The 110,832-nt window shown below is 36.7% G+C and overlaps 1 protein-coding gene across 1 annotated transcript; it reads left to right on the top strand.

The window, feature by feature from the left end:
* The first annotated feature begins 50,480 nt into the window (after window positions 1-50,480).
* ABCA5 (ATP binding cassette subfamily A member 5) lies at window positions 50,481-110,083 on the top strand. Its single transcript, XM_037495212.2, has 39 exons — window positions 50,481-50,533; window positions 60,482-60,598; window positions 61,646-61,850; window positions 63,335-63,496; window positions 64,330-64,418; window positions 65,771-66,000; window positions 67,963-68,104; window positions 69,061-69,249; window positions 70,506-70,653; window positions 72,548-72,716; window positions 74,047-74,105; window positions 75,228-75,338; window positions 76,771-76,946; window positions 77,455-77,574; window positions 79,244-79,382; window positions 80,455-80,545; window positions 80,734-80,873; window positions 81,784-81,903; window positions 83,357-83,558; window positions 84,713-84,882; window positions 87,743-87,870; window positions 88,266-88,403; window positions 90,275-90,388; window positions 92,258-92,428; window positions 93,371-93,484; window positions 94,157-94,291; window positions 96,025-96,099; window positions 96,613-96,704; window positions 99,259-99,385; window positions 99,693-99,810; window positions 99,907-99,998; window positions 100,827-101,002; window positions 101,395-101,470; window positions 101,597-101,691; window positions 102,958-103,077; window positions 104,159-104,308; window positions 104,699-104,778; window positions 105,852-105,907; window positions 106,413-110,083. The coding sequence occupies exons 2-39, from the start codon at window positions 60,497-60,499 to the stop codon at window positions 106,518-106,520; spliced, it is 4,929 nt and encodes a 1,642-aa protein (XP_037351109.1). The 5' UTR covers window positions 50,481-50,533; window positions 60,482-60,496; the 3' UTR covers window positions 106,521-110,083.
* The last annotated feature ends 749 nt before the right edge of the window (window positions 110,084-110,832 follow it).

Below are 110,832 nucleotides of genomic sequence, written 5' to 3'. Positions count from 1 at the left end.
TTTTGTTGTAGATTATCAAATCAACTCTTCGATATGTGGTCAGGAGACTACCACTCGTTTACTTAAGTTGATCAGCTCTACTGCCATTATTGAAAATTAATCAAGATCACATCCTGCTCATATTAGCTTCTGCATCTAAGAGGAAGGGGTGTCTATTCCTTGAGCACAGATGCAGGGATTTACTTACTCTTTCACTACCTGTCTGGGTTGTTGAATTCTTGTCATCTCTTGCTCCTTTTCTTGCACACACAGTCTCACTACCTCATTGAACCAGCACTCAGTTCTAAGCCTCATTTAAACAAGAGGCATATGGGCATGAAGATGCACTTCAAGGGGTCCAGTTCACGCTTCTGAGCATCGGTAGAGCACCTGCTAGGTGCCAGGCCTTGGGATAACTTCTGGAGCTGCATGGAAACCCGCTCAGCCCAGGCAGGGCTGGACCAGCTGGCCAGAGCTTATTTCTGTTTGCATTTTATATAATGAGCAGTATGTCTTCAAAGTCACCTCAGACTCTCTTCTATGGGGAAGAGTTCTGATCACAGTGTGTCTGGTGCCTTTTGCTGCTGTCTTCGGCAGCTGTACCTTCTCTGTGTAGGCACACACAGTTCACAGCCGGCCAGTGCCCTGAAAGTCTATCTGCACTTCATATTCCCAAAGGAACTATGATAAGTTCCAAAGTCAAGCCATATACACACTCACACACTTATATGCAAAACTCCTATGTTCTCTAAACTGGCTAAATGGTCTATTTTTTAAATGGCAAATTTTATCATTTTTCTTTCTGGAAGAAATAATCTTGAATTTCCGCAGGGAACCCAACTTTTCTGTGCAGACTGAGATTCCAGAAGAAAATGTTCTCCTTCAGTCAGTGGTAAAGGTTTCCTGTGGCCACACTGCTAGGTCTGTGCAGTTGTGGGTCTTCCCTTTTCTTGCCTGTGTGTGGCAATGCTCTACATGGAGAATTCCTCCCACGGTGGTGTAAGAAAGTCAGACTGAAATTTGGCACGGCTGTGCTTTCATTAGACAACAAATCAAGGTGTTTTTCTTAAGGTTAGCCTCCTGTTCCTCTGAAGCGTCCCCCATGTTTGTAATTTTCTGTACTTCCAGTCTTGTAGCAAGTTTGATGCGTGCTCTGCCCCCATCCCAGTACCTTCAGGATCATTTCCACATTCCTCCTCAGCAAGACCTGCTAGGTGCTTCATTTCTCACCATGTTGGGGGTTTCTCTCCTTGCTTTTCAATACACTGTTCCCTCTCCCTGATGAACCTTTTCCATTCCCTGCTCATCTCCTTTGTCCTTGAAGATTTGGCTTCACTGGCACTTCCTTTCAACCACTGTCAGTGTCAGGTTATCCATGACCACCTTCAAGAAGAATTCGGTATTTACCATAATTCTGTAGCTCCCTGCATACACCTCTCTCCTAACATTCATCATAGCACCTGCAATTGCTCATTTGTGTATTTGTCTCCCCTCCAGGAGTCTAAACTACTGGAGATCAGAGACTTTCTTTGCATTTCCAGTGCCCATCTAAGAGGCACTCAAAGGCATGCTGAAATAATGACTGGAGTAGATGGGAAAAGAACCGTGGCCTTGGCTAGCCTGGAACAACTAATTCCAACTATGGAGTTGACATCAGCGGGGGAATTTCAAACACCCAGGGAAAGCCCTAAACTGTCAGGTTAGAGGTGTGAGATTCTTGGAAGGAGGCCCTTAGTCTGGGTGACACTTGCTCTGAGGAATAATTTAGAATTATATGCAAGATAGAGAAAGTGGTTTTGACCCTCTGGAAGTACTTGGCAATGTCTAAAGACATCTTTGTTGTCATAACCAGGGGGTGAAGGTAGTGATTTCCCAGTATCTGATGGATAGAGATCAGGAATGCACAGGAAGCCCTCCACAGCAAGGAGTTACCTGTTCCAAATGTCAGCTGAGTTTGCAAACCCCTGCTGCATAGTCCTACCATGACGCTCTAATCTTTTAATTTAAAGGAAATGACATTTGGTACAAGGTAACTTTTGATGTGAGAAGAACATTGGAATCTAGGATATGTGACTACTCATCCTGACTGCAGAAAAAGTTCTCTGTGTGTCACCTAAAGCAAACACTTCACCTTCCTGGATTTCTTTTTGTTCCACTATGATAAAGAGGGTCAGATGAAGGTCCCTTCCAGTTCTAACATTCCACAGCTCTAAACCCAGCTCACGTGTCTGATTGAAACCACCGATGATTTAAAGAGGGTTGTGATCACACACTCTATTATTACATGGGCTGAATATCTTTCTATTCAGGAATTAGGGTCTCTGCTCCCTCTCTGGCAAGATGGCATGACTATCCTAGCGGTATCACTTGAGAGGTGAGCTGGGGTATATTTATTCCAGTTTGAAATATCGCCTCCGGTCGATGCTCATCTGTGCCTGCCACTGATGAGTGTTTTCCAGCAGCATTGCCAGATGCCAGGAACAAGGAAAAGGACAACGCTCACCTTATAGCTAAGTGTACAAGTCTGAATTTCTACTTTTCTAGATTCTAGAAAATGATGTTGATATATTGAAGACACAGGTATAATGAAGTATATTGAAGACACAACATGTGGGGGATTGGATGACGGATTTCAGTTTTATGCAATGTAAGTATAATTCTTTTTTAATTTATTTATTTTTTATTGAGGTGACATTGGGTTACAAGTCTTTATATGTTTTCGGTTCATACTATTTCAAATGTATGTTAGTTACCACACCAGATCCACCACCAAAGCACCAATAACCCTCTGCCACTACCCACTGAACCCCCTCCATGCTCTGCTCCCCACCTCGCCACTTTCAGCCTCCAGTAGCCATAGTTCTGCAGTTGGATTTCAAAGGTTTGTTTTATCTGTTCCTTTGTTTCTTTACATTCCACATCTAAGTGAAATCATTAGTTTTTGTCTTTCTCCTGATTTATTTTGCTTAGCCTAACCTCCCCCCCCCCAGGCCCATCTATGTTGTCACAAAATGGCGGTCTCACCTTTATTATAGCTGAGTAGTATTCCATTCTGTATATACGCCACATCTTCTCTACCTCCTCGTCTGTCATTGGGCACTTACCTTATTTTACCTCTTAAATTCTGATGGCATTGGTTGGCCCTCATAGACATATATCTAATATTCTATTTTATAACATTACTTGAGTACAAAACTTGTCTCTTCTTCTAAATCATGTCTTTGCAATTCCTAACTGACTTCCTCACATGTCTGCTTTTGGCCCATGACTTTAAGTTTGAGCTGGGACAGTTTCATCTTCAAGCAGCCTGAGGTTTAGTGCATGCCATGCACAGTAGATGGGCTTGATCAATACTTATTTATATGATGGTTGGATGTCTTTATTATGTATTGAATTAATCATCTAAAACAGGTTAATTGTTAGCTTAACTTAGGATCCTTTGTCAATAAAGAAATGCCAGCCTAGATTTCTTAGCAAGAACAAATTTTATTTAATTATATCTAATTTTAAATGTCTTGACTAATAATACTTCTATTAAGACTCTACATTTTCAAATTACTATCAACAGCCTTTAAAATTGAGTGTCTGGGGGCCTCCTGGTGGCGCAAGGGGTTAAGATGCAGCCTATGAAGCTGTCTGCATCCACTGCAGCACAAATTCGATCCCCGGCCAGGGAGCTGACCCACATGGCGCAGCAGACCTCTCCTGTCTTGCCCGCTGCTCCCCTCAGCAGTGTAATTTCAGTAGGTACTCCTGTTCTGCTCCCCATTCGGTCTCTGGTGAATCCTCTCACCCCCCCACACCTCTGGCCCGTACCCCAGTTCTTGTATGCATAACTAAATAAAATCTTTAAAAAAATAAATTAAATTAAATTTCTGGAGTATCCCATGGAAATGCTGACAAGCTATCCAGAGTCCTCACTGGATTATGTTCTCATCAGAAAGAAAAAGCATAATATGAATGTTCAACATTTCTTAGTAATCAAGGAACCATGTATGATGCTAATTCCACCTTCCCCCAAAACCAGCCAAACATATTAGCAAAGCTGACTGGCAAAAGACATAGGTTTTCGAAAGTAACAATAGAAGTGATTCCAGAATAGCATTAACCTTTTGAGGGTGTCAATGTATCATCTGTGTGGTATGTTAAAGCACTAGCAAGTAGTAAATTGAGTTGAATCATTAAATTAAGTTATTAATACAGGGGGTAAAAAAAGATTGCAAATCTTCTTAAGTCAATAGCAAAAATAGGAATAGTGTCTAATCTAATATATACTTATTCTTTTCTTCTACTATGATCAAATCATCTTTTTTACACACACATAATACAGATACACATGCACACACATTGCACATATGTATGTGTGTAGATCTATCACTCATATATGACTCATTTTCTTCTCTGGTTCTGCCTGTCTGATTCTAAAAGTCTGCAGAAGTAAGAGCTCTACATAAAGCCAAAGAAATGGTTGTACTTTGTGTATAAGGTTCAAGGTACAGTAAAATTTAGAACTCCTTTGTTACTGTCCTAAACATTTCCATATTTAATTCATTATTGATTTGTATTATCCAAGGTGATTCCAAAAGAATTATACCTTGGTCACCCAGCTGCCCAGATAGCTCCCTTTGCAGTTTCTTCTAGAAACAATACCTTCACCTTCAGTTTTAGCCATGAAAATGAAGAATCTTGCCATGAATGCCAGTTGTAAAGGGTGATATATTACAGAAGTGGTGAGGGTCATGAATGCATCTTCAAGTGACATGAAAGGCTCATATTGAACTTTCATTTATTTTTTTAAGATTGATTTATTTATGCATACAAGAGCTGGGGTACAGGCCAAAGGTGTGGGGAGATGAGAGGATTCACCAGAGACAGAGTGGGGAACAGAACAGGCAGATTGACTGAAATACACTGCTGAGGGGAACAGCAGGCAAGTCAGGAGAGGTCTGCTGCACCATGTGGGTAGCTCCTTGGTCGGGGATCAAACTCGTGCTGCAGTGGCTGTGGCTAGCTTCATAGGTTGCCTCTTAACCCCTTGTGCCACCAGAGAGGCCCTTGAACATTTATTAAATTAGAGAGAGAACTGGAAGAATTCCTTTGCTTGGAGTTCTTTCCATTATGGTCTGTGCTCTGACTGCATCCACCTGCTGTCTTGTAACAAGGCTGTCTTGGGAACACAGCTCAGCCCATCCTCTTACGTACTATCTCTGGCTGCTTTGAGACAACAACAGAATTGAATATTGTGACAAAAACTGGCTGGAAAACTGAAAATGTTTTTTATCATGCCCTGCTGTACAAATTGGTCTTGACCACATGTTCCTACAAACCACAGTTATGGATTAATGCATTTCCAGAGGTACTTGATTCTTTTGGAATCCCCCTGTACTTGAATTGCTTCTAATACAAAAGTCGTATCTTCACAGTGATACTTCTACTTAAATCCTTGAGAATACAGTACTCTTGAATACCCTGGAGATCTGTGTAGCATAGCAAGCCTGTTATAAATATTTCTTGATAGATTGATTAAATTTAGCATTTATTATAACATCATGAATCTTGTCACTTAAGAAAAAATTAACTCTCAGGTTTCCTTGAGTGTATCTGCCTTCCAACCTGTCTGACTCTTCCTACCTGTCTCTTAGGATGCTTGAATCCTGGTATGTCTAAATATGAGGGCTATTACTGGAGAAGGATTAAAAAAATCAAAATATAAAATAATGGCTTTGCCATTTATAAAACACACATCTTACAAACCTTTTTAATCCCCCCTCCAAAAAAGAAGAGGGAATTACCTCCAGAGTATTAGATCTCATTTCAAAAAAGTAAAATTTTTATGAAGACCTACAGTTAGGAAAGTTGTGGTGTGGATTAAGAAAATGGACAGAGTATGGTTCCTGGTGGGCACTGCTAATAGTATTGTTGTAATATTTAAGGTGTATGAGCTCTTCCCACATACACCCTGTCATTTTTTCCCTATGATGAGATGGCACTCTGATGAGTTGTCACCACCTCCCAATTCATCATCTTCACCTCATGGTGTTGCTTTACTGGAATAAGTTGGAAAAACATGTGATTTAAAACTGTCTTGACTGGAGCCTCCCTGGTGGCATAGGGGTTAAGTCTCAGCATTATCACACCATTACTGCTGCGGCCTGAGTTCGATCCCCCAGTCAGGGAGCTACCCACATAGCATGGCAGACCTCTCCTGTCTCACCCGCTGCTCCCCTCAGCAATGTATTTCAGTCTGTCCACCTGTTCTGTTCCTCACTCTGTCTCTGGTGAATCCTCTCAACAACCCCCCATCCCTGGCCTACACCCTAGTTCTGTGCATAAATTAATTAATTAATTTAAAAATTAGAAAGAAATAAAGCTGCCTTGACCACAGGTGTCAAAATGATGTCTTGTCTTCTGATGCCTAGTTTTTTTTTTGTTTTTTTTTTTACTTTGGGCTGTTGATCTAATCTTAAACTAGGTAACTTTTAGTAAAAATCATCTGGTAATATTTGCTTCATTTACATGTTAATGGGACAAGCTCAACTCAGGGCTAATAAAGTGGAGAATAAATCTGTATATCTCTTTTATACTCTGTTTCTTTCACCAATATACTGTGACAATAGTTACCACTGTCCTGTTTGAGGCTGAGTTAGACACTGATGTAAGACAGTCGCTATGTCTTTCCCCTTGGTCTGTTTCTATTAATATCAATGGTTCTGGGCTTCCATCACATACCTAATACAGGTCATGCTGGCCTGGTGCACTTTTTCAAAAACTATAAAATATTCTGGGAAATATTTTGGATAGGTGATACATGCAAGTAATAGAATAAGTTTAAAAAACCAGAGATAATTAAGAAACTGCCTCAACTACAGTAGTAAAGAAATCATTCTAGTCACATCATTAATCAACTTATTCTTAACTTGGGCCATTTGGATTGCTATCCAAATGTAATGTTTTATTATTGACAGGATATTACAGTTTAAGTAGAAACTGCTACTGATTTGCCATATTTACTCTTTTTTGGGATAGATCTATTAATGATTTTATTTGTAGGCCAAACTCATCAAAACAATGGGTTCTGTATTTTTAACTAACATGTTGCATAATCTAACTACTTTATATGTTATAAATATGATGTTATGTAATAATATAATATTGGTAAGTAGCTCTGTAAGCGCACATACATATGAGCAGATAATGAGCATCTGATAGGATTTTATAGTTTGGGGAGATAACATAAAGTTTAAGGTTAATGACTTTTTGGGGGGGATAGAATGAGTATAGGCCAGAGGTGTGGGGGTAGAATGAGTATAGGCCAGAGGGGGGTGAGAGGATTCACCAGAGACAGAGTGGGGAGCAGAACAGCAGATTTACTGAAATACACTAAGGGGAGCAGTGGGAGAAACAGGAGAGGTCTGCTGCCCCGTATGTGGGTTAGCTTGAACTCAGGATGGAACTCAGGCCTTAGTGGTGCTAGTGCTGAGACTTAACCCCTAAACCACCAGGGAAACTGAGGTTAATCTCTTTATGGTTCAGTAGCTTGAGCTGCATGCCCCATGCCTGTTTATCACTCTGTATGCTGCAGTATAGGAGTAAAACAGCAGACTACTCCATGGCCTCTAAAATTCTTTGCAAGTCTATTCTAGGGTTCTTTCCTAGCATTGCGATAGTACATTGAGAATGGGAATGAACAGAACTCAAAAAACAGCAAATTTTCCATTTTATAGGACCCGATTTATCTTTTTTGATTCTAAGTGTTTTTTATTTTTAAATCATAATACATGTCAAAATGCATTTATTAAGCATGTTGGGGGCATGTTGCCAAATTGGATGCTACCATCTATAAAGAAACTGTGTGAGTGTGGTAACACCATCTGGCACTGGTAATAAATTTAAGAATGCGTGTGGAAATTTCAAAGAAAAATGCAGGCAATTTTGTGTATAATTTTCTTAAACTTATTCCCATCAGACTAGGTTTTAGGAAGCCCCTTCCAAAGGTTTTTGATGGATAGCAGATGATTTTTTAAAATACCCAGAGAGTGCTTAACTCTTAATAACTCATTAATTTTGTATAATATGGAAGCTTCTGATGACAGTTATTTAAAATGGGCTATGCCAAAACTACAAAAGGATTTATGAGCCTCATAATATTATATTCTGTGCCACCTGAATGAGGTAGCAAACCAAACTGTCTCTTCAGTTTGAAATTAGGGAATCTGAAGTATATTCTGAATATAAGTTTATGACATTACGGGTAGAATTAGGGAAATGAGCTGAGCACTACTACCATATATTGCTTATAGCAGCTAGCTATCTACGAAACTAGAATTTAAAAAATATAGGGGCCTCCCTGGTGGTGCAAGGGGTTAAGATGCAGACTATGAAGCTGTTCACAGCCACTGCAGCATGAGTTCGATCCCCAGCCAGGGAGCTACCTACATGGTGCAGCAGACCTCTCCTGTCTTGCCTGCTGCTCTTCTCAGCAGTGGATTTCAGCAGGTCTGCCTGTTCTGTTCCCCACCTGTCTCTGATAAATCCTCTCACCCCCTGCATCTCTGGCTTGCACCCCAGCTCTTGTATGCATAAATAAATAAATCTTAAAAAAATTATTATAGCACAGGATGTGAGCAAAAAGGCCACTCAAATATAAAATATATAGCTCTGTTTAGTCCTGTTTCTGTAAATACCTCTTTCTATAATCATACTCTGGAGCAGTGAAGTTGATTAAGATTTTAATTTGGTAGGCCAAAGGCACTGTTAGTTTGCAAACTGATTATCACAATTTAAGTGTCTTAATTTATATGATGTTGACCTAGTGCTATACCAAGGTAAAACTAAAATCATTACCAGCTGTTCTCTGTTTTATTTAAAATTCAATTCAGAAAAACAAATGTTTCCAAAATATTAAAACAAGATGACACCTATTTGGATATTACCAACTTGTTAATACACCTTCTAACTCAGATACATAAAGCCTGTTTTCTGCAGAGATGTTTAATTATTTCAAGTCCAAGTCTTTAAATAACTAGTAGCCATGGGCTAATTTTCAAATCCAACTGTGTCTCTAAAATATGGAATTTATTGACTAATGTTGTTATTATATGCCTGTCAATATAGTAAGCTTCATTTGTTCTGTTTCAAACCCATTTTTGATAATAAATAGGTGTTGTGTGAAAAAATTTTTCTAAGGATTCCTGTTAGCTTTTTTTCTGTCCTTTACATTTAATGTGGGAAGAGAACTTGAGTAAGTAAATTAATACCATCCTACCTGTTCTTCAAAGTTTGTGTTAATAGAAGTGTCAATCCTGATGATTTCTTTAAGTCAGGTGTTCTGTTGAAACCAGTTAGATTAGAAGAGGTAGAAAATTCAAAATGATAGTATATTATATTTTATTATATCATACAGCAGCTATTTCATGAGAATTAGTGAATATGGTCAGGCACCAAGAAAGAAAAATAAAAAGGAACCAGATAATTTAGTGTAAATTTGATCTGCTTATAACTAATACCTGATACACTAAATGAACACCCCAAGAGACAAAGTAATCAATTTTAAATTAAAGAAATAATTTCAGGTCTATTTCTTGGAAAATGATTGTTCCTGCCTGTTTCTTTGTTGTCTCGGATCCATTTATAATTGTGGTTTTCATTCAACTGAATAGCTGATGATTAAGAACTTAATGGATAGGACACCATTCACCGTGCATTAGGCTGTAAATATTGTCAAGAATTAGGTAAAATAGAAATGCAAGTAATGGTGACTTGTGGGCCCCAAAATACACCATTGGAAGATGTTGGGTTTTATATAATAGTCCGCAGAAGCAAATACATTGACACAAGTCTAGTGCTTGCTTCTGTGACCAATTCCAGTTTCCTTTGTCATCTTCGAGATAATGTTTGGTATGATTTCACTACGCCTACCTCCAAGGGCTGGCCATAGCTGTGAGGGGATTCAAGCACAGACTCCGGGAGCCAGACTGCCTGGGTTGGACTTCCGGCCATTCTAATTACTTGTTCTGGAATGAGGGCTAAACAGATCACTGTTTTATGACTCACTTTCCTAGCTGGAGAAAGACAACCATAATAGCGCTTACCTTATGGGGCAGTTGAGAAGATGAAATACCGTAATACAAGCTCTAAAAAGAGTGCCTGGTCCCTGATATATGCTAATGATTCTTCCCTATTGAGGCTTCTGGTAATTATTATTGCAATTAAATCTCCAGGCATAGGTGCCTTTCTCGGGAATGAAGATACCCTATTTGAAATAGAAGAAAAATGGGTTGGAAGAACATATGTTCAACCAAGTGATAAGGAAAGCATCCTTTAGGACAAGAGATAAGAACACTTTGAAATTAGAGGACTGTTACCACAAATGCAAGGCAATTGGAACTAGAACAGCTTAGTTTAATGGCAGGGAAAGGGAGAAGAAATATTTTATTATTGCAACAAATCAAAACACTGTTGGATGCTTGTAAAGAGGAAATGGAGGCCATCTGGAGAAAACAATTCCATTCCACGGGGTGGAACGGATTTAAAGGACAGCTGAATAGCTAGGACATGAATTATATGGGCCTTTGGTCATATAATGTCATGGATTAGCAGAGCAAACAGCAGGGGGCATAGTGATAGTTAAAGAGAGGTGGTAGGGTTGTCAGGTTTAGAAGACCCGTTTTTAGGATACGGTTTTCTTTATTTAAGAAATACACTGATAACGTTATATTTTTTCCCCAGTCTTTTGGAAACATTAGAACCTTAATGTTCTAAATCCTTCCATTCATTTTATCTCTATATTTCTAATATCCACTGCCTTTGTGTGAACTTTCTTGTAACTATACCTAGTGGTTGCAGCCTTTTAACTAATTAACTAATTAATTAACTAACTGGCTCAATTTTAAAACATTTATTAGGTAAGTTTTAAAATCACTAAAATATGTTTTCTCCCGTGGCCTCATTACCTGATAACTAAATAATGGAGGAATTTAAGCAGGTATTGGAAGTATTTTGTTATTTTGAAGTAGAGATATTCTTATTAAAGATTTACTAATTGCATCTATGTTTAAAATATTGCTTAATATCTATCCAAAATGATCCACATGAATGGTTTAGAATTAGGCAGGGGTAAAAGGAGAGAATCAGAAAACAATGGAAAATTAGATACTTTTTTCCTGTCACAGGAAATATTTGCTATCATTATGAGCTAAATGTTTGACTCCACTAAAAATATAATTTATCCAGATAAACTAAAGTTAGTTGAGTCAAACATTTAGCTTTAAAATCCATAATCACTGGAGAAAATGGAAATAATACCGTGGAAAGAAAGCTGTAACACATGCTACCTATAGGTTGGACTTTTTAATTTTTCTGAATACTTATTAAAATCTCAATATAATTCTACCTATGGTTTTGAAATTCTGCAAATTCTTACAGGATAGTGTACCTCTCTGGATTTCTCTTAATAAAGGAAAAAGTTTCTTTTATATTTACATTTATATGGTTTGAAACTTGTGATGGCGTAACATTTTATCATTAATTGAGCTGGATAAATTTACTTTGGGAATTTATAACCAGTGCTGGTTTTGAACAGATAATAAATGAGGGAACTAAATTACTTTTAAGATTCCATGTTCCTGATGACTGAGATCCCTTCAAAGAAAAATAGTTTCTGCAACAATTGCTGAGCAACTGTCTACCACTGTACTTCCAAAAAATGAATTAAGCCTGTGTCTTAAAAAGAGCATTTAAAAAATAAGTCATAAGGGAGATGAAGAGCTGGGCTGTGGTGGATGATATTCTAGTTATCTCTTCAATCAATTTTGAATAATGCTTTGGAAGCAGAATAACAAGTAATATGAACTCATTTTTCAAGATGCTATATGTGCACACTCTTAGTTCTATTTCTGTATACATTGGAACAAGCAATTTATGCATGCATTTGTAATACTCCAAGAACAAAGACCAATTTTGCCAAAGGTTATGAGTGCTTTCGAGTTTTCCAAATGCAAAAAAGAAAGATATATATTATTTTTATGGGGTCACATTTAGATAATGAAGTGCACTAGGTTGACAGAGTCTCCCTGATGAGATTAGGAGAATGTGCCCACGGTGTCCATGTTTATATATTTTATTCCAAGATTCAGAAAGTTGCTGTAGGCAATCCTTAACAAGCGTGGACAAGTCATAATTAACAGTTGAGTGTTGTGGAAGATGCAAGCCAGAAAAGATTTGAGCATCAGCTTCTGAACCTGATCATCTTTTATTCCGGGGACAACAGGTATCCAGTTGATCCCTGTGTGATCCAGGCTAGATTTCAGACTGGGACTTGAGACTCAGTGTAGCTGAGATGAACCACTTGTTGCCTTCAACTGGAAGTGAGGAAAAGGTCGAGTAAGGACAATCTGTTAATCCCTTTGGCACCTTTAGCTGCTTTGCTTGTTTTGTTTTACTTTGGAGAGATGTGTAGAGCGAGAGGAAAAATGCCTTGCTTTCAGATCCCTCACATAATTCTCCACAGCAGCCCAGGACAGGAGATTCCAGCCCTTTTTCTTTGCCTGTGGCTTTTTTCCTCAATAGTTATATGGTGTTTTTTCCTTAATTGCATCTGTGTTATCTTGTGCAGGAAACTTTCCCCTTACAGTGTATGTAGAAACACTGTTCATTGTTTAAAATGTTCACAGCTACCCCACCAACCATCAAGTGTGAAAATCATGGCTGCAGGCGGCAGGGATCCTTGAGAGCTTTCTTCCCTTTGCTTGAAATCTAATCTGCAGGAGTGGGACGTGGAAATTTCTTGGTTCTTCTCTGCACACCCGCCCCTGTAGTCCCCCCATATTGGGGGGCCACAGTCCTGCTAAAACCTGTTTCTATCACATTCCATGCAAAGCAGAATTCTGAATGTGCACACACTCTACCTTGTCCGGCATCGTGTTATATATTAGCTGTAAATGCTCTTGTGTCTGTGTGTGCCTGTGTAGAAACCACGAGGAGAAAGTGGATAGAGTAGAGCTAAGCCGTGAGGTAATTCCCGCCCAAAGCAAAACTTGTGGGCACCCTGGTAGCAGTTAAGCACAGGCAGGAGAGCACTCTTGCCTGCTTTACTAAAGCTTGGGACACGATTATAAGATCACAGAGGAAAACTGAGACAGGAAAGAGTTGGAGTGTATAAACTCTCGTCTGTTAACCAGAATGCAGGAAATTAGGGCTGGTTTGAAAGCTGTAATTTGCTTATATTAGCTCGATAGTCGCAAAGCTACTCTCAGATTGCAGCTGCTAAGAAACCAACTGGCTCATTCAGCTATACACAACCATTGGAATCTCCCTCTCCAATGGCTAAATTTGGTTGATGGCAAAAAGAAGGGACTAAACTGGGACTAAAAGCATGCTTTCATGTCAGCAAGTATGAAGTTTTAGTTATAACTTCACAGATGGTCCAAAATAGGAGAGGAAAGAGAATGGCTGTAGAGATCTGGCAGTCTCTTTGAGGTCTGCCATCATTTTAATCAGTGGTTCATTCATTCATTGATTCATTCATGGATTCATTCATTGATTCCTTCTACTTTGGAGGGAACACCACGGAGTGGGGATAGAATGAGTTCAAACATCTCATTTGATGATTTTATTCTTCCTAGGAAGTGTACCTACCTGTCGTGAGTAGAAAGAACTTTGTAAAATCAGTTAACATGACTTTATTTAGATGACCATGGCAATCAGTTTTTTTAAAGTTGCATTCTAACTTCCTTTATACACACACATATATATGTATATATATATAAAGTATACACATATATATACACATATCATGTATATTACACATATAACTCTGCAAAGATGCCAGCACTAATGTAGCTGAACTGAGCTTTTGGGAAAGGAAAGTTAAGCCAAAGAATGGGTAAGGGTTCCAGCAAAATCCTGGTTGAAAATTTTTGTTTTAAAGATTCATTTATTTTGCATACAAGAGCTGGGGTACAAGCCAGAGGTGCAGGGTGGGGAGGTGAGAGGATTCACCAGAGACAGAGGGGGAAGCAGAACAGGTTGACTGACAGAAATACACTGCTGAGGGGAACGGCAGGTGAGACAGGAAAGGTCTGCTGCGCCATGTGTGTCAGCAACCTGGCCAGGCATCGAACCTGTGCTGCAGTGGCTGGGGATAGCTTCATAGTGCTGAGACTTAACCCCTTGCACCACCAGGGAGGCCCCTGGTTGAACTCTTAAGGCTAATTAATTCTGTCCATCCTTTCAATTGTGAAATTTCTTCAAGTTTATGGACATATATACACATTTTTCTAAATGGCCCCACGTTTTTTTAGAAGCTGCTGGGTAGAGCTGATAAATGAAGAAATGAGTGCTGTTGTAACTGATCTCTGCTGTCCCAGTGTCTTTGTCTCAGGGCACGGCAGCAGGCCTGGCATTCTCCTTTAGTTTCTCTTTCAGCACTTTTGCCATTTGACCTGCTAATTCTTTTTTTTTGTTTGTTTGTTTGTTTCTTATAGCTTTTATTTTTTTATTTTTTTAATAATAAATTTTATTTTTATATTCCCCATACAATTGCAACCCCCTTATTTTGACCCCAATCCCTCCCCTCCCGCCCCCCACCCCCCAAAAAGTGTCTCTGGTTCATAGATTTTTGTTGATTTTGATTTTCACTTTCTTATAGTTATTCATTTTCCTGGTCCCTTATTTAAGTTTTCTAGATTCCTGCTATGAGTGAGACCATCCGGTATTTTTCTTTTTCTTTCTGGCTTATCTCGCTGAGCATGATCCCTTCCAGTGCCATCCATGTTGCTGCAAATTGCATGTGTTTATCTTTTTTGAATGCTGAGTAATATTCCATGGTGTATATGTACCACATCTTCTTGATCCAGTCATCTATTTTTGGGCATTTGGGCTGTTTCCAAAGCTTAGCTATTGTAAACAGTGCTGCTATAAACATAGGGGTGCAGGTGCTCTTTGGAATTGATGTTTCTGTGTCCTTTGGGTAAATACCTAGGAGTGGAATTGCTGGATCATATGGAAGCTCTATGTTTAGTATGACCTGCTAATTCTTAGTTGTCATTGCTGTCCCTTTGCATTCCTGGCTTCCACCCACTGAATACAATAGCCCCCTATTTTCAATGACCAAAAGTGTCTTCAGATATCACCAAATGTCCCTTTGGGGGCAAAAATCATCCCTCATTGAGAACTTCTGCTTAAAGGTGAACAGATTTTCCAAAAAAGTTCCAGGTTACTCCTGTTTTCCCAAGCGTGTCGGGTCCCCTTTCACTTTATATAAAGTGTCATAATATAGGCAGGGGTGAAATGGTCCCCAACATCTCTCCATCGATAGCAATCCCATGTTTCCTGCTGCTCATGTTGAAACTTTGAAGTCATACTTAACTCTGCCCATTCTCCCGTATCCTGAGTTCACCATCAGCAAATACAGTTGAAGAAAAACACCTTCCTTATAATTATTGCAGTGCCCTCCGCTACCAGTGGTCTACCCTGGAGGAAATTGTATGAAGCCACCCAATGTCACCTTCTATCTGGGTGAATTATCACACAAAAAGCCAGAGGCAGCTGCATCAGACAGCTTGAAAGATTATAGTTTCTAAGATAATGAACCTTTTGAGAAGGTATAGAAACTGATGCTAAAAAAAAAAAAAAAAAAACCCACCATCCATCAAGACTGTCTGTGAACTTTGAGTGATTGCAGTTTGAGATCCACATTTCTGGAGCAAAGAAATAAAGAAATAACAAAGTTGTTATAGATCTATATTAAGGAGACTTGTTAATGATCTATATTAAGTTAAATATGTAGTAGACAACATTAAGTTCCTGTTTTGAGTTTTATGATTTGTAACTACTAATTCCTCTCATGATAAAGCTATGGATTGAAAGTACCCATTCAAGTATTTTCTAAAATGAATACCACAGTTAGATAGTGTCTCTGTAGGACCTGTTAGTCATTGAGTATTTATTCAGCAATTGAATAATTCAATATTCAACACTCCATTGAATAATTCAGTAATTGAAGGTCTAGTGTTAGGCACTGTTTTGATTTTGTAACATTCTCAAGAACGCTATGAAGTAAGTCCTGTTTTCTCCACTTAAGGAAAATGAAGGTGAAGCTTAGGAAGATTTAGGTACCTTCACCAGCCAGCAGGAAGAAGACTCAAGCTCTGAGCTCACTCTTCCAAAATCAAAGCTCATTCTTTTTTTTTTTTTTTTTTTTTTTAAGATTTATTTATTTATTTATATAAGCACTGGGTACAGTCAGAAGCACGGGAGGGTGAGAGAGAGAATTCACCAGAGCCAGAGCGGGGAGCAGAGCAGGCAGAAGGACCGAAGTACACTGCTGAGGGGAGCAGCGGGCGACTGGAGAGGTCTGTGCGCCATGTGGGACCCTCCTCTGGTGGCCGGGGAGTAGTAGCCAGGGATCGAACCGGCACTGCAGAGGCTGCGGGCAGCTTCGCAACCCAGCGCTCAACTGCTGCGCCACCGGGGAGGCCCCAAAGCTCATTCTTAATCATTATGCACTCTGCCTCAGTGCTACAGCTGTATGATTTCATTTGGGGGCATTTGTATCTGAATTGAGGGTGATTTTTTTGCCATATGTGTGTATATATATATATATATACACATACAGGTTCTGGTGGTACTCTGTGTGGTGAAGAATGGTCAGTCACAAAATATTTATTCAACTGTAGTTGTTATATATGAAACTCACTGAGATTAATGAAATGGCTAATCATCATCTTTGAGGTCTATTTGTTAGCTTGGGAAGGCATACTGCAGGCTCAGTATTTAATCACATAATGTGTCTTTGTGAACCTAAAACAGTTGTAAGGCCAGCGTCAGCAGTACTTAAAGGAAGATTCCAAGAAATAGCTGATAGGACTGAAAATTTCCCTGGGCATTAATGGATTTCATTTTAAGTAAAAATGTAAAGCAGTTAAATTTCTTGTAACTGATATGCTTAATAATACATAATTTCTACTGCCTACTTATCATTTTATTTAAAAGTTAATAACCTTGATTTCTTACAAATGAATAAAAATATTGGTGCAGAAGGAAAACAACTCAGAGATGATATGAAAAAAAAATGAAAATAATTTTGGTTTTAGAGATATGGGCTATGATATTTTCCCCTTTTAAAAGTTTTCAATATTATTGCTTTAGTGGCTTCCCCTCCCCATATTTAAAAGAAACAAACATACAGTAAGTAAAAGTTATTCGCTACTTATGCACAGAAGAACATAGTGGGGGGGTTGGAATCTATTTCACTATTTCAGTGATATTATACAAGTCACTTACTCTTAAACATTAAAGATATCTTTATGGTGTATAAAGTAAATAGCATAGTTAAAAATTTCCAGCCAAAGATGTGCTTTTTAAATGTTTTCTCTTCCATATTTTATTAACTTTAAGGTAGAAATTTCCCAGCCTGTCTTAGGTAAGGCTATTAATTCATGTCTTGGGTGACAGCTTTCGAAGCAAAGTTGTTTTCAGTCCTTCTATCATTCTTTATTCTCTGGCCCAAACAACACCTCCTATCCCATAACAACACCTGTGCAACTCACTGTATTCTTCTTGTATCTGCTATTGTCACCTTTAAGGATCTGCCCAAATTTCCTCACCAACAAAACTAGGAAAGCAGACCAAACATCCATGAATCACCTCTGTTAGAAAACGGAGGTTGTGAGTTATCCTATCCCCCCACCTTTTACTCCCAGCATGCTGGCTTGGGGGCAAATCACCTGTTCTAAGTTGTATTGTGGTCCCAGAAAGATACGGTGAAGTCCTAACCCCTATGAATTTCACCTTATTTGGAAGTAGAGTCTTTGCAGATGGATGTGGTCAAGTTAAACCTAAGACATGGAATAACATGGATCTTTATCCAATGACTGATGTCTTAATACAGTAAAGTAAATTAAGATACATAGAAGACACACAGAGAGAAGGCCAGGTGACAGCAGAGGCAGAGATTAGAGGGAAGAGACCATAAGCCAAGGAACACCAAGGAGGTCCAGCAGGAGCAAGGAAGTCTTCGGAGGCAGCAGGACCCTGCCAACACTTTGTTTTTGAACATCTGACCTCCAAACTGTCAGAAAATTGATTGCTGTTTTTTGAAGCCCCTCAACAGTCCTACTTTGGGGTTACATGACCCAAGTCTGCAAGGTCCACATGGAATTACCATCAGTATGTGGTGAAGTCAGGGAAGCAACATGATATCTGACAACTAGCAGGAGGACCCCCAAATCGTGGAAAGGTTCCCACTGAGAACATGATTCTGCTGCATTGAATTCATGAATGTACATAGGAGGCCATGTCAGGAGAAGGGCTAATACTGGCTAATGAGACTTAAGGAATCCAACCTATATCAGTTCCAAAATGAGCACCAATTTTTCCTTCCAGGGAAGTTCAGTTTTGAACATGGCAGACTGACTTCTAACAGCAACAAGCAAAAGCAGGCACACTTTGGAAGTCAACAGAGGAGGTGCCTGGCTTGTGTAAGCCTCCTGTTGTGTTTGATTGTTGTTGGTAGTTTTGTCCTGTCGTATAATGAGGCTGAAATGCCAGTAGGAAACACCCCTCACTCCTTCTGATCAAAGGACCCCGGCAAAGGGTGGCCACCAGAGCTTCAGACAACTTGTGGAAGAGATGCCAGAAAGGGGGGAATGAGAGAGAAGACTCCAAAGTCTGTGCAAATGCCTGGTGAGTCTCTGGGTCACTCTGAAACCATGCATGCGCGGAGCAAACTGAAGCCAGTGTGCACTGCAGGCAGAGATGCCACCCAGAGCAGGTGACAGTTTGTAGTTAGGGTTGAACCCAGTTAGTTACCTACTAAAATGTAAATATTAATATTCCGGAGAAAAAGAACAGAATCCACAATGCAAAATTACTTTATGGACAAAGTAACTTAAAAATGTGATCCATTTTACAGGGGAGAGAGGAGCACAAGGGATGTGGCAATAGATCATGGGTGCTGTGGTGGTGGGGGATCTGTGGGGACTACAACAAGGGGAGAAGTCAAATCCTTTCCAAAAATGAATGATGTAAGAAGATAAATAAATTTAAATAAATTTTTTTAAAAAGTGATCCATTTTCTTTTTTTTTTTAAAGATTTATTTATTTAGTTAGTTATGCATACAAGAGCTGGGGTACAGGCCAGAGGTGCGGGGGCTGGGAGGTGCAGAGTAGGGAGCAGAACAGGTGGATCTACTGGCATACACTGCTGAGGGGAGCAGCGGGAGAGTCAGGAGAGGTCTGCTGCACCATGTGGGTAGCTCCCTGGCCAGGCATCGAACTCATGCCGCAGTGGTTGCGGATAGCTTCACAGTGCTGCATTATAACCCCTTAGGCCACCAGGGAGGCCCTAAATAGGTGATCCATTCTCAAGAGAAAAATGAACTGATAAAAATATAAAAATAGGACCTCCCTGGTGGCGCAGGAGGTTGAGCGCTGCACTGTGAAGCTGTCTGCAGCCTCTGTAGTTTGGGTTCGATCCCGGCCAGTGGGCCAGGGAGAATCCCACATGGCGCAGCAGACCTCTCCTGTCTCACCTGCTGCTCCCCTCAGCAGTGTATTTCATCAGTCTGCCTGTTCTGTTCCCCTCCCATGCATCTGGCCTGTACCCCAGCTCGTATAAATAAAATAAATGTTTTTAAAATATATATATATAAATAAAATCTAGTATAAAATAATATGAATTTAAATGTAAAATTTTGGGGATAGCTCAAAGGAAGAATGCTCATGGCAGAGGAAATAATTAGCAAATTAAAAAATAGATCATACATATACACAAAAGACTACTTTTGTAAAAATAATAAATTTTTATCTGCTATTGTAATTAAAATACTAAGTTTTTTAATTTAGTAAGAAAAAAGGAAGTGAAATTGAGGGAATTGAAGTTCACATGTCTCTGTACCACAGGAAAACTCATTTCCTAAAACATGTGTCTAAGGTTAATTTTAAAAAGTATAAGAGCATTAAGACATGGGGGTCATGTCTTTTAAAAAATGTTGCGTGGTTCAATTTTAGATGGTATAGATAAATTGTTTGCTATACATATAGATTGTTTGCTAAATCTATACAAAAGATTTCCACATCTTTTCTATTGTAGTTGTATCAATTTTACATCCTCTGGGTCACTGCAATCATACTCAGTTCTTTAATTATAATTCTCATAGTGTTTTGTTCTAGGGGATTCAAAGTTAACACCACACTTTCACTTCTTGCTTCTTTGTTCCTAAATTCTTCACATCTGAATGTCGTAATCAAGCCTGTAGAAGGGTTTCTGGGTGGTGTTCCTGGAGTAATTTCATGTTTGAAAATATGACCTATAACTGAAATACAATATTCCCCATACCACCTTGTTCCTCTGAGAGTTTTTTAGGTTACTGACTCTCCAATGTCAATATGCACAGAAATTACCTGCAGACCTGTCAGAGATGGAGATTAGCAGGTCAGGCATTGGACCTGAGATTCTGCATGTCTCACAAATGTCCCCGGGGTCGTCCATACCACTGACCTGCAAATCCCATTTTTGAGTAGCATGTTGGTGAATGTTGCCTTATCAGCTCTGGACCCCAAATGCAACTATAGAGAAGTCATCTTGGCTTTCAACATTCTTTGTTGGACTTTCTTAGAAAAAAAAAATGTGTGTATTCTTTAATTAGGGAGCTTTTTTTTAATTTACAGGACAATCGTCTGGAATTATATTTCTAAATACACCTCCTGTACCATCTAATGGGGTCCCTATTTCATCAAGAGAAATTACTCTTACTGAGTTATCTTGATGTCTGCTCTGCATCTCTTATCATCACATATTGCTTTATTTTCTGTATTCTTCATGTGCATGCACTCTGATTATCTAGTCTTTCCTTGGTGTCAGTAATTCAGTTGTCAGTAGTGACTATTGTGCATTGTTATTGCACATTTTTATATTAGCTCTGTAATTATGTTGCTTTGCACTCTATAAAGGCTTAGGTTAGTATTATCCTTTTTTTATTTTGTTCTTGAGCTATATGTCCCTCAAAGCGGCTCCATACCCCCTGCATGCCATGCTCCTCATCCCCTCTGCATAGAGTATTTGCATAGTTACAACCTGTTGCTTTTGTTCAGGCTTGTGTACCTCTGTCTGGACCTCGTGTTTGCTCTGATATCCTACAATGACTTCTTGACTTGGTTTCCACAGTGCCTGGCACCTGTGTGTTCAACCTTTGGACCATTTGCCTCAGCTCAGAGGGTGGCCTTGAAACTTTGCATCCATCAGAAAATGAGGCTCATGGTTCATTTCTCTAGCTCAGCTCTTTGCCTGCAAGTACAGTGCAAACGAGTCCTCAGTTTGAAGAGAAAAGAGTAAACGAACCAATTAATTTGTGTGTCCAGTTTTAGGGGAGGACTTTTATCTTTCAACATAATTTTAATTGTAGGGGCTGGTGGCAGAAGAGGCAAAAGAACCCGTTGAGAGCCAAGAACTTATTTTTTTCTGATAGACTTGTCCATTTCTAGTAGACGCTGTCATTGTTTGATTGTAGTTGCTGATTTTTTTTTTTTTCTGGGTGAATCCTTTAAACTCTAGATCAGGTTGTACTCTATTACTTAAAATTCCCCAGTGGCTCCCATCTGTTTGAGAGTGAGACTGGAACCTCATCCCTCACCCAGAGGTCTGTTAGATCCCACTTACCTCCCTGACCTTGACCAGTTCTCTCCCACTCAGGTAAGGAGCTGCCTCCTTGTTATTCCTCATGCACACACGTGTTTATATGTTTACCTGCCTCAGGGTCTTCTTGCTGGAACAGTCCCTCTTCCACCATCCTACCCATATCCTTAAGACTTGTTCCTTCCCTTTCTTTCACTCTATTCTCAAATATGCCCCTGAGGTGACCTTCTCTGACCAACTGTTTACACCTGCAGCCTCAGCCCTTTCCCTACCAGTTATTTTCATTTTCCCCCATCACACCTATCACTTTCCAATATACCATATCATTTACCTCTTCATTTTCATTTTATTTTCCACCCCCTCCTACTCTGCTTCCTCCCAAGGCAAGCACCACAAAGGCAGAGATTTTTCTAGCTAAAATAGCACCTGGCAGATAATCAGTATTTAATCATTTTAAATTTAATATTATTGAATTTATTATTTGTTTGGGGTGGTTGTTTATTTGGCTCATCACGATATTGAAGGAGAGACATTATTTGAGGGCCTCTCTGCTGCCCTTCAATATGCTTATCTTTTCAACAATCTATTTAATCCCTCTTGTTGAAGGCAAGTTTTTCCCTAGAATACCTGTTCCCTTATAATAAGCTTCTAATTAGGATTCCTTCTTACTTATCCAAACTGTATCTTTAACTGTAACCAGTTCAGAATTCTTTATTTCACAGAACAACACAGAGATCCATAGCTAAAGAAAAAATATCCTTCATTTCTCTGCATTGCAAGGTCATCTATTTGGGTGGCAATATAAGCTAGGAGGGAAAAATAGGACAGTTGGAATTTTATTTTGATTCTTTTATTTGCACGATTCCTTCTTCTATTTTCCCCTATGATCACAAAAGCCGTTTCATTAGTGAATCTTCAGCAAGTGCCACTGACTGACTTTGTGAGTGGCAAAGCTCTGCGCAGTTTTGTCCAGTAGATTTTCTGCATCTTGCGCACTCTGGTGATAACTAATCTCACCCCTTGACAGATTTTCAAAGTATTTAATACAAAAGCAAAATAGGATTTTGAGTGAGGCATTAGTATTTGAACATTTATACCAAAATATTCCATGATACATAAACCCTTCTCACAAGTATACTGGAGTCTCATTTATCTTCAAACCATTTGAGCTAAATCCTTTGTCTTTTGACTCATACCTGTTATGATGAAGATACTTGTCTACTGGAATCAAAATTCACTTGGTCATACATAAAAATATGAATTATTATCATGTCTCAGGCACTGTGCCAAGTGCTGACATGCTTCATTGTATTTAATCTCGCAGTCACCTAATGATTAAAGTAAAATAAAACATCCTTTTTAGATGTTAAAATCGTGACCTTATTGGAAATACATAACGAACACATGTCCAAGATTTATTGAACATGAATTAAAGAGGGAACCAGCAAAATGTTAAAACTAATTCAAATCAGAATTTGAAGAAATACAAAAAACAGGCAACAAGGGATGCCTCAGTGAATTTATAAATAAATGTAAAACAGGGTAATAACCAAAGTTAATAATCAATTGATATCTCAGGGGACAGAATTTGCAATCATTACTCGCAATATTTTGTAGTGTGTGAAGTTATATAAAATAACTCGAAAACACCCAAAAGGATGTTCTAGAAAGGACACCAATACTCGAACTAATTTCAAACTTTGTCTCTGATGCTGCTTCATTGTTTTCCTGACAGATTTATTCCAACATCAGAAAGTTTAGAACTCAGCCCGTGGGTATAAAAGATCAGCTTCATAGGAAAAAGATCTTCAATTTTTGAAAAACAATCAATGACTAAATAAGGCAAGTAATCACAGATTATTAGATCAGGATCAAACATGGCTGATCAAACTTCATATTTTATTCATTAAAAAAATTCCAGGTTAAATAACTTGCTGAAAATCATAGACCTGTTTGTTTGGCACACTAAGAACAGAGAAACTAGGACTTTCTTCTTGAGTATTACTAAAGTAAACAGAAAAACAAATTTTAAAAAGTTGTTATAATTACCATGGCATAAGCTACACTTAATGAATTACCCCTCCGATATAAAAATAAATGAAAGTGAGCATCAGTTAGGAAAATTCCCTGCGATTATAGTTCAACAGACTGTGTTGGTGTCAGAAAACTTATTTTCTGCCATCAAGGCAACTGCGATGAGTTTAACATTGCATAATTACACAAATGGCATATTCATTTTAAAATTACAAATATGTTCTCTAAGTGGACGTATTCACTTAGTTCATTACTTCAAACTGCTCCTTTGCTTCAGTATAATACCAGGGGAGACATTCTCTGAAAAGTCAGACTCAACAACTGGCATCCTGTTTTTAATTAAGTCAAAGTAGTCCCTGGTTTTGAGGCTACATTATGGAAGAGATTACTTCAATTACAGACCTGAACACTGATTGAGTGAATTAAGGATGTGTCTGACCTTTAATCCAACAGATAGCTAACCTGAGTTCTACTACTTGCATTTAAAACCAATCATGTTCAGATTGGATTTATACATACATCTGCACCTATACAAATCCATTTATCAGTATTACACTTGTTAAGTTACTGAGGCTACAGAAATGTAAATACAGGTAATCAACACAGCTTTATTAAACAACCAGGAAAGCCCTAGAAACCCACTGATCTGTTTATTCAGGTTGGCATCAGCAATATAACAGTAAGTAAACAGACAGCATAACTTATTGTTGTGGGAAAGCAACAAAACCTTCTGCCACTGGCCGAGTCACGCAGCTCTGTTCTTTGGACTTTTATGTGTTCCTTGTTCTGTTCCACAACGATTCACCCTGATTTTCAGAAAGCGTTTCTTTTTTTTTTTTTTCTTTAAAAAGATTTATTTATTTATTTATACAAGCACTGGCTACAGTCAGAAGCACAGGAGGGTGAGAGAATTCACCAGAGCCAGAGCGGGGAGCAGAACAGGCAGACCGACCAAGTGCACTGCTGAGGGGAGCAGCGGGCAGCAGGAGAGGTCTGTGCGCCATGTGGGACCCTCCCCCGGCAGCCGGGGATCGAACCGGCGCTGCAGAGGCTGCGGGCAGCTTCGCAGCCCAGCGCTCAACCGCTGCGCCACCAGGGGAGGCCCAGATCAAAATAGCAAGTGATCTGAAGACTGGAGCACATCTGGTCAACCAGAAAAAAAGGAGTGTTGCAGCCTCCATTTGGAATAGAGATTGCCTGTGTTGCGCTAATGCATGCTTGGCTTTAAAAAAAAAATCACTTTTTCTGGCAAGGGCAAAGGCTTTTCCAACATAATGAGATTTTCTTTCCAGGTACATCTGAAAGAACAAAGTTTGGAAAGAACAAAAATGTGGCAGGGACTGCTGTGAAGTCTTTTCACTGCACTTGGAATTTTGATTGGCCTTCCTTCCAGCCCCACAGTGAATTTTAAATACCACAATTTGAATGTTAGAGGGAAAAGCTGGGGTCTTTGGAAACGTTCACAAAAACTGCAAAGTTTACAATTTTGCAATCTCCTCCCATTATCCCAAATCCTTCCTTTCTCCCCCGTACCCCAGCTTCAGTGAGATGTACTCTTGACATAACATTTTGTAAGTTTAATGGGTTGATTTGATGTGTTTATCAATTGCAAAATGATTATTACCATAGTATTAACTATTACCTTCATCCTTTCACTCCCAAAGCTTTTCTATGATGTTGCAGTAACTGAAGAGGAAGGACCTACTGGTGGGTCCAATTACTCTGTTTAACATCTGTGAGGACTTGAGTCACTAAACCATTGCTGTTCTTCAGTTTCCTGTTATGTAAAATGGGAATAATAAAGCTCACTACTTTTTAGAATGAACATGAAGGTGAAGTAAGTTATTTATTATATGTGTAGGTCAGAATCTAGAACATAGAAAACATCATATAAGTGTAATTTGCATATTAAATATGTAACATAAAGCCCATAATCCTGAGATCATGGTGGAATCCTTTGGGGCTAGTAAGGAAGTTGATACTAAGGAAAGGAAAATAGGAAAAAATGCAAGTCAAAGTTAAAGTCACCCTATGTGACCTGAATCTTGTTCCATGCAAGGATCGACTTATACTTCTCATACATAAGTTGGAAAGCCATCTTTGTGATAGAGCAGGCCTTCTAGGTAGTGACATTGAAATCCTTGGATCTTTATTCTTAAAAAAAAAAAAATTCCCCCAGTTTTATTATAAAAAAAGATAAGAGTTAACAAGTGCTGCTGAGGATGTAAAAAAAAAGTGAACCCTGTGCACTGCTAGTGGGAATGCAAGTTTGGTGAAGCCACTATAAAAAAATGATATGCAGCATCCTCAAAAATTAAAAATAGAACTGTTCTATAGTTCTATAGTAATCACATCTCTGGGTATAAAAAAGAAATAAAACCACCATCTTTAAAAGATTTCCACATCTCCAGGCTCATTATAGTACTATTTACAATAGCCAAGATATGGAGGGAGACAACCTATGTGTCTGCCAGTGGGTGAACAGATAACATTTTCCATATAATGGAATATTCCTCAGCCTTAAAAAGGAGATCCTACCATTTGCAACAGCATGGATGAATCTTGACTCTTTTCTATTAACACTTTCCTCCTTGGGGAACTTATCTAGTCTTGTGATTATAATAATTCAGCAAGTTCTAAATTCATATCTTCTTGGATCTGTCCCCCAAATTTTAGAGTTTTAACACATACAATATGAATATTTAATACTAAACATCAGTAACATGATTAATGATATTAATAATAATTTGCTATATATTTTGTTATAATTTATATTGCTAGTATTTTATTAATGTAATTTACATATTTTAAAAATATATGCTTGCATATGTAAATATATTTGATATAGTATTTCTATTATATTCTTATATTGCACACTTGATAGGATTTATATTGCCCCCTTTATTTTATCAATATTAATGTTATCACTTTTGAATTTATTATTAGTAATTCAATATTTAATAGGTCCAATATTAAATTATTTGTTTTTGCTCACAAATCAGCGCTCCTCTAGTCTTCCACATCTTCCACATTAATGACCTCTCTGTCTCACGACTAGCTAAAGCCAAAAAACTGAAAATAAAAGTTGGACTGTAGAGCCTCCCTGGTGGCACAGCAGGTTGAGCGCGGCACTATGAAGCTCTTCGTAGCCTCTACAAGCACGGGTTCGATTCCCGGCAGGCCAGGGAGGTACCCACATGGGGCAGCAGACCTCTCCTGTCTCACCTGCTGCTCCCCTCAGCAATGTATTTCGGTCTGTCTGCCTGTTCTGCTCCCCATTCTGTCTCTGGTGAATCCTCTCACCCTCCTGTGCCTCTGACCTATACCCTAGTTCTTGTATAAATAAAAATAAATCTTTTTTTTTGAAAAAAGTTGGACTGTAAAGTCATGAAACTTCAAATATATGGTCTTTTTCTAACTGACCCACTAAGTCATGAACAAATCTCTGGGCTCCAACTTCAATACTTTCTAGAGGTTGACTTTGGCACCACCTCCTTGGTCTGAGTCATCATCATTTCTCACATGGATTATAACTGAACTTGTCTACCTGATTCTGCTCTTTCCACGGCTATCTGTTCTTAACCCAGTGGACCAGAATGGCTGTTCAAGTGAAGGTTCTAAGGGTTCCTATCTTGTTTAGCAAAAACCAAAGTCCTTGCTATGACCTACAAGCTGTCTTAGCCTTGGTTACCCCCAAAGTAGTTGCATAAATTTACTGCAGCTTCTTCAGCTGTTTCACCCATTAAAAACATATTTCCTGTATATTAAATACTGAGATAGTGGTGTGGACAATAGAAGTGCTTTGTGGGCTTGTTGTAGATATGTGTAGGCTTCTGTACCTACAAAGAAAACAAGCAGTTTTGTGAAAAAGCAAGGCAGGGGAGGCTCCATGCAGGTTGCTTATTCTGGAAGTAATTCCAAGAATCAGAAATGGGTGAAAAGTGAAACAAGCAAGGAGGGAAAGCAAATTCAATGCAATGTCATTGCAGTGGCTGCCACTGTGGGCAACCATGGAGCTGGATTCCTCTGGATATCCTCAGCAAGCTATGTACCCCTTTGCAATTTCCCCCCCCCCAGACCACTAGAAGCAGGTGCCAATGACACATCTCCAATGTTCCTACCCCAATACCTCAAACACAAACACACCCTGGGGCTGGGTGCCTAATCGTCTAGTCCCCCACACCCCATCTCCAACCTCCCACCCTCTCAGCTGGGCTGGAAAGTCCCTCCCTACCCAAAGCCACTCTTCTCAGAAATTTGTCATGTCTTCTGTTCCCGATCATTTCCAGACCATTTTCTTTTATTTACTTATTTAAGATTTATTTTATTTATGCATAGAAGAACTGGGGTGTAGACCAGAAGTGGTGGGATGAGAGGACTCACCAGAGACAAAGGTGTGGGGGGGGCAGAACAGGTAGATCTATTGAAATGCACTGCTGAGGGGAGCAGCGGGGAGACAGGACAGGTCTGCTGCACCATGTGGGTCAGCTCCCTGCACGGGGATCAAACTCATGCCGCAGCGGCTGCCAACAACTTGATAATATTGATAATGTTTAAACCCTGTGCCACGAGGGAAGCCCCATATTCTTTTATTTATATCAAAATTGTTTTAAGAACCCTCTGGGCCTCCCCGGTGGCGCAGTGGGTTGAGTGCAGCGCTGTGAAGCTGTCCACAGCCTATGCGGCACAGGTTCAATTCCCAGCTGACCAGGGGGATACCCGCATGGTGCAGCAGATCTCTCCTGCCTCGCCCGCTGCTACCTTCAGCATTGTTTTCAATCAGTCTGTCTGGTTCTGCTCCCTGCTCTGTCTCTGGTGAATCCTCTCAGCCTCCCACGCCTCTGGCCTGTATCCTAGCTCTTGTATAAATAAAAATAAATCTTTTAAAAAAAAAAAAGAACCCTCTAAGCACTGGTGTCTTTTCCTGTCTTCCTTCACCGTGCCACCCTTACACCACTTCATAGATGAAGCTTGGGGGTCTGGGAAGTTCCTGGGGGTTATGGCGTGACTGAGGCGTGTTTGAGAAACAGACACAGTGACAGATTCCTGTTTCAGCTTGCAGAAATAGGCAAAAAACGTGTCCTTCAAAGGATGGAAGAAGAAAGTATCCACTGGTTGCCATTGCTGTGGGACTCCTGGCATGCACAGGGTCCAGAATGTTCCTGCAGGTGCACTGTCATGGGATAAGCATCTCTCAGGAGAGGTCAGGGCTGGAGTAAGTGATGGCTGATAGAGGGTAAGGGGGAGCTCAATAAGGTCTGTTCCAAAGTACCATCTTGCTCTGTCCTTGTTATCATTCTGGTCCATTCTCTTTGGGTCACTCACTCCTTTCCAGCCACGTTGCCATACTGTTCCTCCCTCAGAATGGATGTGCAGCCTCCTTTGGACCTCTGCACTTGCTGCTTTCTCTGCCTGGAATGCCCTCCCTCTGATGTTCACACAGCAGCTTCTTCACATTCTTCAGATCTTAACTCCAAAGTCACCTTTCATTAAGGCATTCTTAGCAACCTCACCTAAAGCTTAGATTCCTACCTTCAACCAGCTCTAGTCCTCTTCTTGGCTTTATCTTTTATCTCTTTGACATGGACTACCATTTCACATGATAGCTACTTTTTATCTTATTCATTTATATCTCCTCTAGAATGTGTGTGTGTGTGTGTGTGTGTGTGTGTGTTTTGTTCACTGCTGTATCTTCAGCGCATACTACAGTGATTGTTGAATATGTGAGTGTAATGTAATAAATGGAATTGAGATACTTCTTGCAGACCTTAAGTTCCCCATTTCTATGTGTGACTAGGATGGAAAGAATAGGAGAAGTGATATAACCAAATTTCAATCCATAACGCTCTAAAGATATGTGCTTGACTCAGAATTGGAATAGACCCATTTTCCTGGACCTAGACCTACCAACTGTGAAACTTTGATTCAGACTGAGTCAGCCCTACTCTGAGAAGGTTGCGTCCTTTACAGCCATCAGGCATATGATCTACCTGGTTATTCATCACACCTGCAAGTAATGCTTGGCAGTTTGATACAGCTTAGATGTTCCACATTATCTTGGGCTCATGCAATTCCTATGAAAACAGTATCCATCTCCAGTAGCTCCCAGAGAGCCCTGGCTCAGCCAGGAATGCAGGCTCATTTTAGTTGCAATCATAGGCTGAATGCAGGCCTTGGTGGAACTCACTTCTCCATAGATGTTAACCAGCAAGTATGGCCAGGTAACTGCTTTCTTCCAATCAAACACACCAGGCTATCAATTTAGTAGGGCTCTTTTGCTTTGGGATTCATGGTGCTGCACAACATCCCCCTACACCCTCATCTTCCTATCCACAGAGGGCATAGGTCAGAATAAGACTGCTGTGTGGCTGCTGAGGACTCAATCTCAACAGTCTGTCTGTGTCCTTTTTTCTGGACACACTTTCAGTCACTCACACAGGCAGGCTTGAAAGCCTGTCTGGTTCTCACTCAACTAAACCTTTTTTAGTTTCCCAACATAGTTAACCTACCTTCCAAAGTGTGGAGGGTGGCATGACCAAGTATAGAATATAATTTCAATGCAAATTGTTAAAATTAATTCCACCCTTTATTTATAAACTGTTTCTTGTGTTGATGGGATATGAAATTATAACCTAGCACATCAAAAATGTTGTCAGGGAAAGTTATGTATTTATAGAGGAAATGTGGGCAATGTGTTTACCCAAAACAAGTGCATTTTAAATATGACTATTTATACTGCAGCCCTGTTATTTATGGAACCCAAATAAAAGTCAAATGAGAAATTTCTCTTTAGGTTTTACATTTTTTTATGAAGTTAATGGGGTAAGCTAGTATTCATTTAATGATAATATGTATTTTATCATGTATGTATATATAACATGTACTGTATATAGTGAAATTATTATGCAACTTGAACTAAGCTTGTGTAAACCGAAGCATTATTTAAACTTGTACATACTTTTTTTTTTAAAAGATTTATTTATTTATGCATACAAGAACTGGGTTACAGGCCAGAGGTGTGGGGGGTGAGAGCATTCACCAGAGACAGAGTGGGGAGCAGAACAGGCAGATCTATTGAAATACACTGCTGAGGGGAGCAGCGGACCAGGCAGGAGAGGTTTGCTGTGCCATGTGGGTTGCTCCCTGGCAGGCCGGGATCGAACTCGTGCTGCAGAGCTTGTGGATAGCTTCATAGTGCTGTGCTTAACCCCTTGTGCCACCACGGAGGCCCTGTACATACTTTTAAAAACAGGTTTGATGGGCCTCCCTGGTGGTGCAGGGGTTAAAGACAGCACTATCAAGCTATCACCAGCCACTGCAGCAGAAGTTCAATCCCCTCCAGGCCAGGGAGCAGCCCACATGGTGTGGCAGACCTCTCTTGCCTTGCCTGCTGCTCCCCTCAGCAGCATATTCAGTAGATCCACCTGTTCTGCTCCCCACTCTCTCTGGTGAATCCTCTCATGCCCTGCCCCTGCAGCTCTGGCTTACACCCCAGTTCTTGTATGCATAAATACATTAATTAATTAAAAAAGAAGAAGAATAAAGAGAAAGAACTTACTTAGGTATCCAGGAAATAAAACATTAAGACTTCAAACAAATAGCTACAATATAATTTTCCTCTTAGGTTAATTCTATCCTTTATAATTACCTCTCTTCTGCTGCATCTTGGGTTAGCAATCTGTTTGCGTGAAGCCATATGCTTCTGGACTAAGAGTTTAAAAATCAGTGACTCAGCCCAACACAATGATCTGAAATTTGCCTAAGTTCTCTGGGCTCAGAAGCCTTTTCCCAAAATTTTATGCATTGATATTTCAGTAGTTTAAAGTACACATGACAATCCTTTTTTCTCAGGGTTGAACCTTTTCTTTATTTCTGTGACACAAACTCTGGCCAGTAATATTTAATAGCAGAGTCTTTAAAAAACATCAGAGTAAAGCAAAATTATCCGTAGATAATAGACACTTAATAACTGGTGTTATTCTATTACTATAATAAGTAATATGAGAATAGATGATACAGAATTTCTTTAACAGGGATCATAAATAACTATTGCATAACATTTTTGATCATCAGTAATCACATTATGGTCATTGAGGACATTAACAAATCTCCCGGGACTTCCCCAAAATCATTCAATTTCTGAAATATTTTTTATGAACATTACTCTTACAAATATTTAAGCTAGTTCCAGCTCTGTGTGTTTCCTAATATTTCTCTTACTATTGTAACACATCAAACAAACTTAAGTAATTATTTCTAACATCTTTCTTTTTACAAAGTAAAAGAATGAACCCTTGTGTTTTTTCCAAGGGTGGTCCTCTAGGAAATCGCAAAGATAATTTTACTACAAAAGATATCCTGGAAGTTCTACTTTCCCCCTCTATGTTTTATATCCAGTTGTGGGAATGCAATTAAAGGAATGCAATTAAAAATCAAAGGAAATTTGAGGACCTGATTAAAATAGGACAATGGATGCCTGAGAAACTATTTACTCAAAGTGACAATATATTTAAAAATAAGTATATAAAAAAGATGGCTGTCTTTGAATCAGGAAGCGGACCCTCGCCAAACATGGAAACTGCCAGCAGCTTGAACTTGAGCTTCAGATCCAAGACTTCAGAACTATGAGAAAAAAAATATCTGTTGCTTGTTAAAAAAAATTAGAGTAGAAAATAACATTATTATAGAGAACTTTAGCTCTTTTGTAAGTAGACTCTTTGTTGATCCTTTTCTTAAATAACCAATAACTTAATAAAGTTGACAAAAAGGCAAGGAAATTATTCTAGTAAAGCATGGACTTTTTGTTATGTAAGCAGCTTACACTTGAAGTAAACTAATAAAGGTGAAGGCACTAATCAGTAAACCAGGGCAGCAAGCTCATCAGAATTGAGAAATTTTCGTTATATTATTTAACATTTCATAGCTTTTTGGAGAGCCAGGTATTATAAACCAAAGCAAATAAACTCAATTTCAAAGTTTTGTGCTTAATTATGCTCCAAATTTCAATTTTTTGTGCTTAATTATGCTCCTTCACTTTCTGGAACACACTGGCTTCTTAGGGTAGTATTTCTCTTAGGGTGTCTTTGATGTCAAAATTGCACAAATATACAATAATACTAGAATGATATTAATATTAATATACAGTGTGTGTATCACTGCTATATTCAAATTAACCAATCAATACTTTGTCAGTGTCTCATTTCCCAGTGCATTAATAGTTATAATTCACATAAACCAAAATTTTTTTTGGATACTCACTTTACACTCAAGTATAAAGTGTCCCAGAGAGCAAAAAACCTAAATATTGTTGCTTTAGAACAAACTACTCTTTCCCTTGGAAAATGAAAGCATGATTTTATGTTTCTGTCCACTTCACAGATGAAGAAACTATTATTCCATAGCCTCAACCTCTTTTTTATAACGTTTAATAAAAGTGACTGCCTTCTATTTCACAAAGCAGAGTAATTGAGAACCATCTTTTTTGTACAAGTATTTTTAGCAGACGAGCAGCACTAATGACTATATGTAACCATGTCTCTACAACTAAATTGTTAGGGACTGAATGTTTATGTCTCCCCAGACTCATTTGTTGAAATCCTACCCCTTAAGTTCATGGTATTACGAGGTGGGGACTTTGGGATGTGATAAGCAGAGACCCCAGAAGGTTCTCACCCCTTCAGTCACCAACCATGAGGACACAGAGAGGAAAAGACCATCTATGAACCAGGAAACAGACTCTCACCAGATGCTGAATCTGGTGATTAGACTTTCCAGCCTCTAGAAGTGTGAGAAATGAATGTTTGTTGTTGAAGCCACCCTGTTTATGGTATTTTTGTTATAGCAGCGCAAACATACTAATACACGTGTATATCTCCTACATCTTCTGAAAGTGGCAACAAATGAAGGGAAGAGAGTACATTGATTTAAGTGAACCAAACTATAGCCTTTATACAATATAAAAATAAAAAGAAGTATTAACGATGATATAACTCAATTGAATACAGATCCAAGGCTGGATGGGAAATGTGAGCTGGAGAGAGAGGGTGGTGGATAACACACAAGAATCAAAGACAGCCTTGAGGGTTGAATTTGGAGAGCTCAGGGAGTGAGAATACCATGGAGAGAGAGAGATCACAGATGGTAAGCTCCGCTGACACCATCCCATGGATGTGCTGCTGTGTGGTGAAGTTCCCCAAGCTAATGACTTTCCGCAGAGGGAAAAATGTCCACCCAGATTCTAATACAAAAAAAAAGCCAACAAATGCATGAAAAAAAATTTTGTATTTTCCATCTTTTTATCATCTCCATTTTTATATTCATGAAAAGGACAAGCTAAGAGCCAAGAATTTGAGGTGGTTTCAAGGTCATATATTAAAGGGTCCACAATGGAAAAACAGGCTCTCTTCAATTTAAAGCTCTCACCAAGTTTGCAGAGAAAGATGTCATTTTTGCTAGAAATCGGTAATATATAGAAAATGCTATAGAAACAGAAGATATGCACCCCCTCAGTATCTTTTATCATGCTTTTAAATAAAACTTAATCACCTGAATACTCTCCGTTCTCCATCATGCACCCTAAATTGTTATGTTTCATGTACAATGGTTTCTCTCTTTCAACTTCCAGTAGGAATCATTGACTTCAAAAAGGATGGAGTGAAGAATTCAGTTCCAGGGCCTCCCCGGTGGCGCAGCGGTTGAGCGCTGGGTTGCAAAGCTGCCCGCAGCCTCTGCACTGCCGGTTCGATTCCCGGCTGCTCCCCGGCCACCAGAGGAGGGTCCCACATGGCGCGCAGACCTCTCCTGCCGCCCGCTGCTCCCCTCAGCAGTGTACTTCGGTCCTTCTGCCTGCTCTGCTCCCCGCTCTGGCTCTGGTGAATTCTCTCACCCTCCCGCGCTTCTGACTGTACCCAGGGCATGTATAAACGAAACAAACAAACAAACAAACAAATAAATAAATAAAACATGCCTCTATAAAAGAAAAAAAAAAAGAATTCAGTTCCACTCTCCATCTGCTTTGATGCTAAGAACTTTACACTGTCCACTCCACAGAATGCAAATATGTATAGCACTAATTCATTGACTATTAAATAGTAACAGACATTGGCCAATTTTTGCCACTGACAATTACCTTGGGGACAAATTCACGATGTTGTGATTTTCATGTCTGACTCACTTTTCCATTCTTATTCCATTCTTAACTCACCCGTTCCATTCAGTATTACTTCATAGCACACCATGCAGTGTTTTCCTAACTTTGCCCTGAGTTGGCACCAAGTGAGTGGAGATGAAAATATCTTTCACGTCAGTCTGTCTTGCTTCATAACATTCTCAAGTTGTTTTCCCCATTTTAGCACTTCAAGGGCAGTTCTGTCTGACTGGGTCCTCTGAAAGCTGATTGGATTTCTGTGAAAGAAGTGCCTGCAGAGTTGATAATAGAACAAAGAAGAGAGGAAATTAAATTCACCTTTGCTTACCAAGTGGGTAAAAGAGGGCAATCCAATGTCAAAGGGTATTTCAAAAGTCAATCTTAATGGACTTCTTTTATGGGAAATCCAGCCAGAAATACCTTCAGTCCAGAAAGTTTTTCTCATGGCTTTGAGTTTGCATCTTAATGTTATTTTTATAGCATCTATGTTGGTTTTCAAGAAAAAAAAAAAACAGAAAGAACCGACAAACCACTGAATTGAGGAATTGGAATGATAATTTGAGCAGAGTGATGAGTGGGTAGGGTATGGAATAAAAATGCCAGTTCTTCATATAGAAAAACGTTATTTCAGAAAAGAAACCTCCGTGGTTCTAAAAAAAAAGTCATTTCTGTGATGCTTGTTTTGTTCAACTTAAGAGTACAGGTATAACCATTCTAATTAATTTCTTAAGCATGTAATGCTCTTTAAATCAAACAGAAATGATGTAATTAAGTGAACATCATGTTCTTGGCATGAAGTTAAGTTCAAATTTAATTCTTCCTCTGTGTCCACTGTAGAGTGGAAATGACTGTTTTTTAATTATTTTGCAGAAAAATGTTTTCTTATATCAGGATGTAGGACAATTGAATGCATGCTGAAAAATAATATTCACATCATTTCAATGGATCCTTTTTGACAACACTTATGTGTAATTCAAAGATAAGACTTTCGTGTAACTCAAAGACAAGATGTGTGTGTAATTCCTGTAGAAACTCAGATGGCGTTGCTCTTCTGTCTGTTGGCATCTGCACTTCTGGTAGATGGGGTAGCCCAGGAAAGATATATTAGTTCCATGCCATTATATACTTCAGTCAGAATCTAGAGAATTAAGTGTACTGGTATTCCACCAGAAACAGGAATATTCTTTAAAAATACATGTACTTCCAGGGCCTCCCCGGTGGCACAGCGGTTGAGCGCTGGGTTGTGAAGCTGCCTGCAGCCTCTGCAGTGCTGGTTCGATCCCCGGCCACCAGGTGAGGGTCCCGCATGGCACACAGACCTCTCCTGCCGTGCCCACTGCTCCCCTCAGCAATGTACTTCATCAGTCTACCTGCTCTGCTCTCCGCTCTGACTCTGGTGAACTCTCTCACCCTCCCGCGCTTCTGACTGTACCCAGTGCTTATATAAATAAATAAATAAATAAATAAATAAATAAATAAATCTTTAAAAAAAAAAATAAATGTACTTCCAAAAACTATAACTCATACCTTTAGCAAGACTCTCCAAGAGGATATGTATCTTGTACGAATCCTCAGCAAGGTAGTGGTTATCAAACTCTGACCTTCAAAATATATATCTATATTGTAAGATGATTCTAGATGCTGACTGTGTCACTTGTATCATTTAATTCTCATAACATCCCTATGAAATAGTTACTGTTATTTTTCCACTTAATAGATGAAGAAAGTAAGATTGAAGAGGATGATTTAGTTCTACAAGATCACACAGTCACTGTGAGTTAGAACTGTGGAGTGACATGTGAAAAGTCACTTTGTTCCACTGTTCCTGCATCTTTCACAAAGTCCCATAGCCTGTGTATGGTAGAAGAGTTGGAATACACTGTTTCTATAACAACTATATTATTAAAATGTTATGATAATCTACAAACAAACAATGCAAATCAATTTTTAGTATTCCCTATAGAGTAATACAAGGCATAATTCTGATATTTGAAACCAATACACCCTTAAAATATCATCATGCAGGGCCTCCCGGGTGGCGCAGCGGTTGAGCATTGGGTTGCGAAGCTGCCCGCGGCCTCTGCGGCGCCGGTTCGATCCCCGGCTGCTCCCCGGCCACCAGAGGAGGGTTCCACATGGCACGCAGACCTCTCCTGCCGCCCGCTGCTCCCCTCAGCAGTGTACTTTGGTCCTTCTGCCTGCTCTGCTCCCCGCTCTGGCTCTGGTGAATTCTCTCACCCTCCCGCGCTTCTGACTGTACCCAGTGCATGTATAAACAAAACAAACAAACAACCAAAACAAATAAATAAATAAAAACATGCCTCTATAAAAAAAAAAATATCATCATGCTTGTTTTTTAACCAGTAAATGGGCTCAGTTTCCCTTATCTACCTGTGAATAGAAGGTCCAGGGTCCTTATATAGCCTTTGAGTTGTTTGTATGCTGCAGGAGAAAAGTTAGGATAACACAGATGATTCTCTTCTCTTGAAATGCAAATAAATTTTATCCACAAAAATACAAAAATGCAAATGCTCATTGCCCTGTAGATATTGGCCAGTTTTGCTTCCAAAAGTAAATTTATTTCAGTATTACTCAGAGTGTGTCTCTATGTCTCTGTGTGTGTGTATGTGTTGTTTGCATTCTCCTTAGAATCAGTTGTGACATCTTAGTGATTCCCCCATCATTTAATGACTTAAGTAAAATCTTTGACATATGTTCACTTTATATTTGTATATGACTCATGGCTTCATTGCTAAATTTCCCCCTTTTATTCTTACAGTTGAGCATCTGACAAGGGACAAGTCCAGCCCAAATCCTATTTCTCTATGGCACGTTAGATAGGAATGATGTTCACAGGTTTAGTGATTAAAAAAATAATAGTGGCACATGAAAATTGTACAAAAACTCAAATTGCATCAAAAAAGTTTTTGTGGAACACAGCCATCTCCTTAGTTTATAAGAGTGTCTATGACTATTTCTGTTACAAGAGCAGAGGTGAGTAGTGGCTAGAGATAGGTCTAAGCTTGCTCTTTAGTTCCTTCCTTCACATCTATATCTTTAACTCTTCCCTTGAATCTCTCCAGCTCTGCCAGAACCCAACTGAAAGAAAGCATCCCTCAGTCACCTCATTTCTCCAAAGATCTTTGGAACCCCCTTAGGGCCGGAGGTGTGTGTGTGTGGGGGGTACCAGCAACTGCTGCTGTCATTTTGTCCCTGAACTGTCTCCTCTCCCTTCTAACTGTCTCTGCTTCTTTGACCATCTAGGATGGTCAAACCCTTGCTACCTAGCTTCCTCTTCCCTAGCCCTGACTGTAGCATTACAAAGAATGTGTATTTTGTTATTGTTGTATTTTGAATTTTATCAATTAAACAAGTATGGAAATTTGATTTCTCTCTTGTTATATAAGTTTCTATATATTGTCCTAGATTTTGCTTTTTGGCCTCTAAAGCCTCTAATGGAGACGTCTAGCCTGTTACAGACACTTTGCCTTCCCCTGTTCTATAAATGACAGATCCTATTCTACCCTTTGAGGACATGACAGGGACCAATAAATAAGTAGTTCTTGCCCCTATAGGCCCCTGTGGGCCCTTGTATTCCTGTAAGGAAGTGTGAAATTAGCAAATTAATAATTATGTATGCATAGGAGATTATTCTTGTTCTTTTGTAATATACATCATAATATTTAGGGGTTTTGCAGCTTACTCTCAAATGGTTCAGAAGATACAAGCAAAGCTTTATGGGGGAAAGCATGCTACCCAAGAATTATGTGCCCAGCAAAAAGTTATGATTCATGGGTCAAGGAAACAATACTGCATTATCAACATCACACTTGCTAAGAGATTAGATTTTAACTATTCCAACCACAAAACCAGAAATGATATTATATGTTGAGATGGAGGTGCTGGCTGACACTACAGTTGCAATCATATAGCAATATATCAAGTATCAAGTCAACAGGACGTATCCCTTAAACTTACGCAATGTTATATGTCAAATATTTTTCACTATATGTATTTTTAAAAGCTTCTTGGATGATCCTGATGTCCAGTTAGATTTAGGATCTACTGACATCATGCTCTGTTGTTGTTTTTTTAAAAGATTTATTTTATTTCTTTATGCATACAAGAGCTGGAGTGTAGGCTAGAGGTGCGGGCAGGTGGGTGGGGGAGGGTGAGAGGACTCACCAGAGACAGAGTGGGGAGCAGAACAGGCGGATTTACTGAAATAAACTGCTAAGGGGGCAGCGGGTGAGACAGGAGAGGTCTGCTGCACCCATGTGGGTTAGTTCCCAGGCAGAGGATCTAACTTGTGCTGCAGTGGCTGCTGATAGAGTCATAGTGTGGAGACTTAACCCCTTGCACCACCAAGGAGGCCCCCCTCATGCTCTGTTTTACAGTTAATTGTATATGTGGATTTCTCCCTCACTGTAATTAAAGTTTTCTAGGGGTCAGGACTATGGTTTTAATTTTGCATACTCTGGTAGTGTGCTTTGCACATATCTCAGAAGAGCAGAATCATTGATTGTGGAAGTTGCATAGTGACTGGAATCTCTTGCCAATGGCAGGCATATCACTGTTCCTTCTTTTCCACGATGTAGCAAAAAAAAAAAATACTACCTTATGATTTTGATAACTACAATTTTGCATATTGTAAATATCTAAATATAAACAGATAGTCTCATCTGAGTTAATAGTACAAAATAGTATATATGTATATATGCATACGTACACACTATATATACATGTATTACAATATATATACTACATATACATGTATTCACATGTATATTATATATACTGTACATATATATAGTATATAAATTTGCTTTTCTCCCATATAGGTGAAAAGGTTAGTTGTTAGAGCACTAGTTGAAAACCAAAGCAAGCACGAAGTGTAATCAAATTGTTGGAAGTTCTGTTGATCGGTGGTGATTTTTTTAATCTTAGAAAATACGTGTTTCCGGGCCCCCCTGGTGGTGTAGGGATTAAGACGCAACCTATGAAGCAATCCGCAACCACTGCAGGCACGAGTTCGATTCCCAGGGGGCCAGGGAGAAACACACATGGTGCAGCAGACCACCCCTGACTCGCTCGCTGCTCCCCTCAGCAATGTACTTCCGTCCATCTGCCTGTTCTGCTCCCCGCTCTGTCTCTGGTGAATCCTCTCACCCCCCGCGTTTCTGGCCTGTACCCCTCTGACCTTGTATAAAAATTAATAAATCTTTAAAGAAAAAAAAGAGAAAAAAAATACGTGCTTCCCATACTATTTTTTCTCATTTCCAGTGCCTTTGGCAGACATTGCTAATAGGTGGAGCCTCCCTTTTTACACTCAAGTGAGGCTTGGCTCTAGAATTCTTCTTAACCCAGTATTCCACACTGCCACTAACAAATTAAGCAGGTTTGTGAATAAAAGGTTGGCACTCATCCTTGAAACACAAGTTTAATTAATTAAAAATGTCACTTCTTAATTTCTTTTAGGTCTTTCTTGCCTTCCATTTGAGTAATTTTTTTTTTTCCTGTTTTCACCCTTCTATATTTACAAGTTAAATTCTTCTCTCTACCTTTCAGTGGTGTGTCATTGGGAAATTACTTTCATGCAACATTAACCTCTCAGGCCACTCCCAAAGGACTAGTCCAGAAAGGCTCACTGACCAAATTGGGGTGCTGAAATCACACTGTTGAATCAATTTAAAGTATTCAGCGAAAACAAGGGGAAGAGATGGAGGGGGTTGATACTTACTTAGGAAGGGCACATTTCAGATGGAAGGAGAATCCTATTTTATGAATTGTTCTTCTATCCTGTCTCCCATTTTGCTGCATGAGCTTTCTCTAGTAATATTGTGGTCACCCAGAATTGAGGGTGAGCTAATAAGACGCAGTACACTGAGAATGCCTTGAGCCAGTTCATAGTGTTTCTACTAGATTCGGAGACTGGTAGGCCTGGCTATCGTTGTAATTCAACACCTATAACTTTCATGATTTTATCTTACTGGATTGAGCATGGGGCCAAAGTGGATCCTCATAAATATTTGGTATCTGATGAGTATTTGGTGCTTATCTGGTGCTTCCATCCCTTCCTCACTGTATATGTTCAGAATATAGACTTAATTTATCTATATCTAACCTAATTAAGTTCTAAATAATTCATCTAAATAATTTATACATATCTATTCTACTTAATTTATTGATGTCTAACACACCTATGCATTTCATAATTACTTCTTTCATTTTCTATTCCAGGCTTGAATATTCTAAAGTGATTCAACAAATGTGACAGACAATTGCCCTTGAGTTTTAAACATACGTACTTAATATTATAATGTCTAAGATTAATCAATGACTATTGCTTCTTTAAAAAAAAAAGGCAGCATTTAGGAACAAAATATTTCACTTCGAACCTGTTCTTTTTTCATGCTGCAGTGTTTTAATTTTCTTAGCTAGAATGCATTATTGTTACAGTCAAAACTTATTTCGTTTCCCCAAGATTGTAATCATTTTTTTGTTGTTTAGTATTTCTTCTTGCATGTTTCTAGTCCATCTGTTTAACCCATCTGTTTTTTATTTTCAGTAGAATAGAAGCTCTCTGATAGCAGAGAATTTGTATTTCTTATTCATTACTTTTTCTCTAGCACCCAGAATAGTGCTAGAGTTTTATGGATATTCAATATATATTTGTGCAAAGAATGAATGAATCAATAATGAACAATACTACCCTTTTCCAATTTGAGTGATTATGTCAAATTGGACTTCCAAAAGGTGGGGACTAAGTTTTCATGCCTTCTTTTCATTGCCTTCTACCTCTATTCAACCTAGACTACAGGGCAGGAGATAAGCTTCTTGACTACTCCCTTAAGCTTCAAAAAGCAAAAACCTCTTACAGTCCAATTTATGCAGGAATTTTAGTTCCTTATTAAGTGGTAAAGGCACATCTTTTGGCCCCGCATGAAGTAAAAATCTATCCCTGTTCCTTACTACCGTGACTTTGAATTTCTTCTTCATTCTGGTATACGAAATTTTTGTTTTCTCTACTTTGAACTCAGCTTTATAACTTAAAATAGTTATAGTCCATCCCTCATTTCTATAAATTTGGAAGAGGTGGGAGTTTCATGCCAGAATGATTTGGTTCCATAGATCTTACTAATTCATTTCATCCAGGTTATTTAATAGACCATCTCTAAGAATCATTATCTTGTTTTTGTTTCTTAGAGTTTTTGGCAACAGTCTTGTAGATATTACCATTCAAATGATCTCAATAAATAACACTGTGCTAAATATTTCAGGAAAATTAAGATGACTAAGATAGTCACTCAAAAGGCTAACATTATATCATACAGAGACTAAGAGAGGTTCATAAATAATCAAAAAGCAGAATGTCTTTAAGTGCTACAGAGATGAATATAGCTTCAGAATAATACATTCTACATTTATTATTAAACAAATTACTATGCTTATTAAAAGAATGAAAAGAGAAGAGAAAGAAGGCATCATCTAGTGATAGTAACAGAAAAAATTCATGGAAGAGGTATTGGCTGAAAGTGTCTTAAGAGTAGGAGTTCTAAAAGGAATAATGAAGTATTTGAAGGGATAGCGGGGGTCTTCCAAGTTGAGGAAAAAAACATTAGCTTATGCAAGGAGATGAAAAGATGGAAAGAATAATTGGGGAACAGCAAGAAGTCCAGCGTGCCGTGACAGGATGTTAGAATAACACTATCATTAGAATATAAAAATAAAAATGAAAATGAAATGGGGTGGGGTGGAACAAGATGGGTAAATATTTAAAATTTTTAAATGTAATTTAATTAGAAATGAAAATTAAATGAAAAATTGTTAAATTCTTAAAAGGGTGTTCAATTTAGTTATTAATTTTTATGAATACATTTAAGATCCAAGGTCACTAATAATTTAATTTGAGCAGTTTCCTCCCCGTAACACCATCCTCTGAGGGTTAGCTCCACAAGCTTCCACAAGGTTAAGCGAATTAGCATTTTTGTACCATCTAGTGGCAAAAGATGGTAACCACAGGAATGAAAATCCTCTATGGAAACATTCACTTGTTTATTTCTTAGGTGTTATATTATGGTTAGGTAATAATGAAAATGGTCACGTTTTAACAGGATGGGGAAATAGAGTAGTTTAAAACAACATTGCTTGGGGTAATTATAAACAAAGGGCTTCTTACATAGCAAACAGTTGAACATTTCACATGTTTTGTCAAGAGACAACTGCATATGGATTCTACCCAATAGTTCAGATATAGGATATATCTTCTCCCTTTGTGTAAATACATCCTCTGACGTTCACACAACATGCAACCGCCTAACAAAGCATATCTCAGAATATATTCCTGACATTGAGTGATGCATGACTGAATTTTAGAATGAATCTTAAATCTATGTGAGTTTGTAGAGAGAGCTGAGAAAAGCAAAGTTGGTGAGCAGGAGGAAGAGGCTAAAATATTGAAGATAAGGATATTCTGCCAGAATATTCACTCCTCTTTTGCCTAATCCTAATTAAGCCTCCGATCTTAGTACAGATAGATTTCCCCCAGTCTGTATCCTTGACTTCTCGGGTCTGCATGAAATGAATTACTTCTGTCCTCCCGCTGACCACTGTCCCCTAGATGCTACTGACCGCATGTCGCTACCACTTTCAGTTTCAATCTTTAGCCTCATTACAGTTTAAGCTCCTTAATAGCTGGAGCTCTGCAGGTTTCATCTGCTCTTCCGTTGCTAATGTTTAGGGTAGTGGCTGACTAGGATCCGTGCTGTGCAGGTATTACTAACAACGAATGAACGGATCACTGGAGAGAACTGTGCTGCAAATGTGCAAAAGCTTCAAAGAAAAAAAAAATTTTCAGGAAAATGACTAAAAGAAAAAACCTTTTGTTAGTATCTGGATTTCCTACGTGACGATCATTTATTTGCAATCTCTGCTGCCTTAGATTTTTCAGAGGACTTAGCTTCTCTCCAGACCTTGATGGTGGAAAATAATGGGTCACTGACATCATCCTTGCCCAGACTAAATAAGAGTGTGTGTCACCTCTTATGTGCTTTTATTATTTCAGCATCCCTCCTCTCATCAACTCCTTGCAGCAACCCAGAGAGTCAAAGAAGGCAGTTTTTTTTTAAAAAATCTTATTTTCAGATTAGAAAATCAGTGATCATGGAACCTAACTAGGCATATTTGAAGTGGAGTCACATTGGTTATGAATTTTCTAAATCCATAATACCTAGGTAATAGTTCAGCGTCCTCTCTATGGCCTCATGTTGTTTATGTAAAGAGAGGAAAGAAAAGAAAATTTGGATGCTAAATAATTGCAGGGCCAAATGGCAGAGAAAAAAAATAAGCTATAAAGCCTGTATTATTTTTCTCTTGCTGCTGTAACAAATGATCACAAATTAGTGTCTTCAAGCAATGCAAGTTAATTATCAAGTTAATTATCTTTCAGGTCTGTACCCAGCAGATTGGGGTGGGGGTTGGCAAGCTGGATTTCTGGAGCTTCAGGGGAGAATGTGTTACCTTGCCTTTTTCAGCTTCCAGAAGCTGCCAACCTCTCTCCCTCTCATAGCCAGTCAGGGTGGGCTGGCTTCCCATAGGACTTCACGGTGACCTCCTCTTCAGCCTCCCTCTTCTACTTTGAGACCCTCATGATTACATTATCTAGAACAATTTCCCCGAATAGCACTTAATCCTCTTACTCAATGTAAAATAACTTAAAGCTTTCTGGTATTGAGATCTGGAGAACTTTGGGTAAAGCTGGGCCAGGCACTATCTGTTCTGCCTATTCCAGAGGAATAATGGATTCCAAGGAGGTTACTGGCAAGGAAAGCCCCCAAATGAAAGGTGAGGCAGGTGCTTGTGTCTCAAATGGAACAGTGTGTTTCCATCAGTACACAGTGCAGGCTACCTGATATATATTATTAACTTGTATTGATCTTGGCAGACACAAAGCCTGTGGATAATTTTTACATGGTTAAACCAGAATCTGTCCTACTTTGTGCTTGTGCAGTTTATTTTTCCTGATTTGAAAAAAATCAGGATTTTCATATATTCCTGTTCAATTGCATCTCTAGATTTTAGCTTAGTTCAAATTGTTAATAGAATTTTGTTTCCCAGTTCTGTCTTCAGTCATATCTTCTATGCTACCTAGATTTTGTTGCATCCTCTGACTTGACTAGAATGACTTTTTATATCAACACCTATGTAATTTACAGAAAATAGAAACAAAAATTTGGCTACAATTTGCCCCCTAACTTTGAGTTTACTTAATGATAGTTACATGTAGCTCTTATTTTAGGGTATCATAAAAGATGCGATTAAATGCTTTGCTGAATATATAATCACCATTTTAACTCACAGATCAAATAAAAGTATAGCATGCATTCTTTTGAGTTTAGGTATTCTGCTTCTTAGTGACCACCAAACTCTTCTCTAAATGTTTGAAACTGCATTTATGTCATTTGCAGTTTTATTTTTCTATTCTAAAGTTTTGAGTTTCTACCTTTTAACCATTTTTAAAAACCAGACCCTCTGTCATTCTCTTCATATTTTTCATTTCTCTGAAATTACCAAGAAGGCAATATAGGTCTTAAGTTACCAGTAAACAGCTGTGAGATGTAATTTGTGCCTGGAAACATGAACTTATTTGAAACAGATAGGTGTCTGCTTACTCTAACTCGCCTAGCTCAAGTTTCGGCTCTCTAAAGTCCATTTTCCTTACAGAAGAAGAAAGAACACCCAGATTGAGTCAAATTTTTATTAGTCTTTATATTATTCTCCTAGGTAAATTAATAACTTTGTGTTTATAAACACCTATGCAGGCTTATTTTTCTGTGCTCTCTAACTCCACTCTGGCTAAACCAACCTCTTCTCCCCATCTCTTCCTTCTCAAGGGACTAGGTAACTCCAGCCCTCAACCAAAGATTTTTCCATAATACTTTATAGTTGACACCACATAACCCGATAGTGGAACAAATGGTATTAATCCCCTTGAAATTATTTTCTTCTGTTTGGAGAAGCACAAAGAAAGAATATACTTGCAATTCATTTTAGTGTAATAAGAACAATAGTAATAGTAGAAGCATCACTGGACCTGGGAGCAGGTCAGAGTTCCCCAGCCCAACCCCAACCTCCCCAACGACAAAGGTGGGTAAGCTACGAGTGTACCAACCTTTGTCCGCTGTTCCACCTGCCAGGAGCCAGAGGGATGGATGGAGGGGCCCTGCTCCCAAATTGAGAAGGGATCTTATGAGCTTCTGGTCAAGTTTGAAAAGAGGGCTCCACAGATACTGCTGAGGGCAGGCAAGGAGGGTGTCAGTGTTTATTGATTAGCGAAAGAGCCAGGAAGAGTACTCAGGGGAGGCCTCTCTGGGCATGAGAGACTCCCCGAGGTGCCAGGGATAGGAGTGCATATAGGTTTTAGGGCTGGGGTTTGAGAACAAAGGAATTACACTTTCCTGGCAGAGAAAGCAAGGAGAGTGGATTTGGCTCAACTCCATTTGTCCATCTCAGTGCAGTCCATTTGCTGTTGCTAATTGTGAGCCCCCCTCAGCTGCAGCTTGTGATGGGCTCCAAGGTGAGCAGCTCATGGAGGTTGTGTGTCTGTAGCTCCAGGTCAGGTCTCAAAGGCTGTGACTCTTCTGGGTCTGTAATATCCCTTTCCCCATAGCAGCCAATTTGATAAGCTGTGGGAAGAGACCTCAGCAATGCTCAAACCGGGGGAAACTGGTAATAAAAAACAAAGGGCCAAGGAAATTTATGGCAGGGGGTGTCCAGATCTAGAGTCATCAGCTTTTTGTTTATCAGCCCATGGGAACAGCACCATTTTGAGCAATTTTATCCTTGAGTACTGTCCTGTCTTTTTCCCATGACCTTTCCTGTCTCAGGAGTAGAAATAAAAGCTAAACAAACTAAAATTACCTTCAGAAGCCACGTCCTTCTCCAACCCTCCGTTACTTATTAGTTAATCATTTCCTCAAGCTATTTAATAATAATTTCAGCTACATTTGAGCTGGTAGGTTGGGATTCTATTGTTTAAGATGCCAGATTCTCTTTCTACTTTGTGAGTCAAGGCTACATTTCTTTGTGTTGCCTTATTCTAGAAAAAGGTGCCAATTTGAAATTCTTTGAAATTATCCTGAATTTAAACCCAGGATTTAGAAATCACATCTCTTCGCTTGGTACTTTTTCTTTTTAGAATTGTAAATGTTTTAAAGCAAATAAGAATAGAGTGCCTAAAATTAATAGATTGAAAAAATGGTATACAATATATAACTTCCATGAATTGATAACCTTTACAAAATAATGGACTGACTTGACATGACAAACTTTCCCTAAAAATTTATCTTTTAATTTTGGCTAAAATCACATAGGCAATTCCGTAAATAAGACCTTGATCTCTAGCAAGCAAAAGAGCATTGCAAATTGAGCCAATTGTTTGCCAGGAGGAGCGGAGGTTGTAGGTTGGCATTTGGGGTTGCAAGTCGAATTCTCCTTTTCTACATTAAATACTGTCCAAATTCCAGTTCACATTTATTTTGCTCAGCCAGCCAAATTGTTAAATCACAGCCTATGTCTCCTATGATCTGTGTATTCCCATATGATTTATTTGTCTGAAAATCTATTAATGAGATATGGGGATTTGAGTTTACGCCATGACAACCAAGCGTTATAGCTTGTTTGCGATTTCCTAGATACAGAAACTTGGAAAGGAACATCTTCCCTGCAGCTGCTTACTTAGTAATGGGAGCTGGTAACTATGGAAATTTAGATTGAGATATTGTGTGGCTAAATGGTTACAAGGTACAGGCAGTCTGATAAGTAACCTGCTCAGACAGTAAAATATGTCATAGTCAATACACTATTTTATAGAGGTCTTTTTACTAAAATGTCTTATCATTCTCTCTGTTATTCCCACAACCACATTATCATGATAATTCTGTTCTCCATCCCCCAAGAATTTAATACCTCCCCTTTCTTTTTTCAGGTAAATTTTGTTGAGTGAGTGATGATTTTTATGGGAATAATGATAACAGTCTTTGTGTACTTTTGCACATGTTTATTTTCAGTAGCATTATCAATATTTCCTACACACCGTGATGCATCAAATCTGGAAACTTAAATGGGTGTAAGAAAAAGGTCTCAATACTGGGAATGCTTACAATTTAATTGAAGAGATACAATATTTACAAAAATGATAGCATGCATGTCCTTGGAGGAATATACATTATTTTATTTGGAGTGATGAGTTTTAGAGAATTAGGTTTTGGTGGTCATCTTGAAGAGTTGAAGCATAAGCAGATAGAATGAAGGGCAGAGAACGCTGCAAGGATAAGAAACTCAGAAAACAAATGCCTAGAATACTGGCAGAAGTGATTAGACTTCTCACCAGGTTAAACTACTAGTGAGAAATACAATTGGAAAGTTGGGGTGATTGTGTATTCCAGCAACACATTTTTACCAAGTTTATTTATATTTGACTTCCTTTAATTTACTTGCCCGTACATCTTAGACCATTAATTGTAAGTGAAATGTTTGAGCTATATCAAAGGAAAAGAATATCATGAATGATGTCATTACCTGGATTCTTCAGTTTTCTGGTATAGCTTCTAGGACGTTCTGTCTCCTCCCTAACCCCCACTCCATTATCAGACTTTTAATCATCAGAAGTTCTACTGAACTTCTTTGAATTTCCTAATCCTAGTTTGGCAGGCTAAATAACATCTGATTTTTTATTGAAATATATATATATGTGTATACATGTGCATATATATACAAATATATGCAATACATTTATATATCTAATAGGACTCAGATTTGGTTTAAATTTGAGATGCAGAAAATAATAATAAGTAAAAAAAAAAAAATCTATGCTCTACATAGGATCAATGGAATTTTGAAGAAACTCTTTTAAGTTCCAAGAACAAAGAATTGTGCAAAGAAGTGTGACTAGAGAAATTGGGAGAAATTCTGTCACACGTGTCATGAGTTTTTCTTTACAGTAACTTTATCCCACCATTTAGGTGACTTTGGACAATAAAATTCCAAACATCAGCTTCTAATTTTAGCAAAAGTAGTGCGGTATAACATCTCCCACAGATGCCCAGACTGTGTGGGAAATTCAGGATCCATCAAATTCCCAGACTCTCATGAGGTCACTTTAGAAACTAAAAGCATCCTCAATGTCCAGAAGCCCTAGGTCGGTGTCTGATGGGTGAAGGGGCATCAGCTATGGAGATGAGGACACTGCACCCCAGACTCTGTAGCGGGAAGCAGAAAGGGTTGCAAAGTGCATGGAAATGCAGTCCTGGGAGAAGAGTTTCAAAGGTCAGGGAACTGGCAAGCAAGGATTCTTGAAACTAGATGTGATGGGTGCAAATGAGGAGAGGCCAGCGGGCCTCAGTCACACACTATGAGGTGGCAGGGTTTGGGCTTAAACCATAGTTCCTGACTTCAAGCTGTTGTTTTTTTTTTTTTAATGTATTTTATTTTATATAATTCTTACATCATTTTTCATTTTTGCACAATGCATACATTTTCATTTTGGTTATATTCCCCATACAATTCCCACCCCCATTATTTTGACCCTAATCCCTCCTCTACTCCCTCTCCCCCTCAGTGTGTCTCTGATTTATAGTTGCTTGTTGATTTTTATTTTTTCTTTAATATAATTAGTCTTTTCCCTGGTCCCTTATTTAGATTTTCTAAATTCCTGCTAAGAGTGAGACCATCCAGTATTATTTTTCTTTTTCTTTCTGGCTTATTTCGCTGAGCATGATCCCTTCCAGCTCCATCCATGTTACTGCAAATTGCATGAGTTTTTCTTTTTTGATTGCTGAGTAATATTCCATGGTGTCTATGTACCACATCTTCTTGATCCAGTCATCTATTTGGGGGCATTTGGGTTGTTTCCATAGTTTAGCTATTGTAAATAGTGCTGCTATAAACATAGGGGTGCAGGTGCCCTTTTGAGTAGATACCTTTGGGTAAATCCCTAGGAGTGGAATTGCTGGATCATATGGAAGCTCCAACTTTAGCAGGTTGAGGAATCTCCACACAGCTCTCCATAGTGGCTGGGCCAGTTTGCACTCCCACCAGCAGTGCAGGAGAGTTCCTTTTTCTCCACATCCTCGCCAACATTTGTTGTTGCTAGTTTTTTTAATATGTGCCATTCTCACTGGTGTAAGATGGTATCTCATTGTAGTTTTGGTTTGCATTTCCCTGATTACAAGTGATACTGAACATTTTTCATATGCCTGTTGGCCATTTGCATTTCCTAAGCCTGTTGTTTGGCTGGGCCTGGGAGACCAAGGCGGATCCCCAAGGAGGAGGCTGAGACCAGCGCCCAGGGATGGGGTTCCCAGCGCTCCACGATTTGGCAGGCGCGCGCCCCCGCTGGCCCCGCCCCGCCCCGCCGCGCCCCGCCCCCAGGCTCTCTCCCCGCGCGTGCGCGCTGCCTACCGCGCCTGCGCTGGCACGCGCGGGGCCGAGCAGCGGGAGCGCGTGCGTCCGCGGCCCGAGCCGAGCGCCCCGCCCTCAGGTGCCTTCAGCGGGAGGCCGAGCGCGACTTCCGGCGCCGCGCGCTCCCGTCGCGGGCGCGCTGCCAAGCCTGCGGCGCCGGGGCCACGGGCCGAGCGCGGGGGCGCGCGCGCGGGGCCGCGCCCTCTCACGGAGCTCCAGCGCGGCCGCCCCGCGCCCTCCAGCCCGGCGCTCGGCTGCTGACGCCGCGGCCGCGGCCTGAGGTGAGGGGCGCCGGGGGCGGCGGCTCGGGACGCGCCGGGATGTCGCCGCCGGGGGCTGAGGGGCGCACGGGGCGGTCGAGCAGGCAGCTGAGGGGCTGGCGGGAGAGCAGAGGCGGGGCGCGGTGGGAGGACACGGGGGTCTGAGATGTGGGGTGCAGTGGGCTTCCCAAGGGGGCCGAGCGAGAGCTAAGGGGGACCCCGGGGCGCGCCCCCGCGGGGAGCAGGGCGCTTGGCCGCCAGCCCTGTTGGGGTTCCGGGCGCTGAGGGGGCGCCGCGATCCGGGAACTCTGGAGGCTCGGGGTCGGGCCCCCCTCGGGGCAGGGCCCCCCTCGGGGCGTCGTTGGGGGGCGCAGCGGGAAGCCCCTTCCCCAGCCCCGGGCTCCTTCCGCGCCTTGCTGGGGGGCTTCGCGCTGCTGGTTACGTGCGTGTTAAAAGGAGTTGGGGTGCGACGAAAATGCGCAGCTCGCCTGACCCGGTTTGGGGGGCACGTACCCCACTTCCCCACTCCAAAGAGAAGCCCCGCGAGTGAACGTCCCTCGGCGCCCGGGGGAGCCCCGTGGGCTGGGGCGCCGCTCGCCGTCGGGGCGACCGTGGAGTGGGGGGCTCCTCCCGACCCCCTCCCCAGATTGGGGGGACGTTTGCAAGGAAGCGAGTCTGAAGGGAAGAAGATAAATCACGTTTCGTGCCCGTCCAGGACGTTTCGAAGGGGCAGAAAGAGAGAAAAGAAGGATGTGCGGGTTGCTCCTGGCTCGGGGTTCTCGCCTTTCATCCTGGGGGGCAGAGGTGGAAAATGGGGCGCAGGAGGGTAAGTCACCTAGTGAGGCCCCAGCTTGCAAGATGGTCGAGCTGAGATCCCAGACCGAGGGTGGCCACGCTGCTCTGCTGCTCTGCCTGTCTGCCCAGGCAGCGACATTATTTATTTTTGTGCATAAATAAATAAATCTTAAAAAAAAAAAAGACCATACAAGAGAAATTATTAGGGTAGCTAGGGCTGGTGAGGTATTTGGGTTAAAATCGAACTAACGAGGTACCTGCAATATGTGTCTTTTCCTACAAATGGGATTTAGTGCAGGGAGGTGGGGGCCACCTTTGAAATTTATTAAAATGGATTAAATCATTCCAAGTTCCTTGAATGTCTTTTATAACCCAGAAACTGTTGTGCTCCAGGGTTACTAAGATAAATACAATTTATAATTTCTGCTGTTGATCTTAACTGAGAGGATGTCACGAACACGAATTTGTAATATTTTACTAAATTGTCATCTTTACTAGTGTGTTCACTGATTGGGTTAATAATTGTTTAAAGCACAGGCTTTTAGGGACCTATTATATGTAAGAAAAGGCATTGGATAATTTGTCAGGTGGGTCCCATTGCATTATTTTCCCATTCCGCGAGAAATAATGGTCATAAAATTTAGGGTAAATAATAGCGACAATTAGTATTTTATTGCACTTCTGCCTGTGAATTTTAAAAGGCCCGAGAAGAAAGAACATTTATAATTTATCCCCTGCTGAGTTAAAAGACTTGATTTTTATAGTGCTTTTGTTTTATTAATTGAGAAGCCATGATGTGGGGAATTCTGCAAATACTGTTCACCTGCAAATACCGTTCCTAATCTTCTCTTTCATATACTGTTCATAGCCTCTTCTTTCAAAAGAATAAATCTTAGAAGTATAGTTAATAGCAGATTCCATTTAGACTTCTGTGGTTCAAAATTTTAATGAAAACAATCTTTAAGCCGCAACAGCACTTTGTAGAAATATGTTCATGGCACCTTACACACAGGGCTAGGTCTGTGGCTATATAAAGGATGTTGGGAGATTGGGGAATTTTTCTTCTGATTGCTTCAGTTTCCTCAATGAAGTAGTAATAATGCAGTGAAAGCTTTGGAGATTTGGGAATTGGAGAATGAATGGACTAGCGAAATAATATGATTGTTAGGCAATTAATTACTCTTAGGTATGAAAAGTGTAGTGGAGGAAATATAGGGTGCTATATGTGGGTGCACAAAATGAAGGTACCGAATCTAATTTTACATACAAGGTATTTTAAAGATCGTTTTCAATGCCTGTCCTTACAGTGTTATCTAGCGCTTATACTAGCTTATACCCTTTGCCCAGGTTCTCTTTGCCCATCCTCTGCTGTATCTCAGATTTTCTTATGTAAGTCAACCCTTTTGGGAGTCTGGCTTTTCTGTTCTCTTTTTCTCTCTGCCTGGAACCTCCATTCTCTTCTTTCCCTCACTTAGACCATCAGTCTCATTTTGCATTAAATTTTGTCTATCTTCAAAGTTAGTGAGCGTTCAACTTGTTTTCTTTTTTAAAAAAATTTTATTTGGTGCATAAATCCCTAGTAAATGCTAAACGAAGATGCTGCTTTTCTTTCTTATTCCTTTATTCCGTAACAGAGATCAGTACACTTTTTCTGTAGAGTCAGATAGTAAATATTTTAGATTTTGCAGACCATATGGTTTCTGTCTCAATATTTCACCCCTCAGTTTTAGCACAAAAGCAGTCATAAACAACACAGAAGTGAATGAATATGGCTGGGTTCCAGTAACACTTTATAGACATGAAATTTGAATTTCATATAATTTTTGCATGTCACAAAATATTATTTTCCCCACACCTTTTAAAAATGTAAAAAAACACTAAACTCATGGACTGTACAAAACAGTGAATGCATTTACCTAATCATCTCTATTGTGTTATTTGTAGATCTTTGATCTCTGAGGACTTCAGCAGGCCTTGATAAGGAATTTGCAATAAGATGATATTGGCTATAATATTACCATGGGTGGTAGAGAAGCAAAGATAAATAAGCCTCTCTTTTTGGTCAAGGGTCTCAGGGTCAAGTTCAAGATTTAAGACATGTAAACAAAGGACACAGTTTAATAACTTGCAGTCATATTTATTAATTGGATATAGATGTGGAAGAGAGGAATGATAATAAGTTTTACTTGTATTGGCCAGAAGTAGGTCTGACAGTCACCTGGCAGATGGGGAATGCATTTTCAGCTAAGCATCCTGAGAAAGTGACTGACTGTCTCTCTTACTAGGATGACTGTCAACATGAGGATGACTTAATTGCCTTATTTTATTGGATACAATCTTTATTAAGTTCTCTCAGAAATAAAACCCGTATATTCTAATTTTTTCTTTAACAATTATTTCTAAAGGTCATGTTCAATTTTGGTTGTTTTGAGAAATGTAGAACGTTTCATAGCATGTGTAATGTTGCAATCAATAATTCTTTAATGAATGAATTTTTGATGTTGAATTTTGAATTATGTGACTTCTTTTTAAAGTCGATTAGTACATTAGAAATGAAAGATGGACTTCAGTACTTTGATGTTTTCTTGCAATTTCTTAGATTTAGTGTGAATAATTTTATCTAGGAGAATACCTAGCAGAGAGTTACATATTTGGTTAAATCTTTCGTGTATAAGTATCTAACTTTCTAATTTTTATTTAAGGCCCTACCATAAACAGTGTATTCCCCAGATATACTGTGGAGCAAATGCAAAGTAACAAAATTTAAAAAAAGAAGAAAAATCTCTACCCTTCTTGGCGTCATTAAAGAGTTTTTAAAACTACTGCATTGGCAAAACTTTGAGTTGGAATTATAGCAATTATTATACATTTTTTAGAAAATATGATTTGTTAAAAATAATTCATTAGAAGTTTCAGTGTATTTCCATTATTGTGTTTTTAAGGATCATCTTCTAATATAGTTGCAAAAGAGATTTTATCTTTATCTACTCAAAAAGTTGCTTTTTAATGATGTATAGTCCGCTCTGCTATTTCCAACTCATCCATAGGCTTCTATAAACTCTACAACTAATAGGTGAAATACAGGATATTTTCTGTACGATTCTGTTCCTACTTAACAGCCAGTGTTAAAAAGTGAGGTAGGCCGGGCATCTTTCACTAACTTTTACTTTCATTCTTTCAAACACCAACATAAAACTACAACATTTGGGATAACTAAAGGGAATAATAGCACAGAAAGAGGAAATTGAGAGTTCTGTGCTGAAATACGAGTTTCCTTCTGGTTCAGGAAAAGGACCTGGGACAGGAACCTCTTTATAGCTGTCCCCTTGCTGGCCATACATCATTCCTAGCTTTGCGGTCCTGTTCTCAGGTGAACACTTCTGTCAGAGGCACAACTTTCGGGCCACTTCTGTGGGTGGATCGCTCCCTTTCTTTCAGGAAACCTCATTCCCTTACTAGCAAGAGTGGGTCTCATTTCAGACACCATTCTTTGGCTGAGTTCTTCAAGTTGGAAGACTCTGTCTTCCCAGATCCTTCTGCCGTCCCATCTTCCCATTGCAAACCCTGCAGAACAGTGGGGCATGGAAGTGTGAGTTGTAGACTGCCCTTTTTAATTCTTTCTTTTTTCTCTGGCAACCTCCTGCCCCCCCAAAAAAACCCTCCCCCCAAAATGACAAACATTAATTTTCAGAGATAAGGTGGTCTCAGCACTTGAAGAAGAATATTTTCCTGTACACACTATAATTTGCAAAATTTGCAAGGAATCTTTTACAGAGGAGTTAGTACCTGACATTATTATGTGGAACAGTCCTCGCTTGATTTATTCCCCATAGCCCTTTTCAAATTGAACCTGATTAGATACTGAGTTGTGAAGGCTGAGGAGGGCAAATTAGGTTTATTGTTAGTTTACAAGACCTGACTATAGCTTAGAAGTCACTTATTAGATGAACATTAAATTAAAGATTTACAAAGAATCAAGGTTAAGAATTTTTTCAATAGAAATAATGCCATATAACATTATATTAGATTCAGATGTACCGTTACGTATTTCTATATATTGTGAAATAATCACTCCAGTTAAGTATAGATACCTTTCATCACCATATTTGTTAAAAAATTTTTTCTTCTTGTGAGGACTGTTTCATTTTTATTTTTTTATTTTTTTTAAGATTTAGTTATTTATGCATACAAGAACTGGGGTACAGGCCAGAAATGGCGGGGGGTGAGAGGATTCACCAGAGACAGAGTAGGGAGCAGAACAGGCAGATTGACAGAAATACACTGCTGAGGGGAGCAGCAGGCAAGTCAGGAGAGGTCTGTTGCGCCATGTGGGTCACCTCCCTGGCTGGGGATCGAACTTGCGCTGCAGTGGCTGTGGATAGCTTCATAGTGTGTGTCTTAACCCCTTGCACCACCAGGAAGACCCGAATGTTTCATTTTTAAAAATCAAAGTGCCAAACCAAGTGTTTCACATGAAGAAAATAAGCAGTCACTTGTGTTTTCTTCTTAATATTTCATTTTAATAACATGAATAGATGGAAACTCAAGGTCATAAAATGTATCATTTTCACATGATTAGACTAAAACTTATGAATATAAGAAAAACATCAGCTTGTTTAGGTCAGTCATTATACTATAATTATACATATATGTAATATGAAATTACATACACTCATAGCAGATTTTATATTTTCCTTTTATATTTCTTTTGTTCATTTGCCATTCACTCTTGGGATTTCAGACTGAAGTCTAGATCATTCTAACTCATCAGCTTGCCCTCAGATGCCATTTACACTATCTATTAAGATTTTTCTGTCCATCCAATTCATTTCCAAGTTCTCTAGCAGAGAACTTTTTCTTAGTTGCTTTGTTACTGTTTCATTAATATCATATTCTTTGCTATCCCTTTTAAGATATTTGTTCCACTACGTGTATACACAGTAGTGATGACCTTACCCTGTGCCAGGCATCTTCCCACTTTGTTTTATTAATTCAAACAGCCCAGAAAACTGGGTACTATTTATTTCTCCATTTTACAGATGAGAAAATTTAGACTCAGCAGATTAGTAATTTTCCCAGGGTCTTAAAGCTTATCAGTGGCAGAGGCAGGATTCATGCTTAGTGGGTTTGGTTCCAGAGGTCACACTCTTAAAGGCTTGCTTCAGGCATTATTAATTCTTGTGTTTGTTGATCTTCTTGCCTTCTTTTCATGGTATTGTTTTTCTGTAAATGTTTACTGATTCGGGTTTCTATGTTATCTTTATGAGATTCTTTTCAGCGTATTTGCTGCTGGCTGGGCTTACTGTAGCCTGTTTTGTCTGAGTGTGTGTGCTGGGGGAGGAGAGTGTGGTGCGAGACTGCTGGAAGTCAGCCATCTCTTCCGGTTGGCACTGCCTCTCAATTTAAACGTCCACATTCATTATTCCAGACTGAAGGAGATGAAGTGCTCAAGCTGGAATTTTACTTGGTAGGTAAAGCTCTTCTTAAAAAGGTATTTTAATTCCAAATAGAAATTAAACTTTGAAGTATCAAAGTTTAGTAAATTTCAAATAAATTCTTAGCTCAGCTTATGTGCGTGTTGATTTTGAATCTTTTTGAAGGAAAGCGATGACACATCAAGATGAATCAACTTAACGCTAGTCAGTAGGTAGAAAGTACTCCCTGAAGACCTGCACACAAAGTAGGGCAGGACTTTCTGACTAAGGAAAAAACGATGAGGAAAAAAGCTACCTCGAGAATAGAGCTCGGGCTAGCGGAACACTACATGAAAGCACCTTTTGCTTTGGAGGAAAGGATATAAAACTGAAGGCAAAGAGCCTGGCAAGATGGCAAAAGAATGAAGAAGCCAGGCTTACCTCCTTCCCATATTTACAACGAAATTACATATAAATAAAGGCGAAGGCCTCCAGAAGACAACTGGATGACCACCTTATGCTTAAAGAGGAGAGGGTATGAAAAATTGAAGTATAATTGTGTCTGGAATGTTAGTGGGGCAGCAAAACCCAAAAAAGGGAGGGACAGTTAATACAAAGCTTGTCTGTCCACTGAGGGGCTCACATCAGGGACTTTTCAGGGACTGTTGGAGAGGGAGCACACACAGTTGGTGTGCAGAACAAAAGGTTCTACTTCTGGAAAACTATACTGCCACGTAACAACCGGTCATCTGGATTGGCTTACCTGTGCCTCTAGACAACAGAGGCTTTTCTCTGTATCTTGCTGCTGTGTTGTGCACATCTCATCACATAAAAGAGCAATAGTACGTTACTTCTGATGAATATAGATAGGAAAATTTGCAACAAAATACTAGCAAATCAAATTCAGCAGTACATTACAAAGTCCATAAATCTCATAACTGAGTTGGGGTTATTATAGGGATGCAAGGATGGTTTAACATTTACATATTTCTTAATATAATACATGAACGAAAGGGAGGGTGGAAACCACATGATAGTAGCAATAGCTGCAAAAAAAGCTTTTGATAAGAGATAGCACCCATTTATCACTAAAAACTCTTAAGAAATGATGATAGAAGGGTATACTTTGGCATAATAAAGGACATACATCACAGACTTATAGCCAGTATTATATATTATACCTCGTGGTAAAAAACTGATTATATGTATGCATATATATGTCTATGTAAAAACTCTGGGATGGATAGAAAATTCATGGACTTTATACAAGGTTATTAAAGACAAGTTGGAGCTTAGGGAGCAGTTCTTACAGAAGGAAAAATATTGTGGGTTCATTGGCTTCTCTATAAGGGCTTGGTTTTTGTTGTTTTTTTTTTTTTTTTTAAATTGAACTGAACATGCAGCTTTCAATTTGAATGAATAATTCAGTGGTCCCCACTAAATCAATGTGTTTTGGAGGTAACTTGAGAATGTTCTTGCTGTGTTGGTTATTGTGTCTGTTTGTTTTGTACTAAATCATCCTTGAACAAGTGTTTTTTTTAATTGGCCTAGAGATGATTATCAGTTCTTTATAGAATCTCATGTAACATTGATGAGGCTGCTGGAAGATTTCTTTTTTTGTGTATGATCCATTTTTTGACTAGTTTTGCTATTTCAATGTACTTATTTAATATTTTTATAGTCTATCTAATTATATGATTACTTTTTTATTATATGAGTAACATGTTGATTAGAGAATTGAGAAAATAGAGAAAAAACACAAAGAAGCTAAATATTGTTTATAATCCTCTTAAATTAAAAAAAAATCTCTTCTGGACATAAAAAGGATGTTTATTTGACCTAAGCTGTCTTTAATTTTTAGCAATTTGATTATGATGTGAAGTTCCTTTGATTTATCCTGTTTGGAATTCACCAGATTTCTTGAAGTAAAAAACCTATAAGTTTTTATCTCTTGCCAAATATGGAAAGTTTTTAGCTATTAACTCTTAAAAAATTTTTTTTTGATAGTTACACTTCCTCTCCTTTTGGGATTCTGATAACATAAATGTTAGACCTTTTGTTTTTATCCCCCCCACAAAAAAAGATTTTTTTGCTTTCTTGTTCAGATTGCATAGCTTCTATTACTAGATATTTAAGTTCTCTTGACTCTTTTTCTATTGCATTCATTCTGCTGTTGAACCCACTATATGGGCTTTGCTACATTGTTTTTCTGTTGTAAATTCTATTTGGTGATACTTCGTCTTGTTTCCTGGCAGAGATTTTCTATTTTTCACTATTTTCAAGCGGGTTTGCCAATTTTTGCTGGAACACTTTTTAAAGTAGCTGATTTAAAATTTTTGTCAGATAATTCCAAAGTCTGTGTCATCTAAGCATTAGAATCTGTTGCTTTTCTTTACTTAATAGAGTTGGTATTTCTCACATGCTTCATTTACTGAAGTTGGGTTATATGAGATTCTGACACCCATGGAGAGTGGTGTTATTTTCTTTTATTGTACTCTTCTGTCAACCTGATTAGGTTCAAGTCAGTTTCCACTCACATTCATTGAGCTGTGGTTCTTATTCCAGTTTAGTTTCCAAGTCTTTGCATTACAATTTGAGCCTGTTCTGTGTGTGCCACCCAGTGACCAGTGTGGGTCTGTGCAGTGGTCAGTTAGTTCAGTTCCTCAAGTTTCTGATACACAGAGTAGAATTAGATCTATGTATGCCCAGCTTGGGAGAAAATCCAGGAGTTAATAAACAACTTCAGGGCCTCTCTGGTGGCACAGGCACTTGAGCGCAGCTCTGTGAAGCTGTCTGCAGCACGGGCTCGATCGCAGCCAGCCCACTAGAATCCCACGTGGTGCGGCAAACCTCTCCTGTCTCACCTGCTGCTCCCCTCAGCAGTGTATTTCGTCAGTCTGCCTGTTCTGTTCCCCGCTCTGTCTCTGGTGAATCCCCTCACCCTCCCAAGCACCTGGCCTGGACCCCGGCACTTATATAAATAAAAATAAATCTTAAAAAAAAATTTAAAAAAATATACAACTTCATTGGCTTGTTCCTGAACTTCCTCTTTTTATTTGTTCTCTTTGCTACTTTCTGATTCCCTGTAGCGTCTCTTTTCCATCTAGCAACCAGAAATTACGGTTTATTTATCCCATTGGATCACCTACTTCTGCAACCAAATACACAACATTCAGGGCCCAAGTACAAGAGGTGGAGATAAAAGCAATGGGATTTGGTACCATCCTTAGGAATCATGGTTCCACTTAATGGAGAAACTTTCCACTTAATGGAAAACTTTCACCTGCCTCAAGAGTTTTGGCTCCATTAAGCTTTCATTGCTGCACCTGGTATTGTTTGGGGACAGCAGCACAGGAAAATACAGAAAAGGAAAACAGCTTGGGTACTTCCACATTCTCCCTGAATAGAAGCCTTTCTTTTCCTTCTCAAACCAGAACTAGAGTGCATTTGGACCTCTCTTTGTACCCGGGTCTCTCCTTCCGGTCCATTTAGTTTGGGAGGTACAGAAAGGAAAAGTGGCCGTAAGTTCAGGTTGGGTGGTATTCTGAACTATGGTCCCCCTTGTTTCTCATGCTACTTTTTACTCCTCAGATTCTTCAAATTGCTATTTCCTGCAGTTTGTTCAGTAGGAGACAGCTTAGAGTATGCTTAACAACATTGAACTGTAGACTGAAACATTTGTTTGTGCTGGTAGTAGTGGTATGTACCTTACCTTACTCTGTGGTTCCCCCCATTTTTTTTAATCTTCCCCTTTTAATAGACTGATCCAGAAGAAATGGCTACAGCAATTAGAGAGGTGGGAGTTTGGAGACAGACCAGAACTCTCCTATTGAAGAATTATCTAATTAAATGCAGGACTAAAAAAAGTAGTGTTCAGGTAAGTTAAATGTCTCTTCCTTGTGTCTTGTTAAGTTTTTGATATGTTCCATATTTAAGAGGTGACTTATTTTGCTGGTACACATTTATTATAATTTTATATCTTTAGATCTCTTTAATTTTCTTGTTGAATAAAATTTTGACATGTTAGCCATGGAAGAGCATGCAAATAACCTAATGTTTTTCTAAATGTTACAAATTTTAATGATTTCTAAATTTAGTTAATTAAAAAAAATTAATTTCTGATGACATTGCTTAAATTTAAACTTTTAGGCATGCATTTTCCAAGTTTCCACATTCTCCAGACAGCTTCGTTGAACAGTATTCCACAGTTCTTTCCCCACGACCTCCCATTATTTTGGAGTCAGGATTGAATAGCCCACGATTACTAAAATACACCACATATTTGTACTTATAAGCATGTTACTTTTAAAGGTAGAAGAAAGAATGAACAATGACTAATCAGTTCATAATAATTTCAAAGGATGAAAATAAATTATTCAACTTCCCTTGAAACCAACAGCAATTATAAAGCAAGATGAAATAATTTATTCTTCCTAAAGCAGACTAACTCAGTTGAGATTTAATAGTAGAAACATAAGTATAATTAAAGGATGTGCTTTAATTCAGAATTGAATAAAGAAATTTTATGATGATTGCTGTTAGGGATATTTGTAATTTACTTTAATTGAAATGTTTACGAAAATAGGTAATTAATTTATATTTTATCAGAAATAAATATAAATCAATAAAATATTAATATATAAATAAAATAACTCATGAGCAAATTTATTATTATATTTTATAGTAGTAACCTAGGATGTTTGAATATTAGCTTTTATGTCATTTACATTTATTATGTAACTTGAGTTTTTCAATATTTCAGTAAAACTGAATGTAAAGGAAAAATGATGAAGTATACCTCTTTAGGTAATTAGATGCAAATTCTTCATGTTTTTCTTAATACTACATTATTTACATAGAAATCCTGATAATTTTTGCTGCCCTTATTTACTTCATCACAATTTGTCTGTTTTCTTTATTCCAGGAAATTCTATTTCCATTATTTTTTTTATTTTGGTTAATATTAATTAGCATGATGCATCCGAATAAGAAATATGAAGAAGTGCCTGATATGGAACTTAACCCTATGGACAAATCCCTCATTTCACACCTAATTCTTGGTTACACTCCAGTGATTAATGTTACAAGAAACATCATGCAGATGGTTTCTACGGAGCACCTGTCAGATGGTACTGTGACTTACACAGTTTATATTGGACAGGCTCTTCATTGTTTTTCTGCTTGCTTATTAAGTAAATCACCTTCTTAACATTTAGAGGCATATTCCTTCACAAAAGCATAATTTCATAAAATATTACAATTATTTAATTCTGCTCCCATATGTTTTTCATGAAATCTTTGCTTAGAAGCTTGGTGATAGGAAGCCTATATTATATGTTTTAGTATTTTCTGTTTAATTCATTAAATATATCTGTATAGAATAAATGATTTCAAGGAATTTTTCATTTTGACTCTGACTTATAATAATTAACAAGCTAGAAATATATGATAAAGATTATAAAACAATACTCATCAGCTTGCCCTATCAGATTGCCCTATATATATGTTGTCTACTGCAGAGGTACTTAGTTTTGGAGACTATGATTGTGACTAAGTACGTAACTATTTTTCTCAGATTGTACTTTTCACAAAGAAGTGAACTGAACTGGAAATCAGTGTAAGTGGTGAGACACTATTGAGCCCAAAGGGACTGAAAGATCTGGAGGCAAGAACTGGCAAAAGTGACAGAAATGTTTATACCATGATAACTGATTTAATAAAGTGCTGAATTATAAAAAATGACAGTTTTACATGTCTTTTGTCATATAGGATAGTTGTAATTAGTTCCAGTGTGTATCAGCACATTATTGTATATAATGCATCACTAAATAGATGATGTCTATATAATCAAGAGCCAAATAACTTCTCCCCTGTTTTACTATTTAATATTTTTATCAAACACATATTTTATTGGTTTATAATAATATTTATTGCTTTATTATATTAAGTATAAGTAGCTTAGATAGCCATAAGAATTTAGCAGGCCAGCTCAAAAAACTGATCAGAGATTTTGAGAAATACCAATCTTGTGTTCATTCACCACATATTCTGAGACGTCTGTGGTGAAAATAAGTTGCTTGTAAATAAAACTTTACAAAAATATTTAAAACTTAAAATTATCTAATGTGAAATGAAGGTCAGCTATGATAACAGTATTTTTTACTTATATATATCTTCTAAGTAAGGAACAAATAGGAAATTTTTGTTCAAAGAATAGTTGTGTCATAGTTACATTTTTAGTTTCAGAGAATTGTGGAATTTTTTTCTTAAGAAATACATGAATATAAAATATTTAGCAAGGAGTTTGTTTCTATAGTTAACTTCAACACAACTAAATGAATTGCATAATACTGCAGTAAAGTTTATGCTATACTTAAATATGTTAGTAATGTATTATGCTGACAATTTATGTAATCAAATCACAGCTGTGAAATAGTGTGTAAAACTAAAATTCTTTCACTTTTCTTTATTGAGTATTCATTTACTAGAAGTTAGAGAATAAAACAAAAGAACTTATAAAATACTACATTCATCAAATATAATGCTAAATTTGATATGTTTTAGTAAACTATTTTAACCTGTGAGTTAACTACATTGTTATAATATTTTATAGTTATAATTACTGAAGAATATACAACAGAAAAAGAATTGATAGCATCCAGTCTTTCTAAGCCCAGCAACTTTGTCGGTGTGGTTTTCAAAGACTTCATGTCCTATGAACTCCGTTTTTTTCCTGATATGATTCCAGTAGCTCCTATTTATATGGATTCAAGAGGTAAACAGCCCTCAATAATAACTGAAAGTCAATTTAATTAGTATCTCTGTGCTTTTAATTCATATGCAGAATTTGATAGGGTACAAATATATGCAGATAAGAAAAATGTTAAGTATAGCAAAATGTATGTCTACAGATAATATAAAATTTATGTACTTATTTTAATTTTGTATACAATATTATTTTGATTACAGTAACATAAAGCAAAATGAATGGTATCTTGAATTATGTGACTTTCTCAATCTGTATTTTTTTAATGTAATTATGTCACATATGACGTAATTTTAATGTAATTATGTCACATATGAAATAGTAGATTACATATCTTTAAAAATCTCAAGATCTTCTACCAAATGAGCTCTATTAATTTTATATTTGAAACAATGATAACAACCTTCAATTCTTAAATATTTGAAGAGATATTAGGAGCCACAAACCTTTATTAAGCAATGTTAAAGTCACCATGCTAAGTACTGAATTTGCAACTTGATTCCATAAACCCCTTATAGAAATTTTTTTCCTGTTCTTTTAACCTGAATTGGCAGTATTTTGAAGCTGGCAAATCATTACAGTATGACCTTAAAACAGAAAAGTGACTTATTTTAATTAAACTGTGTTTATTAAAAGAAATGAACTTTCATTTGTATTCATTCACCATTCAAAAACTTCAGATGTGCTAGATGTTGTTTCTTAGTGAAGGGCAGTTATTTATTTTCATTGATTCTATAGAGATTGATTAGTTATTTTACTTTGGTAATTTTCCATATGATATCTTTAAAAGAAAGCACTTTGGTATTGTGCAAAATCTAGTAACTCATAATTTCCCCCCTTAGCTGGCTGTTCAAAATCATGTGAGGCTGCTCAGTACTGGACCTCAGGGTTCACAGTTTTACAAGCATCCATAGATGCTGCCATTATACAGGTAAGTATGAGAAAGTGAGAAAAATAAAGCCAAACCATATTTTAACCATTACACCCTAGCTTTAAAATGTCCTAGCTTTTATAATGGAATTTGGTTTGACTATTGTCCAACATACAAAATACATAACTTATTACAACTCCTTTAAGAACAAAGATAAGGAGGAAGTCATATTTTCTGATTTAATATTTTTTGAAACTTTTCTTAATAATTTCTAGACATATGATTCTGCATTCTCTACACCTGTTTTATTTTATCTATGTTGATCATAGGTAATATGAAAGATAGATTTTTGCAGACTTTTCCTGTAATAAAAATAGCTTAGAAAGTGAATATCTTTATTATCTTAATTATAATTGTAGATTTTTAAATTTGACACGCATTTATCACTTATTTGCCAAGTACTGTTTCTTGAAACTGCGTTTCAATACTATATTACCACTAGGATTGTGTGTAAATGTTATGGTTATATCAAAGACATGGTTAGATCTGACCCTTTGTTTTACCTTTTGGTAGAAATGAACAGGGTATCTCAAAGAGACCTATCTCTGTTAGTTGTTAATTAGTAATGTAGTAAAATGACTACAATAAATCATGTTTTCTTTACAAGGTTGTAAGAACGAAATGAGATGGTATATATATATAGAGAGAATTGTGTGTAAATATCCAATATAAGTGTACTGTAGATGGATAATGTAAAAATTCAGTAACAAAAGTTTAAGATAAAGGCAGTGAACTATAAGACATATTACATTGATGATCTCATTGTACTTATTTGTATTCTAGCCAAAGATCTTAGTAATCCACAACCCAGAGCACACTGGCTGAATAAGCAGAGCAGATCTCATTTAGACATTCAGTTGAGCACTAAAAATTTCATATGGTGTACATAGTATTACAGTTTTATCTTTACATGCTGCATAATAGATTTTAAGATAATAGGGCATGCTACTTAAAATAATATTTTTTAATGAACCATTCTTTCATTGCACTAATTATCATTTCTTAATTCCTCAATTTTATAAATGCATGTTTTTGTTAAGATACATCTAATTGTCTGCTTAAGATGATAATGTTCAACTTTATGTGCTTTGATAAATTATTTAATCAAAATTTATACTTTCCAACTTTAGACTTTAACTTTATGTATGCTTCCAAAATGAATGAAAGCATTCTTCAACTCTGTACCATGAAGTCAGGATCACAATACAGCTTTATTTTAGGTGTCTAGCTTTTTGAGGATTTCTGTTTTGTGCTAGGTTACTATCTAAAGTTTGGGGTACAATTGTCACATTTTATTAGGGACTACTATCAGAACTAAATTAATTGAATGTATTTACATTTTTTAATTATAGTTGAAGACCAATGTTTCTCTTTGGAAGGAGCTGGAGTCAACTAAAGCTGTTATTATGGGAGAAACTGCTGTTGTAGAAATAGATACCTTCCCCCGAGGAGTAATCTTAATATACCTAGTTATAGCATTTTCACCTTTTGGATACTTTCTGGCAATTCATATTGTAGCAGAAAAAGAGAAAAAGTTAAAAGAGTTTTTAAAGATAATGGGACTTCATGACACTGCCTTTTGGTATGTTATTAAAAGTTTATTGCTTAGTATAATTAATAATTATATTAAATGTACAAATCTTAAGAAATGTAATTTTGTTATCCATCTGATTTGATAAGGTGCTGATCCTGTTTTCATAAAATGACTGACTTTTTTTAATATGACACTAGTCAACAGGCTTTTAGCATTTACTTGTTTGACTAAAGGAATTAGGAGTTGGAAAGCTCATCTTTATTTTACATGTTTTACTTTTATTTCCTATTTTGTTTGAATCACTGAGATGTGCTCCATGTACTTCAGTATATATGTTAGTGTTAAGAAAATACAAGATCTTGAAAAAGTAAAAATTAGTTACCTGTTACTGTCTTCTGCATTACCATCACACAAGATATCTCAGTAAAAATTTTGTTAAAATGATCGATGTTTCTGTGGCTTGTGGGCTTTTTCCCCCTGGAAATAGTTATTTTTGTGAATTAAGACAAATCACAAATAATTTTTTTTTTAAGATTTCTTTTTATTTATTTATTTATTTATTTATTTATACAAGCACTGGGTACAGTCAGAAGCGCGGGAGGGTGAGAGAATTCACCAGAGTCAGAGCGGGAGAAGAACAGGCAGAAGGACGGAAGTACACTGCTGAGGGGAGCAGCGGGCGGCAGGAGAGGTCTGCGCGCCATGTGGGACCCTCCTCCCGTGGCCGGGGAGCAGCTGGGGAACGAACCAGCGCTGCAGAGGCTGCGGGCAGCTTCGCAACCCAGCGCTCAACCGCTGCACCACCAGGGAGGCCCCACAAATAATTTTCAGAGAAACAAATGAAAATTTTTTTGCACATGCAAGTGTTAATGTATTAGCATTATTACACAGTGATAATTTTATAGAGGCATGCATGCAGTTTTGTAAATAATTGTAAGTATATTATTCTTAACTTCCCACTATGCTGTAAGATAATTTATTTTTTCCCTCATTTTGGGGAAAAAGTTAATATTGTGCATGTGAATTGCCATTATAGTTCACTTAACAAAATTTTATTTCTTTAATCCATTGCAACAACTAATTATAACACTTTACATAATGGGGACATTGTTTATAACATTTCTTGCTCATTTTTCCCTCATGTTGTTTTTGTAGTGATAATTTTTTAAGATGTGTGGGGTTATTACAGTATTTTGTGAGGAAATAGTAACTTGAAGAATTTAGGCATATCAATCTCTTGGTGCCTCATTTTTGCCTCTATAATGATGGATTCAATTTTGGTAATTTAGGTATCTTTTAGCCCTTTCTCAGTGATGGTATCATATTAAAAATTAAATCATGATCTCTTAGCCTTAAAAATAAAAAGAAAACTAATTATTGTAGCAATTCCATTGAGCTCTGATTTGAGGAAAATTTTGAGAAAATTTAGTGAATTCATTGTTGATCTTGATCTTGCATTATATAAGTATAGTTACTATGGTGTTGATTAATGAGGAACCCTGTATTGTTTGGAGCACGGAAAGTCCTCAGAAGTGTAATTGTAGCACATGCCATGAAGAAAATTCTTACTCACTACTTTTTTATGTGTTTTAAGAAAATCAGTAGTGATGTACATTATAGAACTTTCAAAAGAGTATTAGATTACAATCAACCATGCATGACTACTGTCAATTTGTATAAAGTTTTTTATGACTCTTAGCAAGATACCATTTTTTCACTATATCTATATTTACATGTATGTAAATATATCTATAAATAAGTTTGCCTATAACAACCAAAACTGTAAAATTTTAGAAGTGTTCATTTTCAGTACATGTGCATATACAGAAGTTAATAGATTAACCTAATTTTAAGAATGAATATAAAAATAAAATTTAATATTTAAAAAAAAAAAAAAAAAAAAAAAGAATGAAATGGCTAACGTAATGGTGAAGAGTTGTTTAAAGTGATTTTTCTTAACTGCTTAAGTTTATGCATTTGACCATAAATGTATTTGTATTGTCATTTTAGGCTTTCCTGGGTTCTTCTGTATACAAGTTTGATTTTTCTTATGTCCCTCATTATGGCAGTCATTGCAACAGCTTCTTCGTTATTTCCTCAGAGTAGCTGCGTTGTGATATTTCTACTTTTTTTCCTGTATGGATTATCATCTGTAAGTATTTTAACTTGAAAATGGTTATAAAGAACTGTCAAGGTATTTGATTAATGAAGCAGAGTCTTGTTTGGTTTACTTATAGTTGATTTCTCGTGAAAGACAGATTGGCTTGTATATAGCATCATTGTACCTTCATATTATTTGATAAGATGCAAAATAGCTTCAAGTTTCAGTTAACTTGTTTTCATATGATGCGTTTCACATATAATTCCTTTGAGTCTATCTTCCACTATTTTCATATACTAGTATGTGTATTTAAGATTGTCTGGTACTGTTTTTTTTCCCCCTTTGTTTTCCTGAAATCCTATTTCAGATTACTTATGTTATAGGATGATGATGTGTAAAGATATGTCTTTGAAACACAGTTCTTTGTTAATGAAGCTACGGTTGATACTTGTGTGGTAAACTGATACTTGTGTGGTAAACTGATACTTGTGTGGTAAACTTGCTATTAGTGACCAACCTGTTACACGTGGTTCCAATTCCCCTTCTGATTCGCCTTTGTGCCTATGCTGTCCCAGCTATTAAATATTTTGACTACTAGCTCTGCTCTGTAACATGATCATTTACAAAGAACTCATACACTTCTATATTAATCGCCTGGTTTTTAACTGGTTTTCTGTCTTATCAACACATATGTTTAAAAGATGGGTTCTGTATTTAAAGGCTTGTTGATTTATTCTTTGACATATATACACACCTCTAACTGTAGAAACACTATTTATGGTTGCTGTAGTATATCCTATTGTGTAGATAAGATGAGATAAGATGTAGTTTTTAGTATTTATCGATTACTATTTGTATGAAATTAAAATATCTTACTATAGCATTTAGAATTTGTTTTAATGAGCATATTTTTCAGTGAAAATTTGTTCTTTTACAAGCAAAATTTAATTTGTTTTCATATCAGTGTATATGAATGTTGCATTAATATTAATATTCATATTTTATAGGTATTTTTTGCTTTAATGCTGACACCTCTTTTTAAAAAATCAAAACATGTGGGAATAGTTGAATTTTTAGTCACTGTGGCTTTTGGATTTATTGGTCTTTTGATAGTCCTCATGGAAAATTTTCCCAAGTCACTAGTGTGGCTGTTCAGTCCCTTCTGTCAGTGTACTTTTTTAATTGGTATTGCACAGGTAGGTAATATTTTTATCTTGTTTTCACTGAATACTTTCTTTTCAGTTCCAGGCAGCATATCATGCTAGAGCACATTTGATACTGGCTTCATTTATACTTTTTAATTTTTTAATTATATGATCTGTTTATAATTCTCCACCTTTTGCTTAACTGTATCTCAGGTACCTGTTTCACTGCAAGTTTGTTAGAAGTCATTGGTTTAAGCATCAAGTAATCTAGATTACTCTGTGGTTTGGTTACAAGTAAATTTATCTTAAATGTATGTCTGGTAGAAAATTGTGGATCAAAACAAAGTTTTTATGACTATAGTAGTGATCTGGTAGGTTTTATTGGTTGAGGATCGATGAGATTGTTATTCACCTAAATCATAATTAGATTTATAAATGTAATTGTTATTGATTTCTGGAGTGGCAGTCAGATACTAAGGGGAAAACTCTCATAAGAAACTGCTTATATAATAGAATTTAGATTTGGTTAATGTATAAAGAAAAAATGTAATTACTTAATGTAAGTGATTATTCATATTGATGGGATAGAATTCCTTTGACTTGTGAGACTTCAGACAGATTGTTAATGAATATTGAATTAAACAAATTTTAATTAATTGAGACCTAAGGGCTATTACACATTTTGAGAATCCACTGAGTCACCATCCACTTAGGTTTAAAGATACACAGGCTTTTTTTTATCAGTTGGAGGAACTTCCAGTGTCATTTAATTCATCTCCTTTTCACAGATAAGGATTTTTGAAATCCAGTGGGATACATTTATAGTTATTCACTTAATGAAAGGTTTAGGACCTAAATGAGGTCTCAGTGTCCAGTATATATATCTTTCTGTCCTATCACATATATCTGCTATGAAGAATTTAAGTAATTGTGTTAATTAATCAGAGAGCCCCTTCCTTTTTCAGTCTTGAAAAAATGCTGTCCATAATTTTATTCTCTAACCATTTGTTTGATTTCCATGTGGCCCATAACTCTTTTATTTGTATTAGTTAGGATTAGCAGCACACATAATAACATTAAAACAAATGTTCCAGGGGTAAATGTATATTAATTTTAGAAGCACAGCATTATAAACATGATTGTTGTGAAAAACTTAGTAATTGCTTTCTTTATAAATGGTGGATTGTTTAGTTTATTAAAAGACCTAGTTTGGTTACTGATATTCTAGATATATTAACTGTCATTAGCATTAGCTTTTACTTATTTTTACCATTTTTCATAATAAATTGATGTTTCTATTTTTTTAGGTCATGCATTTAGAAGATTTTAATGAAGGTGCTTTATTTTCTAATTTGACCGAAGGCCCATATCCTCTAATTATCACTATTATCATGCTAGCACTTAATAGTATATTTTATGTCCTCTTGGCTGTGTATCTTGATCAAGTCATTCCAGGTATGTAGGTATTGGATTTTACATGAAAGATTTTTAGGTTTTTTTGCCCATTTAGGGTCAAATTGATTTTAATTATTTTTTTCTAGCCAGAGTACCATAAGTCATAGTCATTGTTATAATTTTCAATTTAAAATATTAAGTGTATTTTATACCTAATGCCTGAACATCTATTGAACATAAGAGTACGTGACAAGAGAGCAGTTTATTTGGAAAGCCCTAAGTCTCTAACTGAACTTTTTAGACCTTCCCTGTATCAATCTTTTTTGGTAAAAGGGTTTCATTATTTTATTCTCTGAGATATAAAACTATGCAGTTTTCTTATAATCCCTCTTAATCTCCTCATTTCCTATCAGGCCAACTCCTGTAGATTCAAACATTATTAAATATCCTGTATACCTTCTTTGTTTTCCCCCTTGAGTTTCTCATTACTTTTGTCTACATTTTGAAGCTGCAAACCTGCAGTGTCTTATGTGGTAACTACTAAGGACATGGGACTTTTAGAATATTATTAATTAGAATTAATTGAATTAATTTCCTGAGTAGTTCAAGCTGCATATGACTATTAGTTGCCAAATTGTACATTGCAGAGATAGGACATTTCCATCATTGCAAAGAGTTCTGTTGAGCAGCACGAGTTTGGAGCATTGCAGTACCTCTCCCTTAGTGATACCTCAACTCTGTCTAAGAAATTCAACTTTCCTTTAACTCAAGATAGTCATCTGCTCAGAAGGCTTGCTGGTCATATCCTGGTGAATTAAATAGAAATCTATTATGTACTGCATATTAATGTCCTGCACAATACTTTTATAGATTTAATCTCTCCTTATCTCTCTCCTCTTTATTACATTAAATGTCTATCAGAACAGTCCTGTTTACTCACTTAATAAACACACATCCAGTGTGTCAGTTATTTTGTTTTTAGCTACTCATAACAGAAATATCTTTCTAAATGGCTTAGCCAAGAGGGCAATCAATTGTCTTAAAAGGAAGTCCAGAGAAAGGATGGGCCCTATATCCTTTGTCTTGATCACTCTATCACCAGGAAACGCGCTTTCTCCATGCCTTTGCCACCAAAACTCTGCCAGTTTTGCTCCCTTGAAACTGCACGATGTTACCCTTCTTTGTTTATGTCCATTAAAAGAGGGAGGGGGCATCTTTCCCCCAACTAAGCCCCTTGCTGCTTTCTGATTGGTTACATGCTTACGACTGGAGCAGCTAGTCACCAGAGCATGCAAATACTGGTTACAATCATGAGAATTTTCTGTGTAGTTGGGATCAGATCTCTTTGAGACATGTGGCCATGTGGATATTTAAAAAAATGGGAAGTATTTTTTCGGGGGGAAAGAGGAAGATGGAAACATGCAGTGTGGACATGTATTACTGTACCATATCTGTGTCCTGTGTCTGTTCTGTTGCTGTGTTACCCTCCTAATTCTAACTCTCTATGAACCATCTCCACGTTTCTGAAAGTTCCCTGTTTTCAAACACTATCTAAATTGATCCTCATTTAGACCTTTAGGATATATAACCCTTATCCAGATGTAAACATTTCTTTTTTTGAACTTTTATACCACTATGTATTACATGCCTCATGTTATGCATTATGTTCTAACCATTTGGCATATATGTGTACCCCTAAAGATGTAAGTTCCTTGAGAGCAGGAAATGTGTTTTACTCACTTTTACATTCTTGTGCCCTCTGAGTTAACTCAGAAACTGTTTATGAACTAAAGTTATTTGTCAATGAAACTTTATTTCTCCTGCAACATTAGACAGTATTTTCTATCTGAATGTTAGAGGTAGGCTATCATATGTTTCGCATACTGCTTTTATGAGTTAAAAACTAGTTTTCAGAAGTAATTTGTCACGATAACTCAGTATTTTTATTTTTCAGGGGAATTTGGCTTACGGAGATCATCTTTATATTTTCTGCAGCCATCTTATTGGTCAAAGAGCAAAAGAAATTATAAGGAGCTATCAGAGGGCAATGTTAATGGAAGTATTAGTTTTAGTGAAATTGTTGAGCCTGTTTCTTCAGAATTCATAGGAAAAGAAGCCATTAGGTATGGTTTAATCTTTGACAATTTAGGTATAAGGCGTGCTAACAGAATTTGCCATGTTTAAGTTCTGTCTTTTAAATAAAGTATGTAAATATGGTATCTTAGGATATTTGGTATATATTTCATGATTTTTACAACAACTGTTAAAAGTTGCTTTTCATCTAAGTTCTTATTTTGTTGCAATCATTTAAAATAAGGTTGCTGCTAGATTTGAAATTTTATTTTTAATGGAAATTTCAAATCTTAATAAAACCTAGTGTTTATATAAAAATGGCTTTATGCTTTCTCCATTAAGTATCTTGAAACAGAATAAGAATTAACATTATTTTATTCAGGTGACATTATCTGAGTGTATTAAATTGTCCTCTGTTAATCTCATAGCTCCTTGTGACATAATTGGAATATGTTTAAATTTAAGAACCAAAGAATTTTATTTCCATTCCTTATTAGAGTCAAAACCAAATTAAGAAAGTAATAAAGAAGAGAAAGAAAAAAGAAATATGTGAAAAATGAAATATAAATTTTTTTTTTAATTTAAGAAAAATATATGATGTAATCATTGTAAACTGATTTATGCCTTCTCAAGGGTAAAATTCAAACTGACTAAAAAACCGTTAATTCTTTAAATAGTTATATAAAACAATTAAAACCAAATGAGAGAATCACTTCACATTTATAGACCATTTGAAATGTGATGATATGAGATAGTGTTTTGATTTTAATCTCCTTTAACTGATTAATAAGAATTTGGCTAATTACAAACAAAAACTATAAAAGATGGAAAGAAATCTCTAAGTTGCTTGACTCAAATGCTTTACTTTCTTTTTTTGTTGTTAAAGATGTATTTATTTATGCATACAAGAACTAGGGTGTAAGCCAGAGGCGCTGGAGTTGAGGGGATTTACCAGAGACAGAGTGGGGAGCAGAAGAAGTGGATCGACTGAAATATACTGCTGAAGGGAGCAGCGGGCAAGGCAGGAGAGGTCTGCTGCATCATGTGGGTTAGCTCCCTGGCCAGGAATGGAACTCTCAGGCCACAGTGGCTGGAGATAGCTTGGCAATGATGAGACTTAACCCCTGCACCACCAGAGAGGCCCTGCTTTAATTTCTTAATAGAAGTTGATTTCTTGTGCAAAATGAACGCAGCGTAAAATGAAGAATTGTAAACTTTTTCTTGTGGTTCCTTCAAAATAATTTTATAATTATTTGTCAAATCTGGCTTATTGTTTTGTTAGGAAGGTATTATTCCTATTAAACATGACAACTATGATACATTTTATACAAGTAAAGACAAACTTATTGTTTAAATAAAGTGGAAAATGATGTTTTTCAGAATCAGTGGTATTCAGAAGACCTACAGAAAGAAAGGTGAAAATGTGGAAGCTTTGAGAAGTAAGTGTTTTTCCTAGTATTCCATCCATGCTATAGTTTTTAAAATTAGTTAATTCTTTTTTATTGATGTAATGTTGGCTTACAACACTGTATGTGTTAGAGGGTATAGGTTCACGCCTCTTGAAATGAATGCTGCCACACCATGCATACCACCAAAATACTGGTAACCACCACATTCCACTGACCACATTCATTCCCTCCACACCCCCCCACCTGGCCCCAGCCCTATAACATCAGTTCTGCAGTCAAATCCAAGAGTTTGTTTTGTTTCCTTACATTGCACACATGAATGAATCAGTTGATAGTATTAAATTACAAGTGGAAAAGCAAGTTTAAAATGTTCAAATCCCTGTCTCTGTCTTCCTTCCATGATTGATCCATCCATCCAGTTACATTTTTTTTTTTAAGATTTATTTATTTATACAAGCACTGGGTACAGTCAGAAGTACGGGAGGGCGAGAGAATTCACAGAGCCAGAGCAGGGAGCAGAGCAGGCAGACTGACGAAGTATACTGCTGAGGGGAGCAGCAGGCAGCAGGAGAGGTCTGCACGCCGTGTGGTACCCTCACCCGGTTGCTGGGGATTGAACTGGAGCTGCAGAGGCTGCGGGCAGCTTCGCAACTCAGCGCGCAACCGCTGTGCCACTGGGGAGGCCCCATCCAGTTACATTTTTTATTCCATGTTTCTTTTATTTAAAATGGACCTTTTAAGTATTTACTGTTATTCCCATATAATTGGTTAACTTTAGTTTCTTGCTAATATATCTAGCATGGCTAAAAATACACTTGAAACAAATTTTTATTGTCTCATTATTTGTTTTAATGCCCTTGGAAATTCCCAAAAGTGAGTATGAAGAAGCACCCCCATCAAATTTTGTGCACTCTAAATCTGTTAATGTAACAAAAAACAGGTTTATTTTATTACTCCTCTTATTGTTCATATATGGACTATAACAAGGAATTATTACGCTATAACTTTAAATATTAAGCTGTTAAATGTGCTGATAACTTTATATCTTTTTTTAACTTATTGACTTATTTAATGATTGCTCAACTGTGATGGCTTATCTTGCCTAGCTAAACAGAAATAAACATTGCATTTGATTCTTCTTTCCTTCACTAGATTTGTCATTTGACATATATGAAGGTCAGATCACTGCATTGCTTGGCCACAGTGGGACAGGAAAGAGCACACTGATGAATATTCTTTGTGGACTCTGCCCACCTTCTGATGGTGAGAGTTTTCTGATTTAAACAAAAAAAATCTTTGTTTTATTAGTGTTATTAACCAAAGTAATGCAGTTATCCTTGAAATAAGTGCTGATTAATTTTTTGATCATTTGGGACCAATTTCTGGGTCTTCTTTTGATTTTATACATATTTTTCAATAGAAAAAAGGAATCATGTTTAGTAAACTGAAAACGATCTAATTTTGTACCTATTTTATCAGATATTTTGCATGTGTATGTGTGTTTTTCACTTCAAGGAAAGATAAATCAGTAATTAATTAGAAATTAAGTGAGATCTATAGGCAGTTCAGGCTGAAAAGACAGAAATAAATTTCTAAATATGCTACGATGGTTTGAAACAAAAAATGATAAATGTCAACACTGTCTCCTAAAATAGAGTTGTTTTGTTCTCCTAGCATATAAGTATTATATATGGTTGTCATAAAGGTGAGAATTCAGTTGGCTTTTTCAGTTATTTCAGCAATAACCCAATAGAGTGATAGCACAATAAATTTTTTACTTTGAGAAAGGACCAAATTTCCATATACTGTATTTGCATCTTTTATTTATTTTTTTAAAGATTTATTTATTTACACAAGCACTGGGTACAGGTCAGCGGTGCGGGAGGGTGAGAGAATCCACCAGAGACAGAGCAGGGAGCAGAACAGCAGAAGGACTGAAATACACTGCTGAGGGGAGCAGCAGGCAAGACAGGAGACGTCTGCTGCACCATGTGGGAATCTCCCTGGCCGGCCGGGAATCAAACAGGCACTGTAGAGGCTGGGGACAGCCTCACAGTTCTGCGCTCAATCCTCTGTGCCACTGGGGAGGCCTGTATTTGCATCTTTTAAAGGAAAGTTAAACTTCCAAAATTTGTTTGATTTTACTTGTCCTAGTCATGTCACTCTTTGACAGTAGTAGTAATATTTAAATTTATATAAGAATATGTGATTCTTGTTACAGTTCTCTACACATTATCACATTGATTTAACAAATCTTAGGTGGGATATATTAGAATATAGTTTATAGAAGAGAAAATCTGAATTCAGATAAAGTGACTTTCTTAAGACTACACACCTAGTTAGGAGAAAACTTTCAGTTCTTCATTCTCTCCATTATTGCATAATGCCTGAAATGAAAGAAAATTACTTCTGGAATATAAGTGTAAATAATGCCCTGATAGATAATTTGTTTAGTGTTAAGCTTCTAGTTCCTTGCCCTTTCCATCATATAACATCATGTGAAACGAAAGGAAAATGAGATTGGAGCATAACTGGAAGAAGACCACCGATACTATTGATGTTTATCTTCTAAATTTACATTAACTCTTATATATGTTGCATGCAAAAAACTAAGTGACTAGCATATCTTAAAGCATATATCCTTTTTAGTGCATAATATATTTGATAGAAATTTAAATGTATATTTTGCTTTTAGGGTTTGCATCAATATATGGACACAGAGTCTCAGAAATAGATGAAATGTTTGAAGCAAGGAAAATGATCGGCATTTGTCCACAGTTAGATATACATTTTGATGTTTTGACAGTAGAAGAAAACTTATCCATTTTGGCTTCAATCAAAGGAGTACCGGCCAATAATGTAATACAAGAAGTATGTTATTCATACTGACAACTTACTTTTGCTCCCTGTAAACTAATGAACTTTGTAATAACTTGTTTAGTGAAAATACGTTTGACAGTCTACATATAAAACATGCTCTAAGCCAGTAGATAGAATGTCATTATAAAAAATTAGTTGAAATGTGGGTGTGTTAACTCATATAAAATAGTCCTTGTTTCATCTATAGGGTAACAGTCTCTCAATACAGGTGTTTCTTTTTCTTTTACTTTCTCCCTCCTCCTGTCTTTCTCTTCTTCCTCCACACACACATAGAACCTTTGTGCTGACCTTCCCTGCTACCCAGGAGGTCACCAAAGCAAAGCAGACCTTTCCATCAGGAATCCTTCCATCTGTTATTTCAAAGTTATGTATGACTATAAGTCAAAGTTAAGTTCTGTAGCAAAGAGCAATTTTAAAGTTAATATTAAAATCAGAACACTTAAAAACTAAAATATAATGCTACAATTCCAAAAATATTGTTCACACTTTACTTTTATAGGTGCAGAAGGTTTTACTGGATTTAGACATGCAGGCTATCAAAGATAACCAAGCCAAAAAGCTAAGTGGTGGTCAAAAAAGAAAACTCTCATTAGGAATTGCTGTTCTTGGGAATCCAAAGGTAAAAAATATTAGTGTCATTAAAGTTTTGTTGAATAGAAAATCAGGCTGTAGAAAGGTGTGTGTGTGTGTGTGTGTGTGTGTGTGTGTGTGTGTACACATACACATGTCAAGTTATATGTTGTTACGAGTGTAATTATAGTAATAAGGTGTTAGAGCTGAGTTCAGAAAGATAACATCTTTATGACAGTGGTTACATCTACGGCAGCCTTTAGTTACATCTGCAGTGTTTGGTTTCTTTAAAAGATGTGGGGGAAATAGGGTGAAAAAACATTTGTTAAATTTCAGTGGTAGCTGTAACAGTATTGTTCTGTTCTCTACAGGTTGTTCTTTAATATATTTGTAATAGGTTAGTTCATAATAAAATTGAAAAAAATAGAAGAAAATCGAATAGTTCAGTTTTTCACTGACCTGGTGATTTTATTCTGCATGTGTCTTTTTTGTGCCGTTCTCTATTCTGTAGAATCAGAGCCCCAACTGACACAGCATTTTGTGAGGGTTAGAGAGCTTCCAGGTGAATACCTGATGCTGGGAGCCCCAGGGGGCTTCCCCATCCCGCCATATTTTCCCTTGCTGCTGCAACCTGGAGATGACTTTGGGTTCTGACTTTATATTAATTTATCTTGCTCCAAATCTCGAGCAATGTTTTTAAATTAAAAATGATCTTAAATCAAACTGCCTCCCTTGAACGAATAACAGGACATGCTTCTCTATCAAACAATAGTTATATTGTTTGATAGAGATCAATATTGTTTTATATATTGTTCACATAAAAATTATACTTAACATCTTGATTATTAGTTTGTTATATGTATGTCTTGTCTATTGCAGACATTGGTCTTTTAAAGCTGAAATTATCCAAGGAAGTATTCACATGCCAAACTGATAATTTAAAAATTTATGTGAAAATTTATGTTAACTTTTACACATATAAGTGAAAAATTCAGATCCAATATATTTCTCATTGGAAATAATAACTTGATGTAGGGAAGCTTTTCAGTGTCCACATAAATTTTTATATATTTTAGCTTTCCTGAGGATTTCCTGTGTTTCTCTCCCCCCCCCTTTTTTTTTTTGGTTTTTAATCATTGCACTTTACTTTTATTTTATTTTATATATATATTTACATCATTCTTCCTTTTTTGTCCAATGCATGCTTTCTCCTCTTAGGGATAGTCCCCGCAAAATTCCCACCACCAATTCACCCGTGCACCATCACCATAGTCCCTTGCGTAAGAACACACATTCCCTCACCTGTTTTGATCCCTCCCCCTCCCCTGCAGCATGTCTCTGGTTAATAGTTGCCTGTTTTGTTTTTTAATTTATTATAATTATGTTTTTCCTGATCCCTTATTTGGTTCCTCTATATTCCTCCTATAAGTGAAACCATATGATATTATTCTTCTTCTTTCTGGTTTATTTCACTGAGCATAATCCCTTCCAGCTCCATCCATGCTGCTGCGAATGGCATGAGTTTAACTTTTTTGATTGCTGAATAGTACTCCATTGTGTACATGTACCACAACTTCTTGATCCAGTCGTCTGTTTTTAGGTATTTGGGTTGTTTCCATGTCTTAACTATTGTAAATAGTGCTGCAGTAAACATAGGGGTGCAGGTATCCTTTTAAATTAATGTTTTTGTGTCCTTTGTCTCTACCCCTTTCAAACAGATACTACTGCTAGATGAACCAACAGCTGGAATGGACCCCTGTTCTCGTCATATTGTTTGGAATCTTCTAAAATACAGAAAATCAAATCGGGTGACAGTGTTTAGTACTCATTTCATGGATGAAGCTGACATTCTTGCTGGTGAGATTTTTATTTTTGAAGGATTAGGCTATATAATCAAATGGGAGGTTAGACACAGAGCTGCTAAATCCTGAGAAATAAGCTGTTCTTCATAAAGGTTTTTAAATTAAAAAATAATACAAGTTTTGATATAAGGAGTCCTATAGACCACCCAAGTTTAAATAACTTGCTAGGGGAATTCATAGGGCTTAACGTAGTCACCCTCGTGTGCAAGTTAGCACAGTGAAATAGAACGCAAAGCAAAATCAGCAAAGGGGAAAGATCCATGGGACGGATCTGGAGGAGCCAACATGAGTGTGTAAGAATCCTCTACCAGTAGAGTCACACAAAATGTGCTTAACTTCTTCAGCAATGAGTTGTTAATCTGTGAAGTGTTGTCTGCTAGAGAAACTTACAGTGGTCAAGACTTTTAATGGGTGTTGGTCCTGTAGTCTCCCTCTGCCTAGCGCTTCCCAGAATTGCAGACTTCCAGAAGGAAAGCAGGTGTTCAGCATAATCTATATGGTTTGTACAATTTAGGTCCAGTGAATCACCCTTATCTGTTTTAGAAATGGTGACAGTCCTGACAAGATCAAAGTGTTTGCAATCCTACAGCAACTTCTGTTTACAATATAATCTAATAAAATGGGCACCTTTTTTTTCAGTAGTGTCTTGTTTAAAAAACCCAACAAACTAACATTTTGTCTTTGTTACCTTTTTGTTGTGATTTTTGCATTTGACTTTAAAGGCAGTTTTGAAAGTACTTGCGTTAGTAAACCTCTTAGGAAAAGTCTAAGATATCTGGAGCAGCATCATGAAGACGTGCTCTAGTGTTAGACTGCCAGGGTGTCGGTCCTGCTTTGTCACTTAATGGCTCTGTGAAATGAGGGCAGACTGTTGATACTTTCTCATTGTGTCAGTGTTCTCACCTCAAAAATGAGTGATAATAATATAGTACCTTCCTCAAAAGGTGGTCTGATCAGTTAATGAGCTAGTGCATTGGTGTATCATACAGTAACTCATAAAATAGAAATGACAATTAATTAATGCTGTTATTAACTTAAAAAAATGAAATGGAAATCTCTCTTTGCAGATAGAAAAGCTGTCATATCACAAGGAATGTTGAAATGTGTTGGTTCTTCAATTTTTCTCAAAAGTAAATGGGGAATTGGCTACCGCCTGAGGTATCATTCATTCTCTATTGGCTTCATTCTTTGTTAAATTCTTAAGCAATAGTTATTAGATTTAGGGTTTGCCATAATGTGCTCTGGCCATTTTTTATGGTCCTAGCTTTAACTTAAAGCGTTCAGAATTTACTTTTGGTTGTTTACTGAGCAATCATAAAAAAATTATGATATTTGGTTTTCTCTAGTATGCACATAGACAGGTACTGTGCCACAGAATCTCTTTCTTCCCTGGTTAAACAACATATACCTGGAGCTACTTTACTACAACAAAATGACCAACAGATTGTATATAGCTTGCCTTTCAAGGACATGGACAAATTTTCAGGTATAACCTACTTTCAGTTTCTTGGTTTTTCAACCAATATCATACATTGAGCATAGGTTTTCTTGATTTACCTTGTTGTTATTTTTCAGTGTGATAAATATCACACAGATTATCGCCTATGTTCCTAGGTGGTTAGGGTTAATTTTTTTTTTTTTTTTTGCTTTGTTCTGCTTGTGAAAACTAGAACTATTTACACAAGATAACATGTTTCCTTTTCTTTTTTTTTACAAAAAACATGCAAGAAACATTGTGTTTGTTTTGTTGTAAAGGAAACAAACTATTCCATTTGCTTGTAGGACTTTTGGGAATAAGTTGTATATGTTTGTACACATACACATATCTACAAATATAGAATTGTTTGTATATGTCCTCAAGTGCTTTTCCAGTTTCATGACTGTATGATTGTCTCTTGAATGATTTTAATTGTGGCATTATTTACCTGGCTTATATTAAGGAAGTCAAACTCAGTCTCCTTTATTTAGGAATCTCTTAATAGCCGAAAGGATATTACTGATGTAGATACATTGCACCTAATTCCCATAGCATCTAGCTCACAATTAGATAGAAATGTTCTATCTAAATCTAGTAGATTCTTTTGAAAAAAATAAAAGGAATCATGAATTAACTGAAGTACATATGCCAACTTAATACGCCCTGCCTATTACTCTGTATGTCAACTATTTCTTAGTGTTAATTTATAATGATAAGTACCTTATATTTCTCTATAAACAAACATTCCTTGGTGTCCTTAGTAGTTTATGAGAATGTTCAAGACTCCTGAGACTAAAAGTTTGAAAGCCACTGTGCTAGCAGAGTAAATTTAATCATACCCTGTTTTTGAAAGGTATTTTAGAATAGTTATCATAGTGTGATTAACTACACAATATTCTTTAATTTTTTTTTCTTTTAGGTTTATTTTCTGCTCTAGATACTCATTCAAATTTAGGTGTTATTTCTTATGGTGTCTCAATGACAACTTTGGAAGATGTATTCTTAAAGCTTGAAGTTGAAGCAGAAATTGACCAAGCAGGTAAAAACAAAACTAACAATACATTTTAAGGCAATGAACCAGACAGAAATGAACTGGACAAATAATCATATAAGCATGTGAAATTTAATTTTGGAAAAGAAAGGGAAGAAATAAACAGGTGAATAAATATGTAATCGAGATGCTTACTGTTAGTGGTGGAAGTTATGAAGGAAATGATAGGGTGGTCTCGAGTGATAGTAACTTAGATTGTATCTTTATTTTTAAAGATTTATTTATTTATACAAAAACTGGGGTACAGGCCAGATGCGCGGGAGGGTAAGAGGATTCACCAGAGACAGAGTGGGTAGTAGAACAGGCACTGGCTGAAGGCATTGCTGAGGGGAGCAGCGAGCAAGACAGGAGAGGTCTGCCGTGCCATGTGGGATTCTCGCCCGCCGGCCGGGATCGAACCCATGCTGCAGAGGCTGTGGACAGCTTCACAGTGCGACACTCAACCACCTGCACCACCAGGGAGGACCTAGATTATGTCTTTACGGAGGACTTTGTTGAGCTGATACTTAAAGATATAAATTCTGGAGTTACTCATGTAGAGTTACTTATGGGTTTGGTTGAAATCAAGTAGCTGAGAGTAGAGGGGCAAACCTAGGGTTAAGCAGTGGTGAGCCAAAAAGGACTCAGTAAAAGGAAACCACTATTGTTGCTCTTTCTATGTTTACAACAAGGGATGTAAAAGCCAAGACCAGGTGGTGGTAGGAAAGAGAAAAATGGACAATAATTTGCTGGTTGCTGCGAAGAATAAGATGATGACAGAAAAGATGGTTTTGTTAATTATACAGAAGACAGTGAGGTATTTGGTAGAGTGGAAGCCAGTGGTGACCTTGGCAAAAGCATTTAGAGTGGTGTGGTAAAGATCAAGACTTATCTGTGTAGTTGAAGATGAGAATGTGAGTCAAAGAAACTTTTTTTTTTTTCACATTTTAAAAGGACAGGTTTATTTGAAAAAGGAGAAAAAGCTGTATAGTCAGAGGCAGGCAGAAGAGCTGCTAAAAAACTTTTCTTATCGTTGAAGATTAGCAAGCCGGTGATACAGGATAGGAGAGTGGAGGAAACCAGGGATATTTCTCTCAAACATGGAGAAAAGAGGAGGGCAAGGTTTATGAGGACACGATTAGATTACAGTCAGGGAAAGTTCATGTAAAAATTTTGGATTTTACACAGCTAGAGAGAAAACAAGATCTCAGAGCATGCATCCCGTTTGAAGAAATTGAGTGGAGATAAAGTTGTGGGAATAGAGGAAATAAGGAAGTTAGAGGTCAGAATGTAGGTTTTGTGAGTGAATATGCTTATAATACTTAGGAGGAAGGGAATTAGATGGGTCCTGCATCACCACCAGGCTATGTGCTTCTTTAAAATGTCCTTACTTCAGAAAAGTTTTCCTCCTCTTAAGGAATATACCAAATTTTCTAACTTTTTATTTTGTTTTGACAAATAGATTACAGTGTATTTTCTCAGCAGCCACCAGAGGAAGAAATAGATTCAAAATCTTTTGATGAAATGGAGCAGAGCTTCCTTATTCTTTCTGAAACCAAAGCTTCGCTAGTGAGCTCCATGAGCCTTTGGAAACAACAGGTGTATACAATAGCAAAGTTTCACATCCTTAACTTGAAACGTGAAAGTAAATCAGTGAGATCTGTGTAAGTATAGTCATCTGCTAGATGAGTTATTTTTTTAAGGATTTGAATTAATTTGGCCATCTCAATTTTTTAAATGTAGACATGTAAATAATTATGTAGTTTTGAAAGATCAACTATCATTTCATAATATCAGAAAGTTATGCTTATAGTAATTTCATCAAAGGTCATTAGAGCCTTTTTTTAAATTAACATGTTTCAATCTCATCTAAAAAATGAGGGTGTGACAATGTTATCTAATTATGTAGTTTCTGAATTACTGTCATTGTATTTAGGTTTTATTTTTTATTTTTGGTAAAGATATTACTTCAGGTTTGTTTAACCTGCGATTTCCAAATATTTAATCATGAATTTTTAAACATCTAAAATACCTATTAACTTTGTATGGGATTAGTTCAATACAATATGCTTTTGGAAATGCTGGTTTAGACATATTTACAATTAAAAATGGTTTTAAACAATTATTGAGTTTCTGAAAATTATAAAATGCTCAAGTCTGATAATTTAGCTTTCTACCCATTTGATATGGCACCTACCACATAAAATATGGAGATATTTGCAAGATAAGAGAGGAAGTTCTGCCATCCAAATAGTAGAGGATTTTGGATGGATCTTAGAATTATGACCTAGCCCAGCTACAAGTGATGATCCCTAGAACTGTGGTATATAGTGCTTGGCCTTTAGAGGAGCAATGGAAACCAACGTGACAAGGGACTGAGAAAGCTATCCATCATGTAAAGTTTTACTGTATTTTCATTTTCTTCCCTGTGTTTAAAATTTTTTGTGTCATGTGTTCTAAAAATCTATGGAGAGTAAACAGAATAGAAGTAGTTCGGATAATAGTCTCTTCAGGGACTATTTACATCTGTAATGTGATGTAAATGTGACGTAAGTTCTGGTTCTTCAGAAGTTTACATGCCTTTACAAATTGTCATGGTGACTCTGATCTAAAATACACTTTTTTATCGTTTAATTTTGTCAGTGAATGTTGCCTTTCTATCCAGTATTGTCACAAGATCATTTTGGGGAATGGAAATTCGAATTCCAAGAACTTTTTTTTTTTTTAATGAGTATCTTAACTGTCATTTGGTAGAAGATATTTTAACAGATTTACATATATCAATATGCCTTGAATTGCTGTTTATTTTCCTCTTCAGGTTGCTTCTGCTTTTGGTATTTTTTGCAGTTCAGATTTTTATGTTTTTGGTACATCATTCTTTTAAAAGTGCTGTGGTTCCTGTCAAACTTGTTCCAGACTTATATTTACTAAAACCTGGAGATAAACCTGACAAATACAAAACAGATCTGCTTCTTCAAAATTCTACTGGTGAGAGTGTGTGAAGGTCTGTGAATGTGTGTTGGTTGGGGCAAAGGGTTGAGGGGACACATGGGTCAGAAATTTGGATTTTAAAAATAATGCAAGGTAAAGGCATTGTCTGTCTGCTCAGATCTAACTTAAACAAAATACCTATTGATGCTGAATAATATACAACAGAAGTGATATTTTGGTGGAATTGTAGATGATGATTTTTTAAAATGTTCTAATGTGTACAGCTTATTTTCATAAAATTTCTCTTTCTAATAAGAGCAACATAATCTCAAAGCATCATGTTCCAGCTCAAAGTCTGAGTAGCAAAAATAGCCTTCAGAAGTTGAAAGACCCTCTTTTAGAAAGAGTTATAGCAGGAAATATTTATGCAGTTGTATACCTAAATAGAAATGTTTAAACAATTCTTTGAAGACTATCTGAGAAGTTAATTAGAATTAAGAAAAATTGATGGCCTTAGATATATTTATAATCAACTACATTGAATTTGTAATGGATATTTTGGGGTTTGCTATTGATTATTCTTATATAATTGTCAAATATGAAAACTAAAAAGCACATGACTTTGCAAGGCACAGATGATAAAAACTCACCTAGGATTCTAATTTCAAAATATTAAAACCTTATACAAAATTTCATTCATACACCATCAGTTGTTCTTTTAACATCTCCCATATGTATAAGTGGTTTGTAGTCCTGATTCTTTTTTTTTTAATTTTTAATAAATTTTATTATTATATTCCCCATACAATTGCAACCCCCTTATTTTGACCCCAATCCCTCCCCTCCCCGCCCCCCACCCCCCATAGAGTGTCTCTGGTTCATAGTTTCTTGTTGATTTTGATTTTCACTTTCTTATAGTTTTTCATTTTCCTGGTCCCTTATTTAAGTTTTCTAGATTCCTGCTATGAGTGAGACCATCCGGTATTTTTCTTTTTCTTTCTGGTTTATTTCTCTGAGCATGATCCCTTCCAGCGCCATCCATGTTGCGGCAAAGGGCATGTGTTTATCTTTTTTGAATGCTGAGTAATATTCCATGGTGTATATGGACCACATCTTGATCCAGTCATCTGTTTTTGGGCATTTGGGTTGTTTCCAAAGCTTAGCTATTGTAAATAGTGCTGCTATAAACATAGGGGTGCAGGTGCTCTTTGGAATTGATGTTTCTGTGTCCTTTGGATAAATACCTAGGAGTGGAATTGCTGGATCATATGGAAGCTCTATGTTTTGTAGGTCAGGAAATCTCCACACAGCTCTCCATAGTGGTTGGTGTAGTCCTAAGATTCTTGAAGAGAAAATCAAGGTTACCTAACTGGCAAATTTACAGCAAAGCAAAAACAGCCTCGCTTGCTTATCTTGCTAAGATGTATTAGAAAGTTGCATGACATATAACCCTTTCTATACTCATAAACTCTTTAGATTAATGTTTTCCAATATTTCACCTATATTCTATTTTCTTTTTGATTTACTGTTAATTTCAGAGTCTTGCCCCATGTTGAAATAATAATCATAGTTACTGGTGATTTTAAATTACTCTTAAAATCATCACTCTTGAAATCTGGCTCTCAGTGTATACATAATCCATTTCTTTTAGAGGAGGAATACATTTAATTATAGAAAACTACTCAAATAGAAAATGTTACGGTTTCCAGCTTACTTTCATAAGAATTGATTTTGATTTTAATAAATATTTCATGTTACTAAAATGTAATGCATGAAACTATACTTGGATATTGTGACATTTTTTATGCTTGGAGAATTGTACATGATCACAAACTTTCTGTTTTGCATTCATTCTCACTGATCTGTCAATATTCTAGTGTTTTCAAAGTTATGTCCCTTTTGCTGCTTTTTAGTATTTCTAGAGTTGATTACATATGTATCTCTTATTTTCCTAGGCCTTGTTATAGGTTCTAAGTAGAGCCACATTTCCATTAGGCATTGCTGACCTCCTTAGGTATGTGTTGGGTAGTGTCTTGCCCTCCTTGCAATGCTTTTGTGTGGCATGTAGTACAGTTCCTCAAGTTACAACATAGCTAGCTGTCTTCTCAAGAGTACAGAGCCACTTTGTTCAGGCACTGGTTTGGGAGTAAGTGTAGTCTCACTGAAAACACCACTCTCTATGCCACTCAAGTTTGGTGCTGCATCAGAACCCCTTACCATACTCTCTTACTGATGGTTGATATCTTCCTTTGGTTTTGCTGTCTCTCAGAGTCACAGTTGACCTTCCTTGATTCCCACTTTGTGATGATGGAAGGGAAATGTTGCCATTTATCGGACATGTTGGTGAAATCTGAAACTCAAAACAGAATTCAGAAGCTTTCCCTTGGCTTCAGGCAGTTTTAAGAATGTAAATGGGGACCTGATTATATGTTTAATATTTTAAGTCAGTTAAGGCAATTGACATTTACTTGTTTGTTCAAAGCATATACAAACCAGCCATTTAAAGCATATAGAAATCCTCTAGAGTGTTATGTTAATTAACTCCACACCCTGACCTGTACCATTATGAGCCAGGAAGCTTATCTTATTACAAAAAATTAGCAGGTAGATTTTTATTCTCACCATTTAACAAACTTTCAGGTGAGCGTGATAGACAAGCTTTCAATGTGAGGAGTAATAGTAGCAGCCACAGCTAAAATTTGTGTGCCAGGTTCTGTTCTAAGGCCTTTGTATATATCTAAGGCCTTTGGATTTGAATCTAATGTGATTGGCTCCAGAGTCAGTGTTCTTATTTATGTCTCATCTAATGAAGATGAAATACTTCTTTATATAGAGAGACTTCTTTGCAATGTCATTAAAAACCTGTGTCTGTTTCTCATTTAAACTGATTATATTATTTGCTTTTTTCCAATGCCAGACTCAGATATCAATGATTTTATTAACTTTTTAACGAACCAGAGCATAATGGTGACGATGTTTAATGACAGTGACTATGTCTCTGCTGCTCCTCATAGTGCGGCTTTAAATGTGATGAATTCAGAAAAGGTAAGAGGGAAATATGAGAGGGGAGGCCCATTTAAAAGTTGTGAAGGATTGCTATTTCCTCTAAAAGTAATCATTTGCTGATTTGACCTCATTAGGTGGAAATTAGAATTTCCTTTTAGAAATAGAAATAACAGGTTTATTTGTGCTGTTTTATGTCCTGATGGATGACCAGTATATAAAACTACAAGGAATTTAATTTGATTTCTGTGCTTTATTTTTCAAACGGCAAAATGTCTGTAGATTCCAGATCAGATTGTCTTTAGTACTATTTTTGTGATCACTATGGTTCATGAGAATTAGTTCAGTTAGTGAGAAAAGGTTGGTATATAGCAATAATGTGTCATTTATACTTCTATGTATATTGTATGTAATAAGTCTCTCTTTTTAAATTGTAGGACTATGTTTTCACAGCTGTTTTCAACAGTACTATGGTTTATTCTTTGCCTGTATTGATGAATATCATTAGTAACTACTATCTTTATCGCGAAAATGTGACTGAGAGCATCGAGGTCTGGAATACCCCATTCTTTCAAGTAAGCAAATTAAAAAAATAGTGTGTATGAGGTTATATAAGCATGTCTTATACTAGTATGTTTTAATTTGTAGGTGGTCACAATTATTTTCTGCTAACAAAAATGTGTGTTTAATTCCTCTGCATTCTGCTCACTCAAACTTGATTTTTTTCTTTCTGTATTTACCTATCTTATTGTCTACCACGTTGCATCCTTAACTCATTTTGCCAAACCTTTCATACATTTTTGGCTGAGTATTTATAATAATAGTTTTTTATATTCTTTCTCCCTACCTTTTATAAAACTTGACATTTCTGTTATTTTATTGTTCACTATATTGCCCATATCCTTAATTAACTGCTTTAAAATGTCCTTTGTTACTACATATTCAAAGATGAAGTGTCATATAACTTTTAATAATTCCTTTTCACTTCTCAATATTTATTGAGTCACATTTATTAAGTGCTTACCATAGTCAGACCCTTTGCTAATGCCAGGGATATCACGGTCAAAAACGTGTTTTACATCATAGGAGTCAATGCAGGGGTTATGGTAGTAGGTGGGAAGAATATCTAGCATGTACCTAGTTGTAGTTTAAAGGTTATAGATCAGGTGGGGAAGCAACTAGGGAAGATTTGAAGAATGACTGGAAACTGAAAACAAATGTTCTAAATAGAGGAAATAGCTAGTACAGAGATTCAGCTGTGAAAAGGAGAGCGCACAGGAAATATATTAGGACATGAATAGAGTGAGAAAGACTAAGTTATGAAGCTTATGATCTCAGCAGAGGCCAGGGTAAGAAAGACCTTGAGACCTGTCTTAAGGAATTTATACTCCTTTCTGAGTAGATCATGAGAACTACTAAATGTTTTTCAGCTGAGAATTGGCATGACTAGATTGATACTTTAAAAGACCAGTGAAGCTATGTGTTTGGAGAGAAGTGGAGGGACAAGACTAGAGACAGGGAGACCAGCAGGAGGTGGCTGAAGTAATTCAAATGAGAATCGATAACAGCTTGCACTACAGCACAAGTAGTAGTTCTGGTAAGAAGTGAATAGATTTGAAAGATGCAACAAGGTAGAAATGCCTGAGGGCTATGCCAGGTCCAGGGTGCCTGCTATTCATGATGTGGGCACAGTTCTAGGGCACAGTATTCTTTTGTAGGCCATGATATCTACCTTAAGTGTTCTAGGGCACAATATCTTCCTTATCTGGTGGGTATATCTTCGTACAGAACAAGGGTAAGAGGATGACCTTGCTGAGTGTTGGGGATAATGCAACATGCTTGGTCTTGGGTAGTCTTCCTTTGGGTCACCAGTACTTCAACGGGCCATGGAAAAGGTTGCTGTTTGTACCTGCTTCCTTGATCAGCTAGGGAATATTAGGGACTGTAGGATTTTGGGGCTGGGGTGGGGGGGGATGGGATTCAGCTGCTGGAGAGAAGCAGCTCTTGGTTCCCTAGGAAGCAGAGGTTGGGTGCAGCATTTCTTAATAGAGAAAAGGAAGCCCCAAGGTGGCCATTGGTTCATAGTCCAGGTAGCTGATGAAGGTATCAAAGCTAATCATGATCTCTGTATAGGACCACTGGTGGACATGTTAGTGGCTATTCATGCACATTATTATTTTAAATTAAATGGTAAAGCTTAATTTATATTGTAGATAAGAAAATGGAAGTGCATTGGCTTGCCAAGCATTGTACAGTTATTTAATACATGGCAAAGTTGTTGCTTTAACTCAGTGCCTGTCTGTAACTGCCACTTGTTTTTTCATATGGACTGTGCCTGGGTTAGATATCTAATGTTTCTTCAGAGGTTTTGATAGTCTTTTGGAAAGTATTAAGATGATATAAAGTGATCCTCATTTCCATTTCTTATTTTGTGGTTGTCTTTCAGGAAATTAAGGACATAGTTTTTAGAATTGAGCTGTATTTTCAAGCAGCTTTACTTGGAATCATTGTTACTGCGATGCCACCTTATTTTGCCATGGAAAATGCAGAGAATCATAAGGTAATGTGGAAAAAAAGTTACAGGTATCTTGCTGGTAAGAAATCTCATACAAAAAACCTATTCGCATGAGTATAATTATTTCAGGAATAAGTGAATGGAATGTAAGTTAATTTATTCAAATTTATTATAGCAATAGCAAATAACGCTTAATGAGTTCTTGCCTTGTGCTTTAAAAGTTAGATTCTTTAATGTTTACAATACTGTTAAGTTTTCTCTTACCCACTGTAAGAGCAGGGCAGGACACAGTGCAGGTTTCCTGATCCCATGCAGATGGGGTAAAGGAGGAGCCAGAGTCCTCAGTAGTTTTGCAGGTTTTTTATTGGGGTTCACCAGGCATATGGCAGGCAGGGGTGCTGGGGGGCCGGGAGGCTTACAGGCCTCCCAGCCCCCAGCAAATCTTCACTCTATCTGGGCTCTCTGGTGATCTCAGCTTCTCTTCCGCTGCTGCTGCTGCTGGCGTCCCCCTGTGACGCCGCCCTTAAAAGCACAGTCTTAGCTCAGCTGAATCCCATCTACCTATGCCCACACCCTATTCCAGGTGCCCGCCATCAGGCATGCGTTCAGGACAAGGATCCATCATCTATCCTGATGGCGGAAGGGCAGAAAAGCCTGATATTTTCTTTACCCTACACCCACTTTATAGGTTAGGAAGTAGAGACTGGGCGTGTTCATGTACTGTGCCTGGCTTGACTCAGCCCGTTTAAGTAGTGGATCTAGGAGCTGACTTACATGACCCTTATGTTCTTAACTGGCAGACTAGACTGTCTCTCCCCTTTAACTGTAGTAGATTGTATTGAATGTCTTAAGGCACTTAATTTTTGTTAAATGAAATAAAGTTTATTAAATGTAGAATATGATTATTGTCGCCTGGCCGTATCTTCAGAGTTCAGTTGCTGCATGGTCTGATGATTGTATGTTTAGTTTTAGAAGTTGTTGCACTGTTTTCCAAAGTGGACATTCTGTGTTGCATTTCCACCGGCCCTGTGGGAATGATCAATATGGAGTATCCAAAATAATTGTATTTAACTTGGCTTATGGTTTCATAGTTACATTAGTAATGTGTATTATTTTTATTAAACACAAAGGCTATGAATTTTTTTTTTAATCACTACTTTTTCTTAACCTTTATATGCCACGTTTCCCTTATTTTACTCGATGGCTCGCTCTTCACATATCACCTTTAATTATTAGAAATCAGTGCTTTTATAGATGACACAAATCAACTGGATAAAATTGTTAGGCGTTTAGATTTGTAAAAGATATTAACAAATTTCAAATTCAATGAGAGATGAAAACTAGCATTTTTTAAATTTGCTGTTAGTACACATTAAAATGCTATTTACTCCTGGTAGTAATAACTAGTACTACACAAGAGTATATAAAAGACTTTTTAAATTCATTATCAGTACAAAGTTTCACTTAACCTGAAAGGCCTATGTAAATCCAGAGGTTAGTATTAGTTTATTATTTTTGTATAAAAGGTTTATTTTTAAAAGTGAGAATCATTTTTCTGTTTAAACATATCTTTCCATCTATTTCCACAGATTTTCCAAAGGAATAATATTTTGACTACTTACTGTGTGCTTAGCTCTTAACCCTGCTTCATTTTAGTTTTGTGTTACCTGGTAGCATTGCTATATGCTTATTCTGAAAAAATTTGTTGAAATTGTTACATCTCAGAAGTAATGAGCAAAATTAAAGGCTAAATGGAATTTATATTTAGCTGTAAGAAGGCCTTTTATTACCTATACACCTGTGACACAGAATTTATTGTCTTGATGTAAAATTAAGAATTCTACTAGAGGTTTGCTAGAGGTTTTTATTTGTTTTAAAATTATAACCAAATTTTTCATTTTTTTTTTTTTTTAGATTAAAGCTTATACTCAACTTAAACTTTCAGGTCTTTTGCCATCTGCATATTGGATTGGACAAGCTATTGTTGATATACCCTTATTTTTTATTGTTCTTACTTTGATGCTGTCAAGTTTATTTGCCTTTCATTATGGATTATATTTTTATGCTGTAAAGTTCCTTTCTGTGGTAAGTTAACATCAGTTGTTCTTATGCTATTTATAATTAGAATGTTATTTTAGGAAACTAAGTCTTTACAAACCTGGCAATTGACTAGTTGAATAATTTGGACATTATTTTTTTTAACCAGCATCTGATTACTATACATGGTACCTATGATCAATGTAATTTATATTACTATAAGTAATTTTTAAAAACAATAACTTAACCATTATGAAATAATTCCTTGAAACTTCATGTAGACTGCCTGCTAAAGTGTAATCAGGAAAACTTAAGCAATCCTTCCTTAAAATGTCTTCCTTGTCTCTATGCCTGAAAGTTATTTTACAGAAAAGAAGCTCTTCTAGTGCATAATTTAAAATGTGCTAAGGAAGCATGTCATTTGCACTCATATTCACCTGTTAATCATTGATAATAAGTTCTTTCATATGAATGATTATATTAGGAAAAAGGGAAAACAACAAGGTGAAATTGGGTTTGCTGAATGTAAAATTTATCAATTTACAGACATCATACTGACCTAACATATTAATTTCTGTCTTATAAATTAATATTTTTCTATAAAAAATGTACAAATGCATTAAATGCTGTAGGTTATAGTTAATTGAGAAAAAATAAAGTTATAACCAGCTACACCTATACTGGTTTTTATAATAAAACAAGAAATAGCATTTTACTTGGCATGAAAAAGAACTGTAAGTAGTATTTAATTTAAATGACTTATTCTTGATTATGTTAGCATTTAGTTAAAATCATGAGTTTCATGGATTTAAGAAAATTGTGGATGGTAACTCCTTACATAACCACAATTTCAGTTTTTGTAGTGTTTTGTTGAGCAGTAAAATTTGAAGAATAGTCACTCCTTAATATTTTAACATGACTGGTATTTTATGTATGTGTATTGCTAACTCTTCATGTTTTTACCTAAAAATGCACATTTATGTTTTACAGGTTTTTTGCCTTATTGGTTATGTTCCATCAGTTATTTTGTTTACTTATATTACATCTTTCTCTTTTAAAAAAATTTTAAATACCAAAGAATTCTGGTCGTTTATCTATTCTGTGGTAAGTCACATTTTAAAATTATTTCATTCAAACTTTTTATGATTTGAAAGTCATGAACTTCCAGGATTGTACTTAAAATATTACTGTGTCTTTTCTAAGTCCAGGAAATTTTTAGGTAACTAGCATCATCTTTTTTGCATCAGCCACTGCATGAAAAGATGATAATGAAAACATTTAACAACTGCATGGCTAAGGTGCCAACAACAAACTGGTACCAGTGTATTGACACTTCCTAGCTAAGTATTACTGTGGTTACATGTTGGGTGTGTGTGTGTGTGTGTGTGTGTGTGTGTGTGTGTGTGTGTGTGTGTGTGTGTGTACAAGAACTGGGACCAGAGGTGGGAGAAAAGGTGGAGGGAGTGGGTGAGAGGATTCACCAGAGACACAGTGGGGAGCAGAACAGACAGACTGACTGAAATAAACTGCTCTGGGGAACAGCTGGTGAGACAGGTCTGCTGTGCCATGTGGGTCAGCTCCCTGGCCGGGGATCCAACTCAGGCCTTAGCGGTGATAAGTGCTGAGACTTAACCCCTAGGCCACCACGGAGGCCCTGGCTACATGTCTTAATAAAAGATTAAAAACATAGTTAATCCTGAGGCACAAAATGAGAATTAAGTTTGTATGAAATAGCTAAACTTTTTTTTCATTGTTTTCTCATTTGCTTTCCTTTAGACAGCGTTGGCATGCATTGCTATCACCGAAATAACTTTCTTCATGGGATATACAGTTACAGCTGTTCTTCACTATACCTTTTGCATAGTCATTCCAATCTATCCACTTCTGGGTTGCCTGATTTGTTTCATAAAGGTAGGTCTACTAGATCTGAAAAGCATAAATACTGCCTTATTTTTGAGATCTTGTTTCTTGTACCGAAACTGGTAAAACGAACATGTTAGCTATTTAAAGATTATTAATACAACAGAAATTACTGTGGACTCTTTTTAAACATGTCTTGAAACCTTAGTCTCAAAGGAGAAGGACTGTGTCCATCATATGTTTTGATGCCCCAAATGATGAATGTAAATTACCAATAGGATCTCCCTTCGGTTAGTATTTGTTTTGGAGGAGTTTTCAAAGATTATGTATTGTACTATGAAGAGATGATAAGAAATAAAGTATAAGAGATTTTTTTCCCAAGAAAAGATAAAGCCATATAGTTTTATTAAATCTGGATAATTGAAAAAAATCCTGTTTAATAAGGAAAAAAAAAGTGATGAATTATTGATTTAGGATGATGGCTAATTAATTCTGTTCACTCACCTCCTTACCTCTACCACTTTCTTGCTTCAGTTTAATATGCTAAATGTTTTCTCACCTGATAGAAATACCTGGGGATGGAGAGTATAATTGTTCACTTATTTCTAGAGAAAACATGCTTGCTGAACAAGATGCTTTTCTTTCATTTTAATCCAATTATTACTATACATTGCAGCTAAAAACAAATTACTCCCAACACTTTTAATACCAAAAGTGTAGGCTTTGTTCCCTCATGTAAAGCAACTCTAACACTACTTGGAATTAACACAATCCAATAAGACTGTCCCCCACTTAAGGTGATATTGCAAGGAGAGGGCCCCAGGGTAGCTACATTCCTGTCTGACTTGGCTACAAATCCAAGGTTCCCAGTATTTCTTAGGTTCAATAATTTTTTCTGTTAATAAACAAAGTCCATAAATTTAGGTATCTCATTGGCTTTATTCAATGATTCATGAATTGGGCATAATCCCATCTAGATACTCAAGGTATTGTACAAAATGGAGGGTATTTATAGACAGAAAGACTGTGAGACAAGGTGGTTAGCAAAAGAAAAGATTTATTTCAGGCAGAGCCACCTTCCCTCAGAGAAAGGCAGGGGGCGGCAGGGAGTAGAGACAGGATGTTCCTGCTCATGTAGATGCCTCACCTGGTTCTAGTTAGGGTTGACTGGTGAAGGGTTACACTTTTTGAGAGAGGCTGAAACCACTGCAGCAATAGCTATAAATCTGGCCCTGACATGAAAGACTCCATCTTGGGCCTGTTTTTGTTTTTTTTTTTAATAGTAGTTGTAGTGTATTACAAAACTCAGTGAAACACTGTATTTGTTATTGTTAGTTCATTATAAGAGCTAACGTACATAGGACAAAATCCAGAAGGGTCCCAAGTGAAGAACTCCTGCCCCTGTGGAATTTTGAATGTGCTCCTCTCCAGTGTGTTGATGGATTCACCAATTTGGAAGCTTTCTGAATCCCGCATTTAGGGTTTTTATGGAGGTTCCATTAATTGGACCGGATGAGTCAGTCTTCAAACCTCTCTCACCTCCCTAATGAACCCTAATGGAGTTTAGAAAGTTCTAAACCCTAAATCCCATCCTCTAAGAATCACTACTTTAACATACATTAATGGTTGAAAGGGGCTTCCTTCTTTTAAGTACTGGAAGATGCTCCCATCACCCCTATCATTCAAGGACATTCCAAGGGTTTTCGAAGGTTTGTCAGAAACTTTGTCAGGATCTTGGATCAGAGACCAAATATCATATCACGATATCATTTTTTTTGTCATAGATTTCTTGGAAAAATATTCAAAGAAATGGAGTCATCTATAATCCATGGGACAGGCTGTTGGTGGCGGTTATAGCGGTAAGAAGCAATAGCAATGTTTGTGTGTTAGCATGTTACCTTAGGCATAGGTTTGGTTGTATGATTTTAGCTCTCTTTTTAGTTTTTATTCTGTTTCAAAAAAAAAAAGGCGCATCAAGTATGATAGTTAATGCAAGCTAATGAGCATTTTGGGTGTAATACCTTTTCATTTATTGAATATGTCTATTTTAATATACTGTTGTCTTTTCATATTATTAATTAAGATTATTATAAGTCTGAGTTCCCTAGATGCAAAAGCAAAGATTTTCTTGCAGTTGTTTTTAATGAAACTGTTGACTGGTGAACTTTACAGCGGTAGAATGATACGTGAAGGGTTATTTTTCTAAAAATCTACCTTGGCTTCTATTAAAATTTATTAACTCATATGACTTAGAGAAAAAAATGTGATTAATTTTTCTGATAATGTCAAGGAATCTGATGTATGTGTTCTTTGTTCTGTTGGTATATGGAAAAAAGATTTAAGTAATAAACTGTTACATGTTCTTCTTTTAGCCGTACCTGCAGTGTGTCCTATGGATTTTCCTCTTACAGTACTATGAAAAAAAGCATGGAGGCAGGTCAATAAGAAAGGATCCCTTTTTCAGGTTAGTAAAATATTTGTCAAATTTAATGTTTTCTGGTATGTTTAGAGTGGTGCAACCATTCTATAGTCTATATTCAGTATATTCTAATTTTAGATCACTTCCATCAAATCCAAAAAAAAAATTGTAGCCATTAGTAATTATTTCTCCATCCTCCTTCTATGCCTTCTCACCCTAAATACTACAAATCTACATTGTCTACAGATTTGCCAATTTCAAGCATTCCTATAAATGAAATTATGTAATATGTAGTCTTTTTTTTTTAAAGATTTATTTATTTATGCATACAAGAGTTGGGATACAGGCCAGAGGTGTGGGGGGTGAGAGGATTCACCAGAGACAGAGCGGGGAACAGAACAGGCAGACTGACTGGAATACACTGCTGAGGGGAGCAGCAGGCGAGTCAGGAGAGGTCTGCTGCGCCATGTGGGTTGCTCCCTGGCTGGCCTGGGATCAAACTCGTGCTGCAGAGGCTGCAGCCAGCTTCATAGGTTGTGTCTTAACCCCTTGCACCACCGGGGAGGCCCTGTGGTCTTTTTTGTTGTTGTTTGGCTTCTTTTCCTTAGCACAGTGTTTTAAAGGCTCATCCACATGGGGAAGGAAAAAATCATTTTCTCTTGACCCTTCTACATTCATGGTTGAGATACCTTATAATAAAAGATAAACAGGAGAAAACAGTCAGAAGTGTATACATCCTACGTATTTAGGAGATAACCGGGATAAACTGAGTAACTTCCTTAAATGGCCCAAGCTATTACCTATCTTCAATTAACGATAAAATAAAAATATTGGGGCTGGGGTCCAGCCAGTTATGGTATATTACTAGAAAAAGCACATTAACCAAGGGTATGGTAGTTATGTAGAATTAAGTTTTTGCTTGTTCCATTGATCAGAGTTTAAGAGATTCAGAGTCTTTTTGCTCTTTCTAATACAGAGAGGGAGACACCCTTAAAAATGGAGATATGTTTCTTATAATAGGGTGATTTCTAATTTTTTAAAGACTTTTCCTGTGTCTGTTATTTTTTTTAAATAACCAGCTCAAAATATGTGAAAGAGGCATATTTTAGCATGGTACAATCTGCTCCTCCTTCTGGCATGTAAGAGTACATCATTTCTTTTTTTTTTTTTTTTTTTGCTGAATATTATTACATTGTATGGATATACCACACATGGTGGACTTCGTTCTCCTTATACTTCCTTTGTTTTCTGTAACATCAATTCCTACTTTCCTTTTTACCTCTCGTATTTTATTTACTACTTTGTTCATAAATCAGTTATGTTTTTAGAAATGTGCTCATTTGCTCACATCACTGGTTTAGTGATATGGAATGTATTCTCCCGTAGCTTTTGGATAGGTAAGTACTACTGAAAGAAAAACACTAGCCATATAATACTCCTCTGTGACCTCACAGCTACTGTAGTGGCAGAACAGCACTCTGGGAGCATAAAGACCTTGTCTCCATGCCTTGTGGCAGTAGTAGTTGATTTTTCTTTTCTTTAGGCTAGAGTAGTTCTTTGAGCTCACATTTTTTTTCCTCCACCATTTAGAGTTGAGCAACCAACTTAGATCCTTTACCTCTCTCTTAACCTCAAAATCCGTACTTTATTAGTATCTTCTAGTTTTTATATAAATACTTTGTTTTTATCAAATCCTCCAGTACATAAATTCATTCTCTCTTTACCACCCAAAGGTCTCTTGAATGCCTTCCATTTTCCTGTAAATGGCAATACTTCATCTTTCCTAATGGCTGAATAATATTTTATTAGAGAGATATACCCTATCTTCTTAATCTGATCCTCTGTCCATAGCACTTGTTAAGTCTCTTACTGTTAGTTCAGACCTTCCCTTGGAAGTTCTTTTCCTTTGCTGTTCTTGGGATGTCCCGATAGGTTCTGACTTCAGCCCTCTAAATCTCCTCTGCCTGGGCAATCCCATTTGTACACATGCTGTAAATTCTTTGAAGGAAGGGTCCATTCTCCCCCCACCCCCCACATCTATTTTTGTGTGAAATAGTGCCTGACACATACTGGTCATAAATAATATTGTTGAATAAATGAAAGAAGTAGATAATATTATGCCAATGGTAGCAGTGAGTGAAAAATAGCTCTTTAATTCCCTCTTTCAAAGATGACCAAAGACTACACACACACACACACACACACACACACACTTCAGTCTTTTCTCTATGTAGTACTTGAATTTTTTACTATTTAAGGTTAGAAAATCTGGGCTTCCCTGGTGGCACAGGCGGTTGAGCGTAGTGCTGTGAAGCTGTCCTCAGCCTCTGCAGTGCGGGTTCGATCCCGGCCGGCTGCAGAGATACCTACAAGGTGCAGCAGACCTCTCCTGTCCTGCCCGCTGCTCCCCTCAGCAATGTATTTTAGTCAGTCTGCCTGATCTGTTCCCCACTCTGTCTCTGGTGAATCCTCTCACCCTGCCACACATCTGGCCTGTACCCTGGTTCTTCTATGCATGAATAAATAAATCTTAAAAAGATAAAGCTCATTTCTTTAAAAAAAAATAAAGTTAGAAAATCTACTGTGTTTTTATTTGTAGGATCTTTTCAGCAAAGCCCAAAATTAGGAAGTTTCCAGAACCACCAGTCACTGAGGACGAAGATGAAGATGTCAAAGCTGAAAGACTGAAGGTCAAAGAGCTGATGAGCTGCCAGTATTGTGAGGAGGTGATGTCGTTTGCATTGCTAATTCATACTAGATGAGCAGTGACCAGTTCCCCACTCATGAGAGTTAATCTGGAAAAATAGTTTTCTTTCCATACGAGTCAATCTGAAAACAAGTTTGTCTTTGATAAGATATTTTGGTCCACTTTAGAATAAGCCATTGTTTCAGGCATAAATGGATATTTATTTATACAGTACCCCTTATCAGTAAATTAATTCTTGTGTTGCGGACACAAGCTATATGCAGTCTGCCATTTCATGCTGGTTTCTAATTTATAAATATCTTTTTCAATCCTGTTTCCCTTATTAGAAACCAGCCATTATGGTCAGCAATTTGCATAAGGAATATGATGACAAGAAAGATTTTCTTCTTACAAGAAAAGTAAAGAAAGTGGCAACTAAATACGTCTCTTTCTGTGTGAAAAAAGGCTGGTGTTTAATTCTTTCTTTTTTTAATTTCCAAAAGACTAATTTCCATTCTTAGTATGGTTTGTGTGTGATGATTTTTCTTTCAATTCCTTTAGGAGAGATCTTGGGACTTTTGGGTCCAAATGGTGCAGGCAAAAGCACAATTATTAACCTTCTGGTTGGTGATATTGAACCAACTTCAGGCCAGGTATGATGAACAAGGATGTGGGATATGTTCACTATGATTTACATTTTTTATTAAAATAAGTTTGTTGAGGCATGTTAGGAATTTAGTGCTTTGGTTTTATGTGTTTTTATTGTTAAGTTTTAGGATAACTTGATCAAATTTTGATCTTTTTGGTTATCTGTGAAGATGATGTACTTAGTAAAAATTTCATATAGACACACGCATAGACAGTATTTTTGTTTTTATAATTATTACATTTATGGATATTTTCAACCAACATAATGGAAGGCAATTGTCTGAACTACCAGAGATAAAAAAACTAATCTTGACCCTGCCATTAAATTGTCTTTGATTCTAAGCATATCACTCACCAGTTTGTAGGAACTTCCCAAAACTGCTCTGATCCTGTCTCCTGCGCCTTTCTCCCTTGTTCACTTCACACCAACCACCCGGGCTCCTTGCTTTCTCGGGAAATGTCAGGCACACTCTTTTCTCTGGGTTTTTGCCTTAGCTATTTCTTGTGTTGGCTCTTTCTTACCCTATAGAAATCCAAATGGCCAAATTTGCTTACCTCCCTACCTGCAATATTAACTAACAGTGAGGACTTCTGATGATCCTAGTTAAAACTGAGACTAACCTTCCCATGTACCCTGCATTCCTAATCACCGTTTTTGCTTATGTCACTGAACTCTGATGTAGCTGTGTATGGCCTTTCCTTTCATTATCAAAAGGACTAAAATTATGACCCAATATTATCCCAGCTCTAGTAATGAGTTTGAATTAATCCACTTCCCTCACAGTGTAAATTAAGCAAAAATAATTACTGAAAATTAGTTTGTATTTCTGTAGGTATTTCTAGGAGATTATTCTTCAAACTCAACGGATGGTGATGATTCCAATAAGTGTATGGGATACTGTCCTCAGATAAATCCATTGTGGCCAGACATTACATTGCAGGAACATTTTGAAATTTATGGAGCTGTGAAAGGAATGAGTGCAAGTGACATGAAAGAAGTCATAAATAGGTAAACTTTAGAACCCTTTGTTCACCTAGAAAAAAGGTTTACATTTCACATTTTCAAAATTTGTAACAGGCATTTCCATGGATCATAATTTTCATAGAAAATGATTGTTGCTTTTTTATATGCTTTTTACCAAATCATGGTAACTATAAATATAAAAAAGGCAATTTTTCTATTTCTAATTAAAGAATGAATGTACCTAGCAATGCCATCAAACGAATTTAGGTTTAAAGTGAAGCTTTTCATCAGTATATTAATTTATTTAAAATGATCCAAATTGGAGATCTAATTATAGTAAGCTTCAACTGAGTGCTCTTTAAAAAAAAATTTATGTTCACACAGATGTATTTCTATGCATCATGGTATACTCATCTTTATTGTTTGTTATTTTGCAGAATAACAAATGCACTTGATTTAAAAGAACATCTTCAGAAAACTATAAAGAAACTACCTGCAGGAATCAAGCGAAAGGTGCTTTTCTTAAATGACAAATATATGAATGCTTTATTGACAGTTTAGTTCCTCATACTGTCTCCGTAGAGTTCCTCATAGAGAGTCCTTTGTAGTTACCCTGCCTCCTGTTTTCTTTCCTTCTAGTTGTGTTTTGCTCTGAGTATGCTGGGGAATCCTCAGGTTACTCTGCTAGATGAACCCTCTACAGGTATGGATCCTAAAGCGAAACAGCATATGTGGTGAGTATGACATGACTCTTTTTATACTGTATCATACTTTAAATAAAAGAATGTTTTATTATGACTAGTGATTTTACATTAGTTATATATACATGTGTATTTAAAACCCTACACAAATAATAAAATAGTAATTAAAAGTTAATTATTTTAATTTCTAGACTTTCCCTTAAACTTTTTAAAACTTTATATTTTTCTCAAGGTATTAATGAAATTTAATGTATTTCAGAACAAAAATGAATATATAGATAATTATTAAAAGTGAGTAATGGGGCCTCCCCGCTGGCGCAGCAGTTGAGTGCTGGGTTGCAAAGCTGCCCACAGCCTCTGCAGCGCCGGTTCGATCCCCAGCCACTGGGTGAGGGTTCCACGTGGCATGCAGACCTCTCCTGCCACCCGCTGCTCCCCTCAGCAGTGTATTTTGTCAGTCTGCCTGTTCTACTCCCCACTCTCGCTCTGGTGAATTCTCTCACCCTCCTGCGCTTTCTGATTGTACCCAGTGCTTGTATAAATAAATAAATAAATCTTTAAAAAAAAACAAAACTGAGTAATGCTGGCTAAATTGGCTTTAAAAGCTGTTTTCTGGTGATTTAACATATAAATTCCTTTTCTCATAATAGTATCTAGTATTATCTTGAATTTATGTTAGAATTCTTTCTGGGAATTCATAGTGCCAGCTAGTATGGATTTGCATGTCCATTAAATGTTTTATTTTTTATTTTTTAAAATTATTTATGCATACAAGAACTGGGGTACAGGCCAGAGGTGTGGGGAATGAAAGGATTCACCAGAGACAGAGTGGGGAACAGAACAGGCAGACTGACTGAAATACACCGCTGAGGGGAGCAGTGGGTGAGTCAGGAGAGGTCTGCTGTGCCATGTGGGTAGCTCCCTGGTTGAGGATCAAACTCATGCTCCAGTGACTGCAGAGGCACCAGGGAGGCCCTATTAAATGTTTTAGATGCATGTTAAGTTTTCCCTATGTTTCTATGGCTACTTTTATTTTGACATGAAAAGGCTTCAGTTTTATAATTCAGTTTTGCCCATAGAATCATTTAGAATAATAGAATTCCTGTCCATTTGACAAGCTTTCAAAAATAAAGGAAAAAGTTAGAATGGAAAAAATCATATTTGAGCAGCCTATAACTAGAGCAATTGATATTTGATAAATTTCAATCTAATTAACTAAAAGTTGAATTTTTTTAAACCCGGTTTTATCATTAAAACTCAGATGCTTTCCTCTCTTTTTATTTCATTTATATTTTTCAGGCGAGCAATTCGAACTGCATTTAAAAACAAAAAGCGGGCTGCTGTGCTTACCACTCACTACATGGAGGAGGCAGAGGCTGTCTGTGACCGCGTGGCTGTCATGGTGTCTGGGCAGTTGAGGTGCGGCTGTCTGAACCACAATGCCCCTGGTGGGAAGGAGGGCATTTAGTCTGAATGGCATCATTTCAAAAACTGATCAAATTAATTTAAATGTTTAAGAAAATATTTCCTCCTTTGAGTTTTGAATCAGTTTTTTATCAAATTACCTGGAAATACGTTATTTTTTTTTTAAAATGGCTAGCTACTTTGCATTTAGAATTAATTATTTAACAACTTGAAATGTTATTTTGGGGCATGTTATTTGTTATTTTTAAATATTGTTAGCCATTATATTGGATTATAATCCAAAATATAAAATAAATATATGTGAATTCATACTTATTTAAATAAATGATTCATTGAATAAATGTGAGAAAAGAGACAAATTTTCCTTATAGGAAGATTCTAAACAATGTAGGTAGATACTACCCCCTCTAGGAGGGAAAGCTTAATCCACCTCCCAAGGATTGTTTGGATTTAGCAAGTCTCTTCCAATGTATGGGAAGGGGAACATAGTATCTTTAACCTTAACAAAACAATGTCATGTGCCCCCTGAAATATGTGTTAAATCAAGGTACTTTATCTCTGTGGTGTTTTCTCCAAAATCTTATAACCCCACTCTGAAAAATGAGAAAACATCAGAATCCTCTAAATTGAGGAACATTCTACCTCAATGCCTGACCAGTTCTCAGAATAGTCAAAGTTGTGAAAAAGAAAGAGTAAGAAGCTCACAGGTACACTAAGGAGAGACCAGGGATATATGGTAACTGCAGTGTGGTGTCCTGAATAGATCCTGGGACAGAAAAAAAGACACTAGCAGAACAACTGGTAAAATTCCAAGAAAGTTAGTAGTAAGATACCAGTATTGATTTTTTAATTTGGACAAATATGCCATGGTGATAATAAGATGAAATGATACTACTATTGTTTGAAACCGAAACTGGGCAGAGGTTTCTGGAGATGCTCTGTATTACATTTGTAACTTTTCTGTAAATTTGGAAGTGTTCCAACAAACATTTAAATCATTTCTTTAAGTGAGAAATCATTCTTTGACACTGTTAAGTAATTTTATATGTGAACTCTCTTTAAAAAATGACTGTAGATGCATCGGGACAGTCCAACATTTGAAGAGTAAATTTGGAAAAGGCTATTTTTTGGAAATTAAATTAAAGGACTGGATAGAAAACCTAGAAATAGACCGCCTTCACAGAGAAATTCAGTATATTTTCCCAAATGCAAGCCGTCAAGAAAGGTAAAGATTTTTAAAATTTAGATTTCTTTGTAGAGCCATAATCATAAAAAACTGGTTATTATATTAAGGATTAGGAAAAAACTCGGTGTAATCAATAAGATAGACTGATGACTGAAGTTTTTATTTTTAATCTTAAATTCAGTTTTGTATCTAAGGGCTAGATATTTTGATATTGGATAGTATTTAAAATGTCTTAAATTCTTATTTGTCATGAGAGAGCTATTTTATTTTACATCAAAATATTTCAAGCTTTGAAATAAAGAATTTTTATCTAAATCTCAAGATAAATTATTAGAATTTAATTTTGAACTTGAAAATTTTTGGACTTTATGTTTAGAAAACAGGAGTAATTATTTTTTAAAATGTGCAATGTTTTGTTTTTGTTTTCAGTTTTTCTTCTATTTTGGCTTACAAAATTCCTAAGGAAGATGTTCAGTCCCTTTCACAATCTTTTTCTAAGCTGGAAGAAGGTAAATCATGTTTGAAAAACATTGTAAGGTGACTTTCAAATTAAAAAAGAATTTCATTTAAAAGTTGGGACTCAGTGTATTGTAATAAATGATGGCAATAAGAAGATAACCTATAATTCATCTAAGATACAGGTTCTGTAGGTAAACAGTGTTATAGTTTAAACCTTCTGTCTTTAGTAGATGTCACTATAGTTTTCACATTGCATCTCTGAGAAAGTTCAACTTAGCCATAATTACTCAGTTCTGAAGTGGAGATTGAGTTTTGTGAATCCTTGCTTTGTATTGGGCTATAGAGGTAGCAATCACAGCCACACTCCAGAGGCAGCAGGAGAGAGGTGAGGAAATCATAGAGCAGGAGGAGAGACATTTCTAAAATCTTCAGAAAAGCTTATTTCATGATGGCATTTTTAGAGTAAAAAGTAGAATAAAGATATACTTGTGCAGTAGAAAGAGGCAGGCTTCTGGCTGGAGGAAGTATTATCTCCATGTATATTATGGCATTTGTAAACTAAGAAACAATCTATATTTCCTGGTAACTTTCTGATGATTAAAGAGAACATCTGAATTACTTCAGGAGATTTAAAGGAATAGAGAGCCATAAATTTGGTATTAGAAAAGATTGTAAAAGAATCTGAAATAAATATAAGAAAGCATGTAGACTTATGAACAACATTTAAATGTAGTTCCAGAAGAATAGGCTGTATTAGAATTGAGGAGTGGAAAATAGAGATAAGAATGAGTGTGAAATACAAAAGAACGTGAAATTTGAAAAAAAAACACTAAGTAACGAGGAAGACAATTGATGAGGAAGGAAGAGGAGATGCTCAGAAAGGCTGAAAAAAGGCAATGAAAAAAAAAAGAAAAAAGGCAATGATATTAAATAGATAGTAGTAAGCGCTATAGAGGAATTATAGGGTGGGTAAAGAGAGCGGAAAATAACCTATTTTTGCACCTTCAAATTTAAACAAGTTGGTTACAGAGATTAAAAAAAGGTTATTTGCCATTTCGTTGTTATTGTCACTTTATTGTTTAAAAATATTGATAAGTAAAATACTGTTTTTATATTCTAATAGCTAAACATACTTTTGCCATTGAAGAATATAGCTTTTCTCAAGCAACACTGGAACAGGTACTATGAATTGATTTTTTAAAAAAATTCTTCTGTGGAAGAAAATGTTTGCTATGTGATTATTTGTTTACTTGGAAAGGGAGGGAATTTATGAACCAAACACAAATTGTTACAGAATATCCCTAAGTTTTATATAATTTTTTAAAACTAGATTTCCCACCTGCTTAATTCAAATAACTCGGTTATTTTCAGTTTAATAACAAAAATGGGCCATGACAGATGGTATTTTATATTAACATACCTGAAGTTACATGGCCTGTTACTTTTATGAGCACTATTTAAATATATTAATCCAAAACAGTCTGTGAATTCTCATATATAACATTAATGTTTGTATATGGTAATGGAGATTATTCTGCTTATTACTGATAGCAGTAAATTAATAGCAGTGAATGTTTTGATACTTGGAAGGTTAATGGAATTAGATATAGCCTTGTACTGATATTCTGATTGAGTCAAAAATTATTTGGGTGATTGCGCTAACTATTTATTTATTTTCATTTAGGTTTTTGTAGAACTCACAAAAGAACAAGAGGAAGAAGACAATAGTTGTGGAACTTTAAACAGCACACTTTGGTGGGGAAGAACACAGGGAGACAGAGTGGTATTTTGAATTTATATTGTTCAGTTTGCTTACCGTATTGACTTTTTTCCACTTTATTTTAACATTGGTTTAAAAGGTTTATTATTTGAGTGGTGACTGGAGAAACCATGAAAGCTCTTGGGATTTTCCTAAGTTCCCTTAATTGAAATGCTGTGGTTTTGTGTTTTGCTTTTCTTTAAATAAAACTTATGTATAATTAATTGGAACATCATGTTGTATCTGAAGTATATTGAACTAATCTGTATGTAAAGTTGAATATTTACTCTTTCACCTTTCTGAAACAATACTCCTGAATTTATGGCTTAAGGAAGTAATAGTAGAATTATTTTGAGCAGTTATCTTTATTTTTACATTGACACCATCTTGTTACATACTGTCCCAATCTAAATAAAAGTACCGAATACATAAAGAACAGATAGAAAAGAAACATAAACTAAAAATTTCTTGTTTCTCATTCTTAATTTCTGAAAGAAACTTTGAGTGCGAGTTGGCTTTCTAAAAAGCTGAAGCATAAACTCTCAGCGCAGATAGAGGTTTGTAGAAAGTGACGTCCAATAGGAGATGTTCATCAGTTCAGTAAGTGTAATAGGACCTTGTTCTGTTAAATGGGTGACTTAGGTATTTGGAGTTATATTTCTTTTGCCTGTAGTAGATTTGGCAGTGTTTTAATTATTATAATTAAAGAAAGATTGTGGCTGGAATCTCTATGTAGTAGTCTGATTCTTTGTAGCTAGAATGATAGGATCTTCCTTTCTTATCCACCCTTTGTGGAAGATATAAATTTTTTGCCCTCTTCGTTCTGAAGGGCACATTTTGTTTTACTCTAGAATAAAATAATTTTTTGGTTATCACTTTTATTGGTAAAGTTTATTTGATTATCTCTCTCCTCTACAAAGTTTTGAGTAGATGAGTGTGTAGATTTATTTAGTAACTCACCTCAAACTCACTTTGGAATGTGGTGGGATATAAATGAAGTTTGAGGGAGTAAATTAAGGATCAACAGAAAACTATACAGAATGCTCTTTAATAAGAAACCAGAATTTCACTCTGTGAGAGAGTCGAAGTAAGACTATGGTTAAGGAAATCTTAGAACTCTTAAAAATACTTCTGTAGAACCCAGGTATGGACTATAGACATAATATAGTATAAATAATACTAGTTGACATTATATTTCAACAAGCTAAGTCAAAATATTGACTCTTCAAAAACAAGTAAATTGAAAGTGTGATTATTGCATTACCAAGAGTCTTACAGAACAACAGAAGGATTTGGTACTGAGTTAATTTAATGACCTTTTAATTATGAAGTTATTATTTACATAGCTAATACTTAGTGAGCTCCTAGCTCTACTGTGTAAAAAGACATCTGTAATTTTAGGTTCTAGCAGTTGGTTTAAAATAGTGTTCCTTTCTCAGTCTCAGGACAAGGTGTATGATGTCATTTCCTTCCCTTGCTTTGGCTACTGCCATAGACATTGCTAAAAGATACCTGCTTTACCAGCTGTTTGAGAGGTCTTCTAACTAATCTAAATGAGCTGTCATACAATCTCTGCTTGGATTTTATAACCACAGCTAAATTATTCTTGTAAGATTTCATTTTAATCTTGAATTATCAGGTCACAGCCTCATATTGCAAAACTTTGAGATTCTTCCCTTGAGAACCTCACTTTTACATCTTTAAGAAAAGTTACAACTTTTACTAAACTTTAGTAGAGCATGAGAAATACCATTCAAGATGCATTTGAAAGAAAATCTTTACCTTTACAGATAAATTAATAAAGGGCACACCGCATTTTCTAAGCAAATCATTACTAAATGGTGCCATAAGTTTAGACATCTCTTAGTATCCAATACTCAAATAGATACCTTGGGCTTCTCTTTTGGGTTGTGTTTTTGAAGCTCTCTATTACCTTAAACACTTGACCTCAGCGTAAGAAACCTAAGTATCTGTAGTTTACTAGGGCAGGCACTGGAAAGGTAGATTTTTAGAACTCCACCAGACCAAGGAAGATTTGTGTTACTTTAGACTAGAGTGTGACTGACATAGAACGTAATCTGCCATTGGGTCTCCTTCACTTTAGATCTGTGAATGTGTGATCAATGCAAAGTAAATTTTCTTTTTCTTTAAAGCTGAGATTATACTGACTAGTCAAAATACTTTTAATCTATGTTGGTCATTCAGTTACTTTGCAATTATTGTGCTCTTAGGACAATAAGGAAAGTTTCGTTAATTTTTTTAGTTCTTACATACTGAGACTGAATATGTTATAATTTATTTGTAGGAATGTTCTGTTTCCTTATTCACAGTAATAAAAAAAATTTCCTATTCAGAAGTATAATTTAACTAAACACTTAGGAAAGCAGTGGAAAGTGAGGTGGGAAGAAAAGGAGACAGGAAGTCAAATGTGAAGTTTATTTACAGTATATAGTTCATGGTTTTAAATACATATTACCTTATTTCAAAATGTCTTAAATTACACATGTCAAAACTTTCTATAGCATTACAAATAAATGTAAGGCAAAAGTTGAAAAAACAACTTACATTTTTCATTCACATTCAAATGTTAAAAGACCAGACTTTACCGAGTGACTGTGGTTCCTGACTAATAAAGCAAACCTGTCTGCAGTGATTAGGAGCCAAGCAAAAACAAAAAATGAAAAACTTTATGATGAGTGGACTTTACATTTCACTTTGTGGGCTCTTAACATTTTTTTCCAGAGCTCAGTAAAAGATTATAGGTTTTCATTAAAAACATTATTTTCTTTTAAACAGATACAGATAATGATTTTAACCATTTAACTTTTTATAGTAAGTTAATTCAACAGTTAATGGCTGTTTCAAGCAGTGGATTCTTTGGATAGAAAGATTATCAGTTTCGCATCTTACTGTATTAGGAGGCATGTAGATACTTAAATAACTATAATATAATATAACAAATGCTTTGCTAATGGTCCTAACAAAAAAATATTGGAGCACAATTCTATTTAGGTGAAATGTTGTTACTGGTTTGTGATGGGCACATTTCATTCTGATTGTACTCTGAATTTGTCATACTTACTTTCATGTAGCACATAAATAGGCATTAATTTTTGAAAAATAGAAATGCTTATCCTTAATGTATTTTTAATAATACTAACATTGAGTTTTCATTTTCTTTCCTAAAATAACATATTACATACAATGAAAGAATTTATTCTCAGGTGAATAATTTTTATATCAGCTATTCTTATAAGGTAAAAGTTTACTTATTTTTTATTTCTAACATGTTACCTATAAGTAAATATCAATGATATCCTTTAAGAAAAATAAATATGACTATATTATTAGTAATATGCTTTAACAATTGAAAATTGACGACAACCCTTCATTTTGTATATTGAAATGGATTCTTTGTTATTTAATACAGATAAATGAATAATGAGTGACTCATTAAAAATGAAAAAATCCTGGCACTAAAATTGTAATTATTTCAAGTATCTGAGGGGAGTTTTCAAGTGAAGAAGGAACATTGACAATGTTTTAATTCACCTTCATATTTTAAATTTAAATTTGGCATTCTTATAGATTTTTTAATCTCTACCTTGTGAAAATATTCTTTCACTTACATTTTATTGCATTAACAGATTAAAAGTTTAACACTATGTTTATCAGTTTCCTTAGAATTTTTTTGAGTAAATTTGATACTCTTAAACACTTAGGCAAGATTTTAAATGCACTTATTTTTAAAATTGTTTTATTGAAATCACGTTGGTTTAAAACATTACATAGGTTTTAGGTGTATGACATTATAATTAGATGTATGTCTGTCTCACATCATGATCACCTCCAGAAGGGTAACTTCCACCCCCTACCATATAGTTGATTCCCTTTACCCAGTTTACTCACCTTCCTTTCCCTTTCTCCCCTGGCAAACACCCTTTTGTTCTTTAGAGTTTGGTTTGGTTTGGTTTGTTCCTCTTGTTTCTTTCTTTCTACATATGAATGCAATCATGTTGCATTTGTCTTTAATATTATTTCACTTAGCTTCATACCCTCTAGGGCCATCCATGTTGTTGCAAATAACAAACTCTCACTTTTTTTTTTAATAGCTGAGTAGTATTCCCTTGTGTAATGGTACATGTCTTCTTCATTCACACATCTGTTGATGGGCAGTTAGGTTATTTCCCTGTCTGGGCTATTGCAAATAATGTTTTAGTGAATATTTATCTCCTTGATTAGTGTTTTTATATTTTTGGGGTAAATACCCAGAATGGGATAACTGGATCATATGGATTTCTAGCCTTAGTTTTTTGAGAGCTCTCCTTACTGTTTCCCATAATGG

This window comes from Talpa occidentalis, unplaced genomic scaffold (assembly GCF_014898055.3).
Source record: "Talpa occidentalis isolate TD23 unplaced genomic scaffold, MPIMG_talOcc4v2.1 talOcc4.7, whole genome shotgun sequence".
Lineage (NCBI taxonomy): Eukaryota > Metazoa > Chordata > Mammalia > Eulipotyphla > Talpidae > Talpa > Talpa occidentalis.
Note: the sequence above shows the minus strand (reverse complement) of the source record. Positions and strands in the feature narration are given on the sequence as shown.

Bases quoted from the DNA above. Each gene is read 5' to 3' on its own strand.
- ABCA5 (XM_037495212.2), top strand. From the start codon at position 60,497: ATGGCTACAGCAATTAGAGAGGTGGGAGTTTGGAGACAGACCAGAACT. The intron at 80,874-81,783 runs GTATAACCTACT...TTTTTCTTTTAG, and splicing joins GGACATGGACAAATTTTCAG to GTTTATTTTCTGCTCTAGAT. The intron at 104,309-104,698 runs GTAAAGATTTTT...TTTTGTTTTCAG, and splicing joins AATGCAAGCCGTCAAGAAAG to TTTTTCTTCTATTTTGGCTT.